Source organism: Liolophura sinensis, chromosome 9 (genome assembly GCF_032854445.1).
Source record: "Liolophura sinensis isolate JHLJ2023 chromosome 9, CUHK_Ljap_v2, whole genome shotgun sequence".
NCBI lineage: Eukaryota > Metazoa > Mollusca > Polyplacophora > Chitonida > Chitonidae > Liolophura > Liolophura sinensis.
In genome coordinates this window covers 16,853,397-16,997,575 of record NC_088303.1, presented here as the reverse complement: position 1 = coordinate 16,997,575, position 144,179 = coordinate 16,853,397, and the positions used below count along the sequence as shown (strand labels likewise).

Sequence of the window (144,179 nt, the reverse complement as noted above, 5' to 3'; positions counted from 1 at the left end):
GACTGAGCTAGTGGCCACACAGGAGTGTACTTATCGTCAGCAAGGTCAGCAGTGAGAGCGAGGGAATTTAGAAATTCCATGATCAACAAAGGACACCTCGTGTGTAACCACATGTTGAAGGTTTATCACAAAGATCTTATCTTTATGAATGCATCTGTTCAGCATAACAACCCACCTGTTCTCTGAAACTTTATGCGTAGTGCTGGGTGAGAGATGGTAAGAACCAATGGAAGTTATTATACTGCTGATGATGGTCTGGTCCAATTCATCTGTATGCATGATTAACTCCCCTGGAATAGAAGTTTTCAGTGAAGAGGATCAGTTTTATTTAATCAAACCAAAACTTTATTAATCAGACTATGATTCCCTACTTTGTGCATACCTTGAGTGTGACGTCAGGTACATTACAAAGCTATCTGCCGTACCACTGGTCACTCACTTATTTATTTATTTATCTGATAGGTGTTCAACACCTTTAGGCAGAGAAAATCCAATATTGACCATAATGAGCTTGGCCTTACACCCTCCCAAAACAAGAAGCCCCAGGGAGCATTTTCCAAGATAAAGAGCCAACTGTCTTGATTTGGCAGGCCAAGTGTTCGATATAAATTTAATAGTTCTTTTGTTTAGCTTTCATGTTAAAAGTCAGAACTGAAACAACAAGATTTCTTAAAGAACAATGGTAAGGTTTATGGGTGGAGAAAATCAGAAAGAACTCTGGGGAAATCACCACCTTTCATAAGATACCTGACAAAAGCAGCAGGAGTTAGATTTGATCCCAAAAACCAAGTGTTACTTGCTAGGGACATTCTCAGCCAAGAATTACTTGTAGTCCACTTAGCCAGTCAGCTGAAGGTTCTGACAGCAATGTATATAAACTATACCAAGTTAAACAGAAATGTCCACCGACCACAAGTCTGTATGATCCTCAGGGAATGTTGAAATAATGACCAATCCTCAGCATCCTGAGAACTCTTGTCCATCCTACACTTCTCCTGGATGTTCACCAAAACACGGCGGAATTCACGAGCGTAGTTCAGGAAATAATTCTGCCACGATAACAGAAAACCAGCTGAACCCTCACTTGTGTATCATGAAACCATGAGATCAACAATCAAAGTACATGTAGTTAATCAAAACTGCTAATCAGGCATAATTAAGTAATTTGCATATATCATCATTACAATGAGAACAGTACAGCGATACTAAATTAAATTTATGTACGAAATAATTAAAGGGACTCTCTTACTTTCTTCTGGTTTTGGGTTTCATGCTTTACCATCAAGTATATTTTACATACATAATTAGGAATGCCATCTATATTACATACATAATCATAAAGTTCCATGTTAACCTTTCATACGGTGAAATAGTCAACAGTGTACTGACCTTGAAGCCTTCCAGCAGAGAAAGATATCCACAGCCATCAGTCAACTTCAAACACCGTTCATTTGCCTACACATCAAAACCATCATTGCAGAAATATATTAAATATAAATCTCTAATGTATGTAATTGTTAATATTTTTGCTTTGAATATCACAGTGTTAGGTGCCAAGGTTACAATACTATTATCAGCATGTTAAAGAACACTACACAAAGTAGTACTGTAAAATTACATTTTATTATCAGGTATCAAATGCAAATCACGATACATAACACTGATAGAAAATTTGAAACCTGGCAAATATATGAATGTTATCATGCTTCTGCAAAACCAAGTACAAACCTGTAAATACATGTATTTCAATTAAGATTACATGATATTCTGAACTTACCTGATTAGCAGCACTAAAGAGCTTGCTGACAGAATCCCCCAGTAGTCTCACAGTGTCTATGATCTCCTGATGGTCCTACACAGTGTACAACAGAACAGCTGAGATATCATGTGACAATATAGTCTAAGAGAAAACATGTGGGCAGCTTGCTGACAGAATCCCCCAGTAGTCTCACAGTGTCTATGATCTCCTGATGGTCCTACACAGTGTACAACAGAACAGCTGAGATATCATGTGACAATATAGTCTAAGAGAAAACATGTGGGCAGCTTGCTGACAGAATCCCCCAGTAGTCTCACAGTGTCTATGATCTCCTGATGGTCCTACACAGTGTACAACAGAACAGCTGAGATATCATGTGACAATATAGTCCAAGAGAAAACATGTGAGCAGCTTGCTGACAGAATCCCCCAGTAGTCTCACAGTGTCTATGATCTCCTGATGGTCCTACACAGTGTACAACAGAACAGCTGAGATATCATGTGACAATATAGTCTAAGAGAAAACATGTGAGCAGCTTGCTGACAGAATCCTCCAGTAGTCTCACAGTGTCTATGATCTCCTGATGGTCCTACACAGTGTACAACAGAACAGCTGAGATATCATGTGACAATATAGTCTAAGAGAAAACATGTGAGCAGCTTGCTGACAGAATCCTCCAGTAGTCTATGATCTCCTAATGGTCCTACACAGTGTACAACAGAGCAGCTCATGTAAGCCATGTAACAGTGATGTGGACTGATGGACAGAAACATGAACTCAAAGACAGGTAAGCAATGTGAAAGTAATAAGGGCTGACGGACAGAAACATGAGCTGACAGACGAGTAAGTAACGTAACAGTGATGTGGGCTGACAGAAAGTTGAAACATGAACTGACAGACGGGTAAGCAATGTAAGAGTGATGTGGGCTCACGGACAGAAACAAGAACTGACAGACAGGTAAGCAATGTAACAGTGATGTGGGCTCACAGACAGAACCATGAACTGACAGACGGGTAAGCAATGTAATGGTACTGTGGGCTCACAGCCAGAAACATGAACTGACAGACGGGTAAGCAATGCAAGAGTGATGTGGGCTCACATACAGAAACATGAACTGACAGACAGGTAAGCAATGTGATGATGCTGTGGGCTCACAGACAGAACCATGAACTGACAGACGAGTAAGTAACGTAATGGTGCTGTGGACTGATAGACAGAAACATAAACTGACAGACGGGTAAGCAATGTAAGAGTGATGTGGGCTCACAGACAGAAACAAAAACTGACAGACAGGTAAGCAATGTAAAAGTGATGTGGACTGACAGACAGAAAGTTGAATCATGAACTAACAGACAGGTAAGCAATGTAACGGTGCTGTGGACTGACAGACAGAAACATGAGCTGACAGACAGGTAAGCAATGTAACGGTGCTGTGGACTGACAGACAGAAACATGAGCTGACAGACAGGTAAGCAATGTAACGGTGCTGTGGACTGACAGACAGAAACATGAACTGACAGACAGGTAAACAATGTAAAAGTGATGTGGGCTGACAGACAGAAACATGAACTGACAGACAGGTAAGCTATGTAAAAAGAATGCGGGCTGAGAGACAGAAAGTTGAAAGATGAACTGATAGACAGGTAAACAATGTAAAAGTGATGTGGGCTGACAGACATTAACATGAACTGAGAGACAGGTATTAAAGCAAAATAAAGGTGCTGTGGACTCACAAACACAAACATGAACTGACAGACAGGTAAGGTGAATGTCGGATGAATGGTTAGACAGAAAAGTAAAACAACAGGCACATAAAGTCAAGGTCCATTGGATGACTAGTTAGACACTGTTGGCGAACTCACAGTGTTGAAAACAGGCCAAGCAAAAAAAGGCATAGTCAGAGACGTTGTAAATATGATGTACCTTACGCCTCAACCTGTCCTGAATCTACTCACCAATCTGATGTTATCTAGGTCATTGTTCAGTGCCAGCTCCTCAAATGTCCTGTACTTAAGGATGTAAGGTCTGAAGGGAGAGTATACTGTGTTCAGAAGTTTCTCAAGGCTCTTCACGTGACTGGGGTCATCTGTCATGTGCGACTCCACAGCGCCCTCTATGCTCTTGGCAAATCTTTCTGTGATCTAAACCAACAGCGATAAAACAGAGATAAAACCCTCAAGATTCCCCTGTATCTTGTTTTGGGCGGCCTTGGTGACAACAGACTGTCGCCATCTTGGTGACAGCTCTCATGTCGCCATTCAGACAGTCTTACATGAAAATCTGTGTGAAACACAAGAAAAGGTTTATCATTTATTTGCAAAAAGATTATAGTTTATTCCAAGCATTCAGGTTTCCTTCACCCATAAAACTGACTGCAATGGAAACCAAGGCATTCGGAGAATCTCATCAGCTCGCCTGCTATAACAGTCAACTAGACAATGGAATCAGAATAAAGATAAAGGATGTCACTGTGGGGAGTTTGCGTACAAAAGTGAGGTAGTGGTCTTTGATACGCAAATTGTGAACAGCATGCGGAAATCAGTGAGCAATTCCAACGCAGAGAATGGCTGAGCAAATGTTGAGCTATGGTAAGGAAAAAACTTTGTTTGTGGAATGTTCAAGTATCAACTCTCTGGAGTGGTCCTGATATGCAAATCGCTTCCCATGATTGGCTATCCATGCATTAAGGGTGGCCATTGCAGCCATCTGATTGGCTGAGCAAATACTCAGCTGACAACAGTCATTGTCTGCGTGGATGGTTTAAACATTCCGTCACAGTATAGGAAGGCACATGCATCAGCCGGTGTCATAGCCTCCTAATACTAATACAGACGTGGAAAGTTTTCTACAGATACTGTGTATACCAGATAAAATCGTATACACCAAGGTAAATTTTTACACTCTACAAATCTTGTAAAGTGGCTAGAGAGACAAAAAGCTTATCTAGATAAGTGATTGCATAAGAAACTGTAGCCCTACAAGAAAGGCTTGTAGAAATTCATGTTTACAGGAGAACAGACTGAAGTCAAAATGAATGTGTGTTCACAAAACAGGAAAATGGTAAAATCGCCAGAGGAACCCAATACCCTTCCTGTTCTCCTACATGTAAGTAAGCATGTGCATAAAAATTGTAGCCCTACATGAAACTTTTCTTGATTACAAAAATGGTAAATCTATAAATCTCATAAGCAACAAAGTCACAGAAACTCTGTATACAAGAAATAGTTGCCCGGCATGGCGGCTTAATTTCTGGAGAAAATGTTTACTGCAGAAAACAAAATGATGTTTATATAACTGGTAAATTTTTGAATTGAAAGCCTGTCCATTAAAATCATTAAAAAACATTCAAAAAGCTTATAAAACTAAAACCAATGAAACAGATCAACCTTCCATCAGTAGGCCATTTGTAGATGCACATAGGTGAAGAAAAACACAAACAAAACATGGCTTTCAACTGCTGTATGTTGGAGATTCATGTGTAAGATTGCCATTAAACAGGAGCTAAAAAAAAAAACTTTACCTGCCATCCAAGAATGTGGATTTACACACCATACCTTGGACTAGGGAGCAAAAAAAAAAGCCCTAACCTTCAATCTATGTATGATAGCCCAAAATACAAAAGCTAAAAAAAAGCTTAACCTTCCATCTGAATATGTGCTTTCCCAAACCAAACCTTAGACTAGAAAGCTATACAAAAAAGCTTAACCTTCAATCAATGTATAAGAGCCCATTATACAGGAGCTTTAAAAAAGCTTAACCAGACACCAGTGCCAACAGCGACACTTACACCGCCCCTCTTCCCTCCTCGCACCATACGTCGCCTTACTTTGTACAGGCAAGCTATATACTAAAACGTCAAAAAGAAAAAATATCCCACTGAATGCATATGAAATGACGCAGACAGCCAATACAGAATGATGTACATGTAGAGAACTGCTGGTTCAAGCTTAAAAACAAAACAAATACATGCTCATGAGGTTTGTGAATCAGATTCCAGTCCTTACCTCCTTAAGGGTAATCAGTGTATTAAGTGTGTCACCCTTTTCTTGTAACAGTGTGCCCACAGATTCTGGGAGAGAGGGGTTGAGCGAATTCAGCACCTCAGTGAGGAGATCACAGACGATGGGCACTGGGTTACGGAACACCTGGCCACACCACTTCACCTGTCAGTGTAATACAGGGATAATGTCATTAAATCCTCCAAAAATAAAGAATCCTTTAACAAGGTCACCTCTACTACGGTACAACTAAAGGTACTTGCTCCTTTTCTGTCCGCACTGTGTAAGATGTGTCGAGTTGGATTTATTTTTCGCCTATATTTGGTGCCACGTGATTATTGCAGCTTTAGTTTCTTGGTATCATTTTGTACCATCCTGGAAATGCAGATCACTTTGCAACATACGATCCAGAAACTTTAACGTTTACACTACAAGCGAATTCTTTACCTTTAATATTCTCACTAGTTGTTATCAAAGCTTTCTTAATACCCCATTTTTGGACAAGTTTTTTCTTTTCTCATACAATCAAAGAAGTTCATTCTGTGATGTGCCACCTTCTCACAATGCACTGCAATTGATGGCCATGACGTCATTATGCTACTGGGTTATCTGATTTTAGAACCTGGCTTTACACAGGAAGTTGTACACAGAAACATTTACATGTAAATGTGATTTCCATTCCTGTCTTAGATAATGTCAACTGGTTTCTCACCTGGGCATGCCATGTTGACAGGAGCGTATCATACAGCTCTGTTAGCCATTCTACCAGAGTGTCACCTGAATTTGTCTCCAAAATGTTCTGCCATGCCTGAAGCAGTGTTCCCTGGTAACAACAAATACAAGCTTCCTTTCTACAAAAACATATCAGCCAGCAGACATTGACTAACCATGAAGCAAATGAATTCACTTCAGAAGAGTTTTGGGAAAATAAAAAGTAAGTTCTACATGCAGCATATTGCCCCTGATTTAAACATGGACGAAAACTACACTTCAGCTCTTGCTAGTTCTGCTACGGCATCATTGTTCATGTGATAAGGTTTGTCCCGTACCTGGTGAAACACAACAGTTTACATGACTGCCAATGTAAGAAAAATTCTTGTGCATCACATCCATCAAATGATTAAACTGCCCCAAGATTTGGTTTTTCTGACAATATCAAGACAGCTACATGTAGTTGTATCGTGTAAAGGTACATTCTTTTATGGCCTTTAACTCATCAACCAAACATGTCAGTGAAGTATCTTAAAGAACATATCAATGATATGCTTATATTCATGACGTACTTGTAGGCAGAACAGTAGATTGTAAAACACTGCAGATTTCATGTTTACAGGACATCAATTTAAGAATCATCTGACTAAATGAACAAGGCGAAAAAACAAGTATTCTGAAAGTATTGGTTTTTGCACTCTAATTTTGCAGAAAATGGACAAAACAGCCTAAAACCCAAATTTGATCTTTGAGTCCTTAGTGTACCTAGTTTCAATTCAATATGTTTAGCATACCTTGTGACACTTGTGGTAGTATTTGTAGAGCTGAGGCAGGCGGTTGATGTCTCGGAATATTCCGCTGTACATCTGAGCCATGTCTGCAAAAATAAACATAAACAAAACCTGCAGGCAAAATGTTTCTTTTTAATTTACTTTATTTTAAGGGAAAGCCTGACAGTGGTCAGCCTGGATGCAAAATAAAAGAACCTAAGGAAAACGTGACAGGGCCCAAGGAAAATCTGACAGAGACCAGGGAAAACCTGTAAGGATCAAGGGAAAAACTAACAAAGCCCAGGGAAAAATTAACAGGATCTAGGTAAAACCTGACACAAAAATCCTGACAGGGTCTAGGGCAAACATGACAGATTCTCGGAAAAACCTGAAGGTTTTTCAGGGAAAACCGGACAGGGGCCAAAAAAGCCAGAAAAAGCTGGGGGGAAAACCTGGCATGACTTACAGACCCAGGGAAATGAGTCACAGCCCATAACAATCTGTCACAGCCAAAGGAAATCCTCATAAGAGTCGTGAAAAATAATAAAAGAGCCTAGAAAAAAACTGACAGAGCCCAGGGAATTCCTAACTGGGTCTAGGGCAAACCTGACAGAGCCCAGGTAAAAGCTAACTGGGTCTACGGAAAACCTGACAGAGCCTGATGAAAACCTGAATGTGTCTAGGGAAAAACTGACAGAGCCTAGAAAAAACCTGAAAGTGTCTAGAGAAAACCTGCACGACACAGCCTAGCGAAAATTTGACTGAGCCCAGAGTTGAACCAACAGTAACTGGATTTGATCATGCCACCTAAAAGGGATTGTCATCTGCAGTAACTACATGTATCAAGAGCTATGCTGAACAAGTCTCTTCAGCATGGTAAATGACAATGTAAAATGCTGATGAACTGGAATGGATTTTACTTTATAGCCATTATTTAGTAAAGGCTGCACTGACATGTACCATAAAGGCAAGAGCTAGCACTTGAATGTATGAAGCCTACAACACTAATATAGCATTATGGTTAGAGGAAACCAGGCAGAGTCTAGGCAAAACCCATAAGCATCTAGAAGTTAGCAGAGAGTACTTACCCAGTGACTGAGAATTGAAGGCAGCCACTAGCTGAGGACTAAGAATGGCTTCCAGTCGGTTCTTCAATTTCTCCAGATACTGACATCTATCTGCGTAGTCCGGTGTGTCCACCAACATTTGCTGGAGAAAAACAGAGTTTTAGTTTAACAAAAGATCTCCTTAGTGACATCAAACCATATTGGTTTTATCCCCTTAATACTTGCTGATAAGTTATCATAGTAAATACATGGTGAAGACTGTGTATGCGATATGTGTATAACATTTGTACCTTTCTTTGGACACAAAACATATGAACAACTCTGGATAGTCTATTATTTTCTCAAAATGAGATTGCATGTTTCCCTCGGAATTAGAAACATCATGACATCAAAGGTTCACTGGCCCATTCCTTTGACCATCAACAACGCCACAAGAAAGCTGCATTCTTAAATCATGAATGACGGGCACCATCAGTGACTGTATGACATCATAAAAAGATCCCAAAAACTAAGAAAAAAAAAAGGTATGTAGATTCTCTGTTTAACATCACATACAAATATTATGAAGATATATACTGAAATTAATTAATGGATTATTTTCATAAAGTTCCACAACCATACGCAATAACAAGGGAACAATGTTGGCAATAATTTGGAAAATTGGAAACACCAAAGTTCACCATCAAGATTTTCACACTTACCAGGGACTGCTGCATGCCTACAAGTTTCACAGTAATCTGAAATTCGAGAGAAGAAACAAACATTTAACCTGTGTTATACACATCTCAAACAGGATTTTACATCGATGAAAACTGTATGACTGCAGAAACTGTGCAAAAATTTTTATAGGGTAATATCAAAGTTTCATATGAAGTCACCAAACAACATGTGAACCATGACATATGATACAAACTTAAGAAATATTTCATCATATTTCTGCAATCTTTTTCAAGTTTAAACAGAACAGTATTTGGAACTTGGACAACATAGCGAGATTAAATGTAATTGCTTGTGAAAGAAACAACACAATATGATATGCTTCCAACAAATAATGCATCCTCCTATAGCTGAGAATCCTAAAATTTTGCTTAATTGCAATAGATCCCAGACAATATGTTATATCAGCACCCACTAATGTGAATTAGGCTGATAGGAAATGAAAGCATCCTAATGAGACAAATTAATTTTAGTCTTCTACCTGATCCACGGCACATTTACCATCTGTTTTTGGTCAATCAACCACAAATTGTCATCTGAGTTAACCAATAGAGATGACAAAACATCAAAGCGTATGTACTGAAGACCAGGTAGGCTCTACCCAGAGCATTGTTAAATAACATGTGGAACATGAGAAAACTCACAGCCTGAATGTCTTGTGATGAGAACACATCCTCCACGTCAGCTGACAAGGTCGTCCAGTTATCTGCTTCCTGCAAACAGAGTGTATTAGTGTGGATTCATTGGTTCATGTTCACTTACACCATAGTATTCAGTTTGTACTGGAGTACCTGCAGTACACCAATGGTTTTGGCTATTTACTCCAACTTTCTCACATGTCAAGCATCTAACATCTAATCTGCAATGTGAGCAGTGTCACCTTTTCAAAGATTTTTTGGAGGATTCATTTCAAAAGTAATCACGCTGGCAGATGTTACCAAGTATGACAAGAAAGAGCTGAACTGGAACTCACAGCAAGCGCTCCTGGGTCATTGTGCCGTGCTAGCACACTAACCACTAGGCCACAGAGGCCACCCAATGCAGTGATGACGTACAAAGCAACAACACAATGTAAAACAGAGTACAATTTAAAAATGTCAGCCTTTATCCCTTTCTTTCGCCTCGCTCTATTGTAAGCTCAGTTATTTTCCGTGAACAGACTTGGAGGACACTTGTGCCAAATCTTCTTAATGCTTACATCAACACATCTTTTAACATTGCGGTAAATAGGGCTGGCTGTGCAATGAACCATGACAGACAGCTCATAACAACGGAGAATTCAGCTGACTGACCTTCAGGGCATCTGAGGCAGCTTTCATCCGAGACTTTATACCGTCCAGTTGTAACAACATCTGCATGGATTGGGCGGTGTCCTGCTCCACCTGATCAACCAATCAAAAAATAAGATTAAACGTTACTTCCTTATCACTGTGCTACAGCTGTACATTGTGAGCAATCTCCTTTATTTATTTCTTTATTTGATTGGTATTTCATGCTGCACTCCATTATACTCCATTTCACACTGACTATTACAACCAGCACTATGGTGTTAGCATACCAAGTAAAGTCCAGGGGAAACCCACAACAGCCTTCAAGATACTTTCAGTATTCTGCTGAATACAGTAGCAAATCTAAAGTTTTTGCAAAGCACTGAATAACCAGATTGGTCTTCCAATGCAATCCTAAATATAAAATTCCCAATACTGATAAACTGCATCAAAAACTAGTCCAGATATTAAATGGTTGGAAAATTAGGCCACATACAAATACAAAGGGAAATAACTCTGATGTTGCGTCAGAATAACCATCAAAAGAAATAAAAAAGGTACAAAAATTCATGGTTCAATGCACAAGTGCAAGAAAGACAACATGGAAATGCTGAACAAATACATGTTTAGGTACATTAATAAAATATGACTTACAATTTATGGACATGCATTCGTTTAAGGATTAGACTTCCAACAACTTGGGTCCTGACAGATGATTGACTGGTTTTTCACATACTACTCTAAAATTCTTCGCTAATACATATTAAACAACCGTAAGGTTTTGGGTTGAGGATACCCTGTGGATACGACAGCCTTTGCCAGGCTCTTCACTAGCCTCCCAAAATAAAGCTGCAGTCTATCTATTTTTTTATTTATCTGACTGGTGTTTTATGCCATACTCAAGAATATTTTATTTATACAGCATTATGGTGGGAGGAAACCAAGCAGAGCCTGGGGGAAACCCACGACCATCCGCAGGTTGAAGGCAGACCTATCCATGTACGATCAGAGAGGAAGCTAGCATGAGCTGGATTTGAACTCACAGCGACAGCACTGGTAAGAGGCTCGTGGGCCATTGTGCTGCTTTGGTACGCTAATCACCTCGGCCATGGAGGCCACCTTACCAAAACACACAACCTCATTGGACTAAGACTAGGGAACCCCCTGCAGAAGTCATTTTGTTCCCACAACCTGAGCTCTAATCTCTCTTCTAATTGGCTGTTTCTCATTTTATAGACTTTTCTTCGTACCTTTTGTATGTCATGTTTGACTGTCCTCATCTGTTCACGCAGTAATGTTGCTTCCTGTTTCACTGCTTCTATCTCCCGCATCACTCTACAAAATCACATCAACATCAAGACGGCATTATTCATTAAAGCGTAGATAACATACACTGCACTTGAAAGTTATCAAAAATTGTTTTGTATTACTGTATGGTGTTGAACTAAAACAAATTTTTTCCGTATATTTGTTGAATTTGTTACTCAGGTTCTATTACATGACTATTTTAGAGAGTTTATTATGCAAACCAGTAGACAAATATTATTCTACATGCATGTAGCAATTAAACCACTTTAATAATCATCTCTAACAGAATGTACATTTTCGTTCCTTTTTTTTTTTTTTTTTTTTGGCATAATAGTATATAGCGTAAAGTTGAACGTCTATCTCCACAGAAATGGTGATTAATTGCTGATAAAAGTCAAGATACATGTACTTACATCCTTTTAAACAGAAAATGGTTGAACACTTTACTTTAGAATGTTCTTATCATTATTAAACATCTTACTTGGGCAAATTCTGAATGGCCTGATTGCTGGCCTCTTCCACCACAATGTTCACTTCCTGTAGCATAGAAATAACAATACTCATTTCCATTACATTTTCTTTCATAAACATTTATAAATCTTTTTTTTTTAAATGTCCTTAAGATAAAATTCATGGTCAGTGCAACTTCAGCACTTTACAGCTACATGTAGCACATAAAATGTCTTCACTTTGAAGGTATAGTTAATATTTGTTAATTTTTTTTATTAAAAAAAAACAAAACAAATATTAACCATGTCGTACTCAGTAATATTCATTTACATGACAGCAGTCAACATTATCGTGGAAGGAAACTGGACTTGGGAAAGATTATTCAAAGGTTGCTGGTACACCATCCCACATACGACTGGGAGAAGACGCCAACATGAGCCAGACATGAACTCACATTGACCACATTGGTGAGACTCGCTGGTCGTTGTGTGGCATTAAAATACTAGCCACACAACCATGGAGGCCTCCTGTATAGTTAATATTTAAAAATAATCTTTGTAAATATATATTAGTACATATATAGCACCAAACATATATAAGTTGATATAATTATTGAGAGGAGGTTAACATTATGTCGTCATGCTGTCACAACTGAAAGCTTCGAATGCTTGACAAAATGCACGCATGATAAATTTACACTTGTAAAGTTAAGCGATTGCTAAAAATGCAACGCTTTTTAACAAGAAGATGTGAGAGAAGATGTGTCACATGTAGTGACAGCATGACATCATTATTTTGAATAGAATGGCAGCCTACAGACTTCAGTAAGTAGACTTATCAGGCATAGTTGCAATATTTTGTTTCCTTGGATATACAGAGTTTTAAATTTGTGCATAAAGTTCTTGTCTCAGAGGAATTATCCATGTCAGTGGTAATTCACTTTCTCCTTTGAAGTTTGTTGTTTATCACTTCAGTCCTACCTGGATGAATTTCTGAAGCTTCATCACTAGGGTTGTGGCATGTTGCTGGCAAAATGACAAGAATGCAGAATTCAAAATTAATTCAAAGTTGGAAACCCAGTAAAAAAATAATCTTCATGTCACGTACCTAAATACATTAAGTTGGTCAAAATGTGTGTTCTCAAATTATGCAAGATGGTAAAGCTAAATCTGAGATCACTCGCAATTAAATTTATTCATTTTTTTTTTATTTATTTGACAGTACCAGTAATCAAGAATATTTCATTTAAACAGTGGCATTCAAGTTGACGGGTGGAAAGAAGCAGCATAGGTCACAGTCACCGTATTATCCCTGAAATCTAAGATCTTCCATACTAGCCACTAGAATGAAAGCCACATCTTCACCTGTTCGAAATAGATTTGTGTCACCATATTAACTTATTAACTTGAAATAAAGAATTCTTCCCACCACTGCTATCAATAGTTTAATCATAACTGCACACTTGAACTCTTAACACGACTTACATCTTTGGAGACACCAGGGTCTTTGTGGGCCCTGAAGGCAGAGTTCACCCATTCTTTGGCATCAAAGTGGTCATCCAGGAATTTAGACACATCCTGTTAAAACAATCATGATAATTAAGTTACAAATTACTGACAACAATGCTGAAAAAAATGTGAAATTAATTTGAGACATGGGGTTTTATCATTTATATATGCATAAGTTAATAGAAATATTCATACATGCCCCAGGATCATGAAGCTGTCTTAGACTGAAGTTAGATTTATTCATGAACTTTGATTTGAACTTACAGTGCTACTTCAGTCCCCAGAAAAAGCAGGTGGAAAAAGTAAAATGATATGAAGAATAACCTATAGAACAGAGCTAGCACCACGGTTCAAAAACATTTACAATGAATAACATTATAAAATGTGTATATGTGAAGAGTCCTTAAAAACACAATCTTTGTCGGTTTCTGCAAAAAACTTCCTGATCATGTGGTGATAATATTGCTTACAGATGATGATTCAGGTGAAAGAGACACTGAGTAAGGCAGTTATGCTAGATTGATATCTTGTGTGATTGAAACTACAACGTCATTTGTTGTATTTATCATCAGCATGACGTCACACCAGACAAAAATTAGAAGCACCAAAAAACTTCTGTTTCCGTATTATCCTCCAAAACCAACAACAGCAGATTTAATACAAAGCGATATTTTGACAATTTGAAATGCAATTTGGACTATTTCTATCCTTATCATTTATCCCTCCATTTACTGATTTATTTATTTGAGCGTTGTTTTACGTTGTACTCAATAATATTTCACCTATACGATGGTGGCCAGCATTATAGTCGTCTGTTTTCAACATTTTCTGACATGTGTCAGAATATGCACGTGTGTGTATTTGACTGTATCTCTGTCTCTATTTTACACAGCACAACAACCAACCCATCAAAATATTCATCAGAACATATACAGTATACAGATCATATCAAGACTACACACTAAGTCTTTTCTAACTATATGGCATTATCTTGTAAGACAAATGTGCAGATATCTGACATCAGGAAACCCTTAATTCAAATTTTACTGGAACTAAATTGAAAGCTGCGGTGATGAACTTCCAGCTTTGAATCCGGTAGTATTTGAGATGATGGTAAGTACGTTAGTTCAGTAACCGTCGGCTACTGTGGCCGCAACTGCCCCGACGCATTTTCAGTGACCACAACAGCAGTTAGGCTAAGTAGTGAAAACATACAAGTTGTTGTTGTTGTTTCGTCAATCTCGCTAGCAGGCTTGACAAACATAGGATAACAAACGATCATAACTGGAATTATTACCATTTTGCAGAGGGTCCTTAAGATACTTTAGTGGCCATCTGGTATCTATTTTGTTTACAACCTGTGGATTCTAGCAGTGGAATCCAACATCACCTGTGTTGACACGTAATCTCTGCGATGGGCGCAGCCATGTTTCTACAAGAAGCTCTCCTAGCCACTGGGACATGGCAACGTAGAGGTCTACTAGACTACATCACAGATAGATGGGCCTCATGTGCTAATTTTCTGAGGTGTCAGACTAAAGGAATAAGTATGTCCAGTAGAGTTAATAATATTCGTGTCCTTTGATTCTCTCACAAATATGGGCCACGCAAATATTTACCTCATTGTTGTTCAACGCCATATTCAAGAATTTTTCATGTGTAAGATGACTAGGGTACAGCATTTGCTTTGTGAAAGGAAGAAACCAGAACACCCGGGATAAACCAAACCTGTGTAAACTTACAGACCTGGATGCCATATGGCTCAAACAGCGGTCATGTGCACCTTCAGCCACTTATCACGAGCAAATGAGACCAGGAGAAATTCACTGTTCAATACTGGGATTTTAACACAGTTCTGCTGTGCTACCAGTGGAAAGTCACGCTTATCCATGCCAAAATGCTTGAAGTTTCCAATGAAATATCCAGTTTCATTCGCGTTTTATATCATACTTGTGTGGTGGTTTCCTATACACAAGGTGATACTAACAGAATTGTGTAACCGACCATCTGCCAACAACCTGTAAATGGTTGTGGGCTTCCTCCCACCATAATGCTGGCGGCCGTCATGTAAGCAAGATATTCTTGATTAAGACATGAAAGACCAATAAAATAAAAAAACATTAAGTGCTGCCTCACAGGAACACAGTTCAGGACACACCAGACGGGAAACTCCACTTAAGTCACCATGACAGTAAACAAACACCAGTTTGGAAACCCCAATCAATCCACCATGACAGTAAACAAACACCAGATGGGAAACCCCACTCAAGCCACAATGACAGTGAACAAACACCAGACAGGAAACCCCACTCAAGCCACCATGATAGTAACAAACACCAAGCAGGAAACCCCAATCAATCCACCATGACTTTAATAAACACCAGGCGGGAAACCCCACTCAAGCCACCATGACAGTAAACAAACACCAGACAGGAAACCCCACTCAAGCCACCATGACAGCAAACTAACACCAAACGGGAAACCCCCCCTCAATCCACCATGATAGTAACAAACACCAAGCAGGAAACCCCAATCAATCCACCATGACTTTAATAAACACCAGGCGGGAAACCCCACTCAAGCCACCATGACAGTAAACAAACACCAGACAGGAAACCCCACTCAAGCCACCATGACAGCAAACTAACACCAGACGGGAAACCCCAATCAATCCACCATGACTTTAACAAACACCAGGCGGGAAACCCCCCTCAAGCCACCATGACAGTAACCAAACACCAGACGGGAAACCCCCCTCAAGCCACCATGACAGTAAACAAACACCAGGCGGGAAACCTCACTCAAGTTACCATGACTGTAAACAGACACTAGATGGGAAACTTCACTAAAATCACCCCAGACAGAAAAAGAGACACCAGATACCAGTAACTGACCAATCCACAGTGTGGAATGCCAAACCTGGGAACACTGGAGAATCATTAAGCCAGTTCCAAAACACATGAAATCAAAGCTGAATTGACTGTCAATGTTAGTCATTTAACCTGATTATATATATATATATATATATATATATATATGAATGAATATATACAAACATGTGGCAATTTAATGTGTTTATTTGATTGGTGTTTTACACCATACTAAAGAACATTTCACTTATACAACAGCGGCCGGCATTATGGTAAGAGGAAACAGGACAGAGCCCACAGATCACGATCATCTGCAGGTTGCTGTAGGACCTTCCCACATGCCTTCCCATGTAGTGGAAATTTAAGGATGTACTCATGCTTTACAACAGCAATTTGATAACCCATTTAATACGTACAGTGCATTCACGGGCAATTGCAAAGTCGCAGAACTTCATTTACTGAGATAGTTACCCTGGAATTTGCCTTGTCCAGCTATTAAAAGAAAACAGGTTTCAGTTTGACATCGTATAAATTACACCTAAAGTTAAATATATGTGGACAAAGTTTAAATATAATAAGTTTTGTTACACAAGAACACTTCAAAACACTGATCACGGTTTCCAACACTGTCTTTATTTCAAATGATCAGCAAATCAGCATGACTTTGGCAAGGACACTGGAGGACTGGGTGAAAATAGAGTTAATCATGCCAAAAATAAAAACAATACACACAGGACCTAAGAAAATGTGCTCAACACCTTGCGAATGAGTCAAAATAAGCCAGAACGAGACCAGAGAATTATACTTCTCCATTAGAACACACATCAAATTGCTCCCCCTTCATGGAATATAGAACGATAATAAAAGTCGAATATCAATTTTAAAATGCCATACGGGACTGTCCACCATAAATGAGCTAACAAATTCATTACATAACTAAGCGTAGTTCATATACAACCACACCTTACATTTTTTTTTTTTTTGTATTTTTTAAACTCCAAAATGACTGAATCAAAGATAAGGTGTGTGTCCGGGGAAGGTTAAATGAAATGTAATGATGGTGAAATATTAGAGCAAAAAACTTGAAGACAGAGCGATAAAAGACTGGATTCCACCAAACAGCAATGAGTGATCTGTAATACACATACAACATGGAAAACCAAGGTTAAAATATTTCATATCCAATATTTTCATACAATGAACTCAACGCACATGTACAAGAAACACTTAAAAATTTGATGTTTGAAAAGCTGATGCAAGGTTCGACCTTTGGATTAAAATGGCTACAAGGATGACCATAGAAGTACTGACAATTACAACAATGTCTGGCAACGCAAGGACGACTTCTTGATGGTAGTTTATACAATGCACAGGCAGTTTTAACCATACAGAATTGGCAAAATATATATTGTTAATGATTCCTTATTAGTACTACTAGTAACATCACAGTAAATAAACAAATAAATCCAAATTCATAATAATAGATCTGCTGATTTGATTCATATGGAAGTTTTCTACTCGGGAAGGTAAGTTGCACGTATGTAATGTAGCATCAGGAGTACAGATCATTTAACTTCCTGCTGCTATGCCCAAACTGTTTAGAATGAGGGCGACAGACAGGTGGCACAGGGGACTTAACAATCCACTACACCTCATTACGCAGGAACAAAAATTTGTGCATAATTTTGATTTTAATTCTAGAGAAAAAGTTTCAGTTGACTTCAATCTACACTAAACTAAATTAAACTAAATTAGCCAATGCTCCAGGTTTGCCGAGTATTACAGATCTACATAAGAGATACAATTTAAACCCCCTATTGCAAGCCCTTCCATAAACAGCATGCTGTGATAGCATCTTGAACGGAGACCACAATATCAAATACACCAAAGTGTTGCTGCTCAAGAATGTCACTCTGTCAAATGTCTGTACCCACAAAGTGCTGGTCAATTTAAAAATAACCCACATTTGAAAGTAGCAATTGACTCATCCTTTTATTATCAAAAGCCCCCACACCACTTCCCCCTTGTGTAGTTTCCTGTATCTCCTGGAAAAAAATCATAATATTCACATGTAAACACAGAATCTAAAAATGCACTATGTTGATTTAAGATCGTCTGTTCAGCGGATGCAATAAAATCTATCTCTAATCAAACTCGATATTCTGGGCACCAGGCATTAAATCACATGTGTTGCAACCAGCCATCATATCTTGCTCTCTCTATCGCTCTCTCTCTTGCCATATATATATATATATATATATATATATATATATATATATATATATATATATAGGATTATGTACAGAAAATATATACAGAATAAATAGAACATCGCTGTAGAGGCCTGGTTCCACGTCAGGCCAGTTACGACAAGGGACTGTGGTTGGATAGCCAACAGTCATGCCCCACACAGCTTCATACCCTGATGGGTCCTACAGTCTCTGGCTGAGCTGATCAGTTTGAATGGCATCAGCACCTTATAAGGTGGACACATACCAGCTGATAGGCCAGGTTGTGTTCACTGTTGTGACACCTGAAACTCCTTAGTGTACACACCACATAAAGTGGCCAATAAATTCTCTTAAATTTGTGGAAATAAAATCTCTGTGACATCAAAGTTGAGAATGTATCTTGTCCACGAGCTACTGATGATAGGAGCGCATTCTAATTGCCTGGTCAACAGATCACATGGTGGGGGGTAGGGCGGACAAGTGATACGGGCAGTCTGTCCATCCCTCATCACATTTTTACCAGGTATTCAATATACTTAAATGTCCTATCTCAAATCACACAGCGGGAGTATTCCCCGATTGAAAGGCAGCATCATCCATAGAGTGCACACTGAATACGCCAAGGTGGTGTATAGTCCTGAGATAAGACACCCTCACTTGTAGTCACACCTTGGTAGGACATCTCACATTTGTGTGTCTCAGTAGTTGTGAGCCAGCCTGTAGTCACGTGGCAAGACACCTTGTAATGGTTACCCAAGATAAATTTTAATTATGTGCCATAACAACCGGTTATTAGGTGTCAAGACAAATCAATAGTTGCATCATGAAACATATTTTAGTTGTTTGGCAAGTTCTGTCAAGACACCTCAGAGATGTGCATTCCACAAGAGTGTTCCAGGACACTCAACGTTTCTCAGAGCCTCAACTAAACTAGTTCCATTCTTGTCAGTGTTGTTGTCTTGTGGTCTACCAAAACACTTTACTGTTGTGTGCAAGTGCAACACAGTCTTATGCCAGGACACCCCACAGTTGTGAGGCAGGACATTCAATGTTCCACAGAGCCTTAACTAGGCTAGTTCCCTTCTTTTCCGTGAGTTTAGCACACCGAGACTAGCTAGCTCTCAGTTAGGTCGGTCTGACAGTGGTTGTATGTAGTGGACTATAGCACTTTTTTCTGACCTATCCTCAGACACCAGCGTAGTCACAGTCTGTTTCCAGTACTCGAAGCTTATACGGGAACTCTGCAAACAGAAAAGGATTAATAGTTTTGAGTAATATTTTTTCTTATTCAGTATAAGTTTGTTTTATGGTCAGATGAAACTGGAAACTGAAACTGATCTACCTCCTTCCTAACTGCAGGCAAACCGATAGGGACCAGAATTATTGCAAATCCAATGCAGCATGAGCTGCATTTCATTTTGTGTAACATCCCCTACCAAGAATGTGTATACAAATGTCGGCCAGCATTATGGCGGAAACCACAACCATCCACAGGTTGCTGTCAGACTATCCCACTTACTAGTGATGAGGAAGCCAGCATGAGCTAGAATTGAACTCAAAGCGGCCGTATCTGTGAGAAGTTACTATGTCACAGTGCTGCACTAACAAGCTTACCACTTGGCAAAGGAGGCCCCCCGAACAGCACTCAAACTGAACATTATATGGCTTTAATGAAAGGATCTTCTTGTTACAGAATATATAGTATGGTTTAAAAACCATATGGCATACATCCTTTTTTCATGTTCATGAAAAAGTAAAGTGACTGAAGTGACGTCACCTCTCAAGAAAACCAATGGGACAGTACCTTTTCCAGAGCACTGCAATCTTTGTCTTTGTGTAGATAATGGTCCTGCCAAAATGTCAACAAATCCCTGAAATAAATAAACATAAAATATGTTAAGATCTTTCACTATCTCACAATTATCTTGAACACATGTCACCTGAATCAGAAAAAATGTCTCAGTACGTAACAGACTCATGGACATTTACATACTTACAGTGACTAATTTCTGTAAATGAACACATGTATAGACCAACATCACCTGCCACCTGGTGCAGAGCTACAAACCATTAGTTGGTATATACAGGTAATGTATCAAACATGTAGTGTGAAGAAATTCAATAAGTACTGTATTTCACCTTAAGTGTAGCAATATTTCAAGTGACACATCTTACTGGCTTCTGACTGATTGATCGATTCATCTTATTGTAACACTTAGAGATTTTCTTCTGAAGTCTGATTAATTGTCAACAGTCTCATTTTACGGATTGACTGGTGTGTACCACAGATGAAAGTTACCAAATAAGAGGATACTAACCATCTTATTAAGTTATGTCAGTAGCACTGATTTTATGACATTCCAAACTCAAACTTCTACAACAGTAAAACACAACCAAAAAAAAAACAGGCAGATACCCGTCATGCTGTAAAACCATCATATAAGGTCACTTTTGAAATTGCATATCGACTGAGATTGTTTCAGTTCTATATTACAAACACATCTGATTTTTTTTTTTTTTTTTTTTTGATTGGTGTTTTACGCCGTACTCAAGAATATTTCACTTATACGACGGCGGCCAGCATTATGGTGGGTGGAAACCGGGCAGAGCCCGGGGGAAACCCACGACCATCCGCAGGCTGCTGACAGACCTTCCCACTTACGGCCGGAGAGGAAGCCAGCATGACAAACACATCTGAGTAGGTACATGCTGGTAGACACCTCACCTGAAGTTCCTCATCACAGACACTGAGCCATTTACATCCAGCATGTCTTCCTTCTCGTCTCTGAGCTGTTGTAGATAACTGGGTAACTGACTCTTCTGATTGGCAAACATCAGAAACACCAAGGTTGTGTTCAGACAGCTGACATTCTCCTTAAAAACAGGAAAAGGTGACTCGGGTGAGATTCAACACTGTTGCCAAGTAACAGTATAGTATCTATACTTACATACCTAGTAGAGCTGAATAGAACATTAACTTCTATTCATGTCTGTAACTACAGAAAACCACTGTAAGAATCTGAATTTTCAACCAAATATTCCCTGGCCTGGCTTCCAACCTAACTACAGCCATAAGACAATAGCTTCTCCCTGAAACAGGTTGGTGATTATAGTCCTATTCATAGTCCTGCCTCACTGCAATGCCATGAATAAGACACCTGACAGGACGCCCCAACACAATATCAGCTCCAGACTATGCTATTAGCATATCAGAGTATGCTTTAAGCCTGATGAAGAAACTTCCAAAATTTTAACCATTCAACAACCAAAGTCCTACACAAACCTGGTGCCAAGCCAGGGTATGAAATTACCACTGACTTGTCAGACATATCCGGCAAAAAAATGGTCTTCTCCATCAAAATTTATGTGCAGCACAGAAAAATATTCGGTTGAATATTTGGCGCTGAAAAATTGCACATACATGAAATTTTGCTACTTTCTAAAACTGGTGTAGAAGTGGATTCACAGCGCCTTTGATTCATAAGAAAACGTCAAAATTACTTCAAAAACACTGCTTCCATAAAATGTACCAGATTTCCTCTACCAGACTATCTTTGTTACAAAAATGGATTACCCACGTTCTTGTGGCTTTTCATTGAGCAAAGAGATGCAAGGCGTGTCTCACGATGTGAAATTCAAGGGGACAGAAGTGCGCCTCTAGAAATATGGTAGTTGTTGGTAGCGAAACAAAAAATATTGATCCCTCAAAACTACCAGACTACTTAAATTTGGGTTTAAAAACAACAACGTCAGCTAAGCGATTATACTTCAAAGATGACTGGAGGCGATGTATTGCAAGACGTGTGAAAATTACAATGGCTGCAGATAACCCCCCTGGTCAGTTACTAAAACACATAACATTAAAAACTAAGTACACAGTGTATTTAATCATATATCGGCCAACAGGTCAATGGAGAGAAATTTTGTCCTTTGAGTTGCAAAAATGTCCGGTAAGTCTTAGGGATTAACAAGATAACTGTCCTGCTGGATTTACTTCTAATTTCTATCCCTGCACGTTGTTCAAAAGTGTATTATAATGTAAGATTGGTATCAACTTCAGTCAAGAGTAAACTGACATACAGGATGAGACTTGAATTAAGATTTTTGCCCAACATACCCTTCAATGTGGTTTTAGATACCAGCCCTCAACTGGTCTCCAATTTGCATGGCCAGCCTGCAATAACTTCCAGGTCAACAGTGACAAACTGGACAACTATAACTTCAGTGGTCAGTTGTATTATAAGCAAACAATGACTGTCAGCATGGTAGGTCATACCTGTGTAAGATTCTGGACATTGATGGTGTTGATGAGTTTGTACAGGTAGTCCAGCTGGCGTTTGAAGTCACAGATATATGTCATCAAACGACTTTCCTTCTTACAGTACTCTGATCAAAAAAGAAAAAAGCATGCTTGCAACAGATTTTCTTCCATAAAAAACAACAACAACAACAACAAAAAATAATTTGGTTTTCTGTGTATTGAAAGAGAAATCTGACAGTGCTATATTGACCTATACTGGTTACACTAAATTTAACATATCACATGAAGATAACTGTCATCATACATTTTCAAAATTCACAATTCTTGAAAATGCATCTTATCTTATATGAAATTTTGCTACTTTCTAAAACTGGTGTAGAAGTGGATTCACAGCGCCTTTGATTCATAAGAAAACGTCAAAATTACTTCAAAAACACTGCTTCCATAAAATGTACCAGATTTCTTCTACCATATCACATGAAGATAACTGTCATCATACATTTTCAAAATTCACACCTCTAGAAAATGTATCTAATCTCGACAAAGTGTCACACTGCTTTATATCTTTTTTCGGTGATATTGAGAAATTTGATGACATTTATAAGAGAACTTGATCATTTTAGAGACTATTTAAAGGGGGGATAACTCACCTGTGTGCTTGGGCTCCTCCTTGAGGAAATGCTCATAGGAGAGGATTAGACTTCTGATGAACATGTTGGAGTCTACCAGATTTCTATTTACTGTTCCGATGAATTTGTCAAACTTTTCAAGAAAAAAAGACAATACAAAACGTTAAACAATCACAATCTGACTTTCATATCTGACCTACCAAGTAGATAAACCTAAAACTTGTTGATTGTGCATATGGCAGTTTTGGCAAAAATGAGAAACAAGGATAGTCCCCATACCCAAAGTGTGTTGGGATATTTATTAGATTAATGATCAATGAATATTTCACGTATGCCATGGTGGCCAGACTGCGCAGGTTGCTTGCAGACCTTTCTGTACGAGCAGAGAGGATGTGCTGAAATACACAGCTTGCAACTATATCATACATAAATATGGGCAGTAATTATATTCACATGTAGACTAGTTCTGGTAGTCTGAAAATGTGGCATTCCTAAAAATAAGTTACCTAACCAAGGTGATGATTTTATACGTTTTCTGCTTCGGATTATGGAGAGTGCACAAAGGGAGGCTAACTCCTAAACACATTACATGTGTGTGGTAGATTAATACACAAATTGTCTACAAAACATTATAAAGCTTAAATGTAGGCACCATACTTACTCTTTCTTTTGTGTGGAGGATTGTGTCAAACTGTTTGAAGGCATCTATGTTAAACTTGATCATTTCTCCTAACAAGTCAAAGCTACTCTGCAGGATTTCTTTGTGTCGGATTTCATGATCAACTATGTTCCCTGCTACATGCTGTAAAAGTAAAGAAAAAAGCATCTGTGTAAGTAACGGGGTGATTTTCCTACATGTACTTGATCAGATGGGCCACAATATGAATTGGCCACAAAAGTCTATCAAAGTTGGACAATATTTTACTGAGAATCAAGAAAACCTTTAATTACAAAAAGACCACGACACCATCTGTTATTCGTATAAAACGCAGACATGAACAATCATGTCACATAAAGGGGCACAGCTCTGCAAATATTAAAGTGACAACAGGTATTCAAAACACTTCTTTGGTTGTAGAGACAAAATGTGAACAAATTTTATCACTTACAGTTCAAGACTGAAGGACAATGTCATAAATCATACGACCTGTAATATGGCTCATGAAAACACAAGTAGAGTAGGCCATGACAGCATGTACACTGTGCACTTACCTGGAGTAAGCCTCTCCTCATGAGGAAGATCTGATCACAGTAAGATGTGGAACCCCTTAGATAACTCTCCACTGCTCTGGCCAGCCAGAACCTTCAAAATACACATAAATATACACTAGAATGAACACATCCAAACTCTTCAACATTACTGTTTGTGAAATTTTAAATTTGGAAGCAAACACTGGATACCTAAGCACTGGCTCAATTCAATTAGTTCTGCAAAAATTACACAGAACATCTGAATACACGGTTTTCTGCATTTTCTTTTTTTTTTCCTCTGAAGTCTGCCCTTTACCTGAAGGTTGAAGCTGTTGGCTCCTTCTTCATAACCTCTACAATTTTCGTCAAAGGCCCTTGCTTCCTCGACACATCAACTGCCTGGAAATGAAACTGCTCACATTAAACAGATACACAAAAGCACATCTGCCAGAACAGTGATCTGTTAAACAGATACATACAAGCATATTTGACAGTACACAGATCTGGTAAACAGATACATACAAGCACATCTTCCAGAACAGTGATCTGTTAAACAGATACATACAAGCATATTTGACAGTACACCGATCTGGTAAACAGATACATACAAGCACATTTGCCTGAACAGTGATCTGGTAAACAGATACATACAAGCACATTTGACAGTACAGTGATCTGGTAAACAGATACATACAAGCACATTTGCCTGAACAGTGATCCGGTAAACAGATACATACAAGCACATTTGCCTGAACAGTGATCTGGTAAAACAGATACATACAAGCACATCTGAAAGTACAGTGATCCGGTAAACAGATACACACAAGCACATTTGACAGTACAGTGATCTGGTAAATAGATACATACAAGCACATTTGCCTGAACAGTGATCTGGTAAACAGATGCATACAAGCACATCTGCCTGAACAGTGATCTGGTAAACAGATACATACAAGCACATTTGACAGTACAGTGATCTGGTAAACAGATACATACAAGCACATTTGCCAGAACAGTGATCTGGACAGTGAACTAGTGAAGAACCTATCAAAGTATTACCCTGACCTTTACATTTGCTTGTTAAATGCAGCTTTCTAGATAACATAATCCTTGAAAATGGGCAAAACAGAGGTCAAATTCACATACAGCCTCCGAGAAAGGTTGAAAATGTGAAAAAAGTAGTATAGAGAATAATGATGTGTATACTTACTTATTCACATTGTCTATGTTGGGAAGCTCCATGTTGCTTTTTGCTGCAGAAAGAATGGAGAATGAATTCAAAAGTTGCAAGAAACTGAAAGGACATGCATCAGGTTAATGTGATACAACAACAGAGATTACTCAACAGGGAGAAACAAACAAGCAGCACTGCTCAAAGGTGTCCATCATCCACTCCCAATAAACTGTATCTCGCACAGAGGGGATTCTGGGAAAAACCTGTACATCATTTTTCATTTTAATGTATAGGCTCCATGGTCATTGCCATTCAAATAAAACAAGGGTTTATTAGAAACCAGACAGCTGGCCAGTAATGACATCAGTTCAAATGGCAGTCTAAGTTCACAGGACATTTAAATTCATATAGAGCAGGTAGTGATTTATTTATTTATTTGATTGGTGTTTTACGCCGTACTCAAGAATATTTCACTTATGCCTCTCACTAATGCGGTCGATGTGAGTTCAAGTCCAGCTCATGCTGGCTTCCTCTCTGGCTGTAAGTGGGAAGATCTGCCAGCAACCTGCGTATGGTCCTGGGTTTCCCTTGGCTCTGCCCGGTTACTTCCCACCATGATGCTGGCGGCTGATGTGTAAGTGAAATAGTCTTGAGTACAGAGTAAAATACCAATAAAATAAATAAATACAAATAACTGGCTCAACCAAAACTTGAAAATGTTTAATGATGAGGGCTCAAAGACTAACATAGAACCTAAAGAACCATTAATATGAGTGCTGCCCTAAGCCATGCGTTTATGTAAATCAACAGTTGACCTACAAGTGCATGTGGCTCTGAAGTGACCTTTTCTTCATTTCAATATTTATTCTCCACATTCGATCTTAAAAAACTTCACCTTTGCTTTCTTAAAAATCTCACTCATGTATCATGAATTAATTTCTTTTGAACATTTTTATTGATTACATGCCGACAAATACCATTAAAAAGCTTAATTTTAAGGGATGGGTGGAGGGGAGGTATACTGATGTATTTACCGTACATCAACCAATCAGCGTCTATGGAAATGTCATGTGAGCACAAAAACAATGGAAGCTGTGACAATTTTTCATGAACATATCATGAAAACTTTGACAACAGCTGACCCAAATAGAAATGCTTATCCAGCTAAAAATGCAAATATCCCTAATTATTCAAAATGAGTAAATCCCCAAATCCTGGTCATCATTCCCATAAAGTTTCATTAAGCTGATGTGAAAACTGTTGGAATATCTGACCCAAACATAAAACCTTACCCTGGCCAACAAAACTGAATAGTACTGGCCAGGATAAAACCTAACAATTTGAATAAAAATATTAATATACCTAATTATTTAAAATCATTTACTTGATGAGGTCTTCAAAGCATGCCCATCATCCCCACCAAGTTTCAGCAAGATGGTGTAAAAACTGTGGCAACAGCTAACTTAAACAAAAAAACCTGACCCTGGTCTACTATACATGTAGTACTGGCTTGGTTAAAACTAAGTCGAAAACCTGACAATTTGAATTAGTGAGTGAGTGAGTGAGTGCTTGGGGTTTAACGTCGTACTCAACAATTTTTCAGTCATATGACGACAAAGGAATCTTTAGGGTGCATGCACGTGTAATGTGCCTCCTTGTTGCAGGACGGATTTCCACCGCTCTTTTATTTAGTGCTGCTTCACTGAGACGACTTACCGAAGGCAAGTAAGCCGCCCCGCCCGAGCCATTATACTGATACGGGTCAACCAGTCGTTGCACTATCCCCTTCATGCTGAACGCCAAGCGAGGAAGTTACAACTTCCTCTTTTAAAGTCTTAGGTGTGACTCGATCAAGGATTGATCCTGGATCTACTGGTCCCGAAGTGGACGCTCTACCAACTGTGAATTTGAATTAGAATGCAAACATCCCTACTTTATGATAAAATTGAGTAAATGTCCAAATCAACTTCATCATTTCCACCAAGTTTCATAAAGGTGATGTGAAAACTGTGAGACTAGCAGACACAAACATAAAATCTTACTCGACTGACCCAAACATAACATCTTACTCGACTGACCCAAACACAAAATCTTACTCGACTGACCCAAACACAAAAGCTTACTCGACTGACCCAAACAAAAAAGCTTACTCGACTGACCCAAACAAAAAAGCTTACTCGACTGACCCAAACAAAAAAGCTTACTCGACTGACCCAAACACAAAATCTTACTCGACTGACCCAAACACAAAATTTTACTCGACTGACCCAAACATAAAATCTTACTCGACTGACCCAAACATAAAACCTTACTCGACTGACCCAAACACAAAATCTTACTCGACTGACCCAAACATAAAACCTTACTCGACTGACCCAAACACAAAATCTTACTCGACTGACCCAAACACAAAATCTTACTCGACTGACCCAAACATAAAACCTTACTCAACTGACCCAAACATAAAACCTTACTCGACTGACCCAAACATAACATCTTACTCGACTGACCCAAACACAAAATCTTACTCGACTGACCCAAACAAAAAACCTTACTCGACTGACCCAAACAAAAAAGCTTACTCGGACACCGACACCACTTTTTCCCCACTCTCGCAATACCTTGCCTTACATCATAACTGCGAGCTAAAAATTGAACATGATCCACTCAGCATTACAATTATCACATATCTCCTGTTTGACAGTAACATTTCTTCTACTCTGGCGACAATAAGGTTTACAACTTCTCTTAGGCAATTTTATTTGTAATGAGATTTTAGAAGTTCTTTATTCTCGACATTAAACCACAACAAAGTATGGATTACTGTGACACATATCTGCTGAAAAACATTGTCACATAAAAACAAAGCAATGTCCAATCTGACACACATAATTCAAAAATTCTTTTATTTTTGGAAGGAGTGGGAGGTCAAAATACAATGCCAATGATGAACTGAAGTTTGATTGTGAAAAATTCATTTCTTCAGGCAACACTCAAGCAGATTACTCGACCAGTATTACAAGAGATGAACTTACCACTTATTCTCTTGAGTTCATTCAGTTCATTTTTGGATAGGAGCAAATGTTTGTAGCTGTAAAGACATCGAAAATAAAAAGCTGAACAACTGTTCAATGAAGAATATTAACTACCAACAAATTTCACGGCAAGAAGAATGGCTGTGTAATTGTGCAACACCATCATCTGTACTAACTCAAATTAAATTAAGTAATCTTTTCTACCACCAAAAATCAATTCAAAAATTGACTGACAATACACTGGTGACGTTGCATTAGGACAAAAACTACAGAAAACAGAAATGGCAAACTTACTCTGAATGATCACAGAAACTGTGAACCAATCGGAGAAACTGGATTTTCAATGCCACCTCCTGTAAAATACAATCCAATAATATGAAGATTTCACCAGAATACCAAGCTCTTCATTCAGATACATGCACAGCTACATACAATACTTGGTTTTGAATACCTTTTACAATAATCAATGTCTGTTCTGAATATCTGAGAAATCATTTCAAGACAAACTACTGTGTGTGTGTGTGTGTGTAGTCACTCACCGGACTGCACTCACAAGCGGCATTGTGACCCCGTAACCTATGCCGGCTGTTAAACCTTTGGCTGAAAGCGAAAAGGAAACAAATGATTTATTGGATTGGTGTTTTACACCACACTCAAGAATATTTCACTTATACGACGGCGACCAGCATTATGGTGGGAGAAAACCGGGCAGAGCCCGGCGGAAACCCATGACCATCTGAAGGTTGCTGGCAGATCTTCTGAAACAAATGAAATGAATATGAACTACAAATTTTTCGTATTTTTGTTTTACTTCAACTGCAAAAAATGGAAGAACACAGAAACAAGGTGAGAGACACCTAGAACAGTCTTAAATACAACAAAAACAAGAGATTTTTTTTGCAAATAACTGTCATAAATTGTACTTTAAGGCTTAATGCGTTTATCTGGAAGGCAGTAAGCAGGGGTCAGGGGAGACAACCCCAACCATAACTGTTATGCAACCCACGGTGCACTTTGAGGCCATTAAGGCTTGTGTAATGGACTCGTAAGTATGCAGGCTCAATACACTCCTCAACCTTTTCGCATATGACAGATCAACTTTCAGTATAGTTTATGCACATTTTTTTATTTGATTTTGGGGACAAAACTACGTTGGCTGGATTGGCCAGTTTCCGGGTTTCACAAAAAGTATCATTTTATCAGTCTACATAGAACAATGCCTTCAGAATATGTTTAACACCTTGCAAATATTCCAAAAGGTTGAAGAATTACAGTAATAGGATTTCTCCACTTTGTAAATGTAAGGGCATTCAGATAAACACACACTGAAAGCAATTACTTTATCTGGTGTCTTGTATGAAAAGAATGCTTGGTCTTGCAATTATTGACCTGTAAGGTCCTTATTCGTTGACAGCTGGTATGCATAAATTTCAACTGAATGACAATCTAGTTTTCAGAGAAGACCACAAAATCTTGACAAACCATCTAACTTGAGCATAGCCCAGTCAGTGAGAGATAGATGTTAGATTACACCCTTTATGATCTAAGCAAGAGATGCCTAATAACACTGAGCCAGCTAAGGTCCAGGCAAGCCCTAGTGACCCACAAATATATTAGGTAACATTACTGGACCACTGAATATTCCCTGGATAACAGTCAGAGATCACAATCAGCAGGTACTTACACTTGACATTTCCATATGAACTGATCAAACAGATCACTTAACCCTGGTGCTAACTTCAACTCTGCCAGCTTCCTCTGAACCTAAACGAAATAATACGTCATATCATAAACAGAATGAGCAGATAGCAGTAAATCATTTTCTCCTTTTCACACTACTTCCCTTCTTACCACATGTAATAAATTCTAAATGAAAACACCAATTCACTGCTGTGTATACTGAGGATTTACAACATTTGGTCACATTCATCGTTGCTGAGTAGTTTTCTTCTACCATCATATCTTCTCCACTTTCTAGTTGTAAGGGCATTATACTGCAAGATAAAGCTGTCTGTGTTGAGCAGCACCATCCGATTCAGACTGGGCAGAAACAACATTGCTAGGTTCCTGATAAGCCCCAATCTGCTGGGTGAGGCTTACCTTTTTCCTATGTTTGCCAACCAAGAACAAGCCGAGGACGTAGACCACCTCCACCCTCTGTACAAGCTCTTCCATGATTTTTAAGCCCTGCTGTTGGGTCATCAATCCCCCAGGGGAGGTGGGCTCAGATACCCCTGCAAGGCAAGTCAGTAGAGATAGAACACAGAATTACACCAAATGATCTGGTCCATTGATTGGTGTATAATGTCGTGCTAATGAATTTTTTATTCACATAACAGGCCCACCTTGACTAAACTATGTAAATCCATTTTCCGTAATTTTTCTCGTAAATTATGTCACCTTATGACCCTGTAACCCAAAGGTCAAAAAAAGAAGAAAAAAGTTTAGAGAAATTTTGTTTACAAAGTTTTGTGAAAGTGGCCCAGGTTTATGAATTATGTCCAACTTCATATGTCCTCTGTCGACAGCAGTGAAATGCAATGTCAAATCCTTATATACTTCAGACTACTGATATTAACATGTTCTGGAGAAGCCATATCAACTTCTGTTTATAATATGCAGTTGCCTTGCCTACCAATGGCACAGGTTTGGTTTGTTATGCATTTACATGTAAAAAACAGACATGACCAACAAACAGGTGACGTCACGCGATCATATCTTTCAACTAAAACACTATAGGACTGGACATTTTCAAATTCAATAACACAAAAAAGCATCAATTTTTTTGGTATGCAGCATGTTTATACATGTTTTTATCAACATAAACTGTATACGACAGTACCTATCATCATATATAACTTCATGTGTCTCCAAATCTCTAAACAGCAAAACAACTATTTGATTGATATATCTATTTGATTGGGTTTATTACGCTGCACTCAAGAATGTTTCACTTAGATGACGACGATGGCGGGAGGAAACCGGTCAGAGCCTGGAGGAAACCAGTCAAAGCTCAGAGGGAAACCACGACCATCGGCAGGTTGCTGGGAGACCTTCTCACATACGCCCCGATAGGAAGTCGGACTTGAACCCACAGTGGTGAGAGGCTCCTGGTTCATCGCGACACGCTGGCCCGCTAACCACCTTGGTCAAGGGGGGCCCCCACAAATATTTGATGGCAAAAGAGATTATCTTAAAAATTTTCTTTCCTTATCTTACAAGCATTACCAGATGAACTTACCTCCGATGAAGTCATCAAAATCGTCTGTAACTGGATTCTCATAGATTTCCTCTGCCATTCTGTTTTCTATCCACTCCATCCAGCACTCCAGCTCACTAACCATGCCTCTATAGCGCGGTACATCTACAGAAAAGGTAACAAGATGAAGCCTGAAATCACGCCTAATCAAACCACATAATTTGGATACGTACTAACTTGGATCGGATGTACTCACTCATGGTGAATAACCTAAACTGGTGCCCAAATAAGGATTCATTTTCAGAAGCAAATAAATGTCACAAAATATTACTTTTTTACTTGCCGAATTATAGAGCTTTCATGGACGATATCACCAAAGCACAGTCTGAACAACAGATCAACGGAACTCTCTCAACCCGACAAAATGTGCAACTTACAGGAGAAATTTCTGGTCATTTATCCAAAGACATTAGTCATATTTATGGACTGAGGAGAGCAGCGTGCAAGGAACAATGCACTGCCTTCCTGGCCAGGTACCTGACAAAGTAGTGAGAGCTAGACTGGAGTCAACAACCTCATTAGGCAGATTGGGCAGGGATAGATTGGCAGTGGCAAAAGCTTGCTTCAGCCATATGACAAAGGATATGGAAAATAGATCAAGTTTATCTTCATTTACAAGAGAAGCACAATTTGAACTCACAGACATTTAAATCACTGATACTGCTAAAAATACTAATTTCACCTCCAACATCAAGAGCATTCACATGTATTCAACACACCATTTGAGTGCAATTACTTATATGTGATTTTTTGTTCTTGCTCTTACCAAATATACCTGGCTTCAAAAGTTGCACAGACTTACAATCTTTATCCACAGCAAGTCGGATTAACCTGGGCAGCAACTCTGGTATAGACAAGAGCATTTCTGAAAAACCAAGACAAAACAAATAAAACACACACTCTGCTACCATATACGAAAAAGATTTAAACATCCTAAGGGAAGAAAGAAAAACTGACATGTTTTATAACTGTATAAATATTATTAAGGAAACCAATATGTTTGTCAGAACAGTGATAACTGAGTTAAGAACATTCCACGCTTGTTCAACGGTGTTTCTAGGGCTGGATCTATTCTCAAAATTTAATGGTGACGCTGTGACTGTGCATAAATAAATTTCAAAAATGCAACTCAAAATGATGCTTTAATAGAGCTTTTAAAGGAGAAGAGAACCTAAAAACATGACACCATAGGCTGAAAAGAGCACATTTTTTTCTATCTGGTGGTGCCTGCTGCATAATTTTGCCATTTTTACTCGCCATACACATAAAACGGCAAAGCTGGCATAAATTGCTGAGTCCATCACGTCCTCCATCTTTAACACCCTGTAATTTATGCTGAGGGTGTGTTGCCTCTCAGACAATGAGAGTCGTTAAAACTGCCGGCTTGTTCGCGTAAACTTGGAACCTACGTCCAACATTCCGGTTTCCCAATCGTCAAGTGGAAAATGAACTGTACTGTTCGCTACCTTTTGGGAAGAAGTTCTACCAGAAATGTACGAAGTGCACTTCAGCGGTTTCCGATGGCAATTCTGCTCCTAACACAGCAAACTTCAGGACTAGTTCTTAGGCAAAATGGAGTTACCCACAGTGGATTTTGGCGGTGACTTTTTTTTATAATTTATGAACTTGAGGTACATATTAGAATTTTTTTTATGGCATGCATCTGCGAGGAAAAGCATACTCTTTTCAATGGTATTTGATTGATATTTAAATTTTCTTCTCCTTTAAGTTTGTGAATAAAGAAATTTGTATAAAAACTTTTTGTAAGTAAACCATCGTATTTTTTTTAATTTACTTGTTACATTTAATACAGCTTGTTTAGCTTGGGCAGCTAACAGTTTGGGAGCACAAACGTTTTCCAGAACTGAAATGACTCTAGATATGGCCATGGTTTCTGGTCATGCACATGTGCAAATGTAGCTACAGAGTCTCCCAAATGTTAAGTTGGACAGAAAACACTGTCTAGACAAAAAAGAATATGTAATGTTTTGGGGCAAAAGAAGGGGCAGGTCAGTAAACAAAAACATTTTGGGTTAAGCTGTCTTCTAGGTGAGAAAATTCACAATCTGTCCTTACCCTGATTAATATCTCTGACGTTAATGAATCCCCTCGTCCTCTTCTGTTTATTCTGAGCAAACACTGCAAAAAGAATCACACAAGCAATCAGAATCTTGACATGGTGAAACCACGCACCAAATTCCAATTCAACAGAATGAGCTCTTATTGAACAACTGAAAACCTGTCAAAGTATAAACAAAAACAGCCATAATTTTGTTGGAAATGGATCCAGAAAGGGATGGACTTGAAAATCTAAAACACAATGTCATGGTAGGTACTTACAGGAGGATTTGTTTTCATAGATATCCAGATCTGATATCGTCACAGCAAGAATCCTGCAGAAGTTAGCCAATGGCTGATCATCTAGACATAAGATGAGATTCCTCAAGTTATCTGTAAAAAGCAGAAACAAAGACAAACTGTATTGTCAAGCGATACTGTCATTCGCCATAGATTTATAGAAATACAAAACATGCTTTCAAACAAAAAGCAAAGCCACCTAGCCCAAAAAAAAAAAAAAAATTTGGGTGTGTGTGTGTGTGTGTGGGTAATATTTTGAACTATCTCTGTTGGGATAGACCGAAGGCCCATCTACACAGAGGCAACTAAAAAATTTAAAACAAAATGTCAATATATTCAGTTCCTTCTTTGCTTGAGATTTTACATAATTTCTCAACAAAACTTATTTAGAAACTGTACCCAGGCAAGTCTTACAAGGCAGATACTCTGTCAGCATAAAGTTACAGCAGATAAAAATGTGTAGGACTCCACATTAAAACTCAAACACCAAAAGTTAACAAATCCGGGTGCTCACGTATTCTGTGCAAATCAAGGACCTCTCTGCGGGACTGGAGCATGTCTTCTATCAGCTGACAGGAGTTGATGAATGTTTTCTGGTGAGCCAGTAATGTGAAAACATAGTTGAGAACATCGTCATAGCGCAGTAATTCCCTCGTCACTTTGTCTCCCACAGTCTGACAACAGATACACATACCATCATTCTTCAATCTGACACTTGCCATCAGTGAATCATATGTTCGGCAATGATACTTTTGCCGAACATTTATGAGAATTAAAATGCATCAACAGCATTATGACGTGTTAGGTAAGTTGTAATCAATCCTACGATTTTATAAGCATTTGTTTTCTCATATGAAAGAATGACAAATTATGACTGACAATACAGTAAATGCAACAGGTTTTTGTAAAGTGTGGAAGATCACATTTTGCACTACAACATGCTCTCTGTTACATATTCCATAATGTGAACTGCACTGATTGTAGAAACTTCCAACAAGAAGCCATCTGGGCTTACCGTGGTTGTGATTTTAGTCAAAATTTCGAGGACTAAACTTTTTATTCTGAGGCGAACTTCTGATTCTGTGAACAAAAGAATTGGTAAAAACAAGTCACAAGTTGTAATCAAATGCAAAAAAAACATCAATGCTGTCACAGCCATACTTTTCAAATTAGTAAAAAAAAAAAATTTAGAGGAGTTATTCCACTAGTCTGTATGTATAGAGTATAAAATAGAGTACTAAAATGATTCAAACATGACTAGCAAGCATATTTTACAGCTCATTTTGTCAACTGAAATCTAAATGTCAGAGACTGAACAGATCTGCAAAAATCTAACCTCTGCTAAAAAGTGACTCTTGTGGAAACAGCGAACCAAACATCAATAGCCGAAGTAAAACCTGAAAAAAAAGAAAGGGGAGAGTCACTCAATGCCTAAGCTACACAGGATTTTCACTAAATAATTATGTGCAGCTATTTGATGTGAAGATACTTTGCTCCTTTATTACTTGAGGAAAGCAAGAATTCATGGAAATGGCTACACCTCACCCTCTAACAGATCCAGTGAATGGGGAAGTGTAGAACATTTTTTTTTTGTCATTGATATTTTACACCATACTTCACAATATTTCAATTATATGAAGGCAGTCAGTCACATTTACAGGTGGAGTCTGAGAGGAAACTACAAGAGCAATCCTAACTTTATGCCTCAACCAAAGCCGTAGTAGATGGACATGAGCCTGTTCTGAAAGCAGCTAGTTTGCTTTCCTTCGTAAAGTATAATTGATGAACAATTGATGGTTGACAAACATTTGTAAGTTCAAAATGAATAACAAATACCCAGTTAATACCAGTCAATTAAAAAAAAAAAAAACAACCTCAGTTAGAAAGGATTATGTGATTTTTAACCAATTTTCATCTTTGGATATTCATAAAACTTACTTCTAGTCCTCCACAATTATAAAATGCCTGTGCATATCTGTTTTGCTCAGCTTCTGAAGCACACTCTTCATTATTTCTCCTGGGTTCAAAGTTCATCAAATGACCAAGGACAGTCTGTAAATAAAAAAATATAAGACACTGATACTCCATTTCAGACCGTATACATGCTTTTGCCTCTACCATGTTCATCCAACATGAAAATTATAAATTCATATGGACACAACTAAAGAAAAATTAGTTGATATTTGAATCTGCAACTGTGATAGCCAGCAAGAATAAACTCATCATTCTGTAGTTTTTCACAAGCGTGCATACAGAAGTGAAAAAACCAGTACTGACTTCCAAATATATTTGACTGACAGGGCTTTCATTACCTCTGTGTAAAAGGTTACCCTGAAAAGTAACCAGCAAACTGAAAGAGAGTTAAATGAAGTACAACAGGTGTTTTAGCTGAAGACAACTACCTGTTCAAAAAGTACCAGGCTGCGGTAATTGACTTCTAATAAGCTCACTCACATTTTATGGTTCCTATATATACACTATTCCATGCAGATGGTCAAGAGTTTTATTGTGATGCAATCAAAAATGCCATGAAACCCACCTTTAAAGCTTCAAAGCATTGTCTAGGATCAAAATCTAATGTAACACTGCTGTTGTCCAATTCTTTAACAATAGCAGCAACCCCTGTGTAGTGCTTCTCAACATCATCAATCACTTCGTCTGGAATCTACAACAGAAAAAACGCTGCCTTTATAGAGGAAATTAATTAAGGCGTAAATAGAGCAAATTCAATGCAGGCAAGCTAACGGTTGAACATAATTTTACCATAAAAATGAAATGGAAAAGTTTTAAGTAGGAAACCCTTGATGGAGATGTAATCATAATGTGTGTGGCCTTCAAATATCATATATTCAGTCCTCTGCAGTACTATTACTGTGTGCAGGTGATGCTTTTCAATGAAAACCTATCAACATGACAGTATAATAATTCATTTTCGCAAGGCTCCAACAACCACAAGTTTTTATTTTTCTAGATATTTCTCAAGAATATGTCCAGACACATTTCGATATTCTGCTATGGCAATCTTAATGTGTTAACTAGTCATAGCTAGGATATACATTCTGAAACAGCTTGTTCATTCCCACAGTAAGCTCACTGCCACTGAAGTCGAACTCTGTCCCCTGGTGCTTTACTTTCAACTTTACAGCTTGGAAAATCCATCAAATGGAGACCTTATTTCATGTTTATCATATGAAATATCACCCTTCAACTTCACAAACATTGGCAAAGTAAAAGAGTGACCTAAATTAATCTAGAAAGTTTGATATCAAAATCTGACTTGATGAAGTACCCATACGGCCTATGAGAGACAAGTTCACGCGATTTCTGAGAGGGGGCAATCACACATGTACCAGAAACTGGGGTTAGAACCCTGGTGGTACACGGCCTTCGCGCATGAGCAGTGGGCAAATGGAGCGTTTCCTAACCCCAACTTCTGGTGTATGCGCGAGTGCCATCACATGCAACTCCCGTGAACTTGTGTGTCTCATAGGCCCTATACTTTTAAGTACCTGCCATGCATGGCTATGCAAGAGATATTCTATAATAAAATCGGCCTGCCTTAGATGGATAGAGTTGTATGGTCAATAATGCCACAGTAGTGGATGAAAGTGCTGATGGCCCACGGTGTACTTTCTTCCCTGTCATTAGTGTCAAGTGACATGTAGGCCTAAGTGAACAGTACGTGAACGTGCGAACGTCTGAATGTCAACAAGAACACGCACTGCCTAACATGCTGTGATGCTCAGGTACTAAGCGAGCACAATACAGTACAATTTTGTTCTGCCACTTAGAACTCAGAAAAACTGTTTAAAGAACTATTCTAAGACTAATTCTATTCCACCCTTTTGTTGTATTGTTACCATCCATGATGTTTCATACGAACTTCCGGTTCGGCTTCACGTACGCTTAAGTTGATTCTCACCGCAAATTTTTCGGACTTTCATCTCGAAGCCGCAGTTTGTTTAGAGCCAATTCAAAATCGCAACGTATCTGTGCATTGTTAGAGGTATTCAGAGGTCTTCAAATCAGGAATTTTACAATAAATGAGGCTTTAATTTCGCTGTCGCAGAACGAAAATAAAAGCCTCTTCTCCGGACAATTCCTCAGAATGTGCAATTTTCGGAAGCTCACCTGACTCAATCTACAAAGCCCTTGGCCAGAATACTGAGCATATTCCAATCTTCGAAAAACGCTGTTGCTAACTGGCCTCTTCCAGCACCGTAGCTTCGACATGATTCATAAAACTCGGGGAAAATCTTAGTAGTGTCTCCTTGAAGATGAAGGTGACTGAATGTGTTTCAGGCGGTAAATACTGCGCATGACGTGTACAAATATCCGGTTAGCCTAGCACATCAGCCCCGCTCGTTGGTTCTTGGCCAGTTTGTGGCGGCTTGAACAAGGCTCCAGTTATGTCACTAGCTGATGTTGACAACAGCCCAGCCACTTATAGCCTATAATAGCTCAAAGTCCAAATACACGTCTGCGATCCCAACTATATAGGCGTTCTTAAAATGCGTATTATTTAGATACGTGACATGACTAAAGTGGTCACGAGTTCAAATCCATTTGCTTCCTCTTTCAAACGTGCAACTTTTTATACAGTTGATATTATGCCTATAGACTTTTGGAGGTAAGCAATTAACTGTACCGTACGAAATATGAAATAAAAGATGTTAGATACTGTACATGTACATTGATACATTAAGCTTCGATATTTCGGTCCCCGGAATATTTTCAAGCACTCTTCTCGTACTACAAAAAAAACAAAAAAACAAAAAACAAAAAAAAAATTGAATAAAATAAAGGAAATGAAAGTAAATGCCTTTAAGCCTACCAGACAGCTGAACAGCTGGATTTGACTGACCGCTTTTAAAGTCGCTGATGCCAGTTTAATGGGTAGGTCAATTTTGCATGTATACATGTACCGATATTTATTTTATTTCTGCTTTAACGACGACAGCGAGATTAATAGGTGGAGAAAACTGTAGTACCCAGGAAATAACGCCACTTTTCAACAATTATATGTACCAGACAATTCTCTTGACTTATAGCGTCTGACAATGGCTGAATTCGAACTCGCGATCGGCCTCATTCAGTTTGTCAAGGCACTGTTAATCTCACAGCGAGCTGTCTGAGCCATGCATGCTGAGAGGGCATGGGTTCATTCTGTTGTTGTGTTCAGTAAATTACAAGCCCTATACATTACACGTCTCAAGGTAAAGATGCACACCACACTGAATAAAGAATACAATTTAGATCCCCTCCCCTCCATTCCCCTTCCACGCCATCTTCCATTTCCACGCCAATCACTTGTCATCACGCACAGACTATTTTAAGAAAGCAGAATGGCAGATGGGAATGAAGTTGTTCACATTATGAGACAAATTATGCAGGTAAAAGAATTGCTTAATGAATTTTTAATCTCTTATTCGCATGCTATGATGTACACATTCCTATATACGTACGTGACTGATATAGTTTGTGGACGCGCAGTCGGCGTAGGCCTATGCATGCATGTTTGCGTAGAGCTATTCCACTTGTCGTGTAGCTGGCCGTGACTTACAAAGCGACAGTTGATCTGCTTGTGTGTACGCCGTCACGAGAGGTGTAATAAACCTGAAAGTTACTGAAACTGCGTGTGTTTGGTATCGTTTGGGCACGTTTCAGTTTGGTCATATTTAGCTTTAAGACTGTACCTTTAGTTCTCGCGTGCTTACTAAAAGGGTCGGGTTATGCTATGGACCTAGCTTTACACAGACCGTACAGAGCCCCGCCCTATAGCAGAGGTATATGTAATGTGTGTAATCTATATAGTATAGTGTCTTCTACACTGAGCTGTCTGGATTTCAATATCTGCATATTTACTGACTGCTAATGGTCGGTCCGCGATGGTGACGTAAGTAATCAGTCCGATAGGTCGATACGATGGATTGACTGCAAATGTTTAAAGGTCGATGGAAAAGGGCCACTGTCGTTAATGGACCGTAAAGGGAAGGATTATGTCGAATTACATGAGCGACAATGTCAATATGTGGACCTTTTAATACGCTTAGATGACGAAAGCTTATAATCTCCGCCCTGTGATTGGTTATACCTGTAACAGCCAGACTTCGATATGACTGTGGTCAGTGTGCGTGAAGACGTGCGTCAACGTACACAACCCAACCCGTAACTGGCGAAGGAGGTTTGGAGGAATACTGTGCTTGGATACTACATGCGGGGAGGTGTGGAACCAGTGCGTGGTCTCTGGAGATATTCGGAGGAGTTATTTCATCATGGAGACACAGACGCCGCTCTCAGTTAGTGCACATATGATGTCATAGTGCTATAATAAAGAGTGCTGCATACGGGGCGAACTGAAGAAAGTGAGATCAGCGTTACGCAGACCAAAGCAAAGCGGTTGTCAACACTTAACAGCTGTTTGAAGCAAAGAACGACTGTGGTTTGATAATCAAACACAAAATTGTGAACATTGGACAAACTGTACCTCCTGACCAATGGTGGTTTATTACCTGACGGGATTACCTGTGAAATTGTGTTCTTTTAGACACATTCCGTGCGCTTGGGTTATTGGAACATGTTATACGGTAAAATGGAATTGTGACAAGCCGGTCGACTGTTGATAACTGGATGCAAACTGTGGACAGTCCACATTTCACGACAAAAGGCAAGTTTAGGGTCATCCCTGCCATTGTGTCACCACGCCCCCCCCCCCTACCCTGGGCAGTGGAAAACTGTCAAAAGTGCTGGATAAGGGTTACTCAAAAAATTCTCACGCATGGGAAATCTGTAATGATTGTCTGAAAAGTTGCCACCAAATGTAATGTCTTTAACAATGGGTGTAGTTCGCGTGGATCATAGTGATTTTAACAATCGTTCTATCATCGAGAGGCTCGTAGATTTTTCTGAACAGGAATCCCAAGAAGACCTCATCTCTAAAGTAACGACTGTGCCCAACAGCTGGGATGAGGCGGTATCAGGCTGGAAACCCGTGGTTCCTTTGGCGAAATACCAGAGAGTTCTTCCAGCCAAGAAGAAAAGGCTCCTTGGAAAGGAAGACAAGGTGAGACAAAAACGACCGCATTTGTCTCACGTGAAACTTTCATCCATGGATGCATCAGCAACCAGATATGACAAGGGTGGCCCGTTGGAAGATCTGCTGTCTCCGGACGGAGAAACCAACAACTGGTTAGCACATAACATCCGCTGTGTGGATGAGGATTATATTTCAGCAGTTGTCGTCGCAGAGTGGAAAGCCAATGTGGAACCGGTCACATACAGGTACGTACCAAATAATGGGTCCTACCGTAAAACAAAAAACTTAAAACGAGATGACACAACATTCGAGAGAAAGGTGCCTCTTAGTTGGCATCAGAGAAAACTACAAAAAGAAATTCAAAGAGACCTGAAAAGAGGTTTGACTTTGCAAAGGCCGCTGATATCTAAACCGGAAGCCGAGAATGTTGCCAGCAGGAATGGACAACTGAACCGGGAGAGATCTAAATCAGATGTGACCTTGGAATACAATGCCGCCAGGGCACACCAAAGACTATCGCCGGTTTTATTGCCCGCATTAGACGACTCATTAGTGCTTCACGCTGTCAATGACAAATTCATTGAAACTTTCACCTCAAGACTGTCCGCACTGGATGAGGAAATCCAACGTGACGCGAAATTGTATCGAAAGTCTCGACCGGAAGACGAGCTAAAGGGGGCTTTTACCCGGGCGAGGATCAAGGATTCCAGAGTGGCACCGCTGGGAGCAGAGGCTCTCACTAACGAGACCTTTTCCATTAAACCCCTTAGAGGTAGGCCCCAGCTTCGACCCCTTGAAAAAGTCACACCTCAGCAGCGTATCACGGAGGATTTGGGAAAAATGGCCGTGGCACAGTTGAAATACACCACCGTGTCTAAAGGAGAGATTCAGAACGTTCCAATGGACAACAACATCTTCAATGCCTCTAATGCCCGTCTATTACAGAACGTTCACTACAAACTGTCTGGAGAGGCGGTCGATGGAGCAGACGAAGAGGAGGTAGCGGCGCTGACCAAGGCCATAACCGCAACCAAAGTTATTCCCAACAACAAGTACTCCATCACAAAACTCCTGTCCACTAAAAAGTCTCGCAAAAACTCGGACAAAGATTCCGTCTTGAGTGAGAAACTTCTAGCTTCTCCGCGGATCACAACTCACGTCGATAAAGATTACAATTCTAACACACATCGCAAAGAAGAGACTTTAGATGGAGAGTTTTTCTCTGGAATTTCTGGGAAACACATGGCCGTGCCTTTGGCGTTTAATGGATGAGGGAACATATGCTTCGATGGTTGTGACATGAAGATGGAATATAAAACTCTCGATGTTGTGTTTATTTGCCAAAACCGTGTATTAATTTATGGATAACCCAACTTTATAACTGAGAAATGGACCATGTACTACATTAAAATCCATTTCAAAGAGTAAGACATTAACACAATGTTATATTTTATGACATGTTCTTGGCAAAAGCTAGACAAGTTCATTGGAATCCTTTTATTTATCAAAAACCATAATACATAGACCAAGAATTCAGTGAATAATGACTCACGTTTAGAATATAAGGACGTGATGGGCTGAACATATGGTATTTGTGGACGTGACGGTGAAAATGAGGGTATTGTGATTATGCACTATTTATATTCGTGATAGTATTGTGGTGATGTATTATTTATATAAATGAAAGTATTGTACATGATTGGACAATATTTATACATATGACAGTGCATGTGCGGGTAATACATGTCTGTATGTACACACGACAGTATTGTGATCATGATATATTTATATGTGTGGCAGTATTGTAATGATGCACATGTATTATCAATATACATGAAAGTATTGTGTACGATCGGACAATATTTATATACAAGACAGCATTATGATCATGCACGTAGCATTTGTGTATTTTAATAAGACAGGCATGCAGTATTTTAATCAAGCTTGCATACAGTATTGTTGATTCGATACAGTATTTGTGTGATAGTGCATGCAAGCTTTATTTGGACCATTGGGTTTTTGCACTTGCGTGTATTCATTATGGTACTTGGAACCTTAGCAATGACGTCAACAAAATCTGCTTTAACAGGATTTTGCAGAATAAACTGCCGAGAGATTAGAACACGACTTCCTGCTCGGGTAAACAACAAAACTTGAAAAGGGATCAAGTTGTGGAGATCTAAGGCCTGTTAAGACGACAAGCAATTCAAAGGGTAACCTTGCTGTGTTTTGAGACGGCAGTGTGGCTCAACATATAAATAAACTTACTGTGTTTTATCCACATAAGTCTATAAATGTTGGAACTCCGTTTACCTATGTAAGCACGCTTTTATGGAGTCCCTACGCTGCTTATCCGTATTCATGGCATCTACAGTGATATATTATACAAAGGCATACTTTTATATTAAATGCTTAGTAAAGTGCAGTGCTTGGTTGCAAGTAGACTTGTATTATTTATGTCAGACGCGTATAATAAACTTTTGTCTGCCAAAACAGGCGCCCGAACTACAATCATACGGCAACCTGCGTTGTGGCAATATTACGTCGCCATGGTGGCGACGTCAACGGAACACTTCCTGTGCGGTTTGTGAGACATGGTCATCTGAACAGCTTTTTGTAAATGATACAACTTAGTAGATGGACTAATCTTAAATAGGATATATATATAAATATATATGCAGGAGATTTTGGGGAAAAAATCGATCAGCACAAATCCAATCGAATTTTTCCTATTATTTTAGAATGACCAAAAGAATTTTCTGAAAAATAAATAACTCTGTTCCATTTGATGTTTTTCTATGATTTTGCTTACCAGGATGGCGTTCATGTCTTCTATAATATAAACGCGCATGCAGTACACAGACTATAAATATACATGTACTTTTCTAAAAAAAAAAAATAAAAAATAAAAATTGCATGTCTGACTTGAATTCTTCTACTACATTATTAACTCTCCTTCTCAAGAGAGGCATGTTAATACACGCTGGCTAAGCCTGTTTTTGTACAAGTAGAAAGAAAGCCAATCTGTTTTAGTGACTGTTGTACGGTAGCATCGGTTCTACAGCGTGTAAACATTCACAAGAAGAATGGACTGACATACTCAGCGAGAGTATTTGGCCAGTTGCCAGTTTCCATGCATGATCAGGTCTAACCTATGCCCCTAACAGTCCATTACTGGTGTAGAATTTCTCACAGCATTCTTGCCAAACAATCACGAATTTTGGGGCTGTTGAAAAACCTTCAACGTAGAAAGCCGGTCTCCTTGATTGGGAGACAAATTATACGTGCGAAGGCAAAAAACAAACACATATCGTTAATTGTAAAGTTACACCATGAAAGGGGTATTGTCGTACAGTTTGAGAGAAGGGAGGTCAAAAAATTGCACCAGTGCGATAAACTGTTCTGTAATAAGATACTATGTAGTAATGGAACATCAACTTTATTAATTACACGCACGTCTACGTTCCCTGGATTCACCTTCGAATCAGCCAGATCCAAGATCAATCCTGGGTCAACTCATACCAAAGGCTCGTACAGGCTCGTATTGTAGTTTTAGGTGCCTCGCTTGGCGCTGGGTACTGAGAGGTTAAAGGATTGCACGGCCCGGTGTCAGTATAATGTGACAGGCTGAAGTGTCTTGCCTAATACCTTCGGCATGAAACTATAGTCTAAGTTCAAACACTCTTCGTCGCCATGTTACAGAAAATTTGTTACGTACGACATAAATCCCTGACATACATACATACATTCGAATCTCATCAGCTAGCCATATAAACAGATATCGGAATTGATATTTGGAGAGGATAGATTGAACGATTACCGTCTATTCATCCATTATAAGTTGTTCCAAACTGTATATAAGTGTATATACATGTATTTGATCAAAGCGTCCCCGCTGGCCGATATGTCAAATTGCAGTGGATTGGTTGTTATATAGATACCTCTCTCCAACCACTGACATGCACTTTCCCTTAAACCATCAGCCTAATTACTGTCGTTTTTAGGTATATATATAGGTTTTTAGTATATATATATATATATATATATATAAATTTCCCGCTTTAACACCAACCGTTTAGTGAACTTAAGTGACTAAAGTACTGCCCTTTTTAGATTTCGTCCGTTCTTACGCCGTTTTGTCCTTGTATATTTGTAAAATGGAGGTCATTTCACGTGCTTGTTTGCAACTGTTCTCAAAGTGTCTTTGATTTTGTCATTTGACGTAACATGCACCTTGATTATCAATGTTTACGATTTCTTTAATACTGATTTATTTATTTATTTTATTGATGTTTTATTGATGTATTTATAAGAATATGTCACTTTTACGGCGGCAGCCGGCGGGGGTGGGGTGTGGTGGGGGGAACCCATGACCATCCCCGCGTTGCTGGAAGATCTTCCCATGTACAGCCTGAGAGGATAGCTATGAGCAGTTTACCGTTACATTACCCACAATTATACCGGCCCATTTAACGCCACCTTTAATCCATGTTGTACTCCAGTTCAGGTCGATAAGCTGTTTATCAGACTGAGGTGGTCATATAAATAACTACTGATACTCGATAGTATATCAAACACTGAGTGAAATAATGGGTCCCCGTGAAGTCTCTGGAACTAAGCCGCTTAAGCAATCTTATACAGACAACGAGTATGTAAATCTGTTTTCCCCAACGATAATCATTAGGTAAATTGGAAATGTAGGGGCGTTTCAAGAGTTATTTGTTTCTTTGATTGGTGTTTTACGCCGTACTCAAGAACATTTCACTTATAGGACAGCACCCAGCATTATGGTGAGAGGAAACCATGGGGGGGGGGGGAGAACCCACGACCATCTGCAAGTCGCTGATAGTCCTTCCCATGTATAAGACCGCAGAGGGAGCCAGCATAAGCCGAACTTGGACTCACAGCGACCGTATTATGATATAATCCAAGAATTCAAAATATTATAGACGTAAAGATTCTTTTACACCCCCATTATAAATAGACATAACTCTATGCATGCTAACATAATATGCATGGAGACTTGTCTAACAAAACACGACTGTTTCTAAATGTAGCCACTGACGTTTGTTTTTAAAGTGACTAGTTGAGTAACTATACTAGTTGAGTATAGTTACATCAGAAATTCTTTTGTTTTCATGTATACATGCATACAGTTTATATATGTATATATATATATATATATATATATATATATATATATATATATATATATATATATATATATGTGTGTGTGTGTGTGTGTGTGTGTGTGTGTGTGTGTGTGTGTGTGTGTGTTGATAAAACCACAGGCATATGCTGTCTTGTTTACTCCGGCAGAAATATTTTGTTTACTGTATTGTCCTATATACTGTGACAATCGAACCTAAACTCAGCTGCATTCTTAATTGGGGCACATATTACATATAACAGGTTTAAAATATGTCATCTCTGACTCAAAAATTTGATGGATCCAGTTGATATATTAGTGGGACAACACATACATATACTTCAAAATCAGACGAACCCAGTAATAATTTAACTAGATATACACACATATATGTACAACAAAAACTTCGGGTTGAAATAAAATGACACATTTTCAAAGTTTCAAACTATAAACTTGATTCTCAAAGGGCGCCTTAACATATTAATCATGATACCGTCTAGCTTTCTGCGTGTATACTGGCGGATTAAGGGGTGTTGGTGGCACAGGTCATGGTGTATACGGTGTGAACACCACGCTCCTTCAACGACCACAAATAAGACGCTAAGGTCAGCCATACGGGGGCAAATTACACTGGATCCATGAATAATTTAGGTATTGTTGATTAAAGGTATAAAAATAAAGCTTCGCAATTCATTATTGAAGTGAAAATGGCTGGACACATTGCTGTACCATAGTGATGTTCCTCGTGTACAGTGTCTGCAAATAATTTCTTGGCAACACCCTGTTTAACATGATAGCGCACATTACAAAATCCAGGAAACTCATGACAGATGATCTTCTGTTCATATGGGGTTGGGTTGGGTGTTCTGTCAGGTGGGTGGTGAGGTCGGGCTTGGGGGCTCGCTGGCTCTCCGCGACTGTCCGGCACTCGACCAGTGAGGTCGCGTGGTCGAATCCAGCTCTCGTTGTTTCGGATGAGGTGTTTTTCATGCAGATAACTGGCGAAGTACGGTAGAATACTTAAGGGTAAGGACTCCTGTTTGCTCTAACCATGAATCTAATGTCGTCATCCATCGTAAGTGGAAAATTCTTCAGCATGGCGCTAATCAGTCAATCAAACGGTGTGTCCTCTGTAAATTCTCCAAAAGTAACCACATAGGTAACTCGTAGTCCAGATCTTTTGGAGTAATTAGGTGTTTATATACACAATAGTGCAAATTAGGTTCAAATCAGATCCAGAAAACTTATCAACATTTTCTTTGTTTACGTTGGTTCGGATCGATGTTTAAAGCGCTGTTTCACTAGGACTATCCGGCCGATGGCGTTTTAATAAGGTTGCGTTTTCAGATGATTACACCACTGGCTTGATGGAACTATCAAGCCCTGGATCAAGAAGGTTGTGTGTTCGAGTCCAGCACTCGCTGTTTCGGTTGTGGCTTTCATTCATTAGAAGTGATTTGTCAGGTACCCCCAGCGGTGGTCCCCTCCGATTTGCCCTACCTGTGTATAAAAACATGTGTGACTGCCGTTACATAACTGACAAATTCTTGAGAATGGCGTTAACAGCAATCAATCAGTCTATTTACATGGTAGCCTACGTTCGCTATCATCCAATCCGTGGAGCACCCATCTATTCCTCTACTTGATTTACTTGGACGCACATGTATGCCCGCGCTGCAGAAGACACTACTTGTACATATGGAAAGAATCATGGTTGGAGGAAACCGGACGGTTGTGATTATAGGTGAAAAAAGGTGCATATTCCTGCAGGGATATGGGCAGAGGAATATGGAGGCTAAGGGTTATTGTTGAGGAAGACTTGATAATCCGAATTATTGGTGGAAAAAATGGAGGGTCGCGGTTTGGGCTTTAGGAATTGATTGGTCAGATTTGGGGTTAAGGAAACTGCATGGTCAGGTTTGGGGTTTAGGAAACTAGTTGGCCAGGATTTGGGGTTTAGGAAACTGGTTGGTCAGGGTTTGGGGTTTAGGAAACTGGTTGGTCAGGGTTTGGGGTTTAGGAAACTAGTTGGCCAGGGTACAAGGTTTAGGAAACTGATTGGTCAGGGTTTGGGGTTTAGGAAACTGGAAGGTCAGGATTATGAGTGGAGGAAGCTGAACAGCCAGGGTATGAAAAACTGAATTATCAGGACTGTCAGGAAACTGATCAGAAGAACTGAATCCTCTCCACCTCGATCATATAATTACATGGGTGATGCAAATGTACTAAATTACTGTAAATCTCACATCCCCAGGTTAATGCTAGGGTATGTAGCGCATGTCTACGGGGAGAATTCGGCCTATTACCAGCGTGACAACTCTATTATTGGTCACTGTATATAGTGATTAATTTCCTCGAATATACAATTTCCATTCACAAACAACGACCAGGATTTGAACAGGCAACTTTGTTTGATGGCCAAAACATCAATGAAACACACGAGACCTGGTACCGATGTCAAGTTTGTTGGGTGCAAATGTAAGCCTACGTCAATCAGATTTTGCCACCTTTCAATTTCATTCACAGATTAGATACTAATTAGCCGGCCAACAAGTTATCAAATACAAAACAGCTCCATGCACGTTTTGTGACCAAACTGATGTGCCATCAATTGAGCAGATTTAAAAGAAATGGGATAACCATTCACCAGTCCATATACTTTTAAAAAATACATATAAATCTACATGTGGGTCAGAGAAACAGCTTGAAGACAAAGGGATCTTGCCTGTGATTCATCAACCCACGCTGTGATCTACAGGAGAATTGAACTATTTTTTATATATTCTACTCTCTCCCAAAATAACTCTTTTCTGACACAAACAGGTACGGTAAAAATATAGGTCAGACGTAATATCCCAATGTTTTTAGGTTTTTTTTTTTCTTTTTGTCGTCAATTGCCAATACATGTAACTTGCTTTGTCTCACCTTGAAGACTGTTAACTGTAAGATGGCAATAGCCAGTGGTGTGTGATCGTGGAGGTTCAAGTATTTACTATACCAGTGGTGCTAAGAGTATCGGTTCAAACCTCCATGGTTTCACACAGATATGAGAATGGCCGATCTGCTCTGACATAAGAGCTGGTCATCAGATTCATGTTATATCTGTGTAAAAGAAGCTACTAATGAAATCTGGAGGTGACTACTCTCAAAATAATACACATGTACTCAACCAGAAATTACAAGAGATGAACGTGCGCGTCATGTATAGGTGTCTTTCCTTTCAAGATTGAAGATTTTAAAACTGTTTTATCATATTTTTCTTCTGAACTAGTGAGATATTTACAAACCTTTGCACATAACAGTCAAATCAACAGGAGTCAAGAGGCAGGAACTGGCCACAACTTAAAAGGTAAACTAAGAAGTGATCATATTCCGTACGCTCTGGACTAATGAAACTGATATTTTGTATTTGTCACAGATATGCTTAAAATAATGATCTGAATGATGAGACAAGACATACCAGTATTCTTTAATGTGGAAGAACGAACACTTGAAAAATTATGCACACATGCAAATAATTGAACAATACTTTTATGGAAAAGAAAATTGTGAATTGGAAATTTATATGAATACACGTACATCGCTGCACACAGCACATATGTAAATGTTAATATCAGGTATGTATCAGATGTTCTAAATATATGCATATAACAGAGAACATAAAAATTAAATTTAGAATTATGATTTAAAAATTTCATGTTTCTTTTCACAAAATGACTGAGAATAAACCAAATGATATTTTCGAGCCCAAACAGACAAAAATGAATAAATAAGAGAATATAAAATCATCTGTACTAATATCTGAGAATGAAGATGAGAAAGGATGACTTAATAATTTCAAACTGATATCTTGAGTTTGAAAAAACAGAAACAAGATATGGTGGCGTTGAAACAGGTTTAGTAACTGGTCACATAGTTTAGGAAAGAATTCACACATCAGGTTTTGTGTTACATCTCCAATAATTAACAGACGTGGCTTATAACAAATAAAAGCCGATATAAGTTAACAATACAAGTATAACAAGTTTGTAAATAACTTTGGCTCTATTACATCATAGAATCACAGATTATGAGATCCTGTAGGATTCCGTTGGGAAGTTATCAACATGACGATCCCTTCACGCAACATTTGAGGGGTTTATTTTTCTTCTGGTAACCACTTAAACTGCCCTAAAACTCCCAGATCTACAAAACACATTTTCTGAAAAAATGACCCCAAAGAAACAAACTGTGTACTAGATATGTTATTACTGCGGAACTTTTGTGTCTACGGAGAGTCTACTGTGTTGATCAGTCTAGTTTTGAAAATTAATCTGATGTCGATATAGCTTTACCTTTGATCTGAGTTTAAACAAAAGTTAAAATTATGTCCCAAAGTTTGTGTACCGTTTCTGTGATCAATAAATATTGATCTCATTTGACCACATACAAAAGGTGAAATACTTTTGAGTACAGCGTAAAACACCAATCAAATAAATATTGGTCAACAAGTATTGATGTCATTTAACATAAAATGATTGAAGTTACTGGTATATCACGGTACACTAGTGTTAAATGTCAAAGCTATGTAAGTGTGATAAATTATAATTTCCAATCAACCCAGATGAACATTTAGCTTGGGATAGTCGTCGTCTACCTAACCACTATTTAAGTTTATTTTCGCTAATTTTTTTTTCAAGGTGTCTGAGTGCAGTTTATGCCTATTTAAATCCTCCTCTGTGAATAATACCTTGCCTTCTGACACCTTGTAATGACCCTTTCTCAAGTAGACAACGCAAAAAAAGCATTGAACATCGCAAAGATGACTAAATTATGCAGTGTAACTATCACACCATTCCAGGACCAGGTGAAGAAATTATGACTATAAATACAGTTAATGAAGTAAATAATGCTGGTATATGTTAACAAATTTATATAATGCCACAATAAATTTTACATAGCATTAAATCTTAAAAAATTATGTAGTTTCAGCTTCACTCTTAAATCTTGGCATTCCATGCTCTACAGTGCCAACAGGCAGTTATAAGCAACTTATGAAAATGGCTTCAGATCTCAAACATAACACAGTCATGTGCTAAATCAATTGCACAAGTGTCTATCACAAATCAATGAGCTACAGGTTACATTTTCACAGATCCTGCAGGATAAGCAAAGTCGTACATGTGATTCCAAAGGGTCTGTCACAAGCCAGCGAGTTATCAAATGTATGGACACCAATTCTGCAGAATAAGCAATGTGATATACTCCCATAGGGTCTCTGTCACAACCCAAAGAGCACTAAGCTTATAGATCCTGCAGGATAAGTGAGGTGATATCCTCCCACGGGGTCTGGGTGTGAGAATCTGTGAGATCAGGGTCAAAGTTAGGGTTGGTAGGAAACAGTGTCTGCGTCTGCATATCTGACAGTTCCCTGGCACTTCCCGCAGCTGCAGAGTGCCACATGGTCTGGGTTTCCACTGTACTGGAGCTGTCCTCTAAACACTCCAGGTCAAGGTTAGTCTGAATCTGGATGTCAGAGAATTCCAGGTCTTGGAGAAAGAGGTCGCTGGCTGTTTGAGTCTCCATGTTGTGACAGAAGAGCTCCCCACATCTCATCCACATCAGTCTGGGTCTGGATGGTTGTCCCTGGCCCACTGTCTGCCTGAACCCCCATGTCCAGCAGATTTAGCAGGTCTGTGGCAGATGTTTGGACATCAGAATTTGTGAAGGTTATTCTGGGCTGAACGTCAACTTCAGAGAAATCTGACAGAGCAGCACCTGTACCACAACTTGTCTCGAAGGTGTCAGGTACGGACTCGTCGTCATCACTCGTCTGTCCAGCTAAGACGGGGTTCAGAGTCGACCGACCTGGTAGCCTTGTCTGACTAGCATACCCTAAGGTTTTCCCTGCTCCCTCAAAAGTCTTCAGCTGTGCAGACAAGACAGGGTTCTCCAAAGCTCCCTCAAAGGATCTGACCTGTTCAGCATGGGCAGTGAAGGCAGAGACAAATGTCTGTGTGTGACTGTGCTGTAAGTTAGCCCCCTCTGGCTGTGTCCCTATCTCGTTAGGCTGAGCCAGGTAACTTTGTGGAGTCTGTGTAGAAATGCTGGCTGCTGCGGCATTTAGATTCTCAAAGATGTCTATAGTCTGTGTCTGGTGGTCAGTTAGGTCGTCAAACTCTGCTAAACTACCAGGTATATCCTCATTATGAGGACCGTCAATCAACATGGTGGTGGTTGTGCTGGCTGTGGAAGATAAATGACGTGTACGTACACCTACGTTGTTACCTGCTCCTCTAACGAGACAACTGTTACCTGCATGACTCAACACACCTGTTAACAACCCTTGACTAGATGACCCCACAGATTCACCTGCTGAGAGACTGGCCAGGTAGTTAGAACTGGCCTGAGATCTGTTACTAACTCTGTCACCCTTCCATGACAAACTTTTGTTCCTGTTATTAACTGCGCAGTCCCCACTGGCACACTTCCTATGTCTCTTCCTCTTGGGGGACTTGTGATGTTCACTCAACCGTGACGTCTGACAGCTCTGTGAGTTAACAGCTATACCACCTGCATGGCCTCTGATCTTTGCTCTAGGTGACACCTGTGAGCCTTTAGACTCTTTAGCTAGAGAAATGTGAGCGCTGGCCATAGCCTGTTTGAGAATATAATCCCCTGGGGTCTGTGTTTCTGCCACAGCTATAGATAACTCAGATCTGAGAGGTAAGCTCATTAATGTCTGCATACCTTTAGTAGAACACACAGAATCTCCTGGGCTCATGCCAAATGGAGACTGGCTGTTATTATGCCCTGAGTCTATAAATGAACTACTGATAGGGTTGTATTGCACATTATAGTTATCTTGCTGATTGGGTCGGTTATTTATACCTGACACGTTATTATTAGATAGATCTGAAATTTGTCGACACCCATCTATAGATTGATGGTTCTTTATATAATCCACTGCACATAAATCTGTCATACTTGTGCCTATTTCTCTGTTCCTAGGGCTCACTGAAACCTCAGCATCTCTTCTCCCAGGTGAAATCATAGCCTCTGCATCCTTTGCGTGTCTCACAGCTGCTGCGCAAAAGAGATCAGTGGCTATGCTGGTGCCTTGTTCTGTGAGGCGTCTGTCTGTCTGTGTGTCCACATTCTGTCTGGGTTCCAGGTTCTCCTGGGTGACCAGAAACTGACCATTGGCCATGGTAACAGTCGTGTAAGGCACGGTTTTCTGGAGACTGGGTTTGGGGAGGATGTGTCTAAAGGTGCTTGCCCCTGGGGTGGTGTTACCTGGGACATCACTCTGAGTAGGCAGCATGTTGATGAAGATAATACTTGGTGTTGCTTTGGTCCTGTCTTGATCCACTGACAGATTCTTCTTTGCTTTCCCCTCCCTGAAACAAAAAGGAATGAATGAATAAGCATGACTTGATGGCACATCACCACCGACTCGCATGTGCTGCTGTCTGAGAGTGGATTTAAAGGGCGACTTCTTTGCAGAAAGAACTGACTGGATTTTTCAATTCAGTGATTAAACGTTGAGAAAGGTAAATATCAGAAATTATTGAAAATAGACCTCAGCGTTCAATTTAATTGAATTAATACATTCATTGCACATGGGTTTTGAGATTTAGCATATGAAGATTGTGTATATGTAGTACCCTATTCTACACACCTTTCCTTAATCTTCTTTTTGCTAACACATTCCTCAGGTGGGTCATGGTTCTTCCGCCTGCAGTGTGTCAGCATGGCCTCCACAGTGGAATAGGGACATTGACAGGTATTGCACTGCAGTAAGAAGCCACAGGTTTCCTCATGGCGGCGTTTGTCTCTCTCCAGACCAAACCCACGCCCACATTTCTCACACCTGAACTTCTTCTCGGCATGGAGCTTGCCATAGTGCTGTTTAAACAGTAAAGTTTTCCATTAACAAAAAAAGAAAAGATTCCAAGAGTGACGAGAACATACCAAACAAATATGTTTTTCAATGAAGGTATTTATTTCATCAGCCAACTTTCCATAATGTAATGTAAACAATAACATTCCACACTCGGAATTGAAAACCATATTCATTCTACCAGCTCTGACACAAAGGGACTTTTCAAACAATGTCAACACATAAAATATCTTTATGGACACTGATTTTGCAAGATAATATTCTACAGTCAGCATAAAATGCCCACTTATTCATGGGATAATACCAATAAATGACAGGTACTTATGAAAGTAAGTAAAATTATGTACCTCAAAAACATCAGTGTGTTTATTTTCTTGGCATTTAAAATGTATTAATCTTGATAGAATTAAATAAAAGGAGTCTAATGTACACACATCTGGATTGGTAGATGTAGCTATTTTTTTATCCTTATTATTCAAATGTCTACCTCTGATAAAACGTCTTACACAGAGCTCAGATTTGAAGTTACATTTGATCTAGAATTGATTGATTGACTTATTGGTGTTTAAGGCCACACTCAAGAATTTTCACTTTGTATGAAAGTACTCAGCTTTTATACCATCAACCTAGGTGTGCCTGGGACATTAATCCTGGAAGTACATGCAACTCTGCAATGATGGTAATTATCATGATGATAACAGTATTAACGTACCTGTTTGAGCAGCTTCATGGATGTGAAGTAGGAGTTGGCCTGCCCATTGTACTTGTGTTTAGGACAGGATTTCACAGGGCAGTGGTATAGGTATGTTGTCTTGTCCACTCTCTTCAACTTCAACCCCAGGGCACGGTCTTCCTCATTCTGCACAAGCATACAATTTGGTAACTTGATTTACCTGACCAATCACAAATGTGTTCTTAACATGAAACACTTGTTTCTGATTACCTGGATTTTAAATATGTAATATGATGGAAAGAAATAATAAATATCACATAAAATATTCAAAGCCTATAAAAATTTATTTGCCCCATGTAGTTACTATTAAGTAAAGGAAAGTAAATTAACAATCTGGAAAGAAAACAACTTGTATATGTCTATTTCTTTGTTGTTTGTTTGTTCCCTAATTCATTCATTTGATTGTTTTACGCCATACTCAAGAATATTTCACTCATACGACAGCGGCCATCATTATGGTGGGAGGAAACCGAGCAGAGTCCAGGGGAAACTAGTTCCTTAACTTTAGATACTAGGTAGCAGTTATGCAAACCAACAAGACCTACTTTTTCTAATCTGTCTTACACATAGAAAACAACAGGGACTACACCCTCTTAATAATGGCTGATATTTTGAAGTCAAAGAAATACACCATACTTAGAAAATTTATTTTCATTAGATCATTTGATGTGAATGAAGTACACCACAGACACTTAATCTTACATTACAACTTCCTCTTTTTAAGGTCTTAGGTGTGAACTAACCCAGAATATGACCCTGGATCTACTGTCCCTGAAGCGGACGCTCTACCAACTGTGCTATCAGGGCCAGTCACATGTATATAGATGTTAGTGCTGTATCAATTCATGCAGTACACAAGATAATAGAAGATCTCTATCAACAGTGCCTATAACCACTGTGTGAGCACTGCTGACAATAATGCCTACCTGGTAATGTTTGTGCGTCTTGACCAGATGCATTCTGAGAGCTCCATAGTTAGACAGGGTTTTGTCACAGCCCTCCACAGTACAGGGGAATTTACTCCTCACATCCAGCAAAATGGCTTCTTCAGGGACTATGTGGATCACATTATTGTTCATTGTGGTAAACTGACAATACCCTCTAAGATCAGGTGTTCCTCAGCTTGGCGATTCTTAGTATTCATATAAACTTCATACTGTTTACACCTTAAGATCTAACAAATTCTGTAACATAACAAGAAAACAAATTTAATCTTTAGAATAACATCATGCATGAATACAAATGAACAAAATATCTCAAATCTTGGTCAATTGTTTGTGGTTCAATGTCACTTTCTACAATATATTGGTCATATCACAATTATGTCTCCTTATAAAACAAACAAAGAGAGCATCAACAATAGACAAATATCTTGTCCAAGACAGTTGGCTGGGTATCACCCTGTACTTTGTGTGATTGAAAGGCAAGCACTCAACCCCAGATAGCTCCTCAACAATGGTGAAACCATCTCTTTAATGAATAACTTCATTTACTGAGCTCTGCAACATGTCATCCATCCAGATAGCCTCAGTATGCTGTTTAAATCAATCTATCAGTGGAACTGATAACATAACTGCTGAATGTTCTGAATTCCATAGTGATTTGTAGCCTCTATAGCTTAGCCAATCATGTTGTGTTTCTTATTTCCAGATGCATGGCACTCAGACATGCCAAGCCAAAATGTAAAGCACCACATTAGTATCAGTATGGCAGTTCTAGACAGTTTTCAGACTGTCCAAGATTGCTCTAATGTTAGGTTTTGCAAAATTTTGTTCAGTCAAGGATACTGCTGGCACTTAATTTGCCTGACTGAGGCAGAAGCAAGCAGAAAACGAGGTGAAAGATAACAGATATAGGGAAATGATCATCATGAAGTCACTGGGCGATATTCTGAGAACTATGTCTGATAATAACCAGAAATTATAGAATGTTAGACAACAGAACAATCTGCACAGCATCTGTAAATTGTGAACCTTATTGATCTACGAGGCCAAAGGTGAGAAGGAAAGTTTTCTACTAACTCCCATGTTATTCAGACATTATTTTCAATGCCGTACCTGCATGTTTGCTTCGAGTAAAGAGTGTTAGCCTGAGTAAAATGCCACATGCGCGGATGTGCATGGTGTGTCAATCTGTTTGTTCTTGACCTGCTTATCAGACTCAATGTGAAAAGCAGATTCTTCAATGAACTGATGCCAAACCCTCCGTGACATACACACTAAACCCAGACTTCGTCCATTTAGATGGATCATATCGGTAAAACTGTCACCATGAATGTCAGAATATTAAAGTAGCATGCAGCCACTAAGTCCATCTAAATGGAGTAGTAGTACTGGTAGTAGGGCTACCCGAAAATCTGGAGTTCAGATTTACACTTCTCGGATTGCAAGCAACTACTTACAATGCTACATGTAGACCAAGTAGAAGGTCTGCTTTCCGTGTCAGCCTAATTTAAAGACAGGGCTCTGAAAAACACGCATTTGAAGCAATTTGTAGACAGCAGCTAAGTTGACGTCAATAACGACCGCACGAACGGCCTCGGCCTAAGTGATCGTGTGGTGGTTTGAGAACTGGTCTAAGCATTCCAGCCAAACGGCAATGAGTGCAAGAAGTTGACAGCCCGCTGTCTTGAGACGTGTGTTTCGGGCTATTCCTGAAAATAACATACACGTAAATTCTATGAAACATTCTTCTACAAAAACTGCATAAACAAACCCTGAAGATTCTCAACTCATCGGCCATCTCGTTCAGTAAACATGACATTTGAAGCATTCGATCATTCAGATCCATTGACAACTGAAAACCCGGAAGTTCGCGTACCGCAGTAACATAAGGTGTTCCGCACTTAATAAAAATTTAACCTTAGTGATGTAAACAACATATTTCCAACAACAATTAAACCCTGTAAGAATATTGTGGTAGTTTTAACATGATTTGAAAAAAAAAAATCCAAAACATTAAAACAATATGGCAGCGCCCTACACGCACGTGTCAAAATTGGGGAAATTAGTTTGTGAAGGCTCTTCTTTTAGTAATGAGAAAAGTCGACACCGAAAAGTGATAGAAGAACATTATTTTAACTATGCGGTTAGTTAGGGCTCATTGTCGGGTTTTGATTTTCTTTCTCCTATTAGCAGATTCTGTTTTTTTTGGTGTGTGTGTTTATATCACTCTCTTGACAACAACAACAAAGTGTTACCCACACTCTGTTTGCCTGGTATTTACTGCATTGGGGAGATTTTACGCTGAGGTTGCTGTCCCCTGGTGGGGTAACATCAGTTCATTGAGGAACCAGCTATCGAGAATGAACATCTGAGCAGGGGCTTATTGACTAACAAGAGCATCAAACTAGTCTTTACTACTGCCCTACACTGTAACCACATACGTTTTGAAATCCTAATGCACCCAGGAATGAGACAGAGAGCCCCTTTGACTTCAGACCCTCAGATTGAGTCCATTTAAGGCTCTTCTGATGTCAGATATCAGCAAGTGGAATTTAGGCTCAAAATAATTATCAAACAGTGAATGTTTACAACATATATAAAACCACTCGCAATTAAGATTAATCTAATTATGTTCAAGACAGTGGCATGGACTAAAACATACATATCTCTTTGTATTAGTAAAGAAATGTAACCACCACAGACCTTAAACTTTGGGTCATTAATTTGACATGGTTTTTGTCGGAAATGTCCAAAAGTGTGGATAGGGTGCCCTGCAGGGTTGCACAAGGCTTGTTTTGTGTCATAGTCTGCATTTTTATGCATGCATCATTTAGTTTAACACAGTTGGTAGAGCGTCCGCTTTGGGACCGGTAGATCCAGGATCAATCCTTGATTGAGTCACACCTAAGACTTTAAAAAAGGAAGTTGTAACTTCCTCGCTTGGCATTCAGCATAAAGGGGATAGTGCAACGACTGGTTGACCCGTATCAGTATAATGGCTCGGGTGGTGCGGCTCACTTGCCTTCGGTAAGTCATCTCAGTGAAGCAGCACTAGATAAAAGAGCGGTGGAAATCCATCCTGCTACAAGGAGGCACATTACACGTACATGCACCCTAAGGATTCCTTCGTCGTCATATGACTGAAAAATTGAGTACGACGTTAAACCCCAAGCACTCACTCACTCATTTAGTTTAAAATTAGAAAGCTCTGAACATTCTTGTCCATACCATTGTCATACAAGATAATGACATGTATTGAAAAAGGATTTAATTCATGTATAGTCTTGATATGGTCTGTATATTCTGTGTGTTCAGCGGAGTATTTTGATGGGTTGGTTGTTGTGCTGTATAAAAGAAAAACAAAGCTACAGTCAAATACAGATACGCATATTTTTTGACAAATGCCACATGAGGATACCCTAAAAAATCTGATGCAGTTGCCTTAGCAGTGTGAATACATATACTAGACAGAAATTACCAGTTGCTTTCATCTGTCTATGTAGATTTGTAATTACCAAGGCCGCATATGGTCTGCGATTAATTCTTGGGAATGTTAATATTTGTGACCCATTGTAGAGCTGTCATCCTCAACAGACACATTAAACAAGGATGGGTAACTGCATCAGGTTTTTAAATGCAGCACGCTCTGATGTTTATGCCTGAACAACAAAGCTGAACTTTTTTGTCCAGCAGTGGTAATAAAAAAAAAGTTCTGCTGTGTCATGCGACTTACCAAAATATGAGGCCACTTTTGTTGACATATAATTATCGTTCACCATTTTTGAATGCCAGAGAAGACCATGTGGCTTCCCTTTCCTTCGGCAATTTCATAGGTTTACAAATGCTCACAGCTCCCCATGCAGTTTTCCCCATTGTAAGCCTACTCTGAATCTGTTTTTGTGACACCCATTTTATAGCACATGTAATATCAAAAGGAACCTAACATTTCCGACATGTCACATCTTTTACCTTCACCTGTAAAAGAGTTCAATCTCGAAACTCCCCTATTTTGTCATAAGGGCTTTGATGGCTACGATGGTTAAAGTGCTGGCTTGCTGTAACTATCAGGCTTCTGATCAGTGAGGTTACGTGTTTGAATCCTGCTCCCTCTATTTTGCCTGTGGATTTTGATCAAGAGGTTTGTCGGCTACCTGGCGTAGATCGGTGGTTTACCCTGGGCACTCTGGTTTCATGAAACATTGTTATTAATGAATGCTGATTAAATAGCTCCAAGTGAGGACAACAGTCTAAACAAGCATGTGCTAACGTATGGGCCCCAAAGGTCAAACCAGTCTAGCAGTGGCAGTAATGTGAACATAGGGAGTGACACATTTGCTGTAAGGAGTATGCTTTGCAAGATGTGGAAAGGAGTTTTACAAGTGTTTAGTATGTAATATAACTATGTGTAGGTCAGCCTGGTACTGCCTGGGTGTGATCGTGTGCCTGCCGTCATACTGAGTCATCTGTGTGCAGAGAAAGCTTACTTTATCCCAGATCTGCCAGTCACCATGCTCATTGATAAGGAGTTCATTGAAGCATTTGTTAAAAAAGGTAGATTGAGTTAAATTGTATATATACTTCATTCCCTTGTCTCCATTGTGTTTGAGGCCTTGATGGCTATAGTCATTTGAGAGTAAGAGACTACTCGTAAGGCTGTACAGGTTAGTAACAAGTTGACTGTAAAGGGTGAAGACTTCAGAGACACTAATTTACTTCCTTAAGTGAGATTTGTGACTGTAGAATAATATTGTTGTGTTAAAAAGTCAAAAAGAGCATATATGGTATACTTTATTGATGCATATATACATGTACATTTGGTCTAATGTTGTCTTTTATTTGAGCCAGAAGGTACTCTGACACTGCAAACGTAGCTAGATATAGAAATTCCTACGTTACAGACAATGCAACTCTACATTTCTGCCATGCCTGAAGACTTGTTTAACATTTCCTGGATCTAGATCTTGCTCCACCAAACTTTAACAGAGTGGTCCATAGACAAAGGTCAGACTGTGCACAAAATTTCTTCCATATCCCTGAGGACCTTTTTCCACTGATCACTGATTTACAGACACAGAGACAAATAAAGGCAGGGAAAATATACCCTCATTTGGCAGAGATTTTAATTAATATTTTATATTTCTGTTTGCAGGCGATGTGTTTGTGATATCTCACGGAACACGAATAGACTCTGAAGATTGTGTTGCCCTTCTACCGTCAGGTATTAAACAGGCGGTAATAGTCTTTACTTTATAACAACGGGCTAAATTGTCTTCACGTTCTAAAAACATTTCTCAAATAATTTTGTTGTTAAAACTTGTTTCATGTTGTGCATGCAAGAAAAATTTGTGAACTATTGCATTCAATTTCAAGTTGTCTTGTATTGCATCTATTCTTGTGAAACACTTCCTCGGTATCCAGATCTATTGCATGACAAAGGTCATTTCAGAGACTTGTATTTTTAATTCCTTAGATGATATTATACATATCTTTTGAGCTAGCAGAGCAGTGTAAGAATTAGGCAAGTTAATGCTCTCGCCTATCACTCCAAGTTATCTCCCTTGGTCCCACTGGATTATGCCCCATTAGTCTGTCCCTTACTACCAAATGACTTGTGTTTTTCTATTACTTTAGGTCATCTTCTTCTACACTTGACTAAGGATACATATGAACAGCTAGGCTTAGAAGGGAAGCCTTCTATATATGGAGGGAAAAGGCCAGGAAAATATGGTAAAATCTTAATACTAGAAGCGGCAATCTGTTGCTAATGTATTCTGGATATTTTTTTATCATGATAAGCAGCCCATGAACATGTAGAATTGGGTATCCCTGTACAATGATGCTTACCCTGAAGTACATGTAGTTGAAGACATTTCAGCATTTGTACATTATAACTGTCAATAGTATGGTTAAAATTTTTTTGAAATTTGTCTTTGTGCAGTTGTTGAAATAGACTTGACACAGCCATATTTCACACCTTTGAAGAAGAATTACCAGAGGGTCAAAAGGTGCCTAGAAGAAAATTTTCCACTGTGCTTCAGCTTTTTGGTAATGTGGATCCCAAAAGGTAGGCAGTAGTGAAGGCAACAATTACTCGATTTTGTGATTCAAAAACTTATTTTGGGGTGGTTAGTGTGCTAGTGCGGCACGATGACCCTGGATCCTCTTACAAAGGTGGTCACTATGAGTTCAAGTCCAGCCTATGCTGACTTCCTCTCTAACTGTACATGGAAAGATCTGGCAGCAACCTGCAGATGGTCATGGGTTTCCCTCAGACTTTGTCCAGTTTCCACATAACGCTGGCCGCCGTTGTATAAGTGAAATATTCTTGAGTACGGTGGAAAACACCAATCAAATAAATAAATAAATAAATCAAAAAACTGATTTAATGTAGAGTGTGGTATTCATACATGCTGTTTCCTGTTATGTCATTCCAGGTAACATTTCTTCAGTGAGTGTTGAATCTGCAACATATTCAGCATATTTCTCCAAAGATTTCCTTGAAACTTCTGATACAGCAGCTAAAACTACTTAAAAACCATATCTAACAGTATTTACAAGGCATGACACTAAGTTATTTGACTTTGGGCTTTGTAGTCGAATACTCTTCAATTTTAGACTCAAGTGTCTGTTCCAGTTCCATAGCTGTGTACTTCGAGAAGAAAGGCTTTGACTATAAACAGCTGAATCTGAAACAGACATGGAAGACTCATAAAAACATTGAAGTGCCTGTGATTGACAGCTGTCAGACAGAGACCCAGGAAGAATGTTGCGGTGTGACAGACCTGTATGAGTGGCTAGGTTATATCAGCTGTAACTGTAACATGTAAGTTTTATATGTTTAATCACCTTTGAAGGAAAAGACCTTCAAAAATGGATGACCAGCTCGGATAGCACAGTTGGTAGAGCGTCTGCTTAGGGACCGGTAGATCCAGGATCAGTCCTTGATCGAGTCACACCTAAGACTTTGAAAAAGGAAGTTGTAACTTCCTCGCTTGGCGTTCAGCATGAAGGGGATAGTGCAACGACTGGTTGACCCGTATCAGTATAATGGCTTGATCAGGGCGGCTTACTTGCCTTTGGTAAGTCATCTCAGTGAAGCAGCACTAGATAAAAGAGCGGTGGAAATCCGTCCTGCAACAAGGAGGCACATTACACGTACATGCTCCCTAATGATTCCTTCGTCGTCATATGACTGAAAAATTGTTGAGCACGACGTTAAACCCCAAGCACTCAGTCACTCACTCACTCAGAAATGGAAGTGGAGATCACTAAACAGACCACTAAAAACTATGCACAAATATAGTTTCATTTATTTGTTTAGATTTTTGTAAAAAGGGCCAAAGCACTCAAACATTTGAATTCTAAGGTGGGCTTTATGGACCATACTATCATAGGTTAGGAGCTCTGATGTCACAGGGAGTTTACCCCACTCTACTCATGATGCTGAGTAGTGAGCTCTGTTTACCTAAGAGTAAAAGTTTGCTGAAATAATGTTTCCAAAAATTCATTCCATCTGGTGCACATCAGGAAGTTCCTAGATACCATCAGTAACGCTCATAAAGCCCACCATAGTATTCAGTTATTTGAATGCCTTTCAACATTTTTAAAAAAGTATTTTTACACATAGTTTTCAGTTCTGTGTATGCTGAATCTTACTTCATATTTTCAAATGTTTGTGTATTAACCAGGGTGCTTTGCTGGCACACTGTAACTATCAGGCCCAGTGAGGTTGTGGGTTGAGTTCTAGCTCTCACTAGTTAGACTGTGACTTTGAGACAAGAGATGTTTCAGGTACCTGGTAAGGATGGTTGTTTACTCCAGGCACTTCTGTTATCTCCACCCAGACATTCGTCACATAAATGAAAATGTTTTGAGCACAGCAGTAAACACCAATCAAATAATTAAATAAACAAATGAATGAGGATGTACCGGAGAGGACCTAACCTCATCTGGGTTATTTAATCAGCAGGCATTACTTCTCTTGTTAACCAGACCAGGTGGTTCATAACAGTACCTCTTCTCACCTGTGATATGTAAGAACCAGGTGTTGCTTCTCTGCTTAACCAGACCAGGTGGTTCAGAAGAGTACCTGTTCTCACCTGTGATATGTAAGAACCAGGTGTTGCTTCTCTGCTTAACCAGACCAGGTGGTTCAGAAGAGTACCTGTCCTCACCTGTGATATGTAAGAACCAGGTGTTGCTTCTCTGTTTGCCAGACCAGATGGGTCAGAGGAGTACCTGTTCTCACCTGTGATTTGTGATAACCAGACGTTGCTTCTCTTTTTACCAGACCAGGTGGATCAGAGGAGTACCTGTCATCTTATGTCTGCCCTGCCCCAGCCTCTACCCATGCACAATGCGTATGTTACAGGATAGAGGGCATGCTGTCTACTACCACCATTCTAACAGTTTTACAGGGCATAAGGTCAGTATTAAAGAACTACTTTTAAATCTCTTGGGGGACCTCCTAATGGTTAGCGTGCTAGAATAATCTCATCAACGCTGTTGCTGTGTGTTCAAGTTCAGCTTATCCTGGCTTCCTGTCCGGCCATAGTTGGGAAGGCCTGGCAACAACCTTGGCATGGTTTTGAGCTTGCCCTGGGCTCTGCTTGGTTTCCTTCCATCAATATTGTGGCAGTTGCCATATAAGTGAAATATTTTAGTGTAAAACACCAATCAAATAAAGCATCAATCATTCCTTTATCAACCTCTGATGAATTACGTATGCCAGGTAAACTAATGAACAAAAAGGTAATTTAGTAGTTTGTATTGAGACCTGGGACCAGATTCTCGAAGTGCACTGCAACCTGTTTGATATCTGGTTGTGTTGTGCACACAGTTGGCTGTTGATATCAGGTGGTGTTATGCACACACTTGGCTGTTGATATCAGGTAGTGTTATGCACACACCTGGCTGTTGATATCAGGTAGTGTTATGCACACAGTTGGCTGTTGATATCAGGTAGTGTTATGCACACAGTTGGCTGTTGATATCAGGTAGTGTTATGTACACAACTGGCTGTTGATATCCATTAGTGAGCCTGTTTGCCATGTTATTTAGAGTGTTTAGAGTATGGTTGACACTGCTACCAGTTTGACATCTCTTCAGAATATTACACATGCATACCTGTTTGGTATCTGTTATTCCATTACACACATACAATCACACACACGCATAATTCCCTGTGTGACATATGTTAGTGTTATTGGAACCGTTACCTGTATGACCTGTGATCTGTTTTGAGTACTGTACTCACCAATATACAACTGACTTCTTTTTTGTTGGAAGTAATGTGATTACCTTCAAATTTACCATTACCATGTATTTAATTTCCTAACTTAGCTTTTGGGTGCATGTTTAAAACGTACATGCTTTCTTCTCCAGGGAACACATCAAGTCCTGTTCAGTCCCATGGGCAGCTCTAACAGCTCATGGTTTTGCAGACAGCCCTGTTTCTTGGCAGAGAAGAGAACATGGATTCCAGGCCTCAGGTGAAAATTTGTTCACCTTTGTGGTATTCCAGAACGATGACTACTGGTTGTTCTCAGCTGTAGATGCTGCGGATATTTGCCCGTGAACTTTTCAAACAGATACCTGACACTGGGGAAATTCATGGTTTTTTCAACAGTGTATGCATTACACAGAGGTTACCAAAAGACCTGAAAATGGTTCCAGGGTGTTGATGAAAAATCAGAAAGTGAAACTGAAAAAAGGAGGCAGCAGAGCTGAGCATAATATTATTGCTTCACAATCTGAATGCATGGTCAGCTTTGACTTTTTGTACATCCTGGATACTATGGACCCCTGACAGCTGGTGATAGGAATATGTTCACGAAAAACAGACTGTTGTTTTTATGGACATCAACTCCATACATTAATCTGTCCAACTACATTTTATTTAGTGTTCTAATCTGACCATTTGATTAGCGCTTGAACTGCTGCTGATTGTTGTTGTTAGCCATGAAGCAGTATATGAATGTGGATATCTGCTTGGATTAGGTACATAAAGTTTGTATTGTTCTGTATACAAACACTGGTAATGTGTATCAAGATTAATGTAAGCATGCTACATTTTACATCCATGTTAAGTGTAAACTAGGTGTACAGAGGAAAACTGTCTTCATGCCTATGATTAATAGCCATAATGAAATCAAACAACCAAAGTTTTGTGTGGTTTTACTTGATACCGTTTTTTTTAGCTCTGAAATCGGTTGGCCATGTTCCCAGCTCAGCTTCCACACCAACCACTCTGAATCATTAATATATTCACTAAACTGGAACTCGGTCCAGAAATCGTAAAGTAATTCTGAAATCACGTCACCTTATTGTGTGGGAATAATAAAGAGTGAGTGAGAGAGTGCTTGAGGTCTAACATCTTACAATTTTTCAGTCATAGGAGGACGAAGGAATCCTTAGAGTGCATGTAACGTGCCTCTTTGTTGCAGGACGGATTTCCATCGCTCTTTTATCTAGTACTGCTTCACTGAGACGCCTTACCGGAGACAAGTAAGCCGCCCCGCCTGAGCCAATATACTGATACGGGTCAACCAGTCGTTGCACTATCCCCTTCAAGCTGAACGTCAAGAGAGGAAGTTACAACTTCCTCTTTTAAGGTCTTAGGTGTGACTCGACCCAGGATTGAACCGAGATCTACCGCTCACAGAATAATAAAGAACACACAAATGTAACCACACATACTCGGATATCATTTTCCATTTTTGAATCCTATGATGCCTTTGCAACGGTGGACTTCCCAAAATTAAGATCATCTTCGTTGTTCACAATAGTTGCTTAAAGTTCCTTCTGTTTATTATTAAAACAAAAATCAAAGTTCAGACTCCCCCACAATATATTGCCCTTTTAGTCAACTACATCTTCTTAGTTTCAATCCAATTTTCTCTGGACAATGCTGATTGTGGTCATCTTAAATTGACAATGGTGGTTAACAGTTTAGCTTGCTGTTGACGTGCCAGGTACGTTTGTGTCGACTGTTTCATTGTGGTTGTTGTTATTCATGAACAAGTAGGTGATATGAAGTCAGAACAAGTTTATAATGGATGTTACTACTCTTACTGTAGCCACCACATTCAATCTCATTGAGGTCGTCTGTAACTAGGTGATATGAAGTCAGAACAAGTGGATATGAGTGTTACTACTCTTACTGTAGCCACCACATTCAATCTCATTGAGGTCATCTGTAACTAGGTGAAATGAAGTCAGAACAAGTGGATAATGGATGTTACTACTCTTACTGTAACCACCACATTCAATCTCATTGAGGTCATCTGTAACTAGGTGATATGAAGTCAGAACAAGTGGATAATGGATGTTACTACTCTTACTGTAACCACCACATTCAGTCTCATTGAGGTCATCTGTAACTAGGTGATACCAAGCCAGAACAAGTGGGTATGAGTGTTTTTACTCTTACTGTAGCCACCACATGCAATCTCATTGAGGTCATCTGTAACTAGGTGATACCAAGTCAGAACAAGTGGATAAAAGTGTTTCTACTCTTACTGTAGCTACCACATTCAATCTCATAGAGGTCATCTGTAACTAGGTGATATGAAGTCAGAACAAGTGGATAAGAGTGTTACTACTCTTACTGTAGCCACCACATTCAATCTCATTGAGGTCATCTGTAACTAGGTAATATGAAGTGAGAACAAGTGGATATGAGCGTTACTACTCTTACTGTAGCCACCACATGCAATCTCATTGAGGTCATCTGTAGAGCCACTATCTCTGTATTGGAGACTGTCAAATTCTCATATCTGCTGTGGATTTAAGCATGTCCATTTCTATTTATTCTCTAAGGCTTGTCAACAACTATATGTGCATCTGGAGTTCAGGGAAATACTCAGCTAACCCACTGTTGGTGAAAAAAGGATTTTGATTGATACAAAGGTTTGACCTCTCAAACCAAACAGGTGTCAACGAAAGGACTGAAGGTAGAAATTTCGTCACCTCTAGTTAAGACTAAGCGATAAGTCAGTATAGGGAGATGTTACTAGATCTGAGATTGCCATCACACGTGAGTTCAAACTCTCAGTAGTTTGCCAGAAAGAAGTCATAGGTTTACCATCTTCTCCATGTCAAGCCTGGAAATATTTCAATTACCATCTTCTCTACATAGAGCCGGTTAGAGTGGATACTCCAATTACCATTTTCTCCACGTAAAGCTTGGAAGAGTGGATATTTCAATTACCATCTTCACTACATGAAGTCGGTTAGAGTGGACATTCCGGTTACCATCTTCTCCACGTAAAGCCTGGAAAAGTGGATATTTCAATTACCATCTTCTCCACCTAAAGCTTAGTAGAGTGGACATTCACTTTACCAGGAAGGCCAGGATTGAATCTGTATCTTGTGTGCCAGCATTTGATAGTTGGGCACCTGACCGCTGATCTGTATTGACATAAAGCATTTCAGCGCACACTCTAATAATCTGATGAGCAAATATATACCAAAGGAAATAGTGTAATATTAATAGTCCAAAAGTTAATCAAAGAAAAATAAGGCAAACTTGAGATGTAGGCAACAAATTTTCTTTTACTTATAAACTGCAAACAGCACCATAACAAATAGGCCGATGTACACAAAAACTCTGGATAGTATGGATGAATGCATGTGTGACAGTACATGTAACTGCATCTTTAAAACTTGTCAACCAATGTCAACATGGATGATACATGAGTAAAATATGAGTGATGACATAAAAATCCTGTCTTACATATCTTTGAAGTTAAATATACATGTGTTTCAGAAGTGGCTGAACTTTTCCACCAAATTAATATTTAAAAGTTTTTAAAATTATTTACTGTTACTTAAAATGGCCTTATCTTTCAATTTAAAATACCATACTGTTTTTCAAGTTAAAAATTCAAAATACAGAAAAAAAGATAAGATCTGATAAAAAAGACATTTTGTCCAAACTAAAAACTCACACTACTGACATGATTTCACTTCATTGGACATTTTGTTTTCACAGAACCATAACCTATAGGACAGTAAGCAAGTTAACAGCACATTTCATTCTTTTTCTACTAAAACAAACTGTCAAAAAATTCATGTACACGTAAAAATCGAAACATCTAAACGGCCTGTCCACTGAATGCTGAACAGCGAACTGCTCAATATCTGATTCTTAAAATATGTGCAGCAAAGGTTAAAATGCTGATGGCTAAAAGTATACAACTGGAAATGTGTTTCCTGTATAAACAAATCAGAATAACAATAAATAGAGACTTTGTCCTGTGGTCAAGCACAGTGACTATGGCGGGGCTGGGCTGCGTTGGGGACGGGGATGTCTTGCCTTATCCCCTAAGATAAAGTAATTCTTGGCTCGTGATGGGACACAAGTCAAATGTTTGGGGAGAGGCACAGAAGCCAGTCCCCTGTCCCCAAGGTTCCTCAACCCCTCCAGGACACTCTTGCCTTCAAACTTCACATGGCAACGAAACACTTCTGGTCCATCCTTTCTATTGTATGCCCGCTCCAGCACAGGGAAAAATCTCTCAAGTCTTGAAACGTTCCCTGATCTAGACTGTTCACGTGTAAGTCCAAACCCTCGAAACTGAGTCTCCAGCTGAAACGAGCACAAAATACAGACATAGTACTTGTATCTGAGTTATGCGGTAATGTGAAGAAATGGATTCTGAAAACATGTTAACAACCGCAGTTACAATAGCAAAGAACAGCAAAATGTACAAAAAAAAAAGAACAATCGTGGAAAACTCCCAATTAATCCAAAATGATTAGAAATTTTGTCACTCAGATCTGAACATTCTGCCATCTATCAGCCAATTGTAACGATCAATGCCAAAACAAAAAACTGAAGTGAAGGTTAACGTTTTGACATGGAATAATATAGTACCTAAGCAAAATCTTGTGTACGTCATACGGATGTTCTTTTTACATCAGCATCAATTTCACACTTTGCTAGGTTAACATAGATACCTTGAATTCAATCTTTTCCAATGTAGGCTGGACATATGGACCAAATGTATTCTCTAACACACCCATTCTTCTCTGTCTCTTTGGATCATCCTCTCGTGTGACACCTTCACCTAATTCCTCATCTTTTTCTGTTAACAGAAACAAATGAGAGAGCCTTGATGTCTTGAATGATAAAAACATTTTGTATAACACTCATATGTGTAGTATGATTTAATTGTAATGTTTAACAGTTCACTTCAAGCTGTTTACAGTCCCTTTAACAAAGCAGAAGGCAGCCATCATCAGATTATGTTAGTGCTTTTATTATCCCATGTTATTCAGAGTGATAACTGGGAAAGATTTCTGTCTAGGATACCAAGTCTCCTGCTTGGTAGAGTGTCCAAGGTTATGATTCGATCTATTTATTTATTTATTTATTTATTTCATTGGTGTTTTATGCTGTGCCCAAGAATATTTCACTTATATGACGACGGCCAGCAAAATGGTAGGAGGAAACCAGGTAGAGACCAGAGGGAAACCACGACCATCGGCAGGTTGCTGCGAGACCTGCAGCATGAGCTGGACTTGAACTCACAGCGACCGCACTGGTGAGAGGTTCCTCCGCCATTATGCTGCGCTAGCATGCTAACCAAACTGAGCCACAGAGGCCGCGGTTGTGATTTGAGCAATACTGTCTAAGTGCACAGGTCAGTTTGTCAGTGTACATATTTCTGGCACAAATGTCACTTAAGAGACAGTACAGCCTTATATTGTGCATACAAATCATTCACTAGTAATGCCTTGGCATTTGGTAGTAATGCATGTTATTACCTTTTCTTTTCTGTCTTCTGCTGCTGGTCAGTGGATTAGTGTGGTCTCCAGGTAAGTTTTTCCCACCCTGGAATAAATATAAAGGACTTGAGATACTAAAAACCATAAAATCCCATTAACTGCGAAGATTTACGATACTCAAAATGTTTCATTTATACAACTGCAGTCTGCTTTATGGATACGGGAAAACGGAGTTGCAGGTAAAACCACCAACATTTGGGAGTCAAATTAAAAAGCAAAAATTGTATATAGATGATCTATAATGGTGGATAGATATGGAATAGTAAGAAAGGCAAAGCAATGATGACCTGAAACATTAAATTTATTTATCTAGTTTTATGCCGTACTCAAGAATATTTCGCTTATACGACAGTGGCCAGCATTATGGCGGAGGAAACCGGGCAGAGCCCAGGGGAAACCCACGACCATCTGCAGACCTTCCCACTTACGGCCGGAGAGGAAACCAGCATGAGCTGGACTTGAACTCACAACGACCGCATTGGTGACAGGTAAACCAACTCAGCCATAGAGGCCCCTCTGAAACATTAAATAACAGTAATCAGAAAATACTTTGTAAAACCTCTCCCGACTGAATCATAAATGAGGAAACTGAGTTTGGGAAAGGGTTCATGAACATACCTTAAATAACATTTTTATCAGCCCTACTTACATGAGCTATGAACACTTTAATAGTTTGAGGATTTGCCTTTACCTGTGAGTTTTTATTAAGTGCAATATCAGCCAGGGAGCTCAGACAATGGCCCTTCAGTTGCATCTCTTTGGAGGAGAAGTAGCCCAGTATAGAGACAATTGTCTAAAACCAATCAAAACATGCACATACCTGTAAAGATGGCAATGAGGATCTATGTACTACATTATATAAGTGATAAACGTTGAATATCTTCTCTACTTTTTCAATCCTTTAACAACAAATCAATTATGTCAGCATGTATCTTAAAGTGACATGAAAACTTAGGTAACTACTTGTTGTAACATGTTTATCATAAGAGTTTTATGCTATATTCAAGAACATTTCAATTGTATAACCACAAGTCGGTTTATGAGTGGAGGAAACTGGTCAGAGCCAAGAAGAAAACAATGCATTACACTTGACATAATGCCATCGTTTATTGAGGAACAGCTGGATTTGAACTCTTAACCTCATAAACCAGAGGCTAGATACCTGGACTGAGGGAAGTTAAGGTCGTTTTACGCAGTAACTTGTTATCAGAACATATCTAAGATTTTAAAATTGAGTGTAAATGCAACACATATTGTCATCAGCTGCCTTCATTATACCTCAGTAACTCTGTTCTTAAACGAAGCTTTGATGGGAGTGGCGATGAAGAAGCTAGTGCGAGGATAATGTACAATATAGACAACATCATTGGTGAATCTGATCTGACTGCCACGGCCCATCACGCCATGTCCCAGAGACAATCTGATCCACACAGCTTTGTCCAGAACCTTCGTACACACAACCTGTCAATGATAAAGCAATGGTGGCAATAGTATGTTTCAAGAGTGTGATAAGCAGGTAGACAATAAATGGAGACAGCGAAATAACATGTGTGCTCCCAGTTTCAGGAATGGTTATGGCTTAACGCCACATTGGCAATATTTCACCCATATCCTGGCAACCCAGTTTCATGAAGCGTAAGTCAAATATGCATTCAGTACTCACAAACGTGCTATCATTTTTCACATATGGCAGAAGTTCAATGTTTTAAGTCATTTACACAGCCATTTGATGATATCAGGTGAGCTGCTATACAATCACAAACATTTACATCAAACAGTTGCAACAAGCAGTTCTATCTACACATTCATTTACCTCAAATAATCTTGGCATGTCACCAAAACAGTAGAACATGCCAGTGTCACTGAGCTATCTGTGACATGATTTGTATTAAACATCCTAATAAGAAATATACATTATTCCCACCACAATTTTCATTAACTCCAGGTTAGCTGCATAAACCATTGACTAATAATATGGACGCATATTTTTAGGTACAGCATTGTGAAGGACTTTCATGTCAGGAATCCAGACAGACATACTCTGTCTGTGGGTTCATTTATTCATTTAGCCTCAACCACAGAGTATCAGTTTTCTGTTTTGCTAGATGTTACAGTAGATATGCAAAGCATCTAAGAATAACCCATTTTTTCCATATTTCAGGCTCTATTTATACGTCACACGTTTATATGCAGTTTGGAGATAATTAACCTCACAATACAAAAGGAAACCGGTTTCTTTGGTCTATTTGAGCTATTGTTTCACTCACTGCATCAAAATGCTGTCCCAACTTCTTGTCCAACTTCCACTGTATTACTGCAGGATTCACACTAATTGGTTTTTCTTCTGTAAATGTAATCAAAATCCATAATTTAAAACTGATTAATGGAAAAGATTAATGGAAATCTGTTCATCATTTACAGATGTAGTTTCATACACAGAATATAACACAAAATACGGCTATACTAATATACATGAACATGTAACTGCTATCATTTTTAATTGAGCATGGCCTATGTTGGGCCAAAAATTAAAGGAGAAGAAATCTTAAAAACATGACACTATAGGCTGAAAAGAGCACATTTTTTCTATCTGGTGGTGCCTGCTGCATAATTTTGCCATTTTTCCTTGTCATTTACCTAACGCCTGAAAATGGCAAAGCTGGCATAAATTGAGTCCATCACGTCCTCCATCTTTAAATTTATGCTGGAGGTGTGTTGCCTCTCAGCCAATGAGAGTCGCTAAAACTGCCGGCTTGTTTGTGTAAACTCGGAACCTACATCCAACATTCCGGTTTCCCGATCGTCAAGTGGAAAACGAACCGTATTGTTCGCTACCTTTTGAGAAGAAGAGTTCTACCAGAAATGTACGAACAGGACTTTGGCGGCAATTCTCCTCTTCACACAGAAGATTTCAGGACTAGTTCTTAGGCAAAATGGAGCAGACCCAGCCGATTTTGGCGCTGACTTTATTTATAATTTATCAACTTGAGGTGCATGTTAGAATTTTTTTATGGCATGCACCTGCAAGGAAATACATACTCTTTTCAATAATATTTGATTGATATTTAAATTTTCTTCTCCTTTAAATTGTGCTTGTACATTTAAGGTGATACAGAAATTGTTTAACAAGGCTGAACATTTGAAAGGAATCCATATATTCCAGAAATTGCTTGCAGAGGAATCTAATTTGTCAGTTGACGAAACTGAAAGAAGCAAACTTTTTATGTTCATCCAAGTGGGTCCTGATGAGAAATATTGCATGGTTCAGTAATAATCACCTAGGTATGAAAAATCTGGACCAGGATTTTCCAAAGAATGAAATGTAACCAAGTATCCTGTAACATATGTGATTAGCTGACAGCTGGAAGCACGAAATCTGATTACCACACCATGAGTGCTGAAATGCAAATGATTCCTAGAAATTACCAATCTTTTCTTCAAGAAAGCCACAGGATCCATCGACACACTGACTAGTGTATGTATCTTCCCTCTACATGATAAAACCATAGGAGTGTAATAAGTATGTTATAGGCTATTGGGTCTAACTTGAACAAATGTTTGTAATTTACATGTATTATTTGTGGGCAAATGTGACTATGGGACAGGTACCTTTGGGGTCAATCAGCTCATACACACTCCAGGTTTTCGTCTTTGAGTGAAGATGTACATCTGTGAAAAACACAAAACAATACTTTCAGAAAAACACTAACTTTATATACCACTATCAATGAGTAGGGATCGGTCACTGTACTTTGAAAATCATCCATACGTGAACACTTGTAGACTATAACTACAAAGTTCTGTTTTGCACAAGAGACTTTTGGGAGAGATATGTATATGTTAACAGATACATCATCATTCAACTATTTTCATGTACAAAGTGCTCAGACATTTGCCATCACCTGTAAAATAAATAACACAAAAGAGCTGAGCTTTGCATCAAATCCGTATTACACAAGACAGTTATATTCCTACACTGTAAACCTGAATATCTCTCCACAAACCACAATGACAGACTGGATAGGTATGAGGACTGGATTAGAGAGGGATCCACTTCATATTAAAAGGCTATCATGAATGGTGCACTAGGCGATTTTGGATGCTCGTCTTGGTGATCAGCCCATGGTCATGAAGTGTACCTGTCATCACAGCAGCAATTTGGAGAACTGTCGACTTTTGACGTACTCATTGCCGGTGTCAGAACATGTTTGATTTTCAGAATCAAAATCCGCCAGTGATTCTTCACTCGTTGGGTTGTGTGCCCAGGCTGGTGACAGCGAGATTGACTGCAGTGAAATACTGGCTAATCATATGAAACAAATCTCCCACATGACCAAATGCAGTCTAGTCATTTGTTTGGTGTAAAACAGAAGACAATCAAGTAGAATGTTTCTGATTTGATGGAGACTTCAGAAACCAGATCGTCTCATCTCATTGCTACAGATTATTGTTAAACCGACAAATCAAGTTCATTCATTGCTGAACCAATTGTGCTCTGTGTCACAGAATTAAGTGTTGGGAGAGCTAGCCAACTGTACTGGTAGTAACACTTTCCCCAGTACATCTGACACCGTGCTCTATTTGGTCTTTACATCCATCTAGTCTGGCATTTCAGACTTGAAGTCAGCCATCAATTTCCAAGCAAAATTTGGCCATTAACACCTTACTGATTCTTTGTCTGGATCTGCTTAGACATTTCTCTGATGTTAGATTTGGCAAAATTTTGGTCGGTCAACGATAGCTCCCAACCAACATCAGAGCACCTTGTGCCTACAAACTTCAGGCCGTAGAAACCTATTTCATGGAAAATTGCCATGACACACTGCCATGGTAACTTCATCAGGTTCTTAAATGGAGCGCTCTCTGATGCTGAGGGCCATCATCAGTCGAACAAAATTTTGCCAACCCCAACATCAGAGCAATGTCGGACTAGGGTCTAGTGTTATACTTACACATTATATCTAACTCAGCAGTTGCTTCCTCATCAACTTCTCTTTCCTACAAAAGAAACCATTATTACATGTACTACATTTAAATGCCATTATGAATTAAAGCATGAAAGCCACATTACTGATCACCAACTTCACAGCTGAGAATGTGAATTATTTGAGGCAAATAATAAAAAGAAAGCGCATATAACTGTAACAAATGGGTTCTGAAAACTTCTATGATATTTTCGACATCCCTGGTTCCCAGTATCCTGGTTATATCCACGCTATACACTCCTTGGCGACTGTCGCCATGTTGAGCACGCAAGTCCTGTTTCATAGTGGAGCAGTAGGAAGATGGCGGCATCGCCGATGAGTGTATAGGGTGGAAACTTTCATGGCTATAATAAATCGATTGTAAGTTGAATAGGGACCTATGGTGATGGTGCGGTGGCTGTGGAAAGCAGGTCTTTGGGTTGGTGCCTTTTAAGTGCGCAACACTTGTTCGATAACAAAGACAATTGGCCTGGACCTGCACTGAGTACGAAATTAACATTGTACGCATCAAGTCGGGTGCTGTCTTCTCAGGTTCGTCTTGTCCTTTATAGTACTAAAGGACGATAAAACTAGCATACTTGAAGGTCAGGCAAATCACAAAAGTAAAATGAAATCATGAACTTTGAATGCCTCACTGAGTTAAGTTTTCCACTGAACAAAGTAACTTCAATGAGAACAACCTACTAATTGTGTAGAAGTTACCGATGACATTGAAAACAGGAGGTAGGTCACCGAGGGTTCAATATTCGTACTCACCACACATCGATCACAAACTTCTAGGATCATCTGCTGTTTCGTTCCTGCAGTCTTAACCTCATTGATATCATCTTGCGTTAAATGACCCCATCTTTCTAATGCTGGACAAATCTCTGTCGTTTTAAACCGACTTACAATTCTTTCCAAAGAGTTTTTATCGGGCATTTTTGATGTCGACAGTTGGATCAAATTAAAATAGGCGCGCGGTCTTTGTGTACACAGGAAGTGATGACGTAGACCACACCGCATGGAGCCGGGCGAGGTAGCATGCGGAGTTGATTACTGTAATCATTTTAATACGTCATATCGTTCTTCTGATCATTTGACATAAGGATTGACTACAACATGTATTAGTGGTGGTTATACGCTTGTCTTGCATTTTTTGGTTTCCTTATGTGGCTAAATTTGCACGGAACAATTTCAGGGTCGTTTTGTTGCCCTGTGGCTCTTGTAACTAGCTGAACATTGACCGCATTGAGGTCAGTTTTCAGCACGTCGAAGTTGAATAGCCCAGGATAACAGAGGCAGAAACTGAACACGGAAGGATCGTAAATTGTTGAAACTAGACCTCATCGTTTAATTTAATTGAACTGCACATCTAGGCTTACATGTGGTGATGTACTTTCACCCTAACACCTAGCAGCATTCTACGGCCAGCTTTCAAATAATCTTTATAACAATACTCTAAAGCAGAATAGAATTGTGGTACCTGATCCCCACCCCCCACCCCCCCCCCCTCCCAGCTGTTTTACGCAAACAGATTAAGACAAGCTAAGGGCCTCTGAATAATGATTGAGGGGTGTCTCACCAATGTGATCTTACTTATACGAACACGCTCTCGTATCAGACCAACATACTAGTATGTATGCCCTACTTTATGTAAGGGTAAGGTTTTATTGACTGTGGCATTTCTGTGTTAGTGTTACACTCATCTGTTGCATCATAAGAAATGTAACCCTAACTGTGGGCTAAATGTGAGAATAAACTCTTTAAAATAGCACCTAAGGTCCCCCACACCATCCTCCACACCACCCCCACATCATCCCCCACCTTCCGTTTGTCATTGGAACTTGTGATCATATGTTCTGTTTTTGTTTTATTTGCCATAAAAAAATATATAAAAGGTGAAATTATGAAAGGTAGCAGAATTTATAATAATGAAAATTGTCGTACAGTTATTATCAGATGTTGTTTTTGCCCAGGCATATGCTATGTTTTACCTCCTCGTCCAGATTGGTGTCACAACACTATTTATCCTCAACTCTTTTCAGTTGTGTTTTGCAGTGTGCTACATATAACTGCTGTCATTTAGTTGTGGTTTCGGTACATTTTTGCTTAATGCTAGTTTTAACATTCCTCTCATCTCATTTGCACACGCTGCTGTAAGTGGTATTGCCTCATTACAAGTCCAGACAGAAAAGACTACATCTCAATTCAAACATCCATTGATGTGCTATTTTATCACTACCTCAAGCCTTTGCTTCTGTCCACTCAGCCAACCTTCATCCATATATATTAGAGTAAACGATTGCTGTTTCTGCTCGCAAGTTCTAATACAGCCCTGACTGTTTCAGCTGTGGCGCTAAGTCAGAAGGGTTGTCAGGAATCTTTTGACAGTGGGAAATTTCATCTGGGCTTTCATCATACTAATAGATTAATTAATTGGTGATGGATAGATTAAATGTAAATGTACACTGTAATCCACACAGATGGTCTGTGCAATACTATCACTAACCCATTGCTACTGCCTGTTGTCCCAAACCACATGTTTCTTTGAGTGTGTCCACAGATCCCTTTACTAATCTGACTCTGCTCAGCCTTGTTTGTTTGTAAGGCTGGAATCTGTGTACTTACAGACTTACAGTGTTACTTTGTAAATATCCTGTCCTATTATATGACTCAAATATGAGACTTTGCAATATGAGACCTCTCAGTTTTATCAGAGTATGGTATCGTCACTTGTGCATTAAGCTAATTATACAAGTGCTTTTTAGTGGATCAACAAGATTTTGGAGCAGCTACATTGGATTATCAACTTACATGTAGGGCAAATGTACATGTACTTATAAAGGAAGAGAAATCCACGTCTTCAGGAAATCATCATATACCAGAAATCTCTATCACCAAAATGTTGTCTTGTTATATTATTGTGCCAGGATGTTTTTGTATTATTGTGATAAAATGTTGTTGTTTAATATAATTGTGCCATGATGTTGTCCTTTTATATTATTACACTAAAATGTAGCCTTGTTATATTATTGTGACAAAATGCTGCCGTGTTATATTATTGTGCCAAAATGTTGCCTTTATATATTATTGTGCCAAGATGTTATAGGCTGAAAAATTCCAGGTCAAAATGTTGTGGATTTTCTATATCTGAATTTCACCAAGGCTCTACCTCAAAATGACATAGTTCATCTGCTGTAATGTATGTTCATTTACTGGCTTGTCATTTGCTTGTATATCATTTACGTGTAAAATGACGTTCATTTTTCTTATTTGTTGACATTTCAGTCCTGGAGGTTATATCTCTTCACCACTGAGAGCCACAATGCATCCTGATCTATCTCCCCACCTTCATACAGACAAGTGTAATGAGATCATCAAGGCATACCATCAATGTCACAAGGATGTACGTACATTCCAGTGCTTCCACAGATCAGTTTTGCATAAAATAGAAAGAAAAGAACTTTGAATATTGAAGTCATGTTATTAATCTATATTTCAGTCACTATGTTTGCACCATCATCAGAAATATGTACAGTAAATAATACACAGGCTTATATACATGTAGCTGTGTAGGTGTAGAAATCAAATATTCATCAAACATTCAAATATAAAGACAAAACAAAAGAAGGCGTGGTAAGTTAGCAGAAAGGTAGGAATGGTGGAGAGTCCCTGGAGAATTACATAATATTAAGCTGGTATAAAAGGTATTGCATGAAATACTAAAGAAAATAGAAAGTATAGTTGAAACCAGAGTTAAAAGAGGGGAAGGTTACAATCATGTAGTAAATAACAATATACAATATAGCTGCTAAAACAGCCATTCTGGGGTTCAAGCCGGTATTGCCGGCCAGTGCGGTGTCACTTCCAGTTACCTTAATGGTGTCCATGTGTTGACACATATCCACCTAAATTACAAAGCCTGCATTCTTCATAGTCATCAGTGCATTGTAAGTACACTCTATATCACATATATGTAGATAAGCCAAACCGAGTAAATCATCCTTTGGGCAATATTTGAAGGCGTGCACGTCTCCTCTTTTTTTAACACAGCTCAACGATTTTGAGCACACGTGTACATATATAGCGCTTTGCACTCAGTGACCGCTAAATATGGTGGAAATTGCACTTTTTCGCAATTTCATCACAATTTGTGGCAAAACTATACGTCACAGAAAAGAAATAAAACAAGATTCATGATCAGGACATCAAACTACATCTGGTAGCATGTTTACAGTATTTGTAGATTCATCATTTAAAATGCATGATATATTTATTTATTTTATTTGATTGGTGTTTTATGCCGTACTCAAGAATATTTCACTTATATGACGGCGGCCAGCATTATGGTAGGAAGAAACCGGGCAGAGCCCGGGGGAAACCCACAACCATCCACAGGTTGCTGTCAGACCTTCCCACAGCCGGAGAGGAAGCCAGTATGAGCTGGACTTGAACTCTCAATGACCGCATTAGTAAGAGACTACTGGGTCATTATGCTGCGCTACCACACTGACCAACTGAGCCACGGAGGCCCCTGCACTATATAACATGGGGACGTAAAAGTGCCAAATGTAGTAAATTGGCCTTTGGATAATATTTCAAGCACTGCAACTCCCGCATTTATTAAGACACTTCAATGATTTTCCGCACACATACAGTTCACACATAGCCCTTTGCACTCAGCCATTTTCAGCTTTACAGATGTAGCAGTTTTGTGTCATGTGACCTCCAAATACAGAGGAAGAATTGCACTTTTTCGGACTTTAATCACAATTCGCTACAAAACTGTGCATCTTGAACGAGTTCGCATTTTGATTGCATTTTTTCAACAGAAGTATGCATCGCGGGAAAGAAAAATTCATCCTAGACACCAATGTATTGTATATACATTATACAGCATATAGATGTAAATGTGCAGATAAAGTGAATCAGCCTTTTGTTTAAATTTGAAACCCTGTAAACCCTGCAATTATTACCACAGCGCAAAGATTTCAGCTCATATACAGAACATACATAGCACTTTCAGTTTAGCGATCTTGAGCTTCACAGCTTTAACCTTGTTTTGTCACCTCACCAGCAAATATGGGGAAAATTGAGCTTTTTCGAGTTTCATTGTAACTTTTGTTGATGACCACTTGTCTTCTACATACGAGTTTGTCAGACATCGGACAATTTTTATTGTCTTGCTAAGATTGGTTAGTGGTTTACTCTGATCATTCTGCTTTTCTCCACCTGTAAAACTGATAACTACACTACAGGTCTAAGTGCTCATTTCTTGAAAATGGGCTTAAGCAATAAATAAATAAATGAACATTTCACTTTGTAACATTTATTTCATGCTGTTTTCAAATAATGATGTGTGTTTTTTTCATAAAATCCTGCCTCATAGTTTGTGAGTTGAACATTTTTTACAGCCAGTTTTCTTCTGTTTTTTAACAGTTTCCATTTAAGAAATTCCTTGGACATTGTAATGATTTGGACACAGCAATGAACAAATGTTTAAAGGAAGAGGTAAGCAGTTTGGTTGAGGACTTAGGTTATTATTATCAGATTCCATCACATGGTATGATTTGTTATAGACATGAAGTATAGCTTTAAGCAGTGGTCAAACTATCAAATATTATTGAGATGAAACTCTGGAGTCATTTCAGCTATTTTTAAACACTTCACAAATGGATGATTTTTTTCTTGCTACATTTTACATGTTTTGATGTAAGCATTCAGTCTTACCAGATTTCCTTTTGAGTATCACAATTGATAGGTTTATTAACCCTCGTCCTGCCACCAATAGATCTAAAATTTTCACATCGTTTTGTAATTTTGCTGCTTGTAAGTTAAAGGAGCACTACAACTAACCCTTACTGGTTCAGTTGTCTAAATTGACAGACGACAGGTGCTTCACCGAAGAGACTCGGTGTTCAGATTTAAATCTTTCTGGTTTGGCTGTGGCATTGTGTCGAGGATTGTGAGGTGCCGGGCAAAGCTAGGACCCCAGAGGTTTCCATGGGGCATACTCATTTTTTAGTCCATTCTTAACCTTGAATGCCATAGTATAAGTTGACTATTCATAAGTATACTGGAAAATCAAAATCAAAATCAAACAAATTGAAACATGCATTAAAGGTTCAGTTTTACATACAATTATGAGGATTATAGGTCACATTTTATGACATTAAATTTGTTAAGAAATTCTGGGCAGTCATGTTAAGGGATGAAGACTTTTATTTTATCTGTATAAACTGAGAGTGTGCTGTATTTTAAGACTGAAATTGTTAGATATCAAAAACTCTTCCTGTTGTAAAAGCTTTGCCTCAGAAATGGCATCAGTTCTTTACATAACAGTAAATTGCAAGTAAGGCTGCCCTTCTTTGACAAGTGTCATGAGAAACTGAACAGAAACAAATAGTAATTTTCTGTGTATTTGATTACTAAGATTTATGATTCATGGGTTACGTGTATTTCGAGGTGTATTTTTTCTGGATAATAATTAACATGTCAAGGAGGGACAGGGCTTAAGATAAAATGTCTCCATTTTGACTCTGACGTGAATTCTTTGGTTGACATTTGCAGAGACTCCAGAGAAGGAAACTCAACCAGCAGAAGGCAAAAAAAGTCAGGGAAAAACTGGAAAACTTTAAAGCAGAAGATTATGATGTGTGAAACAAAACTGTTTTTTTCCAGAAGATGATTATTTATTATCAGTCAGTGGGAGAAAGGTGAAATACTTGTGATTGTGTGAACAAAGAGAGTATCAGTGATTCAGAAAAATGGTTTTGTGATGAACGTTACATTCTTGAGTGAGGATATCTGAGTGACATATTCTTTGTGGAGAAATTTTATTCTTTTGGATCACCTTCAGAACCTTAAGTGATGTTTTTTTCGTAACATGACATTGGCAGATTTGGATAAATCATAAAAAGGGAAGACAAACAACTCTGAATGACATGTTTGGGTTGTGTGGTAATAATCATTGGTGTATATATAATTATTTTTATGTAAAATGTAAAAAAAAAGAACTGATAAAAAACTGGAACTTGACTTCTTTAATCATTGAGTGTTCAGAACTACATTTAGTGTGTACACACACACATAGATGTTCCCAGATTTGTCCAGCTCTAACAGAAGTGTAGACAATTTCTTAGACACCCTGTATAATGTTATATGTATAATATATTTTTGACATAGAATAATAGACCAAGTCCTAGATCTGTGGCATTGTATTGAAGTTGTGGAATGTGTTTCTTGTTTTTTCATCAATTTTTTATATGAGCTCTGTAGATTAAAAAGGAATGTCAAATAAAAATTGTGACTTAGGGTAGCATTTTAATTTGTTTTTTGTTTTTTTAGCAATCCGGTAAGTGGGAAGGTCTGCAAGCAACTTGCAGATGGTCGTATGTTTTCTCCGGGCTATGCCTGGTTTCCTCCCACTATAATGCTGGCCGCCATCGTATAGGTGAAATATTCTTGAGTACGGCATAAAACACAAATCAAATAAATACATAAATAAATAAATTGAGCAATATGTAGGTTTCATTTTTGACATACTGCTGTATACACTGTATGTGATTACAAGAACCCATAGCTCTGTCTACATTATATCATTAGATGTCATCATCTTGATCAATTTTGTATTTACACATAGTTGAACCAAAACATGAACCTGGCCCCGTCATTCATTTAAAAATATTCCCAACAACTGAGTTCAATCCTGGCTATCGGCAGAGAATTTGTACATTGACCTGCTCCCATTGTTTGCATTCTGAGGCACTTGTATGAGACGCACCTGCATACTTCATCTGTAATGTATTTAAGAATGCGGTTGCTGTGAGTTCCAGTTCAGCTCATGCTGGCTTCCTGTCTGCCCGTACGTGGGAAGGTCTGTCAGCAACCTGCGGATGGTGGTGGGTTTCCCCTGGGCTCTGCTCGGTTTTCACCCACCATGATGCTGGCCGCCGTCGTATAAGTGAAATATTATTGAGTACAGCGGAAAACACCAATCAAATAAATAAATAAATAAATGTATTTAAGAGCAAATGTGTCCTAAACCCCACATATAATGACCTATAATTTCATCCATGACCAAGCTGCTCAGGTTTCCAGACTCTGATTTTTATTGATTTTAGAAAGGTGTTCTTAGGTTTGTTTGGAAAGTAGGATGATATCTGACTTGGAAAATGTAAGTTTCAGCAGTAAACTAATATCTGATGGCACATGTATTTGTTTCCAATCATGCACTTTGTTGGTCAACATTTTCGGTCATTTTGTACATTCCATGAAGGGTAGAAACTGCTGTTGTCTGAGATTTATGTCTGACATGTTTCTTAATTAACTTTGTGGTTACCTGTACATGTACTTGTATTTTGTATTTGTGCTGTGTGCTTGTACATGTCTCCGAAATTCTTTTGGTGCCTAAATATCGATACAAATGCACTGAGACTATCCTTTGTCCTGTGGCATATGTATCACTCCACTGGTGCGGCAATGGAAACCAGATCTGTAAAGGTGTACAGTTGGCAAACATCTGTGCTTTCCTTAGCTGTTATTGTGAGCTTATAGCATGTGTTTGCTCATGCCAGAAGTTAACAGTAGTGTCTATGTACGTGCCTGTAGTTTGACTACCACCCTTGGCTGGTGATCCAAAGATATGCATTGTCCATTATTCCCAAAAGAAAGGTCCTCAAACAGACCTTTTGTCATTTTGTTCCAGCACCAGTGTCTTCACAGATTGATGGCTTTTCAATTGTGCTGTCTTTGATAAGAAAAGTGAAATCCTATATAGCCGAGGGTTTTGACCTCTGAACATAACTGTGCTGAAAATGGATTAATTGTCATGCTAACTCCACCTTGCTTTGGAACATAAAGTTTTCACTGGTAAACACCTAGTCCCAGTAGAGCTCAGCATTTTACTGTGGAGATTTAAAGTTTCAGTATATTCATCTATGAACTACATCTAAATAGAGATTGAAATAGCTATATAGGTGTAAGTCGCTTACCGGTGTAGACATCCAAATTTGAGCTGTTTATAGCAGCAGTGGATTACAGCAGAATACTGGAAGTTTTCAAAGACAAGGTAGCATCACAATGCTGCCATGGAGGTAAGTTATATTGATTTCACTTTGAGTTAATTTTGAACAATTTTATTTACTTTGAGTTAATTTTGAACAATTTTATTTGGTTGATGGTTATCTGTTTCTGCATTCTGTTTTATTTAGAGTGTTTCATTTTAGTGCCATAATAATGAAAAAAAATTGTCTATTCCAGACACGAGCATTAAATACACTGGAAGAATCTGTTCCTTTATGTGACATGTAACAGACTTTTTTGTAACAATTTCATCATCCAAATGACTGAGGAATAACGAAATAATTTTTTTTTATACACTTTGTAGTTTAGTTCTTAAAAAAAAAACCCAGCAAGTGGAGACATAAACAATGTTTTACATACAGTAGGCCTACATGCCCTCGCAGCAGTTAGATTTTCTGTCATGTCTGTACATACCGATTATTTATCTGGGGCAAGTTGAAGTATACATTCTTCAGAATATTTATTGCGGCATAATCTTCTTTTATTAAGTTTATACATCATGTGATAATTGCTTCACATTCTATTTTATCTTTCTATGTACATGTAATGATGGTATGTATAGGCAAACCTTTGCTTTAATACAACATGTATTTATAACACGTAGGTAGTGTTTTAAACTGGCTGCCTCTGCCTCAATTAGGCGTCATTTTGTGTTGACACAAATCATTTAGTACATGGAAGACTCACACCAATCAGTTTATCAAAGCTTTGGCTTACTGAAAAAGTCTTTAAGTTTATTTTTAGGTGGGTTTAATCGTTCAGATGGTGGTGGGTTTAATCGTTCAAATGGTGGTTTATGGGGTACTTCTGTTTAATGTTGGTGCTGGGTTTTGAAATTGATTTCTCTGAAGGTTGTGGGCTGTGAACCCATGTCATGTATTGATGTGTTAAATTATGAAGCCTTACTTCACAGTACTGAGAGCGTGTGACCTGTTGTTTCCAGCCCAGCTGTCTGCTGAAATTGTGTTCTTCTTGTAGCTATTATACTAATTCCTCAATCATTCCACCTCTGAAAGATTAACTTTTAGGGCGATTTATTCACATTTTCAATTTGATTAGGCCTACACATGTGTGTATGTACTCTATTTGGTGTTTTGTTTTTGTTTGTTATGAATTTCAGTTGAATGTCCATCAGCATTCATAGCCAACATTTTATTATTTACAGCCATGTGTTATATGAATGTAGCTTTAGGAATCAGTCTGAATATGGTACATCAAGTATAGATTCCGTATGCAAGCATAGGAGAACCTGTAGAATATTGTTGATGAAAAAACACAAACACAAAAAAAAACAAACAAAACAAGAAAAGAAAAATGGAAAACACAAATGCAATAGTTCCATCCCAAAATAGTTTGTCGCCATGACATTTATAGAAAAACGGCATCCATGTCATCATTCTGACTCTACCTTCATTACATGAACCAATCCATGGTTTCTATTGGTTCCCCAAGTCTTTAAGTAAATGGAGCCCTCTAGACTGTTATATCAGGAAGTTTCTCATGCAGATATACCGAAAAATGGGAGAGATTTACCCTAATCACACAGGTTGTTTCCTCCAAAACCTGGGACTGCCATCAGCTTCTTGAATATGTTCTGAAACACCAGTCATGTTTTTGTAGCAATGAGTTTGTAAAATCCAGCATGGTAAATGTTGTTAGAAATTTCCATTAACTTGTGCATTCAATCTGAGCAAATATTTAACAGACTTATATGTACAGCAGCCATTACACAGCATAGTGGCAATTAGAACCATTATAAGGTGGCATGTTTGTGTAAGCCAAATGGACGACGTACTCTACTGGTAGTGATTCACTGTGAGTTGAACAGTCTAAGTGACACTCACATATATATATATATGTAAGTGCCTATAGTTCAAGACCCAGTTTTGTATAGAGTTTTGTATAATGTTGAATTGGTCAGGGCCAGAACTGCCTGTTGTACTTGATTGTGGAATTTTCAGTTCATGCTATGTCTAGTCTTAAGATGCAACAAAGCTTGACCTTATTGATTGGAAATAAAATGTAACTGACAAAAGTCAAATTACACAGGCTTGAACAGCGAAGTAACCATGTGCTCACTATGTTGAATGTGAATCATTACGTGAGGCTCGCTTTCAATCAAAGTCGTATACACAACTGGTGATTTGAATTTTTCATTTTCAGAGACGTACCTTTATTCTTCTATAATTTCGGACACCTTTATCACGGAGGGGGGGGGGGGGGGGGGCTTCCCTATGCGTGTTGGCATGTGAGATAGGGGAATGGTATATGTGTGATATGGATGGCTGTATAGTTGTGATATGGGTTATTACACTGTATCACACATGTAAGGTAGGCCAGGAAAACCTGCATCTGCTGGATGAATGCTACATTAGGAGCAGCAAAATCCCATGGTGCTTCCAAATGTAGTCAGCTCCATGGATTGGGGCTCAAAACTTTTTTTTAAGATTTGTTGTATTTGACTTGGGCCATAGTTAAAAGGCAACTACGATTCACGGGAATAGTTATCTTGGGATTTTGTGAAAATAAAAACATACAAAAGATTTTGTTCATTTCTATCATTTCAAACAAAGATATGTGTACGGTAATTACATAAAGTAAGGCATTAACGCATACTGATTCCTGTGAAGTGTTAAGTCATTGCGCTAATCAATCAATATGGTCATTGATTTTGCATCAGATTTTCATGGCCTACGTGTGTTATGAGAGTTGTCAGTGTAATATTTATTGGATTGTTACCTGGGGCAAGTGTTTGTCATTATACACCCTACTACTGCACTCTGCAGGGCAAGCTTACCTGACAATGCTGGAATTGATCTGCTCCTGCACCCAATAACACGATTTGAAAGCTTTTAGAGTGAGTGTTTGCATTTATTACATGCTCACGAGGGAAATGAATGACACACCATAGTGGGTTACTGGACTTTCTCGTATTAGTGTCTAATTCTTACTGTATACACCAAGGAAATAACTCGTGCTTTAGCCCCAGGGACTTATTTCTGACTCCAGTGGGAACAAAAACCTGATTGCTTCCATCTTTAGAGTATTGCCGACGATAACCATTTACTTTGACGTCAATATACTTGGACGTGTTGGAGCAATTTTCTCTTTATCAAGACATATCCTCAAGTCATTGTCCTCTACTGGACAAAGAAAGAACTGGATATAAGGCTGTTTTACCTGTGAATTGGTCCGTGCTGGTACTTGTATTTGAAGTTACGGACAACTCCAGTGCTTAGGAAAAAGTGTACAGCTCAGTTTTTAACATAATTGCTTCTGCAGTTTGGATTGTAAAAGGCCAGATGGACATCTATCTGTGACATACAGTGACAGCCTGTCAAGCCAAGTGGCAAGTCTTTATTGTCGACTGCATAGAAAGGTGGACGAACCAGCAAGCTTGAACCGTAGTTATACTGAGGGGGTAAAATTCTCAGATGTTACCATTTTAAACTGAAGAGCTGCAGATCATGTGGTTTGACAAGGAAATCTTATGAGGGTTCAAACCTTGTGAGGTTCAACTTGTGGGTGGTATGTGTGCATTGTGGGTGACAGTAACAAGAGTTTACAAGCCTTACAATTCATTGGTCTGACAGGGATATGAGACGTGGATATGATACAAAATTTGGTGGCACGAAAGCAACAGTTTTACAAAATTCAAGGTTTTCACACTCTTACGGTGATACAGACTGCAAATTAATGGGATCCTTAGAGCAAGCGGATATTTATGTTGGATGATTAAACACAGTTAACTTCAGAGTGATTGAGCATATGCATGTACATTTGTCTCATTTCTCTCAAGACACAGTATGGACAACAACACTGAGTTCTCCTACACAGAGTAAGTCCACCTTTATTTGCACTGTTGCCTCCATAAACTGAGTCAGCATTGTGTAATAAGCTTCTGTAGTTTCTGGCAAAGGCCATGTATTGTTCTCTGACCATATTTGTTTGTTAGAATCGACTAGACATGACTAGACTAAACACTCAGAGTTTATTAAAGAGGCTGTGCTGGAGATTTTAGGAAAAATATCGACTAGTGCAAGTCCAGTCTAATTAAGAATGGCCCAAATGTATTTTAGAGTAGCCCAAATATAGTTACCTTTCTCGAAATACATGTATCAGCTGCATCTTTGCACACGTTCAAAAATACCATATCAACAATTTTTTGAAGGCAACTTTATTATTATAGCTTTTTCAAACTCTTATTTTGGTAGGCTTGTATAGTGTAGTTTACACTTTTACCTGTAATATGGGCATGTAATTTTATTCTGAAGAATATTTTTCAGATCTGTGTAAAAACACAAATCAAATAAATAAATCAAGTAAATAATGGTTTGATTCATCAGTTACTGCCAAACATTCTTTTAATCGGGACACTGTTGTAAACTGAACACTCTTTTAATCTGGACACTCTTGTAATCTGGACACTCGTGTAGTCTGTACACTCTTGTAATCTGGACACTTCTGTAGTCTGGACATTTTTGTAATCTGGACACTCTTGTAATCTGGACACTCTTGTAATCTGGACACTCCTGTAGTCTGGACATTCTTGCAATCTGGACACTCTTGTAATCTGGACATTCTTGTAATCTGGACACTCTTGTAATCTGTACACTCTTGTAATCTGGGCACTGCTGTAGTCTGGACATTCTTGTAATCTGGACACTCATGTAATCTGAACACTCTTGTAGTCTGGACACTCTTGTAATCTGGACACTCATGTAGTCTGTACACTGTTGTTATCTGAACACTCATGTAATCTGGACACTTGTAATCCTTACACTCTTGTAATCTGGACTCTCATGTAGTCTGTACACTCTTGTAATCTGGACACTCTTGTAATCTGGTCACTCTTGTAGACTGAACACTCATGTAATCTGGACACTCTTATAATCTGGACACTTGTAATCTGGACACTCTTGTAATCTGTACACACTTGTAATCTGGACACTCCTGTAGTCTGGACATTCTTGTAATCTGGACACTCTTGTAATCTGGACACTCTTGTAATCTGGACACTCTTGTAATCTGGACACTCTTGTAGACTGAACACTCTTGTAATCTGGACACTCTAGTTTCATCTTGTTATGCTGGTTTCCACTAGCCATTCAGGTATCATCTAGGTGTAACCCTGAGTTCAGCAATGCATGCTGGTTTTTACCTGGCCTAAATGAAGTAAGGAGAGGTATTGTGGGAGAGGACAAAAGTGTCAGTGTTGGTGTATTGTTAAGTTTTATTTTTTCAGGTTCTGTATTTTGGGTTCTCATACATGGATGGAAGGTTAAGCTTATGTTGTTTTAGTTCCCTTATCTTAGGTATGGTATGTGAGTGTACATATTAGAATTGAAGGTTATGCTTTTTTATTTTTCTTTCTCCCTAGTCTATTAATGGTGCGTAAATGTACACACTCGGATGGAAGGTTAAGTTTTCTTTTTTAGCTCCTATATAAATGCTGGTACATGAACCAGCCAATATCAATACACAATAGGTACAATAGTGGATTTTCAGGCGTACAAACTCCTGCTAAGGTATTGCACCAGTTTCCCTGAAACTTTGTGTATATCTTTTGTATCATTTACACATCTTCGTGCATTATAAGGACAGTCTGATTATTGTTTTTATTTTCATAGTTAACCCCCTTCATATGCATAGCATAATAAAACTTTTCATGCAAACATATTCATTATTATGGTGTACTTAAAATTCCATATTTTCACGCTGATTAAACCTGTGAATATCTGAATACCTTACAATAATATCTGACATGTGTGTGACGATGTCATTCTACTTTATGTTGTTGTTTAAAGCTTAGTATTTTAATCTGTCACCTGATTTGAACAATCTGTTCAATCAGGCATGTTCTCTGAATGCCTTGTTTCAAGTCAATAAGGTTTCATCTAGGCACTGTGATTTCGTCTATGACTGGTTTCCTCCTGCTATTCAGGTTTATCTAGGCACACTGGTTTCATTCACCCAATTGACGTGGACCACAATCAGTGTCAGAAATATTTTCCAGTACGGTATTAAACACAAATCAGTCATACAATCCAAAGTTCTATTGCATATAAAAGGCCAGATCAGGGGGATTAACTCTGCTTGTCTAGCTTTTCATGCTTGTAACTGACACCAATGTAAAGTGGTGTCCGTCCAAACATGTTGTACCAGTGCAAAACATATTTGGAATACATTAGTTTTTCAACCTTTAAAACATATCTTTTAGTACATGTGCCTGTTTTTTTTTTGTTTTTTTTTTCTTTCTTTTCTTTGATATTTTTTTTTTGTACACATACTATAATACAAGACTTCAGCCAGTTGTTTACTCAAGGCAGTGGGATATGTGATAATATTCTGATGTAAGACACATATCCTTGTACGGAAATTTAGATACATGTATTCTAATTTACCAGAGGCAGAAATGTAATTTAGTACGAACTTCTAGGAATTATTTTGGTGAAACTTTTCAATTTATGGGTTCTATGTATAACTAGCTGGCATCATAGATTTGAAATATTGCTCTGTAGGCCTACTCATTCAAATAGACTTTAATAATACATATACTGTTAAATGTGTAGGCTGTGAATGATTAACTCTCAATAAATTCTGCTATATTTGTGAGTTGTTTACCCAGATCCTTGAACCTTTGGGTGATATGGCCATGGGATTCCCATAGCCCTGCTCTCAGGTATGTCAGTCTGAGGGTGGGAGGCAGCCGGGGTTACCTGTCTCTTGTAGTGGTCATATATAACAGTGGAGTGGCCCAGCATGGGATAGCCACCATTTATCGGGCCATTAGTGGGTCTGAATAGGCTCTGATGTTAACCTGGGTGACATGGGTAAGCTAACATACCAGGGTCACTTATCCTACCATAAACACGGTTTATATGTGCTGGGGAGCTTAATTTGGGAACCTGTCTGCCGATGGTCGTGGGTTTCCTCTCTCCATAATGCTGACTGCAGTCATATGAGTGAAATATTCTTGAGTACGGTGTAAAACACCTAAGAAATAAATAAATAATTTGGGAACCTGATTTATCTGATAAATATAGTTTTTGGAATTTGTATGATTGTAGGAGATTGTTGATGGAAGAATTGTCTGGCACATCCATAATTACCTAGAATTTGACCTGAAATGTGAACCATGACTAACTTATTCATCTGTTTGATTCTGAGTGATCTGTTTCAGTTAGAAAGATGTTGTAATGTTTCTTTGGAAGGTAGCATGATGTCCTGGCTACTGGAATGATGGAACGGTCAACACTAAAAGCAAAGTTTTATATCTTTTTTTTCATTTGAATTTTTAGAGAGATACAGTATTTACTTTTAAGTGTAAGCATTTTCTGTAAACCACAGAAGCAGTCATGGCTATTCTCCCATGATGCAACAGGCATATTGACACTGGTTTTCGCCATCCTTTTACCCAATTCCGTAGTCATTATATTAAAATACAACCTTGATTCAGGTATGCAGGATGCTCTTACTGTTGTATACATGTTACTTTTCATACCAAACAGAGCTGTTAGAAATCATATCAACTGGATTTATTCCTTTATTGCAAAATAATTCTGTGTGAACTTTTGAAATGCCAATTCAGCACACAATTTGAGTGACCTCCGTGGCCAAGGGGTTGCAGCTCAGTGGCCCAGGTGCCTCTCACCAATGCGGCCGCTGTGAGTTTTAAGTCGGGCTCATGATGGCTTTTTCTCTTTCTATGTGGGAAGGTCTGCTGGCAGCTGTGGCTGTCTGTGGAATTCTCCCAGGCTCTGCCCAGATTCTTCCCACCATAGTGCTGGCTGTTGTTATACAAGTGAAGTCATCTTGAGTACGGTGTAAAACTCCAATGGAATAAAGAAATCAAACACTGTGATTGCATGAGTAAGCTATAAAATAGGGGATTCCCTGCCAACAGTTGTTAATTTTTCTTTGATTTCTCCCTGTTACTCAGTGTGGGGTAAGGTCCCTGTAAGATATAGGCTACTTGTGTCTGCCACACATCACCTGTGTTTAATTTATGATGGTTGAAAGTAGTCCATATCCTCACATTTTAGCTACAGTTTTACGCATACAGATCCTGTCCATGTGTTGAAGAGTTGTCACATTTTTCTGCTGAGAAAGATTCGTGTATATGATGATCTCTCTGTACACCGTAATGAAAAATGAGAGTTTTCTTTATAAAATAGATCCACATTTAAGATATATGAATGTTAAACTTCCTGAATTCGGAATTTAAGGAACATGTCTGGGCTCAGGTAGTTTTGGTTTGCATAGATATTCCTAAAGATGAGTGCGTCAGATAGTGAGCAGTCATGGAGTAAACTATGAATGGCACAAACAATGAGGTCACACCTGAGTCGCTTTGATCTAAGGTGGGTACCAAAGACAGGTGAGCTGTAATAAATAGCGTTGTAAACCCACTAGTGGAGATCTGTACAAACACCAGACCAATCAACTGTCTGAGTCAATCAGTCGGGTGGCCTTCTGTAAGGTTTCTAATAATTTGAAAATGTATGTTCTAACAACTGAAAAATTTTGTTGCAGCAATTATTGTTGCTAACAGAAGAACACTGCATGTTTTTTTATTAGAATATTGTAATAAACTTAAGCCTTTCATAATTTAATAATATATGGATGTGTACTGTTTATTAACAGTGGGGTTTCATTAAGTCATGTCATAAAAGTAAGAGGAGTGTTTTGATAAAATAAAGTTAATAACAGTGTTTTGGTATGTTATGTAATAAACTGAATGATGTTTTCCAGAAAACCAAAAATAATGAATTAATTACACTAAAAGGCAGTGCTCCTGTAAGCCTTGATATAAGAAGAATCTTTATGAAAAAAACTTTGTATAAATCTATTCAAAATCAGTTGAAAAAAATCTGATGTAAGTTAACATTAACTATGCATCTTTTTGAGCTGCTGTCAATATTTGTCTTAAGTTTCTATTGTAAAGAAAAAAGGTTTCTCTAAGCCTGAACTTATCAACCCCAGTACTGAAGTCTGATTGTTGGGTAGTCATTATGCTTAATTCAGCGTCATTAAGAAATACATGCAGGGAAGGGACTCTGGTGGGAAGTGAAGTCACTGTAACCAAATGGTCCTTATTATAAAACATAGAATATATCTGTAGATGATGTACAAAATATATGATTGGATATGTTGGTATTATAATTAGGGTTATGTGGTGTTAACTAGACTGTCCATTAAAGACTGATCAAGTAAATAAATACGTAAAGATATGGTATTAATTGAGAAGTGCATGTTTGAGTTCTTTTAGCTCTGTGTCGACTATAGAGTGGCATGGATTTGATCCTAATCCTCTTGACAAAAGACTTTTAACACCTTTACATTTATCCCACATTCTGAAAGAAAAGCCTTCCTATGTTACCCATCATACATAATGGGACCACCTGTGTTAATGATTTGACACAATGTAGGCAGCCCTACTTCAGTTCTTTTAGGGGCTGGGAATGCATGTGGACATTGTTGCTAGCTTTTCCAGTTGAGATGGTTATGAAGATAAGAACATATGCTATATTTGGCCCTGAGGCGTGTATATTGGATTGTGTTTTCCCACAGTTGTCCATGGAGAACTTTGATAATAGTCATTATCGGTATAGGTGGAGATAGGGCTCTACTATCGAAGTTCTTCCAACTTTTGTTTGGAACCATTTTGGTGGACTTCAAAGTGATCACTTATCACTTATAGTACAATGTCATGATATGATATTGTCACATATGGTGCCTTTGTTTATCAAAGAAGAAACTTCTTGTAGGATTGCGTTGATGGTGTCCAGTAACAGAGGACTTCTGTTATACAATCTGAATCTACACATGTACATGCATGTACTTGTACTCTTTTAGGTAGCTTTGTTCTATATGAACTATATATGACTTGAGTAAGCTGAGTTTTTCTAAGTGGCTGAATTTTCTCCCTCAGAGGATATTTATACCACAGGTGAAACTCTGATAACCACTTGACCAGAGCACAGGTGTTAACTGACTGGAAGACCGAGGTAACCGCCGATCAGGTGGTCACTGACATGTTCCTACAAACACCTGTGTGAAGTTAGCGGTACCTGGAACGTGCATGGACTTTACTTGTTCATTATTGGTGGTTGGTGTACAAGGATGTGAATTAATTTGAGACTGACGGTGCTTCATCGTAGCTGGTTCATGCAGCGTAGTGGAATCATCTTATCAAGAAGAGAAGTCATACATGTTTACCTGCCATAATATTTTTGGAATGGAGCAAGTATATGTAAACCGCTTGTATTATAGCCTATAGAATAAGGCAAGATCGTCATTTGTATGGCTCCAGATTAATTAGTGTGTAGGTGTAATAAGGACAATACAGTGAATTTTATGAAACCTGAATTCCTAATAATAGGAGATAAACATGGAGGACTCCAGGCTACAATGAGTTTGAAATATTTGTTTGTTTTCATGTAATAGCCCTGTTTATATGTTTAGAACTGAGTACTGGTTTGCGTGTTATTATGTGAAAAGTGTTCAAGCCTTACATTGGTTGATCAAAAAGAATACTTACAGGTTGAAAAAGCGGAGAGTGTCATTGAGTTGTACTTTTTGATGCCATTTGATTCAAAAGCATAGATGACTGTGTGAAGTTGATTGTACAAACAACAAAACGAAATGGACACAGCGAATAGAGCTACATGTAGATGCAGCATGGGAATAATTGCTCTAATCATTGCTAACAAGGCCAAATAGAGTGGCCCCAGGGTTATATAGCTACATATGTATTAATAGTGTATTCAGTGTCTGGTTACACACAATTAACAGCATTAATAAGGTGTGGTGCTCTTGTGAATACCCGAGTGTAATGCAAGAGTGTGAGGTTTATGCTGGCCAAGCCTGACATACCTGAGAACATATCAATACTCATTTGTACAACACATTCTGGCTTAAATTCAACCAGAGAATTGATCTGGTCAGAACATTGATAGGATCTCTTCAAAAGCTGACCATGATTCCTTGGAATAACAGCTGAATGTTGATCAAGGACAGAAAGGTTGACATTACCCAATATTTGGATTAGAGAAGGGAGCTGGACTGACTGTTTGAGAGGAAAAGTGTCAAGTTATACCATGCTGGTGTGGAACTTAAATCTGCAAGGATAACATTTGGATCCTGACCAAGGTGGCTTAAGCTTATGCCCATGTACAAAATAAGTTTCAGCAACTTCTTGCATAATGTAACCTCTTTCGATTCAGGTAATATGTTGTGCAAAGCTATTTATGAAATTGTGACTGGGAGAACACAGGCAGAGAAAAAGTCGCAAGGAAAAGTATTTGATGTTTGAAATCACTGAATAAATACTGAATAAATAGCAAACAAGTTACGAATTCACAGATCACGGACATATAATTCAGATGTCAGATATCAGGTCTCCAGCAACAGGACTGACAACATGTATGGTGCTCTAAAGGATTCTGCTGGATGCCCCAACAAACACTGTATTGAGTTTGGTTGGTTGGATGAAGCAGACGGGAACGCAATGAATCAGGGATTTTCAACATTTTCTGTGAAAAGTATCGGGTAATTTGCTTGTGGGGTATCTTTTCCTTGTTGACATGTTTCACTGATACATTAGTTTCCTTTTCGTATATCTGTGTGTTTCTTATCTGGAATGAAGGACCCAATCATGTCTTCCACTAATCCTGTGTCTGCTAACAGTGGCAACAAGCCTGGGGCTATCAGTGGAATACCCAAACCCAAACTAAAGTTGAAAGTTGCTGAAGATAAGCCAGCCCATCCAGCAGCAAAAAAAGCAACAATGATGTGGCGCAAAGCAGTTGGGAAGCGAGGAATGCTGGGTGGCAAAAGCCCCACATCTCCGAGGACAACAAATAACTCAGACACAGCTTCAACACCGACAGACTTCAGTTTTCATAGTGTTAGATTAAATCAGCAGAGGTAAGCTTGGTGTTTCTGAAGGGTTGATTTTTGAAGTGTTTTTGAGGATCATGGGGTTTGAAATGGGAAATTGGTGTAAAGTTTACTATTCAGAGGCTGCTTCCCATACATAGTACACTGTATCTGCTGGGTTATCTGCTTTGGAATATATTATATGTACTTCCTGATAGTTCATTTCAAGGAAGAAGCTGATAGAAATTATTGTTTGCAAGTATCTTTTCTGCAGTTTTGTTTCAATGATAATGTTGTGTTTAAATGTTGCAATGCCCGAGCTCCCATGACTGGTAATGAGAACATGGAAACAAAAATTACATGGTTTTCTACATGTAGCCTCTGCTCTGATTAGTACATGTATTTGAGCTCAGTGCTCTCTTTATTATACATGTAATATACCTGAAATGCAATCCTCAAGAATGCATTTCACAAAATACTTGGGATTTCATGACCTAAAATGTCTTTGTTTTTAACTGCACCATCAGGTTTGTCAAGTATGTGGCAAAGGGCAGTGAGTTACACTGGGCACTGTGGTTTGCTCCGCCCATAAACGCATTATACTGTTGTCAACTTACATCTCCAGATGGTAGTACTCCATTGAGTACACATACATTATCTGCAGATGGTAGTACTCCATTGAGTACATGTACATTATCTGCAGATGGTAGTACTCCACTGAGTACATGTACATTATCTGCAGATGGTAGCACTCCATTGAGTACATGTACATTATCTGCAGATGGTAGTACTCCATTGAGTACATGTACATTATCTGCAGATGGTAGTACTCCACTGAGTACATGTACATTATCTGCAGATGGTAGTACTCCATTGAGTACATGTACATCATCTGCAGATGGTAGTATTCCACTGAGTACATGTACATTATCTGCAGATGGTAGTACTCCATTGAGTACATGTACATCATCTGCAGATGGTAGTACTACACTGAGTACATGTACATTATCTGCAGGTGAGATAGTGCTACATCTGGTACATTACCATTGTCTGCAAGTGGTAGTACTGCATTGAATATTAGTAGGCTACATATACTTTATCTCCAGGTGGAAGTACAGTAGGCTTTAAGAATTCATGTATTAAACATGTGGAGCTTACAGTACTGTAATGAATGTATGTACATCATCTGAAGGTAGAAGCACTGTAATGAATCTGAGTACATCATGTGGAGTTTGCATTACGGTAATGAATATATGTGTAGCAATCCAAACTCACATTTCACTTCACTTTTTTCTAGAGCAGCCATTTGTCTCAGGCAGGTCTCTGGATCTCATCCAGTTTGATACTTACACTTCAGAAATAGTTGTGCTCTTCCTGGTAAGAAGGATGAATTGTATAAATTTCCCGACGGTGGCATTTGCTCATCATTATCGTAGGCACATCTTATGTATGTGTACCAAGTCTGTGGTAATAAATACATCTTTCAAAGGTTTCTGGACTATGCTTTTCTACATTTGGTTAAGGAGGCCAATATAATTTTCTTGGTGTAACAGCAGGAGTTTTGTTGAGGGGGAAAAGGGGGGGAGGGAGAGAAGGCGATTTTGTCCTTGCATCTCCTTCCAAACTATTGTGCCGAATTTAATGAAACTTATCATGCATCTTACCTATAATCTGAACTTGTGCACACGTGAGTTTAATGGCAATTGGGTAGTTATTTTCATAATTACACCCATTTAGGACTTGGCGTGACAGGTGATTCCATATAGTTAGATTATATGCTTACAACTCTTCCTAAAGTACTGAACGTATTTTTAGCAAACTTAGAACATATCTTCCCTTAAGCTTAAGTTTATGTATCATCAGGTAATTATTTTCATAATTACTCATGTTCAGGTACTTAGTGTAGTAATGGATTTTCCAGTACGCTGTATTAATTTCTCTTCTGATTGCTACATTTCTTCTTTTGAACTGGATGTGCCAGTAGTACAGTTAATGCAATCCACAGATGGCTCATGGAACAATCTATATGAAGCCAAACTAAGCAACATGATGTCCTGTCATTTCTTTTAAGGTTTTCTTAGTTTTCATGCTTTTATTTTTGGAAATGGGGATTTTGGGGATTCAAGGGGGTATTTTGGACATCTGGATTCTAGTTGATTTCAGAGATGCTCTTTTCATGAATATCTGTGTAGTTACATTTATCTTTCACTTGTAATACATGCAAAATCCTGGTCATCAAGTGCTAATTGTAGTGCTCTATTTAATGTCTTGTTTGATTTTAGAGGAGTTATTTTAATTGTGATCAGTGTGACATAAACGGCTGAAAACAAATACATGTAAACCTGCTTACATGTATGTAACATGTATCTGAGAGATGATGGAGTTGTCATCCTGGATATGTGCTCTCTGCCTATTATACAGGGAACAAGAAAAGGAATACGCTAAATCACTGGAGAGACAAGTAAAGAGTCTAAAGCAGAAGTATGAGGATGAGAGGAAAGAAAGTCAGGTGAGTAGCCTATCAACGCCCTCTCCAACACTTCATCATCACCATGAGAAGCTTATCAACACCCTCTCCAACACTTCATCATCACCATGAGTAACTTATCAATCCCCTCTCCAACACTTCATCATCACCATGAGTAGCTTATCAACGCCCTCTCCAACACTCCATCATCACCATGAGTAGCTTATCAACACCCTCTCCAACACTTCATCATCACCATGAGTAGCTTATCAACGCCCTCTCCAACACTCCATCATCACCATGAGTAGCTTATCAACGCCCTCTCCAACACTTCATCATCACCATGAGTAGCTTATCAACGCCCTCTCCAACACTTCATCATCACCATGAGTAGCTTATCAACTCCTGCTCCAACGCTTCATCATCACCATGAGTAGCTTATCAACGCCCTCTCCGACACTTCATCATCGCCATGAGTAGCTTATCAACGCCCTCTCCGACACTTCATCATCACCATGAGTAGCTTATCAACGCCCTCTCCAACACTTCATCATCACCATGAGTAGCTTATCAACGCCCTCTCCAACACTTCATCATCACCATGAGTAGCTTATCAAAGCCCTCTCCAACACTTCATCATCACCATGAGTAGCTTATCAATGCCCTCTCCAACACTTCATCATCACCATGAGTAGCTTATCAATGCCCTCTCCAACACTTCATCATCACCACCAAGTGTCCCCATTAAGAGACACTTCTGTTTTAACACTTCATCATCACCACCAAGTGTCCCTCATTGACAAATTCTGCTGCTCTGTCACTCCATTATCACAACCAAGTGTCCAGCATTAACAAATACTTCTGTTTTAACACTTCATCATCACCACCAAGTGTCCCCCATTGACAAATTCTGCTGCTCTGTCACTCCATTACCACCACCAAGTGTCCCCCATTAACAAATATTTCTGCTTTAAGAATTTATCCTCACCACCAAGTGTCTAACATTAACAAATACTTCTGATCTAACACTTCATTATGACCACCAAGTGTCCCCATTAAGAGACACTTCTGTTCTAACACTTCATTATCACCAACAAGTGTCCACCATTAACAAATACTTCTGTTCTAACACTCCATTATCACCATCAAGTCCCCCATTAACAGATACTTCTGCTCCAACACTTCATTATCGCCACCAAGTGTCCCCCATTAACAAATACTTCTGTTTTAACACTTCATTATCACCACCAAGTGTCCACCATTAACAAATACTTCTGCTCTAACACTTCATTATGACCACCAAGTATCCCCAATTAACAAATACTTCTGCTCCAACACTGTGAACAAAAATTCAATAAAATTTTTCAACCTTGTAAAATGCATTTGAAACTTTGGATTTTACGGTAGCCTTCTCTGAACATATGGGAACCAGTTACATCACATCAGTTTTTTGTCAGTTAGTTACACATATAGACAGCTTGATTTCATCATTCTGAGTGAATGTATTTGCACATATGGATGTGAGGACATCGATATCTTCTGGGTCATTAAATAACACCTTAGAATCTGCTGTTTTAAAATCATTTCACTTGGTTGGAATAATTCTGAAAAAGAACATCAGACAAAATTGTCTAGGAAAATTGTCTGATGTTTATGTGAAATATACTTCATTTCAGTGTTTTCTTTTCATTTAAAGATTAAAAGATTAGGGTCGGTCTATATAATTGTTGAAATGTGTCAAACTTTGTTGTTTTAGAACCTGCGCACACAGGTGGATCAGCTGAGTTCTGAGTTGAATGCATCCACAGCCCAATGTCAGTCAGCCAGTGAGCAGGTGGAGAAACTGCGAGGAGAGGTCAAAAAGACAACGGAACAGTTACAGAAGAGCCAGCGAGAACAGGTGCAGCTAGAGGAAAGGTGTCATCAGTTAGGACTACGTGGTAAGCTCCTCATCTGATGACAGCCTAAAGTTACTGTAATTCTTCAACCTTTTTTAATGCTTGCTATCGGCCTCGATGGCTCAGCTGGCAGGTCGTCCTCTTCAGGGGAGGTAGATCCAGTGTCAATTCTGATTGGGTCACACCTAATACTTTAAAAGGGGAAGTTGTAGCTTCCTCACTTGACGATCAGCATTAAGGGCATAGTACAACGACTGGTTGACCCATTTCAGTGTAACGGCTCTGGTGGGGCGTTTACTTGCCTTCGGTAAGTTGTCTCAGTGAAGCAGCACTAGATAAAAGAGCTGTGGAAATCCGTCCTGCAACAAGGAGGCATATTACATGTACATGCACTCTAAGGACTCCTTCGTCATCATATGACTGAAGAATTGTTGAGTACGATGTTAAACCTTAAGCACTCACTCACTCGCATGGGTTACAATGGTGTTTATTCAAGCATATTCTCATGGGATAATGCTGTGTAGACTGATAATGTTATACTTTTTGTGAAGCCCTGAAATTGTCCAATCAAACCAATGAAGCTTTGTCTCCTCGGTCAAATTATAAATATGCATAAATTGCCCTGAAAATTGCTCTTTCTTATGCAAAATGGTTGAGGAATTCGAGTACATGAAATTTAAGTGATAATTTCAAATATCTTTTAATGACGAGTTCACAATGTTGCGGTTTGAGTGTAAATAAATCCATGTGGTAGTGGTTCACTATTCAGTTGACCAAGTTTGATCATTTGGGTGCTTGCTTTTGCCCTTAAGTAAGCGAGAAAATCTCTCTGCCCTCACTACTTGTGGGATTTTGGTGAAAATAAATGCTTGACAAGCACTGCACCATATGCAAGGTGCTCTTGTATTCCACCATGATTTTGGCATGTGTATCTGTATGTCACACATGTGTATCTATTTGTCACACGTGTATCGATATGTCAAACATGTGTATCTATTTGTCACACATGTGTATCTATATGTCAAACATGTGTATCTATTCGTCACACATGTGTATCTATATGTCAAACATGTGTATCTATTTGTCACACATGTGTATCTATATGTCAAACATGTGTATCTATTTGTCACACATGTGTATCTATATGTCAAACATGTGTATCTATTTGTCACACATGTGTATCTGTTTATCACATGTGTATCTATTTGTCACACATGTGTATCTGTATGCCAAACATGTGTATCTATATGTCACACATGTGTGTCTATTTGTCACACATGTGTATGTATTTGTGTATGTAAGTTGTCACTGTGTTCTGTACATGTATTGATTGATACTTACTTGATTGGTACTTACTGCATTGCGATCTGTATGGTATTCTGACTTGATGGTATTGGCTATATGACACTGGCCAGCAATTTGTGGAGGAGGAAACCAGGCAGAGCTAGCAGGAAAACACACTACATGTATCCAGATTCAAAGAAACAGGTTAGTCAAAGGCAAATCCATAAGAACTGATGGTCGTTTTTCTGTTTTGCCTTTCCAGCCTCAGGGGTTGACCAAACAGAGATAGCCCTCCAGAACTCAAACAAAGCTTTGGACAACAGTCAGTGAGTTGGACATCAGTAATTATTAAAATGAATGTCTCATGTTATCATCTTGACTTAAAAAATAAAGATAAACCAACCCAAAAATAAAAGATCACCTATAGTGGTACTGTTAAAGATCTTGAATATTTGTTATTTTATTGGCAGGATAAAGCTTTTTTTTTTTGATATCCGGGGGAGATTTCAAAATCAAAATCTGAAAACAATCTATTTTGTGGAAAATGTGGACTATCGTGGAAATTTTTTTCTGTTAAGGACATACTTAGATGATCAGAAACCCTAGGAAAAAAAAACAAACAAATTCATAAAACAGATCAGACAAAATAAAAACTAAGATGGATTTTCAGTTATATTTTTATTCCATTTTTGGATTTTTTTTAGACAACTCGCTTTGTAAAGCAAAAATATAAACTTGGTGTTTCGTTTTATGAGTGCTCTGATTATTTAATATCAATGCTAGTGTGACCTCAAAAGCCAAGACCCTTCATTTATATAGGGTGTGTTATTTTGGTAAATTTTGATTTCCAGATTTCGCCTCCGTGAGAAAGAGAGACAACTGGACCAGCTGACTGCAGAACATGAGACTACTGTGAAGGCGTTAGAGGTGGGATCATCTCAACTAAATACTTTTCTACTTTAGGATGCCAATACTCATAATTGTTGTACTGTCTAGAGAGGTTTTAATGGAGTTTAATGGGGATTCTTCCAAAGACCACATTTTCAGTGGAAATGTTATTAAATGAACATTAGAAACGGGTAAAGTTTTGCATCTATAAGGTAAGCGTTTATCATTCTAGGATGTATGAAATTTTATTCACATATTATTAGTAGGCCTATAAATCATGCGAATTTGTGAAACGATAAATGAGGATGTGACTGTTGCTTCCAGACAGCACAATCTCGTATAAAATACCTTGAGGCAAGAGTGGAAGACCTTAACTACCAGGTGATGCAGGAACTCATTAAAAACGAAAAGATCGAAAAGGTAAGCTTTGATCACTTCCATTATTGTTCATGTGAATATTTAATATACCCAGGTCACATGGCCAGAATTGAATATGAATCCAATTTGAACTGATTTAAATAAAAGCCAGTTGTGGAAATGCATGCATTTTGATAACACATTTCATTGTTAAATTAATGGTGTGAAGAATTTTTTTTTTAATTATTAAGTGAAATACAAAGTTGTGTGTCATGAGACCAACAGGTACATGTAAAAATACATCAGTCATTGTTATATTTGATTACTACAACTACAGTGTATGACCAAGTTGTCAGAGTACATGTATCTACTGACGTTGTAAGTGGGCAGCTCCCCTGTTTCATCTCAAATTGGGTCATTCCAAATTGGGTCATCATAATGACCAAAAACTGGCCATCTTTCTTCATGGTCAGCAAAATGGTGTCAGGAAAGTAACGGTTGGCCCAGTGTCAGTATGTTGTGACTGAGTGGGGCAATGTCGTTATTGTAGAAAGGAGGCAACTCTGCAATATGTCAGCATTAATGGAGCCTTCTTGGAATATCCTTGGATAGGTTAAAAGCAGCGCTAAATTTTAAATCAACAAAATCTATCGTGGTTTCAGGTTTGAAGCCCATATAAAATACATGTACTGCAAAAGCTGAAAGAGCCAAGTTGTACCCTTTGCAAGATGATAAAACGTTAGCTTAGATTTTTTGTTTATCTGCAAGTGTGATGACAATTTGTTGTCAGAGCATATGAAGACATATGTTTCACCTTTAAATTGCTATTATGATTTGTCCAGTTTGAATGTTGTTATTTTGTTCTGGTTTAGAAAATAGAAGGTGTACCTTTGCTAGAAGACAAAATCTTGGAGTTGGACAGACTTGTGAAGCAACAAGAGAAAGAAGTTAAGGAGAAATGTGCATTATTGACAGCCTCAAGGAAAGCTGTTCGGGAGTATAAGGAAAAAATTCGGGTGAGTTTTCTATGACAGTTTATTGATTTATTTCATTCCCCAATTATCTATTTTAACAAAAGAATACAGTACTTAACTTCTTATTGATAATGTTTTACTAACTGTGGTTACAAGAGCTGGAAGGGAGTCTACCCTTCTGCAAACCTCAGACAACTTCGATGTTGATAAATCACAATAGATCACACAGAGTCATGATAATCTCTATATATTTAATTGTGGATGGCCTCTTTTAAAGTGGTTTGCTGAAACTTGTAGAAAAGCAGGGAACTTAGGTTTAATTAATCTTTGATCAATTAAGATACAAAAGTGTACTAAATGGACCATCTTGATACTTTCTTGCTGGTGGATTAATATAATAGGATTGTTTCAATAGTGTGAATGTGCGAGTGTCATGTCTGGTAGTTTTGGCATAGCATGTCAGTGAGGCAGCACTATAAATTTCAGTACATGGGATACAGGCCTGCCAAAAAGGATTTGATTTGATTAATTAGTGTTTTTTTACGTCCTACTCAAAATATGGCAGAAGCACCCTCATTTTGCTAGGAGACAGCTACGCAGAAAGCCTGCAGGAGCATAGCATTTCAATGAGACAGCACCACAAATATGTGTGCATGGAGACAGGTCTCCTGCAAGGGGACAACTTCATGAGATGGCTATACTATATTTGTAAAGTAACTTGTCGAAGGTTGGTTGTTTTCACTGGGCACTCTCATTTCCTCCACCCATAAAACTAACCTTGCATAGGTAAAAAATTTTAGATTATGGTGTGAAAACATAATAAAATAAATAAATAAATATATATGTAGAAAACAAAAAAGAAAGAACTGGCTGGTTCTTATTTGTCATTAATTGTATATCCTCTCCCACGTACAGCCAGAGAGGAAGCCAGCAGTAGTATAGCATTTCAGTGAGGCAGCACAAATATGTGTGGATGGAGACAAGCCTCCTACCAGGAGACACTTCCATGAAATGGCCATGGTATATATGTAAAGTAACTTGTCTAAGCTTGGTTGTTAACACTGGGCACTCTGATTTCCTCCACCCGATAAACTGACGTTTTATTGTGTACTATAATTCTTCAACCTTTTCACATGTTTCCAAGATGTTTATTCAAGCATATTCTGAAGACATTATTCTGTGTAGACTGATAAAATTATACTTTTTATGAAGCCCTGAAATTGACTGATCCAACCAATGTAGTTTTGTCACCAAAATCTAATTATAAACATGCATAAATTGCACTGAAAGTTGCTATTTTATAAGGGAAAAGGTTGAGGAATTAGGGTGACAGCGAGATGTAGTAAACTATTTTAGCAGACAGCAGGCTGGCAATAACAGGTCACACACTCTCATTATTGTGAAGTAAGGCTCCTTAAAAATTCTAGATTCAAATAATTTAAAATAAATACATATGTACCAAACAAAAACAAAAAAAAATTGCTAGTTCTTGTTTGTCATCAATTGTGTATTAGCTGCATGCACTAACTAGTTTTATGGTCTCCATGAACAAGATTATGTTGTATGATCTGCATGCATTAATTGGTTTATGGTCTCCATTAACAAGAATATCTTGTATGATCTGCATGAATTAATTGGTTTATGGTCTCCAAGAAAAGATCATGTTGTATGATGTGCATGCACTAATTGGTTTATGGTCTCCATGAACAAGACCATGTGGTATGATCTGCATGCACTAATTGGTTTATGGTCTCCATGAACAAGATCATGTTGCATGATCTGCATGCACTAACTAGTTTATGGTCTCCATGAACAAGATCATGTTGCATGATCTGCATGCACTAACTAGTTTATGGTCTCCATGAACCAGATCATGTTGTATGATCTGCATGCATTATTTGGTTTATGGTCTCCAAGAACAAGATCATGTTGTATGATGTGCAGGCACTAATTGGTTTATGGTCTCCATGAATAAGATCGTGTGGTATGATTTGCATGCATTAATTGGTTTATGGTCTCCATGAACAACATCATGTTGCATGATCTGCATGCACTAACTAGTTTATGGTCTCCATGAACAAGATCATGTTGTATGATCTGCATGCACTAACTAGTTTATGGTCTCCATGAACCAGATCATGTTGTATGATCTGCATGCATTATTTGGTTTATGGTCTCCATGAACGAGACCATGTGGTATGATCTGCATGCACTAACTAGTTTATGGTCTCCATGAACAAGATCATGTTGTATGATCTGCATGCACTAACTAGTTTATGGTCACCATGAACCAGATCATGTTGTATGATCTGCATGCATTATTTGGTTTATGGTCTCCAAGAACAAGATCATGTTGTATGATGTGCATGCACTAATTGGTTTATGGTCTCCATGAATAAGATCGTGTGGTATGATCTGCATGCATTATTTGGTTTATGGTCTCCATGAACAAGATCGTGTGGTATGATCTGCATGCATTAATTGGTTTATGGTCTCCATGAACAAGACCATGTTGCATGATCTGCATGCACTAACTAGTTTATGGTCTCCATGAACAAGATCATGTTGTATGATCTGCATGCACTAACTAGTTTATGGTCTCCATGAACCAGATCTCCATGAACAAGATCATGTTGTATAATGTGCATGCACTAATTGGTTTATGGCCTCCAAAACAACATCATGTTGTTGAATCTGCATGCATTAATTGGTGTATGGTCTCCATGAACAAGATCATGTTGTATAATCTGCATGCATTAATTGGTTTATGGTCTTCTATGAACAGTCCCATGAGAACCAGGTTAGGGAAGTCAAACAGGTGAGGGAAGAGCTGGAACTCTACAAACATGAGGTGAACACACTAAAGAAACTTTTGGCGGGCAAAGATGGTCTGGTGCTGCAGAAATCACAGGCTCTGGACTTTGCAAAGGTGTGCAGCAAGTCTTCTGTTTATTCATTTATTTATTTGATTGGTGTTTTATGCTGTACTGAAGAATATTTCATTGATACGGCCAGCATTTCTTCTGTTTATGATATGTCATATAACACATATATATTATATAGAGAGATCTATATTGCTGTTTTGATGAGCTTTATTAATTTTGTTAAAATTAGATGTTTTTTCCCCTCAGTACATATTGACCTTTTAAATGTGTTTTTTTTCTCTGTAATGAATATTGAGGCCTCACCCACATGTAGAATATATTGCCACAGTTTATCAAACTTAAGGTTCTCACTGGGTAAATTGGTTGAAGCGCTGTTGTTGTCATAGCTGAACCATCACTAAACACATACAACGCTGGTTCAAATACAATTTTAAGAGAAAAGATTTTCCAGGTATCTAGAGCTTGGTAAGGCTGAAAGCACTTGTTTTCTCCACCCTTAACCTAACCACTGTTATAAGTCAAAAATTCTTGTAAATGTCATTAAACATCAATCAAGTAAATATGTAAATAAATTTACCCTGATATATAATAATGACACTGAAATTATTGTGGATTAGATGTATGAGACTTTGGAAATATAGTTACTCTTGGAGCGAATTTTGATTTGCCAAAAAAACATCTAACTTGATTAAATTTTTCTGTGCAGGATGTGATTGGGACACTTCAGTTGAGCTTGGATGGCGATAATGTGGAGAAAATTCAGCAATTAATCGAAAGGAGTAGTTTGGTCCTGTCCTCTCATAACAGTAACAGTACCATGTCCTTGTCTTGGACAGCCAGGTTAGCATGGTGAAGGGGCTTACCTTCTTGGGTTCAGAGCGGGAAAAATTTTTGATTCCAATGCTGTCATTTGTTCTCGGTGCCTTGGTGGCAATAAGTGATTAAGAGTGCAGTCTTGTGCGGCCTTGCATGAAGTTCACTCAAGTACACTAACCCTCCTCCAATGTATGTCACAATATGGTAGAGCTCATCAGAAACTCACCAAAGGTCAAAGGTTTACTCCAGGCACTACAGTTTCCTCTAACCCAAAACTGGCTGCCGTTGTATAAGTGAAGAATTCTTGTATTTGCTGTTCAGCATAAATGATATATTTATTTGATTGGTGTTTTACGCCACACTGAAGAATATTTCACCTAAACAACGATGGCCTGTGTTATGATGGGTGGAAACCGGGCAGAGCCTGGGGGAAACCCATGACCATCCACAGGTTGCTGGCAGACCTTCCCACGTACGGCCGGAGAAGAAACCAGCATGAGCTGGACTTGAACTCACAGTGACCGCATTTGTGAGAGGCTCCTGGGCCATTACGCTGCACTAGTGGGCTAACCAACTGAGCCACGGAGGCCAGCATAAATGAAGTAAATCAATAAACACCATGTGTGTTTTATATCTGAATGTGTGAAATGAATTAGATTTGTGCTGAGATCATGACTACTCAAATTTTTAAAATTAGCATCAGCTCTTTGTTTAATTTCTGGCAGTAACATTTTAAATGTGTGATTTTCTGAAAAAGAGTGTTAAGGTTGGTTTGACTGTTGTTATTGTACATGTTTCAGATCTGCCAGTCCGGAGTCAGAGTTTGTGATGACCAGTGGGAGTGTGGTCAGTTCCTCTCAGAAACACAGGCCATGGACAGCAGTGGTCAGTAACAAAATTAAGCCATGTTGCCTATATGAAATGTGAGGTTTGCATAGTATTTAGAGATCAACAATTTTGCTACATGCCTGTCTAGGTGCTCAGCAAAAGGGGATTGGACAAAACCTGCATTGTCGGAGCATCATGTCTAATGTCAGAGTGTGGTTTGTTACTGAGCTGTGTGATCAGGTGTAGATTTTAATGGATCATCTGCAGCTTTGTGTCAAGGGTGTGTCAGGTTTATGACTGGTCAAGTGGTTATCTTCTGATTTAAACCAGTTTCTTAAAATTCAATACAACTTGTCAATGATCCTGGGTTTTCCCCTGGCTCTGTCAGGTTTCCTCCCACCGTAATGCTGTCGGCCGTCGCATAAGTGAAATATTATAAACACCAATCAAATAAATAAATAAAATAAAATAAAATTGTAGGTGGGTATAGAATTTATATTATACCTGTGTGATACTTTCATATGTTCGCAGGCTACTTCAAGACAGGCGAAACCTTCCTTTGGATATCATGGCAATGTTGCATGTGGAAATCCAGAGAATGGCATTTTAGAGCGATTGCTGATTGAAGACAACTGTAAAGAAAACTGTCATTATTCACACTCTCTGAGAAGCTCCTTTGGGCTTGGAGGAAAACGCCCCAACACGTCACACGGCATGCCCAGTCGAGAAGCTTGGGGCACAGGAACACGCAAACTGATTCACAGGAATGAGGAACAGAACAGGATGAGGTACCGTCCGTGTAGCGACACGTCGTATGACGCACAGCAGACGGAAAGCTCCACAGTGTATCATATGACCAACCTAGACAACAATAACAATGACACTGGCCAGGTCAAGATTTCTTCCATTGTTAAGAGAATTATTTCTGAGAGAATAAACAAGTTAAGTGGTACAAAGTTTTCTCCATGTCAGGATGATGCCATTCTGTCTATGTTTGTTGATGTTGGTGACAGAGTTTTCGTGAAGTTTCCCAATTCACTCATACCTCAGAAGTTGTCAAAAAACCCAATGTTACAGAGATTTGGAAAAAGGAAAGGTAAGAAACTAAGAATATAATTATGTTGTCATTTAGATATTGTTGTACTATAATTCTTTAAGCTTTTGGCTTGTTTACAAGGTGTTTATTAAAGTATATTTTGAAATCATTATTATGAGGAGACTGATGAAATAATATTTTTTTATAAGCCCTCAAATCGCCCAATCCAACAAGTGTAGTTTTGTCTCCAAAATCAAATTAAACATGTGCATAAATTTCACTGAAAGTTGCTTTGTCATTTGCGAAAAGATTGAGGAATAAAGGTATCAGTGACTTCTCATGAAGTCAGGGGCTGAAAATATTGGAATTCCTCAGGTCACAAAGACGGCCAGAACTTAACAAGGCTGACTTGTGAACAGTCGGGAAATAATTGAACTGGGCAATTATTTTACTGTAATGACTGAATGGAGGGGAATAAATTACAAAACTATATCTAAAACATGCATAAATTATATGCATATAATTGATGATGTTACTGTAATTGTTCCATGGAATTCTGTCCTTCAAATTATCCTTCAAAGAGATGGCAGTTAAAGTGAGAGGTACATGTGTGACCCCATCAGACTTCTGGTTTTTAGTTATTCTGGGAAGGTGACAGCCACAAACCAATACATATGTTGTGTACAAGTACATTCAGTAGTAACAGGCCAGACAGCCAAGTATAATTAATGTACATCTAATCTGGTTTTATACCCAGTGATTTCCTAATGATTCTGTTTGAGACTTAATGATCTTTTTTTTTTTATCTACATGTACATATATTTTCAATCATATTTCCTTTCGGGGCCTCCGTGGCTCAGTCGGTTAGCGCGCTAGCGCAGCGTAATGACCCAGGAGCCTCTCACTAATGCGGCCGCTGTGAGTTCAAGTCCAGCTCATGCTGGCTTCCTCTCCGGCCGTAAGTGGGAAGGTCTACCACCAACCTGCGGATGGTCGTGGGTTTCCCCTGGGCTCTGCCCGGTTTCCACCCACCATAATGCTGGCCGCCGTCGTATAAGTGAAATATTCTTGAGTACGGCGTAAAACACCAATCAAAAAAAAAAAAAATCATATTTCCTTTCATGTTGATATGCCCCCACCATTAGGCTAAGCATATTATGTTATAGCGATAACATCTATCCGTCTGTATTCGTGTGCGGGCTATATCTCCAATTGTTTTGCAAATACAACACAATTTAATTTTTGGTGGATACATATCATTTGTTGCGTTCACCTTAACTCTTGTATCAATATCAGATAAAGGCTTCACGTGAAAGCATATTATTTTTTAAGCACCTTATTCATTTACACTAAAATTGTCAGAACTAGAGTAATTACCAAATTACAGGGAGTATTTATATACCTGAAAATATAGATAGGAACTAGCCCTTATTTTATCTTTTCTAAGTCCGCAGATATTTAATTTGCATCTTGGAATGCTGTTTCAGCCACTAGAGAGAAACATTACTGTGGGATTGTGAAGTACAAAGGCCTCATAGAGAGAGATGTCCCTGACTCCAGGCTTTATGTGGGATTAAACCTGGATGAGCCTGGTAAGTTCCTGCTGCTACATTATACAGTTAGCAGAATGGACAGTATAGGTATATCATAATCATGATCTACCACATATGATTGGTAATTATGTTGGCTGTACGATTTTGGATAACGATACCATCGTCTTTATGGCATATGATTGCTATAGGATTGGTGATGATGATGCCATGGCCTTTAGGGTATGTGAAGACCATAGGATTGTGGATGATGATACCATCATCTTTATGACATATCATGGCTGTAGTATTGTTGGATGATACCATCGTCTTTATGGCATATGATGACCATAGGATTGTGGATGATATCATTGTCTTTATGGCATATGATGGCTGTAGTATTTAGGATGATGATAATGTCATCTTATGGTATATGATGGCCGTAGGATTGGTGATGATGATGCCGTGGCCTTTAGGGCATGTGAAGACCATAGGATTGTGGATGATGATATCGTCTTTATGGCATATGATGGCAGTAGGATTGTAGATAATGATACCATTGTCTTTGTGGCATATGGTAGCCATAGGATTGTGGATGATATTGTCTTTATGGCATATGATGGCTTTAGTATTTAGGATGATGGTACCATTGTCTTTATGGTATATTTGAAAGTTATAGGATTGTGTGTGATGATACTATGCTCTTTATGGCGTATGATGACTGTAGTATTGAGGATGATGATAATGTCATCTTTATGACATCTGATGGCTGTAGGATTGTGGATGATACCATTGTCTTTATGGCATATGATGGCTGTAGTATTGTTGGATAATGATGACATCGTCTTTAGGGCGTGTGAAGTGTGCAAGATTGTGGATGATGATATCGTCTTTATGTCATATGATGGCTGTAGTATTATTGGATAATGATGACATCGTCTTTAGGGCGTGTGAAGTGCGCAAGATTGTGGATGATGATATTGTCTTTATGGCATATGATGGCTGTAGCATTGTGGATGATAATGTCATCTTTATGGTATTTGATGGCAGTACGATTGGGGATGATGATGCCATCACCTTTAGGGCATGTGAAGACCATAGGATTGTGGATGATTATACCATCGTCTTTATGGAATTTGATGGCATTAGTATTGTGGATGATGATATCATCATCCTTATGGCATATGATGGGCTATAGGATAGTTGGATAATGATACCAGTATCTTTATGATATATGATGGCTGTTGGTTGTTAGATGAGGATATCATCCTTATGGCATATGATGGGCTATAGGATGGTTGGATAATGATACCAGTGTATTTATGATATATGATGGCAGTAGTATTGTGGGTGATGATATCATCATCCTTATGGCATATGATGGGCTATAGGATAGTTGGATAATGATACCAGTGTATTTATGATATGTGATGGCTGTTGGTTGTTAGATGAGGGTATCATCCTTATGGCATATGATGGGCTATAGGATGGTTGGATAATGATACCAGTGTATTTATGATATATGATGGCAGTAGGATTGTGATGATAATATCATCCTTATGGCATATGATGGGCTATAGGATGGTTGGATAATGATACCAGTGTATTTATGATATATGATGGCAGTAGGATTGTGATGATAATATCATCCTTATGGCATATGATGGGCTATAGGATGGTTGGATAATGATACCAGTGTATTTATGTTATATGATGGCAGTAGTATTGTGGGTGATGATATCATCATCCTTATGGCATATGATGGGCTATAGGGTGGTTGGATAATGATACCAGTGTATTTATTACATATGATGGCTGTTGGTTGTTAGATGAGGATCCCATCATCTTTATAACTATCTCCTAACCATCCACAAAGTGACTGTATGCCAGGTTTAAATTTTGTACTTTTTAAAAAAAAAAATGTTAGTTCTTTCTATTAACGTGGATTTTATTTAACCATGCTAGAGGGGTGTCCCAAAAGTTTCTGGCCTCACCTGGAAAATGAATGCACACAGCTGCTATCTTTATACAGTAGATAGGCCATCTCTTTATGTGACTAACAAGGTGTTGGACAATCACCAGGGATCAACACGCCAGTACTTTTCCATACCTGACTCAAGGCATCACTCTGCTCTTGTGCAAAAATGGAGAAGACTGAATTGCGGCAGTAATTAAGTATTTGCTTATGAAAAAATTGACTCCAGTGGAAATACACATGGAAAGACATGGGGCAGACATTAGAGGACAATGCTCCTTCATACAGTACAGTGAAAGAGTGGTGTGCCACTTTCAAACGGGGCAGAACCAGCACCAAAGATGAGCACCATCCTGGACGACCATCTGAGGTGACCACACTTGAAGAGGTAAATGCAGTGTTGGACACAGTCATGGAAGACAGAAGAATGACTGTCAGACGTATAGCCAAGATTCATGGTATCAGCAAATCATCAGTGGAACGAATCATACAGGATAAATTGAACATGAACAAGGTGTCAGTGAGATATGTTCCCAGTATATTGTCAGAGGAACAGAAGCGATAGAGGGTCCATGTCTGTCAGGAACGTTTGACTGCATATTGTGCGGACAGAGAGGGGTTTGTTGGACATATTGTTACTCGGGATGAAACCTGGGTTCACCATTTTGATCCAGACACCAAAGGCCAAATCATGGGTGGAAGCACCTCGGCTCACCAACACCCAAAAAGTTCAAGACTGTTCCATCCAGTGGCGAAGTCATGGCGTCTGTGTTTTGGGATTCTGAAGGAGTAATTATGGTTGACTACTTGCTGAAGGGTACAACAATAAATGGTGAATATTACAGCAATGAACTACAAAAGTTACGAGAAGAAATCAAGAATAAACGTCGCGGGAAACTTGGATGTGGTGTTTGGTTGTTGCAGGATAATGCTACAGCTTACACAGCACAGGTTTCAGTGAGAACTGCAGGCGACTGTGGATACCGGATCCTTCCTCACCCTCCCTGTTCACCAAATTAGGCCCCATCAGACTTCTTTTTGTTCCCCAGGCTGAAACATGAACGGTGTGGTCATCATTTTGATACAGATGAAGACGTGATACATGCTGTAGAGGCATTCCTTGAGGGGTGATCAAACCTAATTCAGGGACGGACTGATGCAACTGTAGCATTGATGGAACAAATGCATTGAACTCCAAGGGAATTATGTTGAAAAATAGCTAAAGATCAGAATTCTCTCTGTCTCTTGTCTTGTTCAGGCTGGAAAGTTTTGGGACACCCCTCGTACTGTTAACTTGAGGCCCAGAATTTCTAGCCCTCCTCCACATACATGTATATGTAGGATATGACAGTATCTACACTTCTGCTGTTAAGTTTGGGCTCCATGTGTTTTGTATGTGATTATTTAGTGTAGTTTGACAATCTATTGAATCCCATATATTTTAAATAAAAACCCAAAGCACAGTTTTCCTGATGGGGCCAAGAGTGCACCGAGACAATAACTGTATGAAGTTTGTGTGTACTGGTTTGGGGTTTTACTGTAGCTGATTATTTCATGCTCTTTGATGTACTTGTATGTTTTGTAGAGAAAGGCCCTTACTGCAAAATTTTGTATATATATGTATCTTTAAGATTAAGATGACATGATTTTCTGTTTTTGCCAGCTGGTGATACCGATGGTAAAGTTAGAGATAAGACATACATGTTTACCTCCCCTGAGCACGGCAAATTCTTGAGGATTCTTAACATCGTCTCTGTGTTTGATATTCAGGTGAGTAAATAAGAAAACTATTTTGTATTTCAGATATCTGTATAAAAATTTCTTGAAAACCAGTTCACTCATACCTTAAATGAAAGTTCCAGACAAAAAATTTTCCAGATTGAAAAGCATTGTTAAAATGTGCTCTACCCTAATTCCTCAACATTTTACATATGATAGAACGACTTTCTGTGCAATTTATGCACGTTTTTAATTTGATTTTGGAGGCCAAACTACATTGGTTGGATTTGCCAGTTTCAGAACTTCATAAAAAGTGTAATTTTATCAGTCTACACAGAATAATACCTTCAGAATATGCTTGAATAAACACCTTGCAAACATAGGAAAAGGTTGAAGAATCACTGTACTCTGAAAGAGCACCAAGAAATTGTTTTATTCCGTTTTTGGAAAAACCAGATAGAGCTGATCCCAATGTTTGACTGGAGACTTACATTATCACATGATGGTGTCACAACTGATGGCCTTGAATGCTTGACAAAATGCCTGAGTGTTAAGCATACAGTGTTCAGATACTCATGACAAATGATAGACAACATTTTCAGTTTTCTCTACCTGGTGAAAAAATTTTTTTGTGAAGAATGAGTGTATAAAATTCATAAATATGTAAGAGGATTCATGAAGTGATGGTATTCATTATCATTATTGATATAATGGCTGCCTATGCTGATTTCAGTATTTTTTCTTCTGATCTACATGAGAATTGTATGTATGGTCTAAAAGGAATGATGGGAGGGTCTTACAGCAACTGGTGGATGGTCGTGGGTTTCCCCTGAGCTCTGATTGGTTTCCTCCCACCATAATGCTTGCTGCCGTCGTATGAATGAAATATTCTTGAGTACAGCGTGAAACACCAATATAAAAAGTAAATAAACAAATAAAAAGAACGGTTTTGGGAGTAACTTGCAGCAAGTTATGGCAGGATTCTTTTCTAGAGTTCTCCATTTCTTCTGATCAGAGCTCACAGGTCATAGTGGTATAATCATGGCGATTTTAAAAACATAATAAATTTAACAGGAATGTGGTGGCTCTTGGCAGTTATTTTGACAAGATGACTGTCACTTTTAAAATGAATGAATAATTACGGTTTTACAGTATTTAGGCCACATAATGAAAGTCAGTCAGTTCATGCTGTATTGTTGATAGAATGTAAGAAAAGATTTTTATACTCATAGGGACTACATGTACATGGAATTTCTGTTTTTCAAACTGCCTTCTCTTATACTTGTTGATTCCAGAGTTCTCGCTACATAGAATTGTCTGCATTGAAGAAAGAGTATCTCCAGCACAAGGAAAATTCTTCTCACTAACGGTCAATCTGATTGGTCGCTTGTTCTGACTGTCATTGTCCAATGACACAGCCCTTCTCATTTGTCAAGACTTCATTAGGCAGCATGTTACTTGATTAGTGTGGTTAGTTTGTTTTTAAAGTAGATTGTCTCCCTTTATTTAGAACATACAGATGCATTGGGAGCATCTGAGTAATGGGTGGTTAAAATCAAGTTCACCTTTATCTGACGGCCTATGTTATTTGCAGATTACAAACGTCATTCACAAAACTAACTTATATGTCTGTGAAACATGGGTAAACAGTTGATATTAATTCAAGACCTGTCTACGTGTATGAGCTACTTCACAGACATGAATCTCGAGCTTAAAATTTCTTCCATACAAATGTGAATTGTGTTGGCATGTGATCTGCCACACTTGTGGTTACGTGTACATGTGACTTAAATCGTACTCCTGTTTTCTGTACAGAATTCAAGGCCATTGATTGTCTGCTCTGCCACGATGATTGTTTGCTGATTTAAATCACATGATTGGATGAGGTTTTCACCAACCTTGCCACGATGATTGTTTGCTGATTTAAATCACATGATTGGATGAGGTTTTCACCAACCTTGCCATGATGATTGTTTGCTGATTTAAATCACATGAGTGGATGAGGTTTTCACCAACTCTGCCATGATGATTGTTTGCTGATTTAAATCACAATAAGCATGATGATGAGGTTTTCACCAACCTTGCCATGATGATTGTTTGCTGATTTAAATCACAATAAGCATAATGATGAGGTTTTCACCAACCTTGCCATGATGATTGTTTGCTGATTTAAATCACAATAAGCATGATGATGAGGTTTTCACCAACTCTGCCATGATGATTGTTTGCTGATTTAAATCACAATAAGCATGATGATGAGGTTTTCACCAACTTTGCCATGATGATTGTTTGCTGATTTAAATCACAATAAGCATGATGAGGTTTTCACCAACCCTGCCATGATGATTCTCTGCTGATTTAAATCACAATAAGCATGATGATGAGGTTTTCACCAACTCTGCCATGATGATTGTTTGCTGATTTAAATCACAATAAGCATAATGATGAGGTTTTCACCAACTCTGCCATGATGATTGTTTGCTGATTTAAATCACAATAAGCATGATGATGAGGTTTTCACCAACCCTGCCATGAAATGCTTTCTGTTGAGTTGTTAAGGTGATAAAGTTTGTGTTGTGCATAGAGGTGTTCCAATTTTTTGGCTCCTAGAATGAATTTGCACAGCACCTGTTATTAAAAAGTATTCAATACTGGCTTCAGATGTATTGTATCCATGAGCATTCTGTAGCAGAGTGCAGTACCACGGAAGTTGGATGCCATCCTGAGTATGCCACTGTAAATAGCTTAATTCCTCAACATTTTCGCATGTGGAAGAGCACAGTTCACTGCAATTTATCCACATTTTGAATTTGACCTTTGAGACAAAACTTTATTTGTTGAATAGGCCATTTTCAGGGCTTCATAAAAAGTACAATGTTATCAGTCAACACAGAATAATGTCTTCAAAATAGGCTTGAATAAACACCTTGCAAACATGAATTACTGCAGACCCAAAAGCCAGGTTAGCATATAGTAGCATGCTATTATAAAATCAGTAAATGACCTAAAATTTCGCTACCAAAAAGTCTAAGTTTAGTGGCAAATAAATGTCAGAGTGTTACATTTGATGCAAAAACATGCATTTTTCCAGTAGGATATCATTCTGCCTTGAAACACACTTTTCTGAGATCAGTAGAACTTTGGTAATCAAATTCTGCAAATTTTGGGTTACGCTGTGGTTTTTTTGCCAAGTTAATTCATGTACATAAAATAGCATACTGCTATGCTGGGTTCATACGCATACTGCATGTAAGTACCGGTAGGAAAAACTTTGTCTTTAATTCACGGAAGAGAAATGGGAATTAGTCAGGGTTTTTTTTTTGTTTTTTTTTGTATTAGTATAAAATAATTTACTTCCAGGAAAGAAATGTTCCCTGAAATTATATTTGTATTATTATCTCTGTCAGCATTTATTTATATTGTAATATTTAGTGTAAATACGTATATATATATATATTTCCACAAATAAAGTACCCCTAAATAAAGTAGATTCCTGTACAGAAAATCATGGATTTCTCCAAAAATTTCTTTGTGTTATACATTTGTAAATCCGTATTGTTTGAAGAAGTAAATCTAATCTACATGCACGAGGGATACAACCATCATTGAAGATGATTGCTGGGAAATGTGGCATTTCACCCAACCTTTTCAGGAAATAAACAAAATGTACCACTAATGACTAACCCCTTTGGTTTCATACTGTACGTGCATTAAAAGGTGTGTTCTGACACAGCTTTGTGTTGGTACTTGTAGTTAATTAATGCCTTGCCCAAAGAGTGTTAGTTTGATGTTGGTTATGATTATAGAATGAATGAATGAATGCTTGGGGCTTGTTGTACTTAACTATTTTTCTGTCATATGACAAGGAGTCATCATTAGGTTTGTGCACATATACTGTGTCTTCTTGTGGTAGGGAATTGGCGCCGATAGCACAGTTGGTAGAGCATCTGCTTCGGGAGCAGTAGATCCAGGGTCAATCGCACCCACGACCTTAAAAAAGGAAATTGTAACTTCCTCGCTAGGCGTTCAGCATGAAGGGCATAGTGCAACGACTGGTTGAACTGTATCAGTATAATGGCTTGGGCGAGGCCACTTACTTGCCTTCAGTAAAGCGTCCCAGTGAAGCAACACGAGATAAAAGAAAAAGGAAATCCATTCTACAACAAGGAGGCACATTACATGCACTCAAGGAGACCTTTGTCGTCATATGACTGAAAAATTATTAAGTATGACATTAAACTCCATGCACTCACTCACTCACGCTTGTGGTAGAGCGTCCATGTTGCCAAAGTGCTACCTACACTGAAGTATCATGCTAAAGACACCAGACAGGACACCCCACCCAGTTATACTGATAACAGGCCAACCACTCCTGTTCCCTTGTTCAAACCTCTCAGTGCTGAGTGCCAGTCGAGGCAGCAACAAGTATCATTTTTAAAGTCTTTGATACAACCCAACCCGATCCTACCTGACCCCATGTTTGATCCTACCTGACCCATGTTTGATCCTACCTGACCCATGTTTGATCCTACCTGACCCCATGTTTGATCCTACCTGACCCATGTTTGATCCTACCTGACCCCATGTTTGATCCTACCTGACCCATGTTTGATCCTACCTGACCCATGTTTGATCCTACCTGACCCCATGTTTGATCCTACCTGACCCATGTTTGATCCTACCTGACCCCATGTTTGATCCTACCTGACCCATGTTTGATCCTACCTGACCCATGTTTGATCCTACCTGACCCCATGTTTGATCCTACCTGACCCATGTTTGATCCTACCTGACCCCATGTTTGATCCTACCTGACCCATGTTTGATCCTACCTGACCCATGTTTGATCCTACCTGACCCCATGTTTGATCCTACCTGACCCATGTTTGATCCTACCTGACCCCATGTTTGATCCTACCTGACCCATGTTTGATCCAAATGCTCTAAGAATTAGGTTACCGAGGCGGTGAACTACATGCGCGTTGTCGACCATTTACTGCCAGCAAGGCCCCACAAACAGTGAAAGTGGGAAAATCTAAAAAGCCCTATCCAAGGTCGGGCTTGAACTAGCACCTCAAGTGTACTGGCAACGGAAAGGCAAATGTTTTTACTTCATTTCATTTCAAATGTCAAAAAATATATTCATGTGCCTAAAAACTGACACCAAATCATAAAGTTTTCTTATGTAATTTATTTACAAATTCTTGACAAAAGTTAACTTTATTTGGTAGATTCAAACTGCCACAGAAACATCCTCTGCTTTTATCCAAAGAGCAGCTCTATCAATAATACACACCACACTCAAATCTGCTTCCCAATATTGTGGAGCACACTGGTCCTACCATGATGATTGTTATTATGCTCCTGTTGACATCAAGCCTGTTTAATGTAATAGGGTTAAGGCTAATTGTAACATGCAAGTCTGCAGCATAACTATTTCTCTGCCTGAAACTGCAGTGCATCATGGGATATGAAGTGTGGTAGGGCTGAATGGAAAACCATTTATTCAGCCTATTATTCAGCCTATTATTCAGTCCTGACTCTCCAGTCATGTTTAGGGAGCAAATCGGCAACATTTTATTCATGCACTACAAGAGAGCTATGGGTTGTCCAGCTTGGACCTGAGGCACCATTGTGTGGCAAAAGGACTGCATACGAGTCACCTGACAGGATTAATTTCTTGATCAGTTATAAAAAATCACCAGCAGTGTTCCATATTTAGTGAAAGATGTAATACTCTAAAAGTTTCACATATAAAAGGAAACTGAAGCATCAATAAAGTATGTATTCTGAAATTTGCATAATAAGAATCAACAGAGTACATTTACATATAATTTGCTTTTCCAAGTTGAGAGAATACATTTATCGCACAAAAATGATACCAGATTCCTCTGGACGAGCCATAAACATCCTCATCCAAGATTTTGATTATCACGCAGAAACCGATTTAATGCTTAACCACAGCTTGCTCTTCACAAGAAGCATTCCCATAGAATAATTGACTCTAACCTCCCCTCATACTCCACAATGCATATAATCCATGTGTCTAGATAATGTCTTCAACAAGTCAATATGTCTACTGGAAACTCTTTTGTTCCTGAGTTTTGTGAGAAGGTGACAGTATTTGTGGCTATGTCCAGTCATTTCAGCTGATAACCTCAAGGGACAATTCCATCCCAGTCAGGTGGTGTACATGGCCATTCCATAAGGAAAAGAGCTTGGGAGTGCTGCACGAATTGGTTTAACCCTAACAGGACATTTAACTTGTGCACTGGTTTAACACTACCAGCAGGTAGGTGTGAATTCATCAAAAACTGGAGCACTGGTGTAATACAACCAGCAGGTAGGCATGAATTCATCAAAACCAAATCAGGCAACACCAATTTTGTTTTCTGTTTTACACTAAATAATCCAATAAAATGGAATAAAACCAGCACAAAAGAAAATCCACCCTTTTAGTTTATCTCACCTTGAAATTTTCAGGGCTTGCTGATCCAGTAAATATTCTTCTACAGGAAAAAAATACTGGAACAATCTACATTCCCCACAAATTAAATGATTTTTAAGTTTACATTTTTACACCTTCCTCTTGCGTTGGAAAAACATTTATTCTACCTGTAAAACAAAAATTTAAATTGGTGTGGCCTTACGTACTAGAGCAAGATTTACTCCTTATCAGGTAGACACATATTCAAGTGTCACATCTATCTTTTTGAAGTAGCGGAATTTGGTGCTGGATAACAGTACCCTATCAGGCAGCACCTTTTCAGCACAACACAACCTGATACAAGCATTGGTAAGTCCTCAAGATCGTACTTCAGGATGGACTATTTTTTATCCTCCTTGTAAGCAATAGAAGGTTCTGTAAATTGAAACAAGTCATCATGGAAGGCCTCTTCTGGCAGAGGTCCCTCAAGGTCTTCCGGGTAACATGTGGGCATGAGGGGTGGGCTATCTGAGTTTTTCCTGCGAGGTAACACTGTGTCCATGACACGAACATACGCATGGTTGGGGCCTGGCAAACACGGGCCAGTCACATACAGCACATTGTAGCGGTAGTTAATACGATGAATCTGAGAAATATAAAAGACAATTGTCAATTTTTGAAGTTCAAGTATTATTTTCTCACAGTAAGAAAGCAAGGTTCATACAGAGATATATGAAGGGATGATCATGGCTTTGTGCCAATTCAGCAATATTACAGCCATACTGTGGTGACAAAAAGAAATAAAGCAATCAGATGTGTAATCTGTTTAAACATCCAGTATGCCAATATTTCATAGATATTACATTTAAGCAAAATAATTAAGCAAGATGTACATTTTTATGGACAGGTGAATTTCGCTGAGACCGATTCGATGAATACCAATGATGACAAACAGATTATCACTGATGATATACTAACTGTCAGTCCCCTCAGCGCTCTCCAGTCTGCTCCCATGTGACCCGGCATTCTCTTCCCCTTCCAGATGCTGCCCTTTGTCTGTAACCCACACAAATTATCATTCTTCACATCAATGCATCACAAACTGATGGATCACTCTTAGAATGAATTCGATGAATTTAATGATTTCATTGGTGTGTCATGCCTTCCTGTAGATTTTTGACGTGAGCGTCGGTTTTATGTCGGGAGAAAACACCTAGAGAATACCACTGCCCCTTTCCAGGCTCCTAAATCCTAACAAACCAGCTGACAAAGATTAAACAGTGAAATTAATTTAAATTACTTAAAGGATTCTTTAATAACACTGTAATTATTTTTCAACAGCAGTTCTAACTTCCAGGTTTATAGGACTGTAAAAGTACAAACGCTGGATACAAAAATCGTCATTTTTATCACAACATTTCACAATTATTTCAACATTGAATTATAAACTGAAGATTGAAGGATTTGTAGATCCACACCAGCGGAGCACACATAAGTTTTCAACTGGTATATTAATACCCAATTCCTCCACCTTTTTGCATATATAAAAGAGCAACTTTCAGAGCAATTTACGCACATTTAAAATTTTATTTTGGAGACAAACTACATTGGTTGGATTGGCCAATTGCAGGGCTTCACACAAAGTGTAGTTTTAGCAGTTAACACAGAATAATGCCTTCAGAATAATGCTCGAATAAACAACTAATGTTGAAGAATTAGGGTAATACTATTCCAGAGGCTCTGTCGAACAGTTTCAAAGTGAAACATTCACAAAATCAAACACTGATTATTCATGTTCATCAGCTGTGTCAGACAGGGAGAGCATCCATACATCAATAATATCAACTGAGGTACTATGCTGATAATACTATTATACTGACACCGGGTTACCAGTCGTGTTTCCTCGCTCTAACCTCTCAGTGCTGAGCGCCAAGTGAGGCAGCAACAAGTATCATTTATAAAGTCTTCAGTACAATGCGACCTGGGTTGATCCCAGGTCTCCCGACACTGAGGCGGACGCTCTAACCATACTTCACCCTCTGTGGTGGACTTGTATACAGTTCTGATTGGTTACTTGCACTCACCCCTGTTCCAGCAGCACTGCCCATTTTTCGGTGAGACTTTGTGGTACCATGGGTCTTTGGCATACCCTTCATCCCCCACCGCTTGATAACACCCTGGAATCCATGGTCGATACTGCAACATGGACACAAAACCACGGCTCACAAGCCTATTTTTCACCTTTGTCCAGTTCCAGACAACATTCCTCAGTCACATAAAACAACGACTACAAAGACACTAACACATGTCCACACCAATACAAACAAAGGAACCAACTCTTCCACTAGCCTCTACTATCAACAGGTCTGTAAGCTTACTTACAGAGTTGCATCATCGTACCTCACAGATTTAGAACTAAAGTAAGACAGAGTAAATAGTGACATCATGAACTCTCTGAATATTTTTGTGAATGATTTATTTATTGATTTATTTATTTGATTGGTGTTTTGATTTGATGTGTCAAAGAAAATTTCACTTATGACTTGTATGCAGCCAGTATTATGGTGGGTGGGTGGGGGGTGGGGTGGGGTTGGGGGTGAAGCCAAGACCATCAGCTGCTTGTTTTTCTGCATGACCATAAAGATTCCTAATACAATGAAATGCATAGCTTCATTTGTGCCTTCATAAGTACCTTCATAAGTACCTTCATTTGTGCCTTCATAAGTGCCTTCATAAGTACCTTCATAAGTACCTTCATTTGTACCTTCATGAGTATCTTCATAAGTTAAACAGCTCAAACCTTAAAGGTGTACATTTCCACACATATCACAAAAGCATGTGGATCTGCATTACGATAACATTTTTTAAAACTTACGTTTTGGCTTGAACATCCACTACATCACCAACCCTATAATGTGTTGCATTTAGTGGAGTACCTGTAACGATCAAACAAAGAGGAGAGTGCCTTTGTGAAGTCTGTGGAGTAGAAATAACCCCTGGGCTGGGATGAATTACTAACTAGGTGTTGGAAAAAGGAAGTACGATAGGCTAACTTAATTCTGTCATTTTGTCAAGAGGAGAGGTCCAATATTAGGCTTTAAACAACCAAGGTAAACATTCATCACCTGATGGTGTAGTTAGTTTTGCAGAGTGAGAAAATACGGATCTGAATTCAAAGTATCCTACATAGACAACTGGCCAACTTATCTACAACTCTCTCACCTAAAATACTCCACAAAAGCACTTTGGGCACTAATTAGTGAATACTATTCACAGAAAAAATCATGCCTTAAATCCTTTTAAATAAAATGAAGCCATTTTAATGAAGCCTCTTATAGGACTAATTTATGATAATCAATTTAGCATATACATTTATTTTTGCGCATTAAGTGCTCAAAATGCACATGGTTTTTCATCAATCAGTAGACCGACTTACTACAACTAGAGACCCTGCTCTGACAAAATGTAGTCCATGCATAAATAAGCACAATTTCTTTAGCTCCAATATGATTACGGTCTTTAAATTTCCATTTCATTGGTTTCAATTGCAAACTATTTAAAATAAATGAATACAGTGAAAATTCATGGGCTTAGACTATTACAAGGCCGCCACTTCATCAAACGTGGTCAAATCCCCACACCATGGGAATCCTGACGCTCTGTCGTCAGGTGAGAGAGACGTGGGTAATCATGCTAGCAAAGTTTCATGGTTTAAAATCACATCTTGTTTGAAAGGAACGGCTATGGTACATAAAGATAACTCGACTAAAAGTTTGGCTCTACAACACTAATGTAAAGTCTGCATTTATTGAAAATATCATCTTCGTGCAGCAGTGTAGCCACTGATCATGTGTGGCTGAAGTTCCAGTGACCCCAAATGGAAATTTTCGAAACGAGCAGTGAACATTAATCATGATGCACTAGTAGAAATTAATGATGAACCTACACACGACTGTTGTTAGTGTGTAACCACCAAATACATTTCCTATTTTTACTGATTACATTAAGCAGATGGGAAGACAAAAATATGAAAGACGTCAAGTTCATAGAAGCCGTAAATTTCGAATCCAGGTGACAAATTTCATAGACCTAGAGTGAAACGAGATCACATCACCGACTGTATGGGATTGATCAACACGAAGGCCTTAAACGTGTTTTCCGTACCACTCGTTGTTGTTGAAGCTACGTCACACCGAATTCTATGTTAGTTCAGGGGTTTCCCTGGCAGAAGGCGTTTTGAATGTAAACATTGAAAGTAGTGCCTATTTTCAGAGCATGCATACGTGGAAGAATATAGGATGCCATTATGTGGGTAACAGCCATGGGTATATGATAAACACATATATAATAATCCCAGGTATGATCAAGAGCTTAAAGGGTTTATGGTGGCTTCCTTACCTGGCTGAATAGCAGCTTCAGGGGTGACAAGAAAACGCGTCAGACGACGCTTGGGAGGAACACATGCTTCTGAGAACAAATTGTTGTATTCCTTAGAAAACTGGGGAAAAATTTGAAACACAAAGTTAATAGAGTGCACAACCTTGTGTCTTATTAAATGTCAGTGTTAAGCTGAGGCCTAACACACAGAGAAAAAGATGTATCCCATTCTGATAATGCATTCAATACCTTTACTACTCCTATTATTTATTAATACTTTCAGATACGTATAATTCATCGCCTTAGGACAATGATTATTCCAAGATGATGAATAATTAACTCTAATAATTAATAATTAACTCAGAGTCAATGAATTCCTATTTGAAAGTCACCAATTTATTACCTCATGATTACTACTTACCCCCAGGATTATGAATTCAATTACCTTGGTATGACCAATTCATTATCTTAGGATCACTGCTTCAATAAATCTTCATCTATTAAATTTTTTTTTTCAATACACGTACAATGGCAAATGCTGAGAAAGCCTTTTTCTCTTTTTTTTGCTTTCCTCATCATCTTCATTTTACAAGCAGGTTTACTTTTTTTTAGCAACTGAATTGTCTAATCTTGGCGTCGTCTAAGGGTTTGTTTAAGGCCACAATTTCCAAGCCAAGTGTTACAATTTGAATTTATTCAGGTATTTCAGAACACTAGCGTTATGTGTTAGCATGCTGTTGGCCCTATGCACCCACCTCATGGGGATCACAGCTCAGTGCGCCCACAACAACTATGCCATACTTTGTACCCCAGTAAGGCTGCCAGCCAAAAGAGTTCCGAACAACTTCTGGAGGATTGTACCGAATAACATGGTTGTCCAAAACCTGTGAAGACAGCATGAGCAGTTATGTTTATATAGTTACTGATTTTACCCTTGTTTTTCCCTATTGTATTATAACACACCACCATTCTTCACCAAAAATTCTTGAGTATTGTGGAATTAAGCAACAACAATCCAATATATTATACATGTACACCAAATAAAGAAGACAGACACAATTCATATACAGACATTACTGGAACAGAATTTAACAAAATCAAGCATAATTCTGAGGGTTAAAGGCATTTTTTGTAATGATCGAGAGATTTAAGTATCAGCAGACAAAAAGCTAGCCTTCTGGGCTACAGTACATCTTACCTGAAGGAGTGTGGTGTAAAACTTGTGACCCTCTTTCGTCCACTGTGGCAGAACCCCAATTTTTAGCGCCAGCACACCTGTTCTCCTTGTGCTAAAAAAAAACAACTGATTAATGAAATATTCTATCTGTAGAAGAGCCCATAGATGTATATAAGCGAAGACAATATAACATCTCAAATATCCTCCTTGTCTGGCTGATGTTCAGCAGAGAAGAATATATGGATAGAAAAGTGCTTGGTTCTAACCAGTTTGCATCCACACACAAGCCTTTCATATAGGGGAAATATTCCTGCTGTTACAGTGTAAAACCTCAATCAAATCACTAAGGACATAAATACTAAGGACATAAATAAAAAGGATCTATTTTTACATTTCTGTAGATCTGATGGATTGGACAATCCTGTAAAATGCATTTTTTTCCCCCCCAAAAAACAAACGTAATGACATATCGTAAATAATCTTATTTGTTTATTTATCTATTTTTAGTCAACATCTTACCCGCTTACATGATGGTGGTCAGTTTTATGGGTGGAGGAAGCCAGTGGTCAGGGAAAACCACCACCTACTGGTTGGGAGTGTCTTTAATGAAATTAACATGGGAGAGATGGGGCAAATTAGCTCTAAAATTCAAGTGAGACACACTGATTTCAAGGTCTGGCTAAATTTATGCGACCTACCCTTGGTAAATTACTGATGAATTTTCCCATATTGTGGTGTACACATATTCACACCATATTGGTGATAGACAAGTGGTCTTCAAATACTAGCAATATTAGACTGCTGAAACGGCCGCATGAGCTTCATCGACTCCTTATTGTAACCAAGGCCCCACAAAAGGGACAGTGAGAGTGGGGGGAGAGTGGGGCAAATTCTCTGTCAATATTTTTAAAATTGAAGATTATTTTTTGAACTGCATCTTTCAGTATCGTTCTATCAAGTCAACTTTACAATGTTTACAATGACAATATGGTTATGCCCTGGAGAAAGAAGAGTTAAGAAAATTAGGATTTGAATACAGATCAATGGACACTTGATCAGGCTACTTATTCTTACCTCCTTGTCCATACACCTCGTTCCCATGGCCCATCTTTCAATGGACTCTTCTGTTGTGCATATCTAGCCTGCACTAGCTCAGAGATATATTCCTGGTTTTCAGCTGTAAGGTCTTCATCAGTCTCACTTGGTTGTTGTGGAACAAACCATGACGGGTGTCTAGTTGACCGCTTTCGACCTCTGGTTATCTGGTGGTTACCTAAAGCTCTGAAACCAGATATATATGTAGCTTAAGTAAATGTTACACAAGAGTGGGTATTTTTAATTTAGGAAAAGGAAATAACATAAATATACCACTAAAAAGGCAACCCTTTTGGACAGTCTTAAAAAATCATCTATTTCTTTTTTCTTATTTTCACTTAAACATGACGTACTGCCATAAGAAATCATATAAAACTTCAGGAATATGATAAGATCATTCAGCCTCCATGACAGTGCAAAGGAACAAATTGTACACTGAACAAACCATAAGTTTCATGGAGCAAAATATTTTAAATATATCAATGTGGTAAGTCTTGTATCATTGGTAAGTTCAGTAACCAAAATGGTATTTGTCACACAGAAAAATGACAGCTATAAAGATGTCTGCGCTCAGTTGCTGTGACTGTTACACCCTTCACTTTGTAACAATTTATGTCATTCAGAATGACATAATTGACTGCACCGGTCTTTAGCTTTAATCCAGTATTACATTTCAGAGAATCTTACTTTCTATTCTAAACATAAAATGATGGTTACTGGTTTGGTCTCCTGTTCCTTGGTATGGCCTAATAACCAGATGGAAAACCTGGATGGGTAGAAAACCCAGATAAATGCTGATTGCATAAAAACTATCCCATACATCGACCCAAACTCAACGGATTCTGAAAGAAGATTCATTTATTTTAGTACATTTATCTTGACCCAATGAGAGTTGGTTGAGGGCCACTCGAAGAGAAGGCTGCTATAGTGTGTGATCAAGGGAGATAGTCCATCATTGCTCAACCAGTTTAGCTCAATTTATGAGATAGTTTTTATACAATCGTCATTTATAGTTGACTTGGTACCCTCTCATCCGGGTTTTCTACCTATCCTGGTTTTTTATCCGGTCATTAGGTCATACCGTTCCTTTTACTGAGCATCTACATGCAGAATCACATCTTCAGATCATCCAAAAAGCGAATAGTTGACCTTAAAGGGATACAGAATCAACAGTGATTTGCTTTTGTGAGAGATAGGCAAATCTAGGCTATGACTAGCCTTAGCTGAATTTTATTTATTCAAGCATGACCATGGTTGCAGGGTTTAACCCAGGAAACCCTTTCGCCACTGTAAGTCAATCAGCATCAATTCTGTATCCCTTTGACACAACTGTAATTACATCTTTTCAAGTTCTGTATAGATGTTGGCATTTATATGACACTATGTTTTCGTCCGTACTTTCTCACTTGAATTAACTGCAAATATTGTTACAGGACTGTACAACATGGTACAGTTCTATTACTGCATGTCATCCGGATTTTCACAACATTTGCTGTAATTAAGTTCTAGTCGGAAAATTATTTATTTATTTATTTATTTGATTGGTGTTTTACGCCATACTCAAGAATATTTCACTTATACAACGGCGGCCAGCATTATGATGGGAGGAAACTGGGCAGAGGTTGGAAAATTAGGACTAGCTGCGAGTACATAACACAACCAACATGCCAGCCAAACGTAGATATACACAATTAGTTTTGTTGCGTGTCGCATTTTGCTACTGTCGAAAACTGGGCCCTTAGTAACTTCTGCCAGCCTTAGGGAAGAGACATCACTGTTAATTATCATCTGTATCAATTGTTCTGCACACGTATGTACCTTGGAAAATTGTTGGCCTTTCTGTTCAACAAGCCTTTATCCAAACCGCAATTAGCAGAACGCAGAAAGACTAATCCTTGTGACACCCATGCTTTGACGGGCGCTGACATTTTCGATCCGATCACATCCCTTATATCAAAGTCTCTCAGTTTGACATAAATTCTCAGTTTGCATTGCCTATCATGGTTTACGGGTGATCCACCGTTTAATCGATGAATAGAAATAATGATACAGTAAGAATTTCACTGGTTTTAAGTATAAAGGACCTGAAGGACCGGAAATATCTCTACTGTTTTTATTGCTTGAAGGGACAGGCAGATTTGTGCCATGTGAAAATCGTCTGCTTCATGGTTCTATCTGCACTTTCTCATAGACAGTTTTCTGTTTGTTTCGTCTGATTTGTGATACATTTGCACCGAATTGGTATTCAGCCTCATCCAGTTTTTCTTACGTATTCATCCTTTTTCTGAATAGGAAACTTGCAACAGACGCTCACACTAATTTTGAATACCAGTAAGGGTGATCTGATGTGCCATTTCATTTGTTTTCATTTCAGCGTGATTAATTGTGTCGATCAGACATTACTGTATGCTAATGAATTAGAAGTTGTATCATCAGTACACAATGTCTAGGCCTAATTGATTATGGTGTCTTTACTGAAGGTTTAGGGGTCCATGACTTGGCTAATAGTGGTTGGGAAAACAGAGGCAGGAATCATGAAACGAGACGCAGAGAGCCTTTTCAATGTGACTGTCACTTCTGGGAAAATTGCCATGAACAGGCTAACTGACTTGTTCGAATTGAATATTTAACTCCTTTATTTAACATATGTGTCTGAAACCAGTAAATTGTGTTTTCGAGCTTTCTCTTTGTATGGGATATATACCGATTGTTCATGCTGCATACATAGGCTACCTGTCCCAAGAGTGCATGGTATAGTAGATATAGTATTATATCTTGACTTTCTGATAAGCATTGATGGGGCTTTTTGGAGGATGGAAGGCCCTTCAGCAACCTGCGGATGGTTGTGAGTTTTCCTTGGGATCTGCTCACCTTTTTTGCACCATAATGCTGGCCGCCATCGATAAAATAATTGAAATATTCTTGAGTTCAAATAAATAGATAAATAAATAAATAAATGAGGGTTACTTACACTGGGTACTGAGGGTTTAAGGCTTTAACACCGTCGTAGCAGTGTTTGTTGTGTAACTGCTGAACCTAGTTTCGTATCTGGTCAAACACAACACAACAAACACCAAGATGAAGGTGTTGAAGTCTATTCTACTCCAAAAAATGAAGAAAATGAGGCCAAAACGGCACATTTCATGCAGATTTTCGATGCCGTTCTCTTTCACTCTCTGTGCAGAGGCATGCACTTCAGGCCATTCAACAGCAAGCTTAGGCCATTGCAGTTGGCCTACATGTAGATGCTTCACAGCTGCATATGTATGATGTCGTGTCTTGCTGCGTGACGTAGGAATGTAAACTGTACTGTACATGAATGAACATCATATCACGGAGCTCAGATCTGAATGTTATGAAACAAATGTTTCTTTTTCCATGTCACGACGTCTGAGTGTAAACTATCAAAAATGTAAAAACAGAAATGACATCTGTAAACTGTGCGAGGTAACACTTTTATCACTGAAGGAAATTCTGAAAGTTCGCCTCTATATAAATCATAAAAGCAAATCTAACAAGTAAACAGATTCATATTCTTTTGTTTGTAGACATCTCTGTTTAATATGTACATTTGCACATGGCCCGCAACTAACAGCCATGTTTTCATTTAGCACATAAGGATAACGCAGAAGCGTTGACTGGTGTAAGATTTATTTATTTCTTTGATTGGTGTTTTACGCCTAACTCAAGAATATTCACTTAAACAACGGCGGCCAGCATTATGGTAGGAGGAAACCAGGCAGAGCCTGGGGGAAACCCACGACCATCTGCAGGTTGCTAGCAGACCTTCCCGCTTATGGCTGGAGAGGAAGCCAGCATGAGCTGGACTTGAACTCACAGCAACCACATTAGTGAGAGGCTCCTGGGTCATTACGCTGTGCTAGCATGCTAACTAACTGAGCCACGATGTCCGTTTACTGTCATTCCCTGTGCCATCATACAATGCGTTACACATCTTAGGTGTACGTGCACTAACATATTAGATGTACACATGTACTAAACACTATAATAGGTTTGCCCCTGCAATCCCCCCCCACCCCCATCACTGTGCATGGTTTCTCTCACCCATAAATTTGATAAGCATTATATACAAGGTACATGTATATATATATATATATAGGCATCTGAAATAGGGTGTGTGTAATATAGAATTGTATCTTTCGTAAAAGGTGTGCCATGATTTGAGTATGGAGAGGAGACACCTTAGCCGCTTAAGAGAAGAGCAGGATAAAGCTATCCAGGCCACAGAGGAGCAGTTATCTACATGGTAAGCTGATTTAATGTTCTAGTTGATGCTGCCCTTATACACGCACATTAATTTTTTTTTTAATGAATTATGCATATGTACATGTGTATATAATATATTTTTATAGGATTTGACAGGGATTAAATGCGCCATTGGTTAAATATAAGTAAGACCCAAGTTTTCTTTCATTGTATATTTTGGTAAGTCATTCTCAGATATATACATGCATTAATTATCATTTGAATTTAACGAAAAGTTTTTTGTATTTTTAGGAAGAGGTTTAAGACTGATTACACCACTGTTCAGGAGAAGTTGAGGACTCTACCTGATAAAGTCTCCCACCCCTACAAGGTAAGTTTGTAAGTCTGCAATTCAGCCCAGTTGCCTCCAACTCAACATACAATCCTTGACATTGTTGATTCTGAAGCAGCAGATGTTACTTAAATATCAACCCCTGAGAAATCTGCTTTGGGTATAGTGGCTATGGCAGTATAAAGTATATTACATGCAAGTAAAATACTTTGACACATCGGATTCTTTAGTGATCTAGTGGGCATCAGTGAAGTTGTTTGACCTCTCAGTGTTTGAAATAGATCATTTCAGTGTCCATTCAGTGAACACATTCGTAAGTCTTTATGGATGTGCATTTGAATGAAGACACCTATCAGCCTGTGTGCATCAAGAGGCAGAAATCTAATGTGAATTCACTTGTCACAATAGGCAGAAAAGGCCACCCTAAAATCTAGTGTTTCAAATGGGTTTTACTGGGCTGAAAAAATTATAATATAAATTTAATCAAACCAGTTTCCTGGGCAGTGTTTAACATTATTTTATCCAATAATACACATATGTGTACTTCAAGTTAGTTTTTCCTTTATCTTTATAAGAATACAGAATCGAGGCTGAATAGTTGACAGCAGAGATAGGGTTTCCGGGGCTAAATCCAGCAACCATGATCATGCTTCAATAAATGTACCATACCTAAAATTCAGACTACGCAAGGCATAGCCTGGACTTGCCTATTTCTCACACCAGCCATTCAGAATTGATCCTGTATCCCTTTACAGTAGAACATTGTGAAATGTTGACGTGTAAAAGGACAGTGTGACTAAGTGAGAGGAAATAGGGACTACTTGTTATCACTAAAACATGCTTCTTTACGAAATAGATAAGTATAAGTTTTGTTAAGTAGCAGTCCTCCACTTTCTTTCTCACTATGATATGGCTTTGATATTGTGGTGTAAAGCCATTATTTGTATGACTTCCCTTAGATGAAAAGTGAGGGAGGATCAGGTGTATGTGAGATGAGTTATCTCCCTTTAAATATTTTCAGGTACCCATTGGAAGCAAAGCTTTCATGCCTGGTAAACTGGTACACACAAATGAAGTGTTGGTTCTTCTAGGAGATAACTGGTTTGCTGAGCGGTCAGCAAAGCAGGCTTGTGAGATCATTGACAGGAGGCTTGTGGGTCAGTAGTATTGTCTGGATCTCTCAATTCAACATCATTTACGTTAGATTATCTTAATTCTTCTAATTTTGGGACAGTTATTAATAGTGCTGAAAACAAAATGTTTTATTTCTTTACAAGCTTTTTTGAAAATCAAAGATATGAATATTTTGTTCATGAGATGATATAACCGTGTAAGAAAGAAGAAACTAAATACTCCTGCTACAATTACATGTATACTGACTAAAAAGAAGAGGCCAGGTGTCCCAAAAATTCGAAGAAATATAGTATACATAACATTGTATTGCTCAGATGACCTTATCTGATTTGTGCAGAAGAAGGAACATAGCAAAACCAGAGGGAATCTCCATGTAAATATATAACTACATATTAGACTCTTTACCTTGTGAGTTATGCATTAAACTTGTTATTGCTATGTACTGACATGAATAACTGAACAGACAGAAAACAGACATGGATACATGTTCTCTGATAACTGCCATAACAGTTGTTCAAACGTAGCTATCAGAAATTTTCCAGTATTATGGTGTGGCATTGTCAGTCCTTAAACTTTTTTTTCACTTTACTGTTTCACCTAAGGTTAAATGATTTGTTTACCTTTTGTCTCTACCACCAGTTGAAACCTAATAAAAATGAGTCACATCCTTCATGAACTTTCATTATGTTGTACTTCGTCTTGTGATGTATTGGTTTTACATATCAGTGCTGTGTTAGAAGAACAGCTTCACCCCAAAGTTTTAAGAAGGATGTTCTTACATGTTTATGATGCTTGCATAATACCATGTATAAAAATGTTAACTATTGCTTCTGAAGTGTTGTCAGCAGATGTGATGAAAGTTTGATGCTAATTTTTGCTTGTTAACATGCCATTGTTTACCTTTTGTTTGCAGGTATCAACAAGCAGATAGCAGATTTAGAGAAGCAGAGAGAGCTACTGAAGCCACGAGTGGACATCACATCTCAGCTTCAGGACATATCAGAGGTACACAAAAGAAGACTATAAATGAAATGAACCTTCTGCCGTGAAAGGCAGTCATTGTTAAAGCCTCGTTTGACTACAGGGTCAAAGACTACATGTAGAATGAGTGTTTTATGGCTTGAATTTGAGTCTTCAGTAGCCAGAATATTAACCAGTATTATTACAGAGAAACAGATTTTTATTATACATATACACCTGTAGCCGTCTTCCACATAAAAGAGATGTTTTTAGCTAGAAATGTGAAATTTTTTTTACATGTATTAGCTTTGTTCCAGTAAAATTCATACACTTTGCACGTTCTGTTACCAGGCTAAAGATGGTATGGTGGAGATACAAGAGGAGTACGATGCTGAGAAGGAACAAAAGTGGAAAGGTGCTTAAATAAAGGCGTTAACTTGTGAAGTAACTACATGTAGATATGGTTAAAAAAGTAACTTGATACTTGTTTACTTGAAGCTTTTGATGGAAGAATTGTGTCCATAATTATGAAAACTGGCGTTAAGTGTATTTAATACTATCCCCCAGGTAACAATACAGAAGGAAAGTGGATTGAAACATCAGTTCATTGGGAAAAAAATACATTGGAAAAGACAGACTATGACCCGCCTCAGAATACTGTAGACTGTTAAAGCAGCTCACAGTGCCTCCATGGTGAAATTCAGCTATTCAAGTTGAAAGCTGTTAATTTTGATGAGTGGGTTAGTAGTGGTATAGTAAATCTCTTGTTCAAGCTTTTTGAAAAGTTGATTTCATCATCTGAAATTATCTTCATGTGAAAATGCTAATCTTTTAATGATGAATTAAGGTATGTATTCACAAGCTGCTTATATCCTTGACATGTAGAACAACACAGAAGAAATCTTCAGAGGCAGAGAAAAAAAGACAAGGAGGAAAGGGAAAAGTTAGCCGGAAGTCAGCACAAAAAGCCATTGTCTGATGATGAGCTGTGGGCCAGATTAGACCAGTTAGAGAGAATTGAAACAGAGATGAAGGAGTTGTCACGGTAACAGGATGCTTATAAGAATATGATATGGGTTGTGATATGGTCACTGAGTATCTTTATATTTTAAAGTTTCAGTTTTAACCATAGAGTGGTGCATGATGGTGTATTCGTGGAGGTAGAATAGAAGAAGGCACAACTGGGCCTGGTCATAGTTAACTGACCCGCCGACTACATGCTGGGTCTATTGAGTTATGAAAAGGCTTCATGCAGTCTTGTCCCACTTTGATGTACACTGTATGTTACCGGCGATCAGCGAGACTCGCCCGGAAAAGAAGCCTTCTCCAAAGGACACATAAATTGCTGCTGTGTATCATTTTTCCCTGTACGTACACGGTAACAAGCTGTTCACCAAGAACGGTTCTAAATTGCTTATAAAATGACCCATGTGCACATGTTTGATTGACAGCTGTACAAGTCCTGGTTAAGTTGTTTCAGTGATCTGAAAAAGATGGTGCTGTAAAACAATTTTTCGTAATTTGAAATTCTTTCCGATCAATTGAGAAATCTAAAATTTTGTGTGAATGCAGATAACATATCAAGCTATTAACTGCTGAAGTGAGTTGTAGGTTAGAAGCATATTTTCAGAGAAATTCAGTGATAAAAATTCCAAAAAGGCCCATTTGATTAACATTAGAAAAACTGAGAAAATCAGAATATTGCCGACCTGCCCCAATGGCAGTTGGTAGAGCGTCCCCTTCGGGAGCGGTAGATCCAGGGTCAATCCTGGGTCAAGTCACACCTAAGACCTTAAAAGAGGCAGTTGTAGCTTCCTCTCTTGGTGTTCAGCATGAAGGCGATAGTGCAATGATTGGTTGACCCGTATCAGTATAATGGCTCGGGCAGGGCGACTTACTTGCCTTTGGTAAGGCATCTCAGTGAAGCAGCACCAGATAAATTAGCGGTGGAAATCCGTCCTGCAAAAAGGAGGCACATTACATGCACTGTAAGGATTCCTTTGTCGTCATATGACTGAAAAATTGTTAAGTACGATGTTAAACCCCAAGCAATCACTCAGAATATTGCCTGTCTTTAACAGAGTACTGATATACTTTCTGATGAATGTTGATAAAAAAAAGATTGGGGAATTACTAAGAGGACTTCAATTTTCTCCATCCAAAACTAACCATCATCAAATCAGGTGAAATATTCTTGAGTATGGTGTTAAACAAAAACACACAAAAATGTTAAAGAAAACCTAGTAAGGGTATGTACAACACAGCTACTACATGAACTGACTGTGTGTGGTATGGTAGGATGTGTATTATATTTGAGTGGTAGCTACTTTTCTCGTAGGTGATAATTGAGGGTAATTCTAGATGGACTTTGTATTGCCCATGACTTTTAATTTATTTTTATAATCAGAACGTTATAAATCTTTTTTGTCACTTGTTCTTATACAGGATTCCCATGACAGACAACAGGATAGATAAAAAGCCATCTCCTATCAGAGAAAGAATTGTACGATGGGCAGATGAAAGAGATGGAGGCAGCGAGCAGATCAGCAGTTCTGGTGAGGAGGAGGTGGAGGATGAACTGGGAGGGGTGGAGAGGCCAAAGGTCATCAGGTTTACGCATACACAGGTTAGTAGTTACTTCAGGTACTGCCGGCAACCTGTTGATGGTCATGGGTTTCCGCTGGATTCTGCCTGGTTTCCTGCCACAATTATGCTGGCTGCTGTCATTTAAGTGAAATATTCTTGAGTACGGTGAAAGACACCAATCAGATAAATAAATAAAGAAATTACTTCAGGTACACCACTCTCCAACCTGTTCCCATTTTAATGGTTATGTTAATTTTAATAATTTATGTTTTGGCTACATGAAGACTTCGCAGAAAATATAATACAATGTATTTTCAGTGTTAGAGGAGAAATTACCTCAGTCTTGAATCTTCAGTGTACAAAACATAGAAGTGTACGGTTTTGATTTGTGCATGCCTAGTTGAACAGATATTTTAGGTCAAAGACACTTGTCAGACCTACACATAGGATGTGACTTCATGTATCTAAGTGGTACAGGTATTTTAGGTCAAAGACACCTGTCAGACCTACACATAGGATGTGACTTCATGTATCTAAGTTGTATAGGGTACAGAATAATGACATAGGACCTTCTGCCCAATGTGGTCGGTTTAAGTTCGAGAACAGTTCATGCTGGCTTCCTGTCCTCTGGTACAGTGAAAGGTCTGTCAGCAGGCTGCTAATGGTCATGGGTTTCCTCAGGCCTGACCATTTTCCACTCACCATGATGCCATCATATGAGCGAAATATTCTTGATCATGCTGTCTTGAGCACAATCAAATAATCAAACCGTTTCTCTGTTCATCAGACTTCAGAACATGCCCTTAATTTATGCAAGTATGAAGGTGTTTCATACATAAAAGTTTTGTCAATTTTGAGAACTGCCATACTTCGCTGCATTTCTACTTGCTGCAGGCTCTCTGCATTTCTACCTCCAAGGGTATGAATGAACAAGGTAATCACTTGTAAGCTGAAAGAAAAAGTGATAACTCCAGGTCTGCATATCATAAGATATTAGAAATGCTAGCCATGTATTCGTAAATAAGATCAGGACTTACTTACTTGTCATTTTTGAGGTAGTCCTTACGCCATTTTCTGCTGGTTTTGATCCTACCAGGTGGAGTAATACTTGTGTAGCTGTGAGAAAGGTGAACATTCAGCCTTGTAAGTCAGCACTTGCTTCAGACAAGTTACAAATGCATACATGAACTTAAACTCAAGCAGGTAAATCCTTGAACCATTCCCACCCCAAATGATAATCCATTATTTGTTGATGTGTTTCATGTGACAGGGAGCGGATCAGCTGTGCAGAACAGGAGGAGATAACTCCAGTAACCCTGTGGTGTCAGACCCTCCCCAGATTACCAGCCCAGCTGACATATACAAGCTCTTCCAGCCCACACATCCAAAGTCCATTCTTAAGTCAAAGGGTGGGGCAGGGATGGAAAGTACCACTGAACAAAGTGGTGTGGAGAAAAACACATTTTTAGCACATCCTACTGAAGTGAGTTCTTAATTTATGTTGCAATAAATTAAGTATTTTTTGTTTAATGTGTTCAGCTGATGCCAAAAAACACATAGCAAAATGAAAAAGGAAACATCACTCATTGTGAAGCTGTGTTTTTATAGTGAACATTTACCGGCCTGGACACAACCCCAAGGACAGATAGACATAGTCTTCATACTTTAATACATTTACAAGCTCATGTCTATTGCTTTGGTGGCCTAACGGTTAGAATGTCCACCTCAAAGTCAGTAAACAGTGTAAAAATGGTACTTATTGCTGCTTGATGCTGAGCACTGAGAGTTTGAAACAGGGAAGCAGGATTGAATGGCCCGTTGTCAGTATAATCTAACTTTGTGGGGCGTCATGTCTGGTGTCTGCAGCATGATATTTCAGTGGCGGCAGCACTCTTACAGCATATACTCACCATGCCACAAGGATACACAGTATATATACACACATCCAATGACTCTTCGTCATCATATGACCGAAAAATTTAAGTATGATAAAAAAAACTCCATGAATATGTACATACAAGCTCAGGAGATAATTTTTTTTTAAAACAGCCAAAAAAGAATGACATGTCAGTTAAGTTAGGATTGCCTAATGACGTTTTAATTAAACTCCGTCAAAAAAGAAACGCAACCCCCATGTTTTAGAGATTTTAATATTTAGTTTTAGGACGGCACAACTTTTTTCTTATTGAAGACAGAAGTCAGAAATTTGGCAGAATAATAATCAAGATGGTCATGTTTAAAACTGTCTTTTCAAAAGTCATCTCACAGACACCAGTTGCTCACCAGGGGGCGTCTTCCTCAGTATCTCGTATGACCACCACGAGCTGCAATCACTGCACGGCCTCTCCTTGGACAAGAACGGATAAGACGCCGGATTCTCTCCTGGGGAATGGCCCTCCACTCCTCCTGTAACGCAACGGCGAGCTGTTGAAGCGTCTGTGGCAGTGGCTGACGTTGACGCACATGTCGATCCAGAGTATCCCACAGGTGTTCAGTAGGGTTGAGGTCTGGTGATTTAGAGGGCCACGGCAAGACATTGACGTTGGAATCCTGCAGAAAGTTCATTGTTGCACGTGCAGTGACGCCTGGCGTTGTCCTGTTGAAAAAGCTGTGTCTGTGGGTCAATAATCGGGAGAAGGTGAGGCTGTAACACGTGGTTGATATAACATTGGGCTGTCAGGTTCCCTGGAACGATCACCAAGTCTGATTTCTGGTTGTACGAGATGGCTCCCCAAACCATAACACTGCCTCCGCCAAATCTGTCCACCTGCCGGACACAGATGGGCGCAAAGCGTTCATGACGTCTCCTATACACACGCTGTCTTCCGTCGTGACGTGTCAAAAGAAAACGGGATTCATCAGAAAACCAGATGCGCCTCCAGTTTTGTAAAGTCCATATCCTTACGTTGTTGCACCACCTGAGTCGTAGGCGTCGATGTAAGGGGCGTAGTACAGGTCCAACAACTGGTCTACAGGCACGTAAACCCGCTTCTTTCAGACGGTTCCTAATCGTTTGAGCCGACACTCTCCTCAAACCTGGTATTTGTGTGGCAGTCACGGTTGGTAGGGCATGCCGATTACGCAGGTGAAGGACCCGGATGTACCGATCTTGAAGTGGGGTCGTGATTCTTGGCCTTCCACTTCTCGGGCGATCGTTGGTCGAATTAAAGTTGTTGTAACGGCTCCAAAGTCGGGATATCGTTGTTTTGTGAACATTTAGGTGTCGTGCAATAGTACTAAAACTTTCTCCGGCTTGAAGACGACCAATGGCGATATTTCGGTCGGCAGCACTCAGTCGCGGCATTTTACCGACTGCCTTTCGTCGACGAATGAATGAATAAAATACGAAAACACATGGGCTTTTATACACCCCCACACTATAACTGCCATTGACATGATTTGCATGTGAATGGTTCTGTGTGCGACGTCAACAGGGTCAGTTCATGCGTTGTGACGTCATAAGCAATAAAATACACTTAGGAGAGAAAAGGCAGTTGTTTGGACGGTAATCTTCATTAAAAACGTGTGTAATATCATTACATTTGGCTAAAATTTAGTTTGGAAGCAATAACTTTATTCGAACGAATTTTTGATATCCGAGGACAGGGGTTGCGTTTTTTTTTGACAGAGTTTATATTAAATATTCTTATCTTCTAAATTAGGATTGATATGTAATCTAAGAAATGGATTCTACCTTGTGAATGTCAGGCAAAAGTAATTGATTATTCTAAACTGAAACTTGTTATTATTCAAATGTTTTATATTCAGCCTAACTGGTATTCTGTTGTTCCAGGCATTTTCTGGCACCATTGTAGAGCGAGATTTGGGTAAAATTGTTCCCATGGTAACAGAACCTTCGGTCTCAGACACAACTCCTGCGCCTGTTGGTAATCCTCCAAAACGCGTCTCTAAATTCAAAGCAGGTCGACAGAAACAACAGAATTCCAACAGGTAGCCCAGACACATTTTCCGGGTCTCTATATATGGGCATCATGTTACCTTTACTCTGTGTAGGCGGAGCTTATTTGGACAGGATGTAACCATCTTACACCAGGAGATGATACAGTGTACCCCTATGCTTCCATATTGGGAAGGTGGAAATCTACGATTTTTAAAACTCAGAGTAACATTTCTTTCTTCCCAGTGGGGTCATTTATACAGTTGCATGCTGGTAAAGGATGTGACTTCCTGTTGTGAACACTGTCTCCAGAAAATTTGATGATTGTCAGAATGAAGATTTAGCAATACTTGCAGATTTTTCAATCCACACACTGCTATGTGATACTGTACCTGAATGAGAACAGTCAAGTTTGTTTTGGAACTGCCCTACTGATCAATTGTACTGTGATAAAACAGATTTTTTCATTTATCACATAAATTTGCCGTGTTGTTTTGTTGTGGACGTCTCTTTGGGTGGTAACTTCCACATTACTGAATCATTGTATTTACTGACCTGGGACTTTGACATTTTAGCTGAGCTGAATGTTCCAAAGTTTTGCACCACAAAGCTTCGCACCACAAAAATTACTGTAATTTTATCTGACTGTTTTTTATCAATGACAAGAACGTAATGCTAATGCCAGCTCAGACAACATGCAGATTTTGTCAACCCATGCTGTGTTTTGCTGTGCTGGATCTTGTTGCTCTTCACAAAATTTAAGCTTCCTCTCCGGCCGTACGTGGGAAGGTCTGCCAGCAACCTGTGGATGGTCGTGGGTTTCCCTCGGGCTGTGCCCGGTTTCCACCCACCATAATGCTGGCCGCCGTCGTATAAGTGAAATATTCTTGAGTACGGCGTAAAACACCAATCAAATAAATAAATAAATAAATAAACAAAATTTAAGGCATAGGACATGCATTCTTCTGTTTATTACTAGAACAATAATTAAAGAAGCTAAAAAGGAGATTTTTAGCAAAATGTTGAGCAGCATAAGTCTAATCGAATTTTGGCTGTTATTTTAGAATAGCCCAAATGATTACAAAATGTCAAACTCATCTGTGAATGTGTTACCCTTCAAAATCGATAATTAAGTTCTATAATTTATGTAACGTGTTCCAGTTGTAACTTTTCAATTTTTAGATTCATTTGAACACTATAAATGGTACAGGTATGAGCCTGATGATGTTTACTGAAGGGCAATAAATTGAGCTATTCTTGGAAAATACAGAAAATATTTATTTGATTAGCAAGTTAACATCGTATTGATTTTTTTGCTAATGATCTTTGGTATAACCTCTTTAAAGCTTTGACTGTGAAAAATGCCATGGTTAACAAGCCTTGTCATGGTGTTTATCCAACTTGAGACAAAATCCTGTGTCCAGATTGGTTGTAAGAAGTATATTCACTGTACATGTCCAAATTTCTCTTCTGCCGCGTGAGTTTACACGGCATGTAGTAGATTATCCCCTTTTGAAACATTTTTTAATGTTGGACAAATGCGAAAAAAAGTAGCATTTGTTTTATCAGCTGGATACCTCTTCAGATGCACCAAATACATTTGTGTTAACTTTGATGTTGGTGTCTTACTCATAAACAAAAAGTGAAGTCAGAATTGCTTTGTGATTCCTGTCCTTGTAGCCTACAGCTTTCCATGGAAAACATCCATTAAAAGACCTAGCTGACACTTAATAAAAGCAAAAGTACAGGTGCTTTCTGAAAGCTAAAAATAATGTACCAGGGCCGTATCTAGAAAACCATTGAAGGTTTTAATCCGAAACTTTAATGGTAACATTGTGACTGCATAAAGAAATTTTAAAAATGCTACTCAAAACAATGCTTTCTAAGAGCTTTTAAGTCTCTGAATGAAAGAAATTTATATGAAAACTAAACTTTTTAATGGTAAACCATCATATTTTTGTTTAACTTACTTGTTGGTTTGAATACAGCTTTTGGGCGTTCCAACAGTTTGGGAGCCCAAATGAACCTAACTGACTCTGGATATGGCCGTGTATACCATGTATACCTGTACTAAACTACCGCACTCCAAGAGATTCATTGTTTTGAACTACATTGGTCTGCAGAACATCTGTGCATTTGAAACAGGATATAGTGTTTGCAAGGCATTATTGCCTCATTTTGCATCTGACAAAACGTGGATGATAAGATGAAGTAGTCTTATAGACTAAACCTTCACATGTCACCTGAACAAATAATTACATGTAGTGCAAGTGAA

General features: G+C 38.6%; 10 protein-coding genes across 14 annotated transcripts in view; 5 read left to right on the top strand and 5 right to left on the bottom strand.

The window, feature by feature from the left end:
* Window positions 1-14,977, bottom strand: part of LOC135475284 (conserved oligomeric Golgi complex subunit 7-like) — a 25,029-nt gene extending 10,052 nt beyond the window's left edge. Inside the window, exons 1-17 of the mRNA XM_064755123.1 lie at window positions 14,855-14,977; window positions 13,534-13,626; window positions 13,030-13,074; window positions 12,081-12,136; window positions 11,542-11,626; window positions 10,316-10,405; window positions 9,668-9,736; window positions 9,008-9,043; window positions 8,328-8,448; window positions 7,264-7,346; window positions 6,471-6,581; window positions 5,765-5,923; window positions 3,716-3,901; window positions 1,778-1,852; window positions 1,390-1,455; window positions 911-1,049; window positions 176-290 (exon numbers count right to left, since the gene is read on the bottom strand). Coding sequence (XP_064611193.1) covers window positions 176-290; window positions 911-1,049; window positions 1,390-1,455; window positions 1,778-1,852; window positions 3,716-3,901; window positions 5,765-5,923; window positions 6,471-6,581; window positions 7,264-7,346; window positions 8,328-8,448; window positions 9,008-9,043; window positions 9,668-9,736; window positions 10,316-10,405; window positions 11,542-11,626; window positions 12,081-12,136; window positions 13,030-13,074; window positions 13,534-13,626; window positions 14,855-14,857 — 1,532 coding nt within the window. The 5' untranslated portion in view covers window positions 14,858-14,977. The remainder of the gene's footprint in view (window positions 1-175; window positions 291-910; window positions 1,050-1,389; window positions 1,456-1,777; window positions 1,853-3,715; window positions 3,902-5,764; window positions 5,924-6,470; window positions 6,582-7,263; window positions 7,347-8,327; window positions 8,449-9,007; window positions 9,044-9,667; window positions 9,737-10,315; window positions 10,406-11,541; window positions 11,627-12,080; window positions 12,137-13,029; window positions 13,075-13,533; window positions 13,627-14,854) is intronic.
* A 3,745-nt stretch (window positions 14,978-18,722) lies between these two features.
* Window positions 18,723-38,857, bottom strand: LOC135474773 (short transient receptor potential channel 4-associated protein-like). The gene is given in 25 exon segments (XM_064754367.1): window positions 18,723-19,899; window positions 20,463-20,529; window positions 21,384-21,532; window positions 22,935-23,044; window positions 23,570-23,681; window positions 24,210-24,350; window positions 24,761-24,851; window positions 25,056-25,110; window positions 25,113-25,138; window positions 25,950-25,992; window positions 28,949-29,004; window positions 29,243-29,301; window positions 29,488-29,548; window positions 30,633-30,712; window positions 31,049-31,182; window positions 32,190-32,312; window positions 33,010-33,072; window positions 34,284-34,346; window positions 34,548-34,658; window positions 35,080-35,239; window positions 35,581-35,645; window positions 35,902-35,962; window positions 36,504-36,617; window positions 37,105-37,230; window positions 38,697-38,857. Coding segments are annotated over 25 exon segments (2,292 nt in total). The 5' UTR covers window positions 38,799-38,857; the 3' UTR covers window positions 18,723-19,779.
* A 2,783-nt stretch (window positions 38,858-41,640) lies between these two features.
* Window positions 41,641-43,667, top strand: LOC135475855 (uncharacterized). Its single transcript, XM_064755800.1, has one exon. It carries the CDS (start codon window positions 41,674-41,676, stop codon window positions 42,871-42,873), a length of 1,200 nt encoding a protein of 399 aa, XP_064611870.1. The 5' UTR covers window positions 41,641-41,673; the 3' UTR covers window positions 42,874-43,667.
* A 6,562-nt stretch (window positions 43,668-50,229) lies between these two features.
* On the bottom strand, window positions 50,230-57,045 carry LOC135475040 (uncharacterized). The gene is given in 5 exon segments (XM_064754775.1): window positions 50,230-52,336; window positions 52,338-54,129; window positions 54,411-54,637; window positions 55,345-55,491; window positions 56,292-57,045. Coding segments are annotated over 5 exon segments (2,622 nt in total). The 5' UTR covers window positions 56,445-57,045; the 3' UTR covers window positions 50,230-52,033.
* A 1,304-nt stretch (window positions 57,046-58,349) lies between these two features.
* LOC135475482 (ribonuclease P protein subunit p40-like) lies at window positions 58,350-66,413 on the top strand. The gene is made up of 8 exons (XM_064755394.1): window positions 58,350-58,452; window positions 60,719-60,860; window positions 61,459-61,527; window positions 61,941-62,036; window positions 62,248-62,373; window positions 62,925-63,132; window positions 64,600-64,734; window positions 65,694-66,413. The coding sequence occupies exons 2-8, from the start codon at window positions 60,818-60,820 to the stop codon at window positions 65,884-65,886; spliced, it is 870 nt and encodes a 289-aa protein (XP_064611464.1). The 5' UTR covers window positions 58,350-58,452; window positions 60,719-60,817; the 3' UTR covers window positions 65,887-66,413.
* A 2,438-nt stretch (window positions 66,414-68,851) lies between these two features.
* LOC135475304 (centromere protein N-like) lies at window positions 68,852-77,149 on the bottom strand. Its single transcript, XM_064755146.1, has 9 exons — window positions 76,844-77,149; window positions 76,055-76,100; window positions 74,712-74,771; window positions 73,370-73,446; window positions 72,381-72,563; window positions 71,794-71,895; window positions 71,082-71,148; window positions 70,272-70,399; window positions 68,852-69,900 (listed from the first exon to the last, which is right to left on the bottom strand). Exons 1-9 carry the CDS (start codon window positions 77,090-77,092, stop codon window positions 69,586-69,588), a joined length of 1,227 nt encoding a protein of 408 aa, XP_064611216.1. The 5' UTR covers window positions 77,093-77,149; the 3' UTR covers window positions 68,852-69,585.
* On the top strand, window positions 77,069-83,380 carry LOC135475305 (COX assembly mitochondrial protein 2 homolog). 3 transcript variants are annotated; one of them, XM_064755147.1, is made up of 4 exons: window positions 77,069-77,199; window positions 79,358-79,475; window positions 81,509-81,580; window positions 82,640-83,380. In XM_064755147.1, the coding sequence occupies exons 2-4, from the start codon at window positions 79,395-79,397 to the stop codon at window positions 82,727-82,729; spliced, it is 243 nt and encodes an 80-aa protein (XP_064611217.1). In that variant the 5' UTR covers window positions 77,069-77,199; window positions 79,358-79,394; the 3' UTR covers window positions 82,730-83,380. The 3 variants fall into 3 exon arrangements, with proteins under 3 accessions (XP_064611217.1, XP_064611218.1, XP_064611219.1); XM_064755148.1 differs by having other exon boundaries at window positions 77,085-77,127; XM_064755149.1 differs by lacking the exon at window positions 77,069-77,199 and adding an exon at window positions 77,786-77,817.
* Window positions 83,381-88,859: 5,479 nt separating this feature from the next.
* On the top strand, window positions 88,860-117,158 carry LOC135475895 (uncharacterized). 2 transcript variants are annotated; one of them, XM_064755845.1, is made up of 14 exons: window positions 88,860-88,991; window positions 99,458-99,545; window positions 101,260-101,443; window positions 102,948-103,011; window positions 103,537-103,612; window positions 103,898-103,993; window positions 104,803-104,946; window positions 107,690-107,833; window positions 108,496-108,629; window positions 109,406-109,490; window positions 109,965-110,529; window positions 111,957-112,061; window positions 115,637-115,743; window positions 116,988-117,158. In XM_064755845.1, exons 1-14 carry the CDS (start codon window positions 88,960-88,962, stop codon window positions 117,057-117,059), a joined length of 1,896 nt encoding a protein of 631 aa, XP_064611915.1. In that variant the 5' UTR covers window positions 88,860-88,959; the 3' UTR covers window positions 117,060-117,158. The 2 variants fall into 2 exon arrangements, with proteins under 2 accessions (XP_064611915.1, XP_064611914.1); XM_064755844.1 differs by lacking the exon at window positions 88,860-88,991 and having other exon boundaries at window positions 99,329-99,545.
* A 3,735-nt stretch (window positions 117,159-120,893) lies between these two features.
* On the bottom strand, window positions 120,894-130,721 carry LOC135475295 (large ribosomal subunit protein uL3m-like). Its single transcript, XM_064755136.1, has 9 exons — window positions 130,587-130,721; window positions 128,748-128,954; window positions 127,695-127,785; window positions 127,252-127,380; window positions 126,518-126,617; window positions 124,995-125,055; window positions 124,204-124,315; window positions 123,098-123,175; window positions 120,894-122,765 (listed from the first exon to the last, which is right to left on the bottom strand). Exons 1-9 carry the CDS (start codon window positions 130,694-130,696, stop codon window positions 122,520-122,522), a joined length of 1,134 nt encoding a protein of 377 aa, XP_064611206.1. The 5' UTR covers window positions 130,697-130,721; the 3' UTR covers window positions 120,894-122,519.
* Window positions 130,722-130,922: 201 nt separating this feature from the next.
* Window positions 130,923-142,684, top strand: LOC135475543 (unconventional prefoldin RPB5 interactor-like). 2 transcript variants are annotated; one of them, XM_064755467.1, is made up of 10 exons: window positions 130,923-131,099; window positions 132,938-133,035; window positions 133,287-133,365; window positions 134,348-134,378; window positions 135,374-135,465; window positions 135,772-135,835; window positions 136,306-136,465; window positions 137,866-138,046; window positions 139,277-139,489; window positions 141,800-142,684. In XM_064755467.1, exons 2-10 carry the CDS (start codon window positions 132,956-132,958, stop codon window positions 141,959-141,961), a joined length of 1,062 nt encoding a protein of 353 aa, XP_064611537.1. In that variant the 5' UTR covers window positions 130,923-131,099; window positions 132,938-132,955; the 3' UTR covers window positions 141,962-142,684. The 2 variants fall into 2 exon arrangements, with proteins under 2 accessions (XP_064611537.1, XP_064611536.1); XM_064755466.1 differs by having other exon boundaries at window positions 134,348-134,483.
* The last annotated feature ends 1,495 nt before the right edge of the window (window positions 142,685-144,179 follow it).

Bases quoted from the DNA above. Each gene is read 5' to 3' on its own strand.
- LOC135475895 (XM_064755844.1), top strand. From the start codon at position 99,411: ATGATGGAGTTGTCATCCTGGATATGTGCTCTCTGCCTATTATACAGG. The intron at 103,012-103,536 runs GTGAGTTGGACA...TTTGATTTCCAG, and splicing joins AAAGCTTTGGACAACAGTCA to ATTTCGCCTCCGTGAGAAAG. The intron at 112,062-115,636 runs GTAAGTTCCTGC...TGTTTTTGCCAG, and splicing joins ATTAAACCTGGATGAGCCTG to CTGGTGATACCGATGGTAAA.
- LOC135475855 (XM_064755800.1), top strand. From the start codon at position 41,674: ATGGATGCATCAGCAACCAGATATGACAAGGGTGGCCCGTTGGAAGAT.
- LOC135475304 (XM_064755146.1), bottom strand. From the start codon at position 77,092: ATGCGGTGTGGTCTACGTCATCACTTCCTGTGTACACAAAGACCGCGC. The intron at 72,564-73,369 runs GTGAGTGAAACA...TATCATTGACAG, and splicing joins TGGGACAGCATTTTGATGCA to GTTGTGTGTACGAAGGTTCT. The intron at 71,149-71,793 runs GTAAAGGCAAAT...TATTTATTCCAG, and splicing joins CACTTAATAAAAACTCACAG to GGTGGGAAAAACTTACCTGG.
- LOC135475295 (XM_064755136.1), bottom strand. From the start codon at position 130,696: ATGTCAGCGCCCGTCAAAGCATGGGTGTCACAAGGATTAGTCTTTCTG. The intron at 124,316-124,994 runs GTAAGTTTTAAA...TCCATGTTGCAG, and splicing joins GTGGATGTTCAAGCCAAAAC to TATCGACCATGGATTCCAGG. The intron at 123,176-124,203 runs GTGAGTGCAAGT...TGTGGGTTACAG, and splicing joins GCAGTGCTGCTGGAACAGGG to ACAAAGGGCAGCATCTGGAA.
- LOC135475305 (XM_064755147.1), top strand. From the start codon at position 79,395: ATGCATCCTGATCTATCTCCCCACCTTCATACAGACAAGTGTAATGAG. The intron at 79,476-81,508 runs GTACGTACATTC...GTTTTTTAACAG, and splicing joins ACCATCAATGTCACAAGGAT to TTTCCATTTAAGAAATTCCT. The intron at 81,581-82,639 runs GTAAGCAGTTTG...TGACATTTGCAG, and splicing joins ACAAATGTTTAAAGGAAGAG to AGACTCCAGAGAAGGAAACT.
- LOC135475482 (XM_064755394.1), top strand. From the start codon at position 60,818: ATGCTCATTGATAAGGAGTTCATTGAAGCATTTGTTAAAAAAG. The intron at 60,861-61,458 runs GTAGATTGAGTT...TTCTGTTTGCAG, and splicing joins TGAAGCATTTGTTAAAAAAG to GCGATGTGTTTGTGATATCT. The intron at 61,528-61,940 runs GTATTAAACAGG...CTATTACTTTAG, and splicing joins TGTTGCCCTTCTACCGTCAG to GTCATCTTCTTCTACACTTG.
- LOC135475543 (XM_064755466.1), top strand. From the start codon at position 132,956: ATGGAGAGGAGACACCTTAGCCGCTTAAGAGAAGAGCAGGATAAAGCT. The intron at 135,466-135,771 runs GTACACAAAAGA...TTCTGTTACCAG, and splicing joins AGCTTCAGGACATATCAGAG to GCTAAAGATGGTATGGTGGA. The intron at 136,466-137,865 runs GTAACAGGATGC...GTTCTTATACAG, and splicing joins GAGATGAAGGAGTTGTCACG to GATTCCCATGACAGACAACA.